This window comes from Juglans microcarpa x Juglans regia, chromosome 5D, assembly GCF_004785595.1.
Source record: "Juglans microcarpa x Juglans regia isolate MS1-56 chromosome 5D, Jm3101_v1.0, whole genome shotgun sequence".
NCBI lineage: Eukaryota > Viridiplantae > Streptophyta > Magnoliopsida > Fagales > Juglandaceae > Juglans > Juglans microcarpa x Juglans regia.
The window spans coordinates 21,902,713-22,037,945 of NC_054602.1; the positions used below are offsets into that span (position 1 = coordinate 21,902,713).

The following is a 135,233-nucleotide window of genomic DNA, read 5'->3' on the forward strand; positions in this document are numbered from 1 at the left end:
CTGCGAAATATGACATCAATAGTAGTGCCGTCTATGGGATCTTATTTCCTATAGTAGTATGTCTTTCGTATGTCGGAAACAACGTGCTCTCAAACCTCGCAACATGAAGAAGAATCAACGAGCAAGCTGCAACAATATAGAAACTCATGGAAGAAATGGTGGCACTTTGCTAGGAAAATATCGCCTTGCGAAGGGCCTACAGAGAACTGGAGGGAGACCAGCAGAGCCATAACTCTGAGACCCATCGTCCCCCCGAGGTAGCAACGGCTGAAGAAGAATGACGCAGAGTGGATCTCGAGTTCTGAAAACTTGAGAACAAGTATGATGAGGTGGTCAAACGCATAGGCCCACCATCCACAGTAGACTAGTTGCTCACTAGCATCAAGCTGTCATATAGTGCTGAAGTTATGGCGGTTCCTCTCCCTCCGAGATTCAAAATTCCACATATAGACGTGTACGATGGGTCGAAGGATCCCTTGGAACATCTGGAAACCTTCAAGGCCTATATGACCCTGCATGGGTTCCCGAGCGAGGTCGCATGTAGGGCATTCCCCCTCACATTGAAGGGGGCGGCGAGAGCATGGCTTGGGTCCTTACTGCCCAGGACCATCATCAGCTTCACTGAGCTGGCCCGTCTCTTCTTGATGCAATTCATGGTGAGCAAGAAAAAGAGGTGACCTACTGCCAACCTCCTAACCGTGAAGCAAAAAGACGATGAAAGCCTGAAGTCATACCTCTCTCGGTTTAACAGAGAGCGCATGAAGACAGATGACCAGGATGAGAAAATCACCCTGGCAGCACTGCTGAGGGGGATCTGGCCTCGCAACCCCTTCATGACGGAGATCGCGCGAAGACCCTGACTTTGTTAAGGGAGTTCCTGGATCGCGCAGACAATTTTATAAATTTCGAAGACACGATTCGAGCACTGACAACTCCCTCGCGAACCAAGTTGGAAAAGGCAGAAAATAAGGCGACTGGCCAAAGTAGCGGGGTGAGCCAGGAAGGCAGTAAGATGAAGGCACACGAAACAAAACGCAAGGAGGAGCAGCCCACATGTGGGAGGGCTGGACCGCACATCCATTCTAACCTAGTAATGGAGACAGAAAAAGATCCAAGCCCATAGGGCGAATGACGGCAGGACTTGGCCCGTCCCATGTACTGCACCTATCACAAAACTAACAGCCATCGAATGGAGGATTGCTTCACTAGGAAGTAGAAGATGGAGGAAATGGAAGCCCTAATAGATCAACAGGGCGATGAGAGGTGCGATCAACGACGCGACGACCGTGCACTGCCATGGAGAAGCAAAAGCCCCACCAGGAGAAGGGTCGGAGAGCACCACAGAACAAGCCCACTCAGTGGATAAAGCCCAATAGGTGAGATACGCACGATAGTTGGAGGAGGAACCACCTCATCAGTAAGGAGGGCCCACACTAGAAGGGCCAGGTATGAGAAAGTATTCATCACTTATAAGGCAGCTCCAGGGGCCAGGAGCCACTCGAGGGAGCATCTCATAACCTTCAGCGAGAAGGATGAGGAAGGCGTTCTGCACCCCCATGATGACGCCTTAGTCGTGACTGTGCAAATTGCTAACTACTTGACAATGATAGTATTGATCAACAACGGCAGCTTTGCTGACATCCTGTTCTGGAGGCATTCATTTAGATGGGGATCATGCCTGATCGACTGCGCCCGGCCCTGACACCCCTCAAAGGCTTCACCGGAGATATGATCTAGGTAATTGGAGCGATCACCTTATCTATCTTAACCGAAACGGACTCTAGAACCGCGGCTACGATGGTGGACTTTCTTGTAGTAAAGGCCTCTCCTCCTACAACATGATTCTAAGACGTCCAACCCTGAACCACCTAAGGGCGGTGACGTCCACCTATCATCTGAAGGTAAAGCTCCTAACTCCCATGGGGGTGGGCGAAATGCGTCGCGAGCAAAAGTTAGAAGAGAGTGCTATGCCCAGGAGATGAAGCCCGAGGCAATCGAAGTCCGAACTCTTGAAGGAGTGCGGGAGGAAGTAAGCTTGCCCTGGCTTCCTCCCTAACAGAGCCGGACAAGGAAGTAAGGGACAAGGAGGCCCTATGGTAGGAAGAGCTCAACAAAACTAAGGAGCTAGTGCCGGTAGATCTAAGAAGACTCAAACTCACTGTCTGGGTAGGAACTGAGATGACCCTCGAGTTGAGTCAATCCATGAAGAAGCTTCTTACTGAGCACCGAGACATGTTCGCTTGGAGTCATGAAGAGATACCCGGGATTGACATGTCTTTCATTGAGCATCGTCTCAGCATGGACCCCAAGGCAAAGAGAATCAAGCAAAAGTGTCGTAACTTCAGTGCAGAGAAGTATGCGGTCATTGTCGAAGAAGTGGACTATCCTGAGTGGGTTCATCAGAGAAGTCCACTATCTCGAGTGGCTCTCCAATGTAGTCTTGGTGAAGAAAGAAAGTGGAAAGTGGAGGATGTGCGTCGACTTCACTGAACTAAACAGGGCATGCCCAAAGGACAGCTTCCCGCTGCCATGGATAGATCTGATAGTAGATTTGATGGTCGGACATCCCCTGTCAGCTTCATGGAGGCATACTCTGGATATAACTAGATCAGGATGAAGCCAGACGATGAAGAGAAGACGGCCTTCATCAATGACTGGGGACTCTACTGCTACAAAGTCATGCCATTAAATCTCAAGAATGTAGGTGCAACATACCAGAGGCTGGTCAACCAAATGTTCAAAGAATAGTTCGGGCGAAATATAAAGGTTTGCATGGATGACCTCTTGGTCAAAACAAGAAGCTGAAACAACACCTTGATGACCTCAAGGAAGCCTTTACAGTGCTCATAAAGTATAAGATGAAGCTCAACCCACTGAAGTGTGCCTTCAGCGTTGAGTCGAGGAAGTTTTTGGGCTTCATGGTCTTAGAGCGTGGAATTGAGGTCAGCCTTGAGAAGGTCAAGGCAATCGTGGATATGCCGCTGCCGCGGACAATCAATGAGGTCCAAAGGTTGGCAGGGAGAGTGGATGCCCTGAGCTGCTTCATTGCGAGGTCGATCGATCGCTGCCTCCCTTTTTTCAAGGTCCTCATAAAGTTATGGGAGTGGGACAATGAGTGCAGTCGGGCCTTTGGTGAATTGAAAGAGTATTTGGCCCACCCACCACTCCTCGGCAAGATTAGCCCGGGAGAAGACTTGATTGTATACCTAGTAGTGACCCCAAATGCCGTGTCCATTGTCCTGATCCAGAGCGAGTAGGGCAGCCAACGACGCATCCATTACATGAGCCGAGCTTTTCAAGAGCCGAGGCTAAGTATCCCTGAACAGAGATGTTAGCATTCACATTGGTCATCGCCGCCAGACGACTAAGGCCATATTTCCAAGCTCACTCGTGAAGGTACTCACAGATGTTCCACTCAGAAAAATAAAATATTGCAGAAGCCCGACATGACTGGCCAGATGACAAATTTGGCGATCGAGTTCGACATCGAGTACCTCCCCCCACACTGCGATTAAAGGGCAAGTTCTGGCAGACTTTGTGGTCGAGTTCTTGGAATTTCCTGAACAGATAACTGTTGCACCCCACGGCAAGCCCTGACAGGTTTACGTCGACTGCTCATCCTGTCGGGCTGGGGGGAGTAGGGGTGCACATAGTCACTGAGTCTGGAGAAGAACTCAACTATGAGATCAAACTCAGCTTCAAGGACACCAACAACGAGGCTGAGTATGAGGCGCTACTGGAAGGATTGACAGTAGCCAGGTCCTTGGGTGCTACCGAGGTCGAGAAAAGGGCCGACTCGCAGGTGGTGGTCAGTCAAGTAACGGGACGATTCGCCACCAAAGGAGAGAAACTGAAGAAGTATCTCCAGCAGGTAGGAAAGGAACGCGATCTCTTCAAATATTTCCACATCCAGCAAATCTCAAGGGGAGGAAACAACAAGGCAGACCATTTGGCAAAGTCAGCCTCAGGCTGGGAAGAAACCCGCCTTTCAAACTATACCATAGTCTGAACGATTGACATGCCGGCTATCGGAATCGGAGGATCCACAATCTAGTCATTGCAGTCCCTAGAGTGGGCCATCGACATCATAAAGTTTCTTAACGATAGCCTGGTCTTGAATGACCAAGAGGAGGCATGGAATATCAGAAATAAAGTGGCACGCTTCACGTTGGTGGAAGGAGTCCTATATAGGAGAGGCTTCACTGAGCCCCTCCTAAGATGCATATCGGGTGCAAACTCGGGTAGGTAATACTCTAGATTTCCACGTACAGATTGCGGGCTCTTTTTCACTTAGTAAACAGCTGAATTAGAAAATTGTTATTTCTGGGACAAATGTAATCCATTGAATTCTCTTTCCAATGCATTTTCAATTGCCTCAATCGAAAATTGGATGTGGAAGATATGACCATAATACTGATGGATACTCAGAGAAGTTGTGGATTCCGAATATTTTTCATTAATTGCTCTTTCCTTCCTTATTTATGACACAAATCTCTTTGACTTTGGACTTAAGAAATTCTCCATTGATTATTCTTTTCTTCCTTATTGGCCAGACTTCAGCTTGATCATTTTTAGATTCATTCCTGCAATAAAATCATTAGACATTGAATCAAAACTTGGGCACTATGAAATTAAAGTTTAAATTGGAAAAGCGTAATCAAAATGCCCAAATAACACATATAATTAGCAATTAAACTCGTAAAAGCAATGTTTAGATTATACTTTTGTGCACTCATCACACCCCTCAACCAGCTTATTGCTTGTCTCTAGTAATTCAAGCGTCATGGCAGCAGAAAGAAAAATATCCCCAACCTGAAATGTAAAACTTCCACATAAAAAAAGGTCATAATATTTAGACATATCAAGCAACATATTCATAAGAGATTTGTAGTGCTACCAAAGCTTGTCTATTGAAACAACTGTTAAAATTCGTGTGTGTGCTAAGGCATAGCCATCTTACCAACAACCCAAACACATATAACTTTGAGCACACCCCAACAAAAGCATTAACTCCACCTGGGAAGTTAAGGACAACAGAATAAGGCTACTCACTCGAGTGTATAGAAGGTATAAGTGTATATAGGCAAAATGACAAATTGACAAACTGACATAGATCTCCACAATTGAAATGTTAATTATTGAGAACTCAACAACTCTTACCACAATTCCACTTAGGATAAAAAAAAAAATGTCAATAATCAAAGGTTGTATGAGGCTAAGGTCAAGTTAAAGAAAATAAGGGAAGATAAAAGAATTTACAAGAGCTTATAAATATATGCCAGAGGTCTTCACACGATAACATTAAGCACAACTCCCTCAACTTATTGTAATTTTTTTTATTTACTCTCTCTTTTGTTTTTTCTTCTTCTTTTTTTTTTTTTTTTTGAATCATGGAATCCATTTTAACGAACCTACCAGCACCAATAAGAAACCACCACAGTACATCCATTTCCTTGGCTTTCTTTTGTTTTCCAAATCAACATTTAACTTCCCTGGCACATACTTTAAAGGTAAAAGATATGAAAGAGATAATAATTTAAGCTCAACTCCAATGTATAGGGGGTGAGAGAAACATGAGGTTATAAAAGAAAGGCTAGTTTTTCGTTTTTATTTGGGCTCAAAAGGCTCAAACATTTATCTTAAATTGACCTTCATCATCTCCTACGTATAATCAACCAACATGCCACAAACCATGTAATGACATTCTCAATAAGTAAACAAGTCAAAAGGGAGAACATGCTATAAGTCAATGAACTTCACTCAAGGAATAGCTCTCATAGTCACTCATGTGGAAGTTGCAACTAATGTTCAAGGATGTCTACTAATTGTACGTGTTTAACATCCATCTTACCACGAAGGCTTCGTTTGTGCTCAAAGAGAATTATGAGAGTATCTCACTAGAGAACTAAGGTAGAAGAATAGACTCAAAAGACATACATAGAAATCTAGTCTAGATGTCAAAGCTTTTGTCATGCGAAAATTATGCACTTAGGTATGTTCCACCCCCAACCAAAAGTTGACATTGTTCTCAATGACAGAAACAGGAAACACAAGGGCATAGAGATGAAGTGAGAAAGGTATCACCTGGGAAGTTAAGGAAAATTTTGAAATAACTCAAGGAGCTTATTACAGCAAAAAAAAAAAAAAAAAAAAAAAAAAAAAAGAAAAAAAAAAGAGAAGCTCACTAACTACAAAGGTGCATGCAATGGTACTAAGTCTCAAAAACAGGGTCTGCAAAAAAAGTGTTCTCCTCTGCAGGATTCAAACGCTCCACAAGTGGCTTCAAACGTTGTCTATTGACCTTAAATACACGCCCATCCTTTGGATTCTTCAACCTCTACAACTCCATTCTCAAAAAAATGTTTCACGATAAAGGGACTGTCTGATACCCCATATTTTAGTGTATTTATTTTTAGTGAAAGATTTTTTTTTATTAACTTAAATATTGGTTCTCTTATTTTAAATTTATTGGATTTTTGTTGGATTTATTTTATAACTCTTAAGTTTTGAAATTTACTCTGATGTGATTTCTTGATATTAATTAGTGTTTACATTTAAATTTGCTCTTTGTTTTAATGAATAATTTTACTGTTGGACTTTAATTATCTTATTTTATTAATTTATAGTTGCAGTGTTTTATTTGGGTCTTATTTATTTATTTATTTTATTTATTGTGCCTTTTTTTTTATTTCTTTTGTTGGACTCTTATATTTTCGGACTGGACCTTTTTGTGTGTTTTATTTTTGCTGTGCCCTGTTTTTGCCATAAAACCCGTAAGCTTCACTCGTATCTTGGTGATTTTGGTGCTTGCCGTGAGTGCATGTTCTGCTACTGCTTGTTGCCTCTCGGTTTCCCTTGAGTAAGTCTTTGCTGTTGCTCATCTCCTGATTTTTTATCTTGTGGTAGTTTCTTAAGAAGGAAATATACATATGTTTGTGAATCTCGGTTACTCAAATAATATTAGTTGTTTTACCAATTTGCCTTCTTTGGAACATATGAGTTAATATTATGCTCATTGAATCTGCAAGCTTGAGTTTTGTTTTACGTGGGTTATAGTCTATTTTGGGCACTGATGTATGGGCTTATAAACTAAGCCAATGTACTCGTGCTTTAAACAAAATATTTATAAGTTGATCATGTTGTAGTTTTTATATGTTAAATTCACTTTGTATGAGTTTTGTTGTAAATACAAATTGAATAAATATTTGAAAGATATTATAAGTATTAATATTTTTAGAAGTACATAGTAGTGCCGGATTTCTATTTTTGAACTCTTTAAAGAAATACTAATTATTCTATTTTTTATTAAATGAAATATTTACCCTCTTACTTTAATCAGTTTTGTTTTAATGAGCTTTTAAACCAGATATGTATTTTATGAGATAATTGTATCTATTACTACTATTATTATGCAATTTTAGAAATAGTTTGAGTTTTATAGTTACGTGGATATTGAAGAATTTAGGAAGTGATAGTATTTTAGAATTAAGAGAAATCTTAAGTTTTTGAGGAATTAAAATAGGTACTTCAAGTGTAATATGAGATTTATCTGTTCATTGGAGATTTATTTAAGTTACATGAATTTTTATAGGTGATGATTGACAATTGTTCAGTACGGTTGTGGAGAATTTCTAAATAAGCTAAGAAGCCCAGGTAAGCGGGGTTCCTATGCTAGGCTTTATACGAATTATTGAGACTGAGGTTGACATTCTTAAAACTTTGCATATTTTGTGATGAAATGAGAACTTGGGAAAAACCAACCTCGGCCGTTTATTTGCATTACTCATGAAATCTGTACGAAAAAAGAAAAATATTTTTTGACATGCATTGTGTAGACATGAGCTAAATTTTGTTACGCTGTCTTTGAAATCTGAAAAAGAACGTTATTGAGGATACGAAAAATTGTGCATTGATTTGGAAAGATGCTCTGACTTTTGTTTTCAGTATGTGAGAATGATCTGAATTTCAATACTCTGTTTTGATATAATGTGGCATATGAAAAACCTTTGGCATGACTTTCTCGATTCTGTTCTAACTCTGACTCTGATTTTGATATGTGATTCTGATTCTGTTTTGCTCTAATATGTGGCCCTGTCATGAGATACAATAGTGACCTCTGGCCCAGTCATGGGATACAATAGTGACCTCTGGCCCAGTCACGGGATAGAACAGTGACCTTTGGCCCTACCACGTGATATAATAGTGACCTCTGGCCCTACCATGGGATATAATAGTGGATTTCTGTTCCGAGTGCAATCGCTTTGATATTCATGGTGATTTATGTTCTGCTTGGCTTTCTGCAGAATGCACAACCCTACCACGGGGGTTAAACATGGCCCTCTATTCTGATATGACGTTCTGATATGGCATGATAAGATGAAAATGTTCAGTCATATTGTGCCAAATGAGTCTTTGAATATGAAAAGTTGGTTTGTGAATATGAAATGTTTGAAATATCGCTCTGATTTTCTGATAATATGTATTTTTGAGATATGCATATTGAAAACTGAAATGTTTTGTTTTTGCATTCTGAACTCTGTGAAAATGCTTATGTGTACATACTAGCACATGTTCTCTGCTTACTGAGTTGTTGATAACTCATCCCTTATCTCTATAACATTTTTCAGATATTTTTATAGTCAAGCTGGAGAACAAGAATATGAAGTATTGGAACAGTCTGATGATCATAGATGAATGAGTGCTTAGGGTACAAGTATTTTGGAGGATCATATTTAGTAGTGTTACCTCTAGCGGTTATTTTTGGTACGTCAAGTTATGATTAATTTGGGTATTTGTGGAGATGTTATTTGTTATATTGAGGTTTTTATTTAGTATTTATGTGGAAGGATACATATTTTTGGATCAAACAAATAAGTTAAGTATTTTGTGGAGGTTTTGTTTATTTATTACTGATTATTGGAGATATTCTTGCGGAATAAGAGTTAACTCTCCGGACCTCCGGAAACGGGGCGTTACAAACCGGCCCATCTAGACCGTAGCTTACCTGGATGGAGATGCAGCCTAGAATCATATAAGTTGACCCTAGTGAGGCTCAAACTGTTTTCTCACAATACAATCTATCATGGAAAACTTTCATCTTCTCCTTATAGATTCTAGAGTTGTCATAGGCATCGTTCCTCAACTCTTCCAACTCTGTCAATTGAAGTTTTCTTTGCTTACTTGCAGCACTTAAATCAAAGTTAAGGGCCTTGATAGCCCAGTAAGTCGTATGTTCTAGTTCTGCAGGTAAATGAAAAGGTTTGCTAAAAACAAGTCGATAAGGAGACTTTCCAAGGGGAGATTTAAAAGCTGTATGGTATGCCTAAAGTGCGTCGGATAGGCGTCAGGACCAATCCTTGTGATCGGGGTTAACTGTTTTCTCCAAAATCTGCTTGATTTCCCTATTTGCAAGCTTTGCTTGTCCATTGGTCTGTGCATGGGATTCTGTAGAAATCTTGTGTACCACACCGTACCTACGCATCAAAGCCTCAAAAGAACTGTTACAAAAGTGGGTGCCTTGATCACTAATGATCACTCGTGGTGTACCAAACCGAGAAAAAATATTTTCTTTCAAAAATTTCACCACAATAGCATGATCATTGCTCTTGCATGGTACAACTTCAACTCACTTAGACACATAGTCAACAGCGAAAAGAATATAAAGGTAGCCAAGAGAAGGAGGGAATGGTCCCATAAAATCTATAACCCAATAATCAAATACTTCAATAGTCAAAATTGGGTTTAGAGACATCATATTACGACGAGACAAGGCACCTAGCTTTTGGCATCTCTCACATGAACGACAAAACTTGTTAGTGTCCCTAAACAAGGTAGGCCAATAAAATCTACATTGCAAAAATTTTGCAGCAGTCTTTTTGATAGAAAAGTGGCCTCCACATGCATGTGAATGACAGAAGTTAAGAACACTTACAATCTCATTGTCAGGAATACAACGTCTCATAATTTGGTCGGGGCAATATTTAAATAAGTAAGGATCATCACAATAAAAATTACGTACCTCAACCAAAAACTTACGTTTGTCTTGTGCACTCCAAATAGAAGGAATCTCCCCTACATCCAAATAGTTCACAATATGGGCAAACCATGATAGGTGAATGATAGCAAATAACTGTTCATCTGGAAAGTCATCCTGAATAGGTGGAGTAGTGCTGGTATCTTCGAACATCAACCTAGAAAGGTGGTTAGCCACCACATTCTCGACATCCTTCTTGTCCTTAATTGTGAGATTGAATTCCTGGAGAGAATGTACTTAAGAGCGGCATGATCTGTAAATATAGTGATAGGTGATCCAATCAAATAAGCATGGAATTTATCTAATGCAAATACTACAACTAGCAACTCTTTCTCAGTGGTAGAGCAATTCATTTGAGCGATGTTCAGAGTTCTACTAGCATAGTAAATAACATAAGGTTTTCCCTACTTCCGCTATCCAAGTATCACTCCCACTGCATAGTCACTTGTGTCACACATGATTTCAAAAGGAAGATGCCAATCAGGTGGTTGCACAACAGGTGTGAATGTTTATCTGTCAATTAACATTTTAAAGGCATCTTGACAAGCATCTGTCCACTCAAATAGGGCATCCCTAACAAGAAGGCTACACAAAGGTCGTGAGATCATAAAATTTTTTTGTATAAACCTTCTATAAACCAGCATGACCAAGGAAGGATCTTACCTTTTTAACAATTTCTGGAGTTGGCAGCATTGAGATTAACTCAATCTTGGATTGGTTAACCTTTATATCCTTAAAAGAAACAACATGACCTAATACAATACCTGAGGATATCATAAAATGACATTTTTCCCAATTGAGCACAAGGTGTTTCTCTTCATAGTTAACAAGGACTTTCTTTAGATTTATCAAACAAGTGTTAAAGGAGTCACCAAAAATAGTTAAATCATCCATAAAAACTTTCATACAATTTTCAACCATGTCACTAAATATACTCATCATGCAGCGTTGAAAAGTAGCATGTGCGTTACACAATCTAAATAGAATTCTACGGAAAGCATACGTGCCAAAAGGGCAAGTGAATGTGGTTTTATCCTGGTTTTCTAATGTAATTTCAATTTGATAGTAACCAGAGTAACAGTCCAAAGACAGTAAAAAGGGTGACCAGCAACTCGCTCAATGATTTAATCAATAAAAAGGAGGGGGAAAATGGTCTTTTTAGGTGGTAGCATTCAATTTTCTATAATCAATACACATTCGCCACCCAATCACAAGCTTTGTAGGTACTAGCTCTCCCATTTCATTCTTCGTCACAGTAACGCCTAACTTCTTGGGGACAACCTGCGTAGGCCTAACCTATTTACTGTCAGCAACAGGATATATAATCCATGCATCTAACAATTTTAACACTTCATTCTTTACCACCTCTTTCATGGTGGGATTAAGTTTGCATTGTGCGTCTCTATGAGAACAGACTAAGGGGCTAACACTTTTGATATCAACAATGCTCCAACCTTAGCTGACTTATGCTAATTTAAAGTGCGAAGCAATTGCTCACCTTGAGAGTCAGACAATTCAAATGAGATAATAACGGAAAAAATATCACTTGGACTAAGGAAAGCGTATTTTAAACCTTTAGGCAAATGTTTCAATTCGACTTTTGGTGCCTCCGAACTTAAAAGAATCTATATTTCATTTTTTTGGGTAACTCCTCAATTTTTTGGTTACCAAGCCTGTGTGCCATGATCCTGAGTTTCATGAAAAATGACACAAACATCAACAACATCAGGTGAATCGCTAATAGTTCTAACTCAGAGTTAATAAGAAAGTATTCAATGGGGTCAGCCTGAGGTTCTTCAAGATTTCATTGCTAGAATTTAAAGTTCGCATACCAGATTTTAAAGTTTGAGAAAATGGTATCTTAATTACCTCAGCTTCCTTGAGCAACTCGACACTATCATTACTTTGTTCCTCTTCAACATCTTCTGGCTTATCAGTTATTGGAATGTGTAAAAACTTACCACTTCGTGCCACAATGGCATTGATCTCCTTCAAATTTTCTTGAGTCATATGTTGACCTTAGGACGTGGGTTGAGCTTGAGAAGGAAACTTCCCACGCTCATTCACACTCAACTGAGTCATCAACTTGGATACATGACTCTTAATCTCCTTATTTTCCTCAACAACCTATGTAATCAAAGATTCAAACTTTGGATTAGTTTTACCTTGTGCTTCAATAAAAGCATGCAAAGTATCTTCTAAGGGGTTCCTAGAAGAGGGAGATGCATGTATGGTGTAGAATAATTCCTTGATAGCTGTGATTGTGCAAGGTTGTGAGTGTCAAACTTCCAAATGAAGTTTGGGTGATTTCTCCAACCAAGATTCTATGGATCTGAGTAGAGTGAAAAAGACTTTTTTTATAGATGCCAAGAGAATTGCAAAGTTCCTCATACACTCATCTCATCTTGTGCAAGATGATCTACTCACTTCAAGTTATCTTCTTCTTTGAGATGATAGATGCCTCCACTATAGTGAGTTTGATTGGAGCGTGCTTGATTGGTACTGTCAAAAGCATTTGGTCCTATCCAAGTGTGAGTTTTTTCTGCAAGTTTATTCAAATACTCTATTGCCTCATTCGGATCATTCTGCAAAAACTCACCATTACACATCATTTCAACAAATTGACACTCTCTAGGAGTAAGACCTTAATAAAAATAGTTAACTAGACGCCAGCTTTCGTAACCATGATGGAGACACAAGCTAAGTAACTCTTTAAAACGTTCTCATGCTTGATACAAAATCTCACTATTCTTTTGTGTAAAAGTTGAGATTTGCCTTTTCAAACCATTAGTCTTGTGATGAGGAAATTATTTATTGAAAAAAACTTGGGTCATCTCAGCCCTTGATCCAATCGACCGTGGTCTCAATGAATACATCCAACTCTTCGCCTTATCCTTTATGAAAAAGGAAAGAACTTAAGTCTAGGGGTGGGCATCGGGGCCCCGCACCCTGCCCCCGCATGGCTGGGTGGCAACCCCGCTCTGCCCATGCCGGGGTGGGGCCCCTCGCTCCGCATCTAGGGCCCCTAAAGGGGGCGAGTGGAGGGGAGGGCCCAACCCTACCCCGCTTCGCCCCTGCTTACATATATATATATATATTTATTATATGTAAACATAAATATATATTTATATATATATAAACATAAATATATATTTATATTTTACAAGTTGTGTATATATAAATATATATTACAATTTGTTAGACTTATTCACAAAATATGCACTGACAAATTTAAAACTTATATAGTTTAAAAACTAATACACTACAATTTACACAAAATATGCACTAGCAAATTTAAAAATTACATAGTTTTTAAATTATAGTCATATTTACAAAATTTAAATTTATAATTTTGGTCTGAAAATGTATTTTTAGTTACTTTTAGACTTAGAAATAATTTATAAACCAAGTAAAATTTAGTGTTTTTTTTAAGTGGACCGAGGCGGGGCGGATTGGAAATTCGCCCTGCATCCTACCCCCGCATCCCGGGGGTAGGGTGTGGCGAAGGGGTGGCCTCGCCCAGTAGGGGGTGGGTAGCACCCCTACTTAAGTCGAACAACATCTACAGTGCCAGGTTGTAACACCCCGCTCCTCAATAAAGACATTTTTAGAATTTTTGGGGAGCCAATGCGCTACTAAACTTGACTAAAAACTTTTCTTTTAATGACGCGCTAGATGCGAAAGATTCCAAAGAAAACAAACTTTTTTAAATACTTAAAATCCAAAAATAGAGTCTGCGGAAGCACTTATTTTTAAAAAAAGATTGAAGTCTCATGTGCTTATGAAAATAATTAATTTAAACTTTAAATCATAAACTGAACATGACATAAACTATCTAGGCCTTTGCCTCGCCTCCCTGGGTCAAGTCCTGTCCTGTAGTCTCATCCTCATAAATTTCATCACCTGGGGTGGTTTAAAAACATAAAAATATACAAAAATGAGTCGAATACTCAATAAACAATACATTATACAGTAAACATAATAAACATAAGTTTTAATTACAAACGTGCATACTCATAAATACATACGTAAATAACATGAACATGAACATAAACATAAACTTTTCACTTATTATAAGCCGATACTCACTGTTGACCCCATGAGTTAAGGTTAGCGAATCTAAGTGGATTGTGATTCCGCTCGTGGCCGCGGATAGTGGAATCCATATATAAGGAAGACATACTTGGTGCACTAGCAGCATGTACGACCTGGCAATACAATATGCCCATAACATAGATACCGTCTTTATATCATAACATAAGCTATTACATATCTTATCATTCATACTTTATTATAATCATACTTGCATACTTTTCATATCATAGATTTCAAAAGAAATCGCATGTTTACTTGTCATATCATATCATAAATTTCAAATGAAATCGCATTTTGTCATAATTTTCATGATACATGTTTCCTCACATAAAATCATGATTTTTCATAAATATTTTAATGCATAAATCTTCACATAAAATCATACATGACTTTTCATAAATTATTTTAATGCATAACTCTCACATAAAATCGTGACTTTTCATAAATCTTTTGATGCATAACTCCTTCCATAAAATCATGAATTTTCATAAATAACTTAATGCATAATTTTTCGCAAAAAGTCATGAATTTTCATAATTTTATCATGTCTTGGGTACGTAAAAAGGGACTTCCAATGGAGGGTATACATGCATAATATTTTTATAAAAGACATGTCATTTACCGTACATACGTGTAAGGGTACGATCATACTACTTATCTCGTAGCGCTAATCTAATATTTTCGAAGCGTGACTGATCTCCTATAAGATAGGCACATAGCTTACGTCAATTTCTACTTAAACACGTACCTCTTAATTAAACTTGAAATTCTAACTTAATCTATATTTCCATAAACGTTGGTCCTTCATAACTCTAAAATCGCATTGACTCCAAAATATTGAAATCAATTCCGTATATCTAGAGTTTATATGTCCCCACTTAAATTTCCCGATGTTTGGTCAATTTTTCTAAAATAGTCTAACCTTTCGTGCGTAACTCTCTTAAATAAGTATATATTACCTATACAGTACACTACGCCTTTTGTAATTACTCCAACCTATAACTTAAAGGCATGAGACATTAACGTTGATCACACAAGGGAGGGGACGTATTGCCTTTATCATGCAAAGAGAGATCACTTACAGGGGAAGATCAGAGCTTGGACATCCATGGCTTACAATTGGTTCTTGGTTTCGTCAATGGCTCAAGACGAGTGAGGTGGGTTGACTAAGGCAGTGCAACCGTGGTGAGAGGCAGAGGAGTACAGCCGAGCAGTGGTGCTAAACGGAACGGTAGGACTGGTTGTAGTTTTCTACAGCCAAGGAAGGAGGTTTGGAAGGTGGTTGTTGGCTCTCCAAGGTGGCAGCGGTTTGCAGTGATTGGTGGTTTTGTAAATGAAAGAGCTTTGGCACAGGAGGAAGCTGCAACTTGCTGTTGTTCCATGTGATAGCGGTGGAGGTGAAGAGGCTTGTTGAATGAGGGTCTCAGTGATGGTGGTTGAAGAAGGTGGCAGCGGCAACAACGTAGTGGGGGGTTTTACATGGAGGACTCGTTCGTGGCTTCATTGCTGTGATTATTACTGGAGGGTCTCAGGGTAGTTTTATAGGCAGGGGGAAGTGAGGTATCGTGGATCATAGGAGGTTGGATAGAGTTTGGAGTTGGGAGTTTGTTTCCAATTGAGAAACTATGCAACTAGGAAACTAAATGGATGACAATAAGGAAACGTAGACCGAGAGGATTGAGGCGTGAAGGTAGAAAGGATCCAATCCCACGAGATTACGAATATTGAAAAGGATAATGGTTTTGATCTAAGAATCTTATTCATGCAAACACTGGAAGAGAAAGGGAAAAAAAAACTAAATCTAAAATTAAAAGAAAGCAAAAGAAATGAACAAGTTTACCGCCTTTGGTGTGTCAAATTCAGCAAACCTATTCTTTGAATGCGCTTCTTGAACCGCTTTCCCAGCAACGATGTCAAAATTTGATTACGCCCAAAGAATAACGCGGCTATCAAAATATAGATTGAGGTGTCAATTCTACAGGGAGATAGTAGAAATACTAAAAGAGACTAAAAATTTAAGAGAACAAAAATCAAAGTAGCAATGTAAGATGAATCCTTTCTGAAAAGAAATAAATTGAAGAGCCAAAACCTAATAATGAAAAGGTTTGACCAAAATTAATAGTAGCGAAGCATCGGGAATGCCTTACTTGAACTTGAAAATTCTATTCATAGTAGATTCATTGGATACTCAATTAGAGATCATAACACCACTCTCTAATCAGAAAATATATCTTTATAACCAATTTGTTCAAATGTAATTCTTGAAAACCACTCTTCTTTTGAAAGCACGGATTGCTATCCTATTAGACTTAAATTCGAAGACAATAATGTACTCAATAGCAATACTGCAACAAAAAATCATACCAATAAGATTGACAACCAAACCTAGAACATAAACACCTTAACAATCCCATAGAGAAAACATGACTGAATCTATGTAAAGTATTGGTTATAAAATTATCCAAATACAAGAAAGACTAATAAGAGATGATAAAAAAGAATTGTACCGGCAAGAAATTTTAATACATGAATCCAATAGAATTAAAATCATCATCATTTAAGCAAGTTCATACCTAGCTTCCCCAAGGAATTAGCTCTCCATTCAAAATAAGGATTCTTTTTCTAGAAGATGAATTTCTCCAAACCCTAGCACACTCTCTACCAAAACAAGAAGGGATTCTTCTTTTCTGCCCCTTGGCTCTCTATTTTTCTCACTTTTTCACGATTCATCCCAATAAGGAAAGAAAATCGTGTGCAAACTAGGGTAGGTAATACTCCAGATTTTCATGTGCAGATTGCGGGCCCTTTTTTGCTTAGTAAATGGCCGAATTAGAAAATTACTACTTCTAGAACAAATGTAACCCATTGAGTTGGCTTTCCAACACATCTTTAATCGCCTCAATCGAAAATCGGATGGGGAAGATATGACTATAATACTGATGGATACTCAGAGAAGCTACAGATTACGAATATTTTTCATTAATTGCTCTTTCCTTCCTTGTTTATGATGCGAATCTCTTTGACTTTGGACTTATGAAATTCTCCATTGATTATTATTTTCTTCCTTATTAGCCAAACTTTAGCTTGATCATTTTTAGATTCATTCATGCAATAAAATCATTAGGCACTGAATCAAAACATGGGCATTATGGAATTAAAGTTTAAATAGGAAAAACATAATCAAAATGCCCAAATAACACATATAATCTAACAATTAAACTCGTAAAAGCAATGTTCAGAGTACACTTTTGTGCACTCATCAAAGCCCAATACGTGATGGCCAAGATACATAAGGGAGTTTGCGGAAACCACTCTGGCAAAACGGGTCACGCGTGCAGGGTACTATTGGCCCAACTCTCTCAGGGACATGGAAGACTTCACAAAGAAACACTCTAAGTGCCAAGAGCATGCGCCAATCCCCCACTATGCACCTAAAGAACTAACCTACATTGTCTCCCCCTAACCCTTGGCACAGTGGGGACTTGACCTTATTGGTCTGTTTCCCGGGAGCAAAGGAGGAGTGAAGTTCATAGTAGTACTAGTTAATTACTCCACAAAATGGGTGGAAGCAAAAGCCCTGACAATGATCACAACCTGAGCCATAACAAGATTCCTCTAGAAGTTCATAGTCTGCCGATTCGGGATCCCTCAAAGCTTCATATCAGATAACAAGAGGTAGTTCGATTGCTCCCATTATCGAGAGTGGTGTTCAGAACTCAGGATCAAAACCAAGTATTCATCTTTGGGACACCCACAAGCAAACGGACAAGTAAAAGCCACCAACAAGATACTACTTAACATTCTGAAGAAGAAGCTGGGAGACCAAAAGGGAAAATGGGCCAAAGAACATCCCAGCGTACTATGGGTGTACCAAAACGTTAGTCAAAATCCCCATGGGAGAAACGCCCTTTGCCCTCATCTATGGGATCGAAGCCATAATCTCGACAAAGGTGGCAATGCCCATGTACCAGATACAACACTTCAGCCCGTACCACAACAACGAAGGGCTAAAAGAAAACCTGGACCTCCTAGAAGAAAGACGGGAAGAAGTGGCAAACCGAACAACCACCAACAAGTGAAAGGTGGAACAATACTTCAATAGACGAGTTCGACCTCGAGCCTTCAAGGTAGGAGACATGATCCTGAAGAAAATAGGCATCACCATCTAGGAAGAAGGAAAGCATGGGCCCCAATGGGAAGGGCCATTCGTGGTGACGGCGAGCGAAAGGCGTGGCTCTTATCGACTCAAAAATCAAGAAGGCTGGGAATTGCCCCACCCATGGAACTCCGAGCACTTGAGAAAATATTTTGTATAAAGGCCGTGCTGCCACCCGATGATGTAGCTAACAACTTATCAATAAAAAGCGCATATGAGCTCACTTCCATTCTTCTATGTCTAAACGCATCAACCAAACAAGCCCAGCCACTTGGTTGGCCACGATGCATTGGTTAAGGGCCAGAGTGATGGGAACCAAGATGGGCCTAGTTTTAAAGATTATTTGCAACTTCCAGATGGGCCAAGAAGACCGAGGAGGCAATGCAATGATTGATGTAATCCACTTGGGACGAGTTTAGCAAGAGCCCAACATTCAAGATGGGCTTGAAGGATGAAGATCTAGTTTTTATTCATTTGATAAGCTATGGAAGAGGGCAATGACAAGACTTAAAGACTTTGGGCTCTTGAAGGATTTCAACTTATTTAATTCATTTAAATGACTTACCTTATTAGTTTAGAATTATTGGGTTTAATTATAAGAAGGACTTAAGAGGGGTCTATTTAAGGGCATGTTGAAAAATTTATTATTTTGTTGAACTAAGGTTTTAAGAAGTACTATAGCGAACTAGGGTTTCAAAAGTACTGTAGCTGAGTTACTGTAGCCGCAATACTATTCACTCAGGGGTATTTTTGGAAGTTGGGGCTTTGTTTTGGCTAGGGTTTTAATTAGGTTTTGGTTTAAATACTCTTTGTTGCCTCATTTTAAGATGTTTATGAAATTTGATGAATTTATTCATTTTGAATTGAGTTTTACTCCTCTTGTTCTTCATTGAACTTTTGAACTTATCAAAGGTAAATCACAACTTTGTGGCGTTCCTCCTTGTAATCTGGGTTCTTGAGACGGGTTCTTTAATGGGTCTAGATTTTAATATAATCTAGGTTCTTGAAACGAGTTCTCATTTGGTCTAGATTTTCCATCCGTTGACTTGATCTTGGCTTTCTTGGAAAGTTTTCAATTTGATTGTGTGTTCAAGGGATTCTATTCCCGCGGGTTCATATCATCTGGTATTTAGAGTAAGGTTTCCAATCAGGTCTGATTCTATCTTTTAATTTCTTACATCCTAAAATTTAATCTAGGGTTACATTGTTCTAGGGTTGCCAAAACAAAAAATTGCAGAAACAAAAAGTAGGTTGTGCCGAAATTCTTAGGGTATCAAAATTCTGGGGTTCTTACATCTCTAATGTTGTCCACTGCTTCGAGTGTCGTTCCATTGATTCTCTTGTATTTCATTGTCAATTCTTGTGTGATTGAATTCAATTGCTTCATTTTTACAATTGAGTATTGTTGTTTGTGATTGAATTCAAGAAAAGTAAAGAAAAAAAAAAGAAAAGAAAAAAAAAAAGAAAAGAAAGGAAAAGAAAAAAAATTCAAAAAAAAAAAGAAGAAGAGAAAATGTAGCATATTCAAAGGTTGCTACATAGTTACAACAAAGAGAAAGAAAAAAGATTTGTTGATTAAGTTTTATCATCAAAGGGGCTGAATACATATTTGTAGTTGGTATCTTGTTTCATAATTACTCTTTCCCTCATATAAATTTCTTGAGTCTCGTGTCATTTTATTCTTTCCTTGTTTCTTGTTTCTTGGATCTATATTACTGGTTGGATAATACAAGGTTGTATTGTCTTGATTTAGTTCAACTAGTTCTTAAAGAACTTGAGCAGGAAAACTATTGAAGTAAAAGGCAAGAGAGTGTGAGTCTATTATCGAGAAAAAACCAATTAAGAGTGAGACACGAGTGAAGTGCCATTATTCAAGTGTAAACACGTAAGGGAGTGTGTGAGGTTTTCCACTAACATTCTTTTATACAGCACTTTATAATGTCTCACCGGAGTGGCTCTTCACCAAAGGGGATGGCAGATAACTCATCTTTTGTGTTGCAATCCATGCAACAACAGTTTGAGCGGTTGAACTTGGTGTTGGGTGAAGCGAGGGATATGATGGATGATCAAGAAGTGGTAATTAGAAATCTACAAGACATGAGAGATAGGAGGAGGAGTGAGCCTTGTATTGAACATAAATGTAAGAATGAAAGTATGGTGAGTCTCTTGTTGCCAGGCATGCTCTCCATACACAAATTAAGATGGATGATACAAAGCAGCAGAGTGAGAACATTTTTCATACTAGATGCCACATCAACGACAAGGTATGTGGTATGATCATTGATTTAAGGAGTTGTATTAATTTGGCTAACACTACTTTGGTTGAGAAATTGAGTTTAGCTACCTTGAAACACCCTAGACCAAACATGTTGCAGTGGTTGAGTGATTGTGGGGAGGTTAGGGTAAATAAGCAAGTGCTAGTTTATTTTTCAATTGGGAAATACCAAGATATGATCCTTTGTGATGTAGTGCCTATGCATGCTGGTCATATTTTGTCGGGAAAACCATGGCAGTTTAATAGGAAGGTGATACATGATGGGTTAAGGAACATGTACAGTTTTGAAAAGGATAGAAAAACAATCAAACTTGCTCATTTAACTCCAACACAGGTCCATGGGGACCAATTGAAACTCAAAAGTGAGGTTTCTCAAAAAAGAAAGAGTAAAAATAAAAGTGATCAAAAAAGAAAAAGTGAGAGTGAGTGATAAAAAAAGAAAAAGTGAAAATGAGATTGATCGAAAAAGAAAGAGTGAAAGTGAGAGTGATCAAAAATGAAAAAGTGAAAAAGAGATTGAGCTAAAAAGCAAGAGTGAAAGTGAGATTGAGCTAAAAAGTAAGAGTGAAGGTGAGATTGAGAAAAAAAGAAATAATGAGGCCGAGAAGGAGAGAGAGAAAAAAATGACTGTGAGATTGAGACCTCAAGAAAAAGAGAGAATGGGTTGGAAAACAATTGTGAGGTCGAGAGTACAAAAAAAGATGAAGAAAAAGAGAATAATAGAAAAAAATAGAGTGAAACAGAAAAAGTGAGTGGAAAGAAAAGAGAGAGTGAAGAATGTGAAAGAAAAACAAAGAAAAAAGTGATTTTTTATTCTAAGGCGAGTCTTAGTACTAACAAAATTCACATATCTTTGCCTAGTATTGTTGTCTCTTTATTGCAGAGATATGAGGTCGTGTTTCCTAACGGTATATTTATTGGATTGCCACCTATTAGGGAGATAGAGCACTACATTGATTTTGTGCCAGGTGCGACAATTCCTAACCGACATTTATTTCAAGAACATGAGTCCTTGACACACATGAAGGGACAAGGTAAGTTGCTGACTAGAATGCATGCTAAGTGGGAGGACTGTATTGATACATTTCCTCATGTACTCAAATACACACAAGATATGAAAAATTTTGTGGTTGATGCTTTGGCAAGAAGGTATGTTCTTGTCTTCATTTTAGTTGTAAAATTGTTGAGACTTGAATATGATAAGAAATTGCATGCTAATGATGATGACTTTGCTAGTGTGTATGGAACATGTGAGAAATCATCGTTTGGTAAGTTCTATAAACTAGATTGGTACTTGTTTAGAGATAATAGATTTTGTATGCCTACTAGTTTTATGCGTAAGTTGCTTGTGTGTGATAGACATGGTGGTTTGTTAGGTAACCTTGGTGTAAGGAAGAGTATTGTTGTGTTGCATGAACGTTTGTGGGAATATCATTTGCCATTCAATGAAGTGTTGCATGAACATTTATGGAAGTTTCATTTGTCATTCATTGATGTTTTGCATGAACGTTTGTGGGAGTATCATTTGCCATTCATTGAAGTGTTGCATGAACATTTGTGGAAGTATCATTTGTCATTGATTAACGTGTTGCATGAACGTTTATGAGAATATTGCTTGCCATTCATTGAGTTTGCATATAAGTGGAGTGGTCATTTTGGTGTAAGGAAAGCTTTAGGTGTGTTTCATGAACGTTTGTATGAGTATCATTTGCCATACATGACTTGTTGCATGAACATTTGCGAGAGTATCATTTGCATTTCATTGAGTTTGCATATAATTGGAGTGGTAATTTTGGTGAGAGAAAAGGTTTAGATATGTTTCATGAACATTTGTGAGAGTATTGTTTGCCATTCATTGAGTTTACATATAATTGGAGTGTTCATGCTACTACTCAATTTTCTCCTTTTGAAATTGTTTATAGACTTAATCTATTTACTCCTTTAGATTTAACACCTTTACCTGTTGATAACAGAGTAGCTTGGATGGACTTTTCCAAATTCTTGAACAAATTAATGAAAATGCATATATCTAATGGATCTTCCAGGTAAGTATCCTGTTTCTGCTATTTTCAATGTTACTAAGCATTTTCCCTTTGATCCAGGTGGAGATTCGAGGTAAAATCCTTTTGAGCAGAAGGGGAATGATGGGAACCAAGATGAGCCTAGTCTTAAAGATTATTTGCAACTTTCAGATGGGCCAAGAAGACCGAGGAGGCAATGCAATGATTGATGTAATCCACTTGGGACGAGTTTAGCAAGAGCCCAACATTCAAGATGGGCTTGAAGGATGAAGATCCAGTTTTTATTCATTTGATAAGCTATGGAAGAGGGCAATGACAAGACTTAAAGACTTTGGGCTCTTGAAGGATTTCAACTTGTTTAATTCATTTAAATGACTTACCTTATTAGTTTAGAATTATTGGGTTTAATTATAAGAAGGACTTAAGAGGGGTCTATTTAAGGGCATGTTGAAAAATTTATTATTTTGTTGAACTAAGGTTTTAAGAAGTACTGTAGCGAACTAGGGTTTCAAAAGTACTGTAGCCGAGTTACTGTAGCGTCGTACTGTAGCCGTGACACTATTCACTTAGGGGTATTTTTGGAAGTTGGGGCTTTATTTTGGCTAGGGTTTTAATTAGGTTTTGGTTTAAATACTCTTTGTTGCCTCATTTTAAGATGTTTATGAAATTTGATGAATTTATTCATTTTGAGTTGAGTTTTACTCCTCTTGTTCTTCATTGAACTTTTGAACTTATCAAAGGTAAATCACAACCTTTGTGGCGTTCCTCCTTGTAATCTGGGTTCTTGAGACGGGTTCTTCAATGGGTCTAGATTTTAATATAATCTAGGTTCTTGAAACGAGTTCTCATTTGGTCTAGATTTTCCATCTGTTGACTTGATTTTGACTTTCTTGAGAAGTTTTCAATTTGATTATGGGTTCAATGGATTTTATTCCTGCGGGTTCATATCACAGAGCCCCCGGGCTTTGCCCAAACAGTAGCCAGTCGAACACAAGTCCCTTGAGTTGTCGACCTTCGTGCCGAAAGCTCAGCTCCTTGGCTGCCCACGATGCATTGGCTAAAGGCTAGAGTTCCTAAGCTGCACCTGAACAACAGCCAGTCGGAACACATGTCTCTCGACTTGCCGACCTTCGCGAGTTACAAGCCCAGTCCCTTGGCTAGCCACGATGATTTGGCAAAGGGCCGGAACCTGTCGAGCACTACACTTCCGGCAGCCTGTAGGAACACGAGTCCCTTGACTTGCCGACCTTCGTGCTACAAGCCTAGCCCTTGGCTGCCCACGATGCATTAGCTAAAAGGCCAGAGTCCTAGAGCTCTGCCCAAACAACAACCAGTCGGAAACAAGTCTGTAGACTTGTTGACCTTTGCGGGGTATAACCCCAGTCCCTTGGATGGCTGTGATGCATTGACTAAGGGTCAGAGCCCCGAGCTCTGTCTAAACAACAGCCAGTCGGGGCACAAGTTTCTTGACTTGCCGACCTTCATGCTATGAGCCCAGCCCCTTGGTTAAAAGGACAAAGTCCCCGAGCTGGCAAAGATAAGCGAAAGAGTAACAAACGCGAAGCATAAGGAAAGAAGGTAACAAAAACGAATGGAGATCGCACCCAAAAACATGGAATGCTCATATATATATATATATGTTGTTCCATTACATCAATAAGCTCGATCGAGCATGAAAGGTACAAAACAAAATAAAGTCAACAAAATCATGGCGAAGGAGGAGCATCCCAGAAAGCTAGCGGCATCTGCTTTCTCCTTAGAGTCTTGACAAACTGGTAAGCTAGGAGATCGGGAGCAAGAGATGAAAGCTAGAGAGTATTGAGATTGGCCGAAGGGTTCTCTATCAGGTAATCTCTGAAGCGCTCAAGGCCTTCCTTGTAACCATAGGCCCAGGCCTCGTCTCGGAGTGCTGGCGCGTGTCGAATTTAGGACTCCAGAGCCACCTTAGCAGCTTGCAGGCTCAAGATAGTGACGTCTCAAGCAGAGACAACATCTAACACTTGAGTCAGATCATCTTCTAAGGAGGGAGCTAATTTGGCTTTGGCGTCGCAGCGTGGCGATCCTTAAGCGGCGGGCGGACCGCGACAGCGAAAAGCAATAAAGGAGAAGCCGAGAGCGTTGCACGGCAACCGAGGCACCCTTCCTCCTGGACCTCCGAAGTCTTCCTCTAACCACAAAATCTCCACTACAGCCCATTGCTTCTATGTTCCTAGGCGTTTGAGCTCCCTCTTAAGCTGCAAGATCTCCTGGTCCTTATCCTTCCTAAGCTCTTTCTTCTCTTTGCGAAGCTCATTGTTTTCCGAGCACAAGAGTAGAACAAGCTTCTCCAATTCTGCTAGCTCTTCGACTAGGCCGTTGCGCTCCAAGTGCAGCTCATCCACCCGCTTGTTTGCCTTGCGAACCTTTATGTGAGCCAGAGTATTCAGGGCTCGAAGTGCCCGGTTTTGCTCTTCGATGGCCTCCCATTCGCCAACGATCATTTCCGCCAACCGGTCGGCAGCCTAGAATGAAACAAATCAAAGGAAAATGACGGAAAGAAAAAAGAAACTAGGCAATGGTTGGAACCTAAGCAAAGCATGGTCTGAGCTTCTGCCTGGGCCCTCTCAAAACCCTGGCTAGTCTCTTAGGCAATCTTGCCGGTAGGATGAGAAGAAGGCCCAGTGCAGTGCGGCAACAAGAGGACGGAGAGCTCCTGGTGGATGAACTCGAGAGAAGCCAAGATCTAGCTCGGTTGGGCCTTGCTACCCAGGGCATACCCCTCAAAGTCTGGAGCTTCACAAGAGGAAGAAGGGTTTCCAAGTGGGGAAGTTGATCTCTAAGGGGAAGTCTCCATCTCAGCAACAGGATATCATCGTCAGGCGACGAGACATCCTCGCTAATGGTGGAAGTCGAGGGAGAAGATAACTCAACCACTATGGGTGCCTCATCTGCTGCAGAAGCTCCCGCATCAATCTGGGGGGATGCTGGTGGGAAAGGAGCACCCACATCAATCTGGGGGGATGCCGGCGGGGGAGGAGCACCCACATCAATCTGGGGGGACGCTGGCTGGGGGAGGAGCACCCACATCAATTTGGGGGACGCCGGCGGGGGGAGGAGCACCCGCATCAACCTGGGGGAACGCCGGCATAGGAGGAGCACTCGCATCAACCTGGGGGGACGTCAGTGTAGGAGGAGCACTCGTATCAACCTGGGGGGACCCCGATGGAGGAGAAGCAGGAGTCAACATTGATCTCAGGGAAGGTTCCGAAGCCCTGTCTTCAGCAACACTTTGCACTTGGGGGGGATCCAGCTTTGGCTCCTTGTGATGAACAGAAGACATAGCTATCTCCCTCATGGGGGCATAACGCCAATAGCCTCCTCTGCGGGGAGAGCAGCCTCGTAGGAAAGCGGAGGCTCAACTGATGGGTTGGCCCTACGGGGAGTAGGGTTGAAGAAAGCAATTTGTCTGCCTCACCCTCACCTACTCCAAAGGTGGCTGCTGGCGGCAGGACTACAGGTAGCAGGGGGAAGCTCTAGTAGTACTAGGGGTCAGGATAGATCGAGAGGAGCTGGGTTGGCCTTGTCGGGAGGACTTCGCAGGAGTTGGATGAGACTCTGAAATTAAATATAAAAATCTGCTTAGGAGTATCTCAAAGGAAATAGAAACTCAATTCAAGAATACACATTAATTCCTATGATTTCTATTCATATTTTAGCATTTTAGTCCAATAATAGGGTATTTAGAGTGCACTTTTGTACACTCATCAGGAGGACTTTGCAGGAGTTGGATGAGAGGTACTGCCAAAGGTACCGCGTATAGGCCCTGATGGAAGTGGGCAAGAACGGCCGCGAGAAGCACCGTGAGGAGGGCTCGAAGGAGCTGGGCGGGAGGCAGCGCCGAACTCGTTGAAAAGAGACCCAGGTAGAGGCTGTCATGATGAGCTTGCAGAGGCCCCACGCGAAGAAGACGATGGAACCTGGTGCGAAGGGCTGGGGTGGGAATGGGGGCCCCGAGACCCTGACCTGGGAATGACGACAACATCGCTTTCCTCAGCCCAATGTTGCTTGCCCCGGTCATCCCTCAGGAGAGGAGAAGCCATGTGCTTCTTGGTAGGAGAAGAGGGGGAACCGCCAAAAATTCCCAACCAAGCACAAAGTATCGATTAGGAAGGAGCAGATGACGCCTAATGTTCGTGTCAGCAATCAACATATCCGTCTCATAGACCTTGGGGTAGGTGACCACCCAGGACAGAACAATAGCCACCCATAATTCTCCCTCTCGGACAGTATAACGCCCATCCTTGTGGTGAGACTTTTTATAAAATGATTTTAGAAAGGACGATGGAAATTACCGTTCATTTTAAAAAAAAAAATTCTTCCATACCCAGAGTGCAAGACTCTACGTTATAAAATAAAAAGTGATTTGAGAATAAAAGAGGTTTACAACAGAAAACATTAATCTTAAGATAAAAATGCCTCTCATACAATTAAAACTCTCATGCCTAGACTTCCGTGCTTTCCCCTTTGAGCCGTGTCCGTCCTGACGTGTACTGCTCATTCAGTTCCTGTGGGGGGAGGGGCATACATAGAAATTAAAATGAGTTGATGACTCGTAAGCATTACTTCATACAGTTAAAATATAATAACATAGGTTTTCATTCATGCATTCATCATTCCATACATACTATACGTATATGCATACATGCGTTCGTTTGAAAACATAACTGGATGGGATTTTTCTTTAAAAATGGGATTTCTTTTCGTGAAACGTGTCTCCTGTCAATGCCTTCATTTTTTAAAGAATGCGATGCATTCATGCATTCATACATTCTTTTTTTATCACTTTCATTGGCCGGTACACACTGTTACGCCCCTTGTGTTAGGGTTAGCAGTCTTCCTTTAGACCTAGACTCTGCCCGTGGCCACGGATTGGGAATACCTTTTCAGTCAGGGGGCAGCACTGGGTGCACTACCAATACTACTTACCCGACATTGCAATCTGCCCATTCATTCGGTACCCTTTTCATTCATTCATGTGGCCGTTACGCATTTTCATACATTAAACATTCAGTCATTTCTTTCAGTTCAATCCTTTCAGTCCTTTCTTTTAATTCATTTTAGCTCTATCTTTCATTTAACAATTCGTTCATGGAAAACCTCATTTAAAAGCATGAGCTTAAACACCATCTTTCATGGCATCATTTAAAGCATCGGTTCATGGCATCCTTAAAATATCAGTTCATAGAGACCTTTTAAAACACTTTCTTCGCTTCAGTCAAAGCTCGAGGCACAAGCCTCAACATTTCTTTTCGTGAAAAATACATACAATAGATATTACGTATAGTCATCCATTCATAGGCATACAATTAATAATTTTGGGTGCATAAAAAGGGGCTGCTAAAGAGGGCCGTACATACGTATACCTTTGAACACTTATACATAGCACGTTTTCGTAAAACATCTTTCGTGTTGTTTAGTAAGGCATCGTAAGGGAAAAGCATTTCATTTTCATTTCTTGTATTTTAGAAAACTCTAGAAGAGTATGAACGTAATACTTACCTGGACTCCATGCTACTTTCATATTATGCAGTCCATTTATGTGCGTGTCAGATGACAACCTACAAGCATATATATAACCTTAATGTCATTCTCTATCTAGTACATAAGCAACTTAAACTAGAAATAGAGCTACACTTCAATTGGAACACTCTCCTTCTATCACGTGCTCTTGCGTGCCCTTTACTATGTTAAAACATTCGGGGTCAACTTACGGTCACTACTTCTTCTAAATTCAAGGTCTTATCTCAAGTGCCCATCCACTAAAATGAATCCATGATTCACCTTAGGATTAAGACACTAGGACCTTCATCTTACTCTTCCTATTGACCACATTTCGACGCATGATTCTGACCGACCGAGTCACGCATCTCAATCCTAGACAATACACCCGTCACTACCTTCATGCATCTGAGCTCACACTAAATCCTCATTTTCATCCATTTACGCCACACGGCTCTAAGCCGACTCTGAGGCTTAAGCACCGTGTACTTGTGCATAGGACAGATTACTCATTACATATGGTGAATCTGTCTGGCACATGTGTCTCATCAGATTACACATGTACCTTACCCTTCATCACCTAAGACCAACATATAACACGTTGATCACATGCTCATAGGGACAAGCGCCATACTCTGATACCAACCTTCTCTTAACTCGGCTAGCATGACTCTTCATGCTACCTGTCCCTTTTGACAGTTCATCCCAACACTTAACACGATAAAACTCCATTCACAACTACGTCTTACGTCACGTCATATAGCTCGAGACTACTCCCAAGCTACACCGTGACCGTGTCACATCATCTGACATCCCGTTACATCATTTCTACGCCAACACCTAACTCATTGTGAGTACGGTCCCTCACGTACTCTTGTCACATTGTGACATCTCGTCATGTTCTTGCTACGCCATTCCTATACTAACTCCTCACCCATCACAAGCACAACTGCCAGTAACCATGTCATTTCGTGACATTCTCCAGTCATGCTTCTGATGCCCACTCTTACACTCGTTCTGCCACTTCACACATACTCCCAGCCATAAGTCAATCAGGGTGACACTTGTCACCTCAGACTACAGGCCACATCACAGCTACTTCGGGACACTGTTCCATAGTTCCCGACACCACTCACCATGCTTTACACCCATCAACCACATAATCATCCTTATCTTTGCGACACGCCACAGGGTGTATTGTTGCGCCTCATGGAGTACGCTCCACGTGTACTCCCTCTAAACCGACTCTGAGGGCTTGGAAAGACCTCGGTGAGGTGATGGTGGCGTTGGGGTGGCGCCACGGTGGCTCTACGGCGGTAGCTCTAAGCCGTGCATGAGGGAGAGTCCATGAGAGAGGGGGGCATGCGTGAGGGGTAGATCGGGACTATGGATGGTTGGGGTAGGCCAATGGTGGCCAGAGGAAGCTTGAGGCGAGGTTGGACGTCGTGGGTGGCGACGTATGATGGTGGACGGGGAGAAACCCATGGGTTTCGTGCACGGCCTAGGGAGGAGCTACGGCGACTGGGTTGAGGGGAGGAGGAAGGGAAAGGTCAGGGAGAGCTCATGGTGGTGCTCTGTGGCCGTGGGTGGCCGCGTATGGCGGCGCATGGGGAGAGAAATGGGTTTTACCCATTTCAGTTGGCTTACCGTGAAAAGAGAGGGAGAGCTGTGAGTGGGGAAGGTCGGTGGTGGCTGGCTTGGTCACCGGTGTGAGGGGAAGCTGCCGGTGGTGGCGGTGAGACTGGGCAACGCACAGCAGCGCCGAGCTGGTCTATGGAAGAATCGGGTGAAAGGGAGGAGGCTTGCAGCGCGCGACGTAAGGGAGAGGGAGGAGAGAGAGAGGGAAGGGAAAAGTGAGAGAGAAAGAGAAATGGCTTAAGTATTTAATGCAGACCCTTCATCTTGGGATCCTCCAAACGATCTAATGGTGGATGATTAAAACATTAATTTGAAAATGCATAAACATTAACTTAATTAAGAGCATTGAGAGGAATTAAGGTAGAATATCATTTAAACTAAACTTTAGTTTATAAAATAATATTCCTTCATCATTAATAAATGATGAAGTCTTATTTAATATCTTTAAACGGATAAAACCATTTAATTAATTAGAATTTTCAACATAACTCAAATCCCATAATATTTTAAATAACTGAAATCATTTTAATAAATGATATTAAAATGATTTCTGAAAATTATAATAATTTTGGATCTCTTCAAAAATATTATAATTGTCTTATTTAAAATCAAGCTTAGTTCAATAACACTGAAAATACCCCATATAAATATTTTCAGTGAATTTAAAACACTTAGCGTACTTTAGAAGTCACATAATATCTTTAGAAACACACCATCAAGGTTTGACATGCATAACGAGGCTCACAATCACTAGAGAGAAGGAGCAGACTGTTACATAATTTCCGTCCTCAAAACTTGCTTACGTCAGAAGGAATGAGCAGGGTGTTACAGACAACTTGATCGAAAGGGACTGGCTCTTCAGCACATTGGCCTAAATGGCCCGAATAGGAAATTCATGATAAATTTCCTCACCCTCAAGATACTCCCATCTCGAACCAGAAGCAAAAAAGAAACACCTTTGCCATTCCTTAATAGAGGAGAAGCGCTTCTCCAATGTGACAAAACGCTTCTCGCTAGATCAAGCTTGGAAACTATAGAAGCTTCTATCGAGTCATAGGATCTGATAGATCGACAAGAATTCCCAAGCAGTCAGATCGGGATAGTCCTCGGAGCTATTGTCCAGCACTTGGCAGAAGACTATGCAACTCGCCACCATGATTCGCCAAGTGTTGGGGTGGAGTTGCATGGGAACCAACTTTAGATAATCGAGGATGTCCTAGATCGGACAATAGAATGGCAATCGTAGCCCGTTGGAAAACATCAACGGTAACAGAGCCACACGTGTGGCCATCCCATTCGCATCCACGGCAGGAATACGACAACTGGGAATTTCCATGACCACCTTCAGGGGGATATTGTAAGACCGCTGCCATGCTCATAGGTCATCACCAGTAATGGACGATTCCAAGTTCCTCCTGATGAAAGACAAGAGTTGACCTTCGTGATCACTAGAAGCAACCATAAGAAGGTTCGCGGAGGAAAGAGGAAGGACAGAGGGTCTCAGAAGCACAAGGAAGGCTTGGAAAAGAAAGAGTGAGAGAATTTTAGGAGTATGGACGCAAAAAGGGGAAGAATAAAGAGGGGAAAAAGGGTTTAAATAGGAGGACAACCTAAGGTTAGTGTTTGGCAAACAGTGAAGCGACAACGGCTCGGAAGACAGAGACGTGACAGTCTTGGGAAAGCAAACAGACTGATAGGATGGCCAGCCGCTAAGTGGACGCATGGAAACTGAGGCATCGTGGGGTCATTCCAAGTATCCCAAAACGTCCCCAGGAAGCTACACCAACCAGTTCAATAATGACGTGAATACATGTCCTCAAAGCCTCGAGCATTTAATTAAGTGGGCTGATAGCCTCGGGGAACCCAAACAATGCAAGGTAATAAATAAATGGGAGTAATGATTAGGAGTGTGACAAGCATTAAATGCTCGGGAAAGAAGAATACGCTTCGGCATCCAACGGTCGGGAAGCTAGGAAGACGACATGACATAAGAATTTACTCGCATTAATGTTGAGGGCGGGATGGATCATTTAAAATTCCTACTACACACATGCGCTAGGAATTCGTGGGATACTGTGAGGGCAATAATTCCCCTGGGCTGGGCTCGGAGGGTAGGCTCGGGCCCAAGGATACAACCCAGCCTAGGAAGCCCAAGAGAAAGAATGATTAGGCAAGGTACACTGACAGAAGGGTAACAGGAGGGACAATCTGACATCCCCCACTAGCTGACAAATAGGGACATCTCCAGACCCTGAACCTCAGCTCCCAAACGTGTCAGAGAAGTGGGGATTTCTGGCTGAGCCCATGACGCATTAATGAGACGAAGAAAGCCATGAAGGGAAGCCACGCAACATTTAATGCGTCTCGGGGCTCGGGGCTCGGGGCTTGATACCCCACAACATGAATCTTGGTGTCAAGAACAGTCCCCATCAAGCCTGAGTGATCTGTGGACCGTCAGGTGAACGGCAAGGACACCCGATCCCATACGAAGCAACACGCCCACTACCATGAAGGTCAGCCAGCCAGGTATAAATAACCTCCTCCCACGACCAGTGAGGGGGTTGACACTGACATATACTCTTATTATCATTCTCCTTAAGATATTCTCTCTTGATATTCTCCCTCACCGAAACTGACGGTGTGGAGTTGCCCAGGCCGCAAAATATGACATCAACACATCTTAACATCCAAACTTATATTAGATGGGCTCCAAAAAATTCATTCTACTATTTCAACTTATTACTATTTATAAATAACTCAACTGATCTCAATTCAATTTAACTAAACATCCAAACATAATTTCAGTCTAATGTTAAAGAATCGGGCCTGTTGTTACCGGAAAATGTTTTAAATCCCCTCGATAGCCCAAATCCGCTTTGAAGGCAATCTCAAAAAATAAAAGAAAAAGAAAAATGAAGTTGGAATCAGAGCACGCACCGCAAAAAATGAAGTAAAGCCCTAACATAATTTATACACGACTGTCTCGTTCTCCAGCAGCTCAATTCTGCGCCTGCAGTAGCGGAGCTCTCACCCACAAGCGGTCGACGAAATCCCCAACCAAACGTGATGGAGTCGAGCATCCTAGAATCAATCGGCGTCGAGATCATCGGTGTCATGTCCCCCGTCTCAATCTGCATGTTCCTGGTGGTCCTCCTCGTCTACTCTCTCTCTCCTTCCAATCCCTTCTCCTCTCCCTCTTCCTCTACTTCCATCCGCACCGCCGCCAACCTCGTCTACCTCGAGAGCCCTTCTGACTCTGCCGGACAGAAGCTGGAAGGCGCTCTCTTAAACGCCTTGGTCTTCGTCATCCTCATCGCCATCGTCACCTTCCTCCTCGTCGTCCTCTACTACTATAACTTTACCAATTTCTTAAAGAACTACATGCGTTTCTCCGCCTTTTTCGTGCTGGCTACCATGGGTGGCTCCATCTTCCTCTCCATAATTCAGCATTTCTCCATACCCGTCGACTCTATCACTTGCTTCTTGCTGCTTTTCAATTTTACGGTCGTGGGTGTACTGTCCGTGTTCTCCGGTGGGGTACCCATATTCTTGAGGCAAGCGTATATGGTCTCGTTGGGAATAATTGTGGCAACATGGTTCACGAAATTGCCCGAATGGACGACTTGGGTTTTGCTGGTGGCTTTGGCTCTATATGATTTGGCGGCTGTCTTGGCCCCTGGAGGGCCGCTGAAACTGCTGGTGGAATTGGCATCGAGTAGGGATGAGGAATTACCGGCTCTGATCTATGAGGCTCGGCCGACCGTATCACGGAATACAGGAAATAGGGGTTCTAGTTTAGGGCTTTTGGTTGGTGGGGTTTCGGATTCTGGGTCGGTTGAGCTACAGGCGGTTGAGCGTGACAACGGAAATATAAATGTGGTTGACAATCGCAGTAATTCTGAGTATACCTCTGTTGAGGTTGGGAGTTTTCCAAATGAGGATGGTGACAGCGGCAGAGATCAAGGGGAGAGTTCCCCGTTGGTAGGTCATTCGCGGGAGAGGCATTCGTCGAGCAGTGGATCTTCAGAGTATTCAACTGTGATTGCTGCTTCTGATCGAGCTCGGGATCCAGAGTCCGAGATTGTTGATGAGGAGATGTCTCCACTGGTTGACATGATGGGGGTGGGGAACAACAGAGAGTGGACTAGGAGGGATAATGCAGAGGTGACGAGTAGAGGTATTAAACTTGGCCTTGGAGACTTTGTTTTCTATAGTGTTCTTGTGGGCAGAGCTGCAATGTATGATCTTATGACAGTATATGCTTGTTACCTTGCAATTATTTCGGGACTTGGCTGCACTCTTATTTTGTTGTCGCTGTGCCATCGTGCTCTTCCTGCCTTGCCAATTTCGATTACATTGGGTGTTGTTTTTTACTTCTTGACTCGGTTATTAATGGAACCTTTTGTGGTTGGGACGGCAACAAATTTGATGATGTTTTGATTCTCCATTTTTGAGAGATCAATTGGATGTTAGAGGAATACTGATGTTTTCATAGGCATGAGATTTGTATACAAGGTGAAAGGTACAACTACCTGAATTTTTTCCCATTTGTGATTAGTAACTTTATCATGATCCAATCTCTGGACTTAATAATGCAGCAACTTTTAAGACCTGATAGTGATGAATTGAAATGTAAATTGACTGGGTTTAAGAGTTGGTCTTCATAAATATTAGAGCAGTTAGTCATACTGTAGTCAATGATAAATATCATTTAGCTTTTATTCCGACTGATAGGTCTGGGAACCTAAGCTATGACAACATATTTATGCATAGAATCGATATGTATACTTGATTTTACCTGAGTCCTTGAATCCTATATTAAATGCATACTTCTTAGAGATTAGCATATAAGGATTGGTAGGTAATGACATGCTACGTTGTTTTAGTATAAAAATATTCACTGACAAGATTAAAGCAAATTTTGACATTTTTGTCTTTTGTTGTTCGTTTATTTTAACTTTGCGGCTGGTTTTTTAATTTTCTATTTTTGTTGATAAGTAAAGTAATGATTTTATTAAGACCAAAAAAGGAACAAGAGTTAGGAGGTCTAGAGAAGTATAATCAGAAAAAGTTTCAGAGTTTTGGGACACTGCCCATTGAAAGAGTGCATTAAGGAAAAATGACTTGAGCCCCACCATCGAATTTTCATGTTCTTCAGCGCTGCACACATTTCCCTCTCTCCAAATTCTCCATAATAAGCAAGAAGGGGTCATCTTCCATGAAATTTTCCACAAAACTCCACAATAGACACGAAATATTTTCTATCTTAATAACAACTTATCAAAAAGGAGTCAAACCCAAGGGCCCATGTACATACTTGGAACACTAACCACCTTCCAAGCTTTTATACTTCTTCGAATGCCCTCCATAGACTCTCTCTCTCTCTCTGGCAAACCACCAAACCCACTTCTTAAAATTACTGAGTAACCCATAGGGGTTGGCTCAAGTGGTAAAGGCCTTGGGCTTGGGGGTATGCTCCCTCCAGGTCCAAGGTTCAAATCTCCTTGGGTGCAAACAATCTCTAGGGGTCACACCCCCTGGTGAAAAGCCAGCGATTTAACCAGTTCCATCTATGGAAACTTCCGAGAGTGCGGTGCATGAGACCGGGGTTTACTCTGTAGAGGTGGGTCCGAAGGGCCCTGCCTTGGAGAGGTTCCCCAACAAAAAAAAAAAAAAAAGTACTGAGTTATTGCATTTTTCCTTAGCAAGTATCCTTTTTGTAGTGATGCAATGAGCAATAATCTCCCAGAAGAGAACATTTAGAAGCCAAAATAATTTGAAATTGACTGTGTTTGATGTGGAGCCTAGTTCTACTTAGTCTTAACCTTTTTAGGGTTAGCCTTTCTTTTCATATTTATTCGTATTAAGATGCCTCACTTTTAATTCAGTTGTTATTAAGATAGGGAAGATTTCATGTCTATTGGAGTCCACGGCTAAAATGCCAGATCATACATTAAACAGCACCGGGTATGTGTCCATAAATTATAAAACCTCACACATAACTGAAATTCATAGTAAGTATAAAATTATGTATAAAAAAACTAAACCAAAATCTTCAGTGAAGTCATGACATCATAAATCAAGGCAGAACACAACGCGTTCAACACTCATTAAAGCTTGGCTAAATTTGGCCTCTTTGATTGGTTTTGGCCTGTGGACTCATCATCATCATTAACTAGAACATTTGAAGATATAAAAACAAAAATGATTCAAATACTCAGTAAGCTGTAACACTTACTCTGATTTTGGTTTAGGGGCCATACAGAAAGTTGCAGCCACTAGGAATCGAAGGATGTTGATGTTGGGCTGTGAAAGAGGTGCATCATAAGGGTAATCTTTGAATGTCTTGAAGAAACGTGTTGAAAAGTCAAGAGTTTTGCTCACCTATGACTATATTAGATCTGGAGGCGGTTGCTCTATTATTTTTGCTTAAATTATGGATGAAAGTCTAAGAGCAAAGTGGCTGAGAGGGACAGCTGGCTTAGAGGAGATTAGGGCTTTGAAATTTGGCTGCAAACTAGTGTTTATAAAAGGGAAACTGCCATGAATGGCAGTCTTAGACTTCTAACAACTTTGGCAGATTTTAATCTTTCCTAGAGCTTCTTATTGCTGCTTTTTAAATAAGGGAAGATCCTAGGCTAAATAGGAAACTGCACAGGCTTGAATGTGGACCATTCCAAATTCTGGCCTAAAATCAGCCAAGTTTAGGCACTTTGTATGGATGAACACGGAAGAAGATTTGAAGGACTATAAGGCTCCCTAAAAGCTACTTTCTTTGCATGTACAGCCTCCTAAGGGAAGATCCTCACAATTGCTTTCTTGGCTTAAAATCCTCAAGAACTTCTAGGTTTGCCCCCTGGGCCAGCAGCCTATAATGAAGATTGGATCAAGGATCAACCCGCATATTGGACTCAAACCAATTGTGCAAGAAGTCAAGGGCCTGTGGGCCTAAAATTAAAAAATTTCATCTCAACCCTAGCTATTTTGGGGCTCAGGTTTTACAAAGCGAAAGAAAAAGATTTAAGGGATGGGAGAAATGTTTTAAGGACCCAGCTCTAATACCATATAGAGTTTAGGGTCCTATAAAAAATTTGAAAATGGTTGGTGGATCAAAAGTGAAATCCTACCCACCTAGTATGTAGTATATATTATACTTTATGTTGCATTTGACAATTATACTCTTGTGGGTTGTACTTCATACAATTATACCCTTTAACAATTCTAAGCACACTGAATTTGCTACAAGGTAGCATATGTATGTAGGGATCCATGAGTTTAGTAATTGTAATTCCTCTTTGTTTTGAATTGAATAAACTAAATAGATCTACAACAGCAAGTACATAACTATCTTCTGATATCATTTTTTTTATAAGTAAAAATATTATATATATATATCAAAAGGAGTAACCAAGTATACTGGTATACAAGAGAACACCTTGCCCATCATAGAAAACCCCTAATAACCCAAAAAGCCCGTGAAAAACAACCCAAGATACACCAAGTCCGACCCCAACCCCTTGTTTCCCGTAGAATTAAAACTCTGCCCAAAAACCCCACCCCAACCCCTTGTTTCCCGTCTTCACAATGCCCTCCCTTTAGACTTTCCTCTGATATTGGTGTTTGGTGGTGTTGTTGGTAGAAGTGTACCAGCCTGACGTCTGTCTTATGCTCTACACTAATCATTGATGCTGATGATTATCTGTTTTCATGACCAACTTCTTAACCCCGACCAGAGGGAAAATATATACTTGATGTAAACCTCTTCCGGGAATTCTGGATGGTTGTGAGGGTCATTACTTGGTGCATGACTTCAATGGCATAACATGTAGGCCGGATTTGTATATTGTGGGCCTGGTATTCAGACAATGCCCAAAAAATGAACGGAAGAAGAGATTACTGCTGGCCGAGTTTCTGGGTGGCCTCTCCCCTGGCTATAATTTGCCTAACAAGAATTTGTGATATATATAGATTGATGGATAGAATTAGTGAGACAGTGAAGTTTTTTTTTTTTAGGGGGAGGGGTCTTTTTGAGTCCTTTTAATTTGTGTTACTTTGGACGGTTGAAATTTTATTTTTTAAAGGATAAGAATTTGATTTTGACTAAGGTTTCTTTTGTATGGAAGTGTACTTGAGGGTGGTAATCAATCTTTTGTCTAGCTTTGATAAATTTTCAAGAAAGGAATTTTTTTTTTTTCCCCTTTTTCTTAGCTGCTTAGCACGGGCCCTTCGGCTAGGGTCTCCTTTGCTGATTAGACAATAAGCTTGTATGTGTGGCTCCATGGATTATGGCGGTGAGATTTGCCAGTTCAGGGTAGTAGTATATACTAGATTATGACAAAAGTGAAGAAAAGTGGAGTTGGGTTGATTGAGGAAAAAAAATGCCAAAAGTGAGACTTAAGTTAGAACCAAAATGGTGTCTAGTATGGACTTGTACTATAATTGTTTAGACATATAAGAGAAATTTGACACAAGATTTAAACGCTACAAGTTGTTTTAGCCTGTCTCTAGTAATCCATCCGAACACATAATGTCCATTCAGACGCTCACAATGGAAAATTAGGCAGTGTCCAAACAAAGCTATGTTTGAAGCTTGTTTGAACGGGCTAACTCAAGAATGAACAAAAACCCTGTTTTGAGAAGAAAAAGACCCATAGATACCTAGAGTAATGTTTAGAGAGACTATTAAAGTTACAAACTTGTAGATATGCTTAATAACTATATATTCATTAATAATTGATGTAGACACACGCTCAGAAAAATAGCTCGAGTGTAAGTGAATGCTTTCACATGTGAATAAACTCCTTGTTATTTCTATGCAATATGTTCATGAATAATTTTATTGAGATGAAAATGTCATCTTGATATCTGTTGAACCTTGCATTATATGAGATAACGAGAATCTTGTGCTTGATGAGTTGTAAGTCATCTAGCTAAGAGGGGATTGTACGCATAGCAACACCCATCCGTCAAATGGGATGAGAATACTTGGCAAAACTCTGCATCTAAGCATGATTGGTATGTTTTGGAGTCTAAAATTCAAGTGTGTTGTTGGTCATATCCTAGGTCTTCATCGAGATTTCATGATTGGTATAATTCAAGGGATGATTATGCTTTCGCGAGATTTCCTTTCTTAGGGTGTAGAATCTTTCCTTTTGAAAGCACCAAAGATCACTCAATATTCTTTACTTTTCGACAAGTTGAGAAAGAGAGAGGTGATATGGAAACGCTAAGGGTCGGTTCTATTTATAGTCCAAGTTTATTCTATGTAAGGATTCATGTTGTGTCAAAACGTGCTTTATGAGTTTAATTATCTGTTAAGTGCTCATAATCACGAGTCTTATGCTTAGTCGCATGTAAATATTGTAAGAGCATTAATCATTATAAGAAATCCATGATCTTCTATTGGGTTTTGCATCTCCTTTAGACATACTAATAGTATGACCATTTTGAGCTGGTGCTGGGATTTAGTAAATGTTACTAAAGAAAATTAGTAATGATCAATTTTTTGGGTGTGGGACATTTGCGTCTCGTTTGTTTTCACAACTTCTATGAATTCATCTCATTTTATCTAATCATTACAATTTTCTTAAATTTTCAAACAAAATAAAATAAACAATTTAATTTTTTTAAATTTCAAAACAAAAATAATATTAAAAAATATATTCTAATAATATTTTATTCAACTTTTAACTTTTTCAATTTATCTTATCTACGAAAACAAACGAGACTTGGTGTTATGGTGAATAGATATGAATCTATGATCTCTTTTGCAACTAATCCAGCTGGTGTGAATTATGGTTAATTTCTATTCGAGTTAGGAATTTATATTTTCCATTAGGTCTCTAACCAAACTTTTTATAACCGGTGGCTGACCATATATGTGTATGTTGATTTTCTCATGGGGAGTGTTGCACAAAAAATTTTGGGTTCGTGGCTACATGCATATTGCTAATAAGAATGTTTGAAATATTCTCAAACGCTGTTGTTCCTCATCTATGCATGATATAAGCAAGTCTTACAAAATCAGAATTGGGCGATTCACAGCGAGTTTAAATTGGGTATTCGATATTGGAAAATGATAAACTTATAATTAGTCTATAGCTAGTTTACTATTCTATTTAAAATGGAAAATGATAAACTTATAATTAGTCTATAGCTAGTTTACTATTCTATTTAAAATGAAGGATAGTTAAGTAAATAGAAATACTTATCATCCTTACATCACACACCAATATGTGATGTTTTATTTTTTTTCATTCTATTTAAATATACATATTTACACATCAATATGTGTGTGGGTAAAAATGATAAATTATATGTTGGTGTGTGGTGTAGGGATGAAAAGTAGGATTTTTCTTAAAATTGAAATTATCTTTTAATGAAGGGTTACAATTACATTGATTGATTTAAAATGAGTTGTACAATAGTTATAGGTGTATCATTAAGAACATATATAAAAGATATACATTAAGCATAAAAAATCATGTACACATTAGTTTAAAATATGAATTCATTGACTATATTAAAAAAATAATATAATATGAATCTAAATAACTTCAATGAAAACACAATTTATGAATCTAATTCCAAATGTCTCGAATGTTTTTTTTTTTTTTTTTGTCGTATTAATTATCTTTGTTTACGAATAAGATAGATGTCCTCAATTATAAAGTCCTGGTCATGATAATATTTTGTACATAGTCACAATTTTAATGCAAAATACTCATTTTGCTCTTCATTTGTTTCTCCTCGATCAGATGAAGTAAAGAACTCCATAACATGAATATATCTCGAAGTCTCTTATTCTTTCATACAAAGAAAGAACAATGAGAAAAAAAAAAAAAAATTCTCGATTTTGAAGCACAAACTAAAGAAGAATCATAGTTTTGAATCAATTGGACTATGCACGAATTAGTCTGAATTGGCAAAATGAAATGGTACTACGGCCGAATAAAAAAATTCACTAAGATGGGTTCAATTTTTAATCGATTCAATCCATCTAGATGGGCGGGCTTTTTTTAGCCCTGTCCGGAACCCAGATAACCATGGTTTCGGCCTGGTACCCGCATAGAACAACTTGGGTACACTCTGTCGAGTACTGGGTTGTAAACCTAGAACCCACCCGGTACGTTTTTTTATTTATTTATTTTTTCCTTCGGTTTACAATTTTCTCACATCCTTCAATTCACTCTCTTTCAATATCGGCCATTTTGAAACATGCACGCCTTTGTAATTTGTCAAGATGCAAAATTAGTTACTCTAGGGAACACCAAGCAGCTTGCTACTGCTTCTCCTACTCCTCCTTCAACTACAACATTTTCCTCCACCCCACTATCATTACAAGTATTTTCAATTGCTTGGGATAACTTATGACTGAGGTTGGCAATAAACTTTTCGTTAAAAAATATTCATAACATGTAAGTTTTGATTTTAAAATTTTTAAAAAAAAAAATCAGGTTCAACTCAGAACCCGGGTTTCGGTTCGATTTTGAAACTCGGATTTCGATCTGGGTAAACCCAAGTTCTTGGGCTGGAACCCGGATGAACAGTCCTACGTATATCGTATGCCAACCATATCGAAGAGAAATTGTCAAAAGATCTCTTGATCAATGTAATACTCCGCTTAATTAACCACTGGATCAACCCTTAAACATTCTATATTAGGCTAATAATTTTGGGTTATTAATTACATTAGAGTTGAGCATAAGGTTAGCCTTAATCTTGACAGTTAGTACAAAATTCACATAAAATTTATAGGATTATCTAAAATAGAAGATTCAGTGATATACGACTTGATTTGTGTGGCTCAGAAGGATTTGGTCGCCAACATATTGATTGTGGAACTCAGATTTGGTGGTCAGTAGCAGATTGATCCCGGTCGGAGGAATTATCCTACTGGGTAGATGTCGTGTACACTGAATATAACTGGCGTGGAGGTCAAAAAGACCACACAACCTTCTCCTCACCTACAGAGTGGAAAGACTCCCTACCGGGATGAAAGATTCATCTCACCTTTTCTAGTTGTTGTCCACGATGTCGTTTAGGTGGACTTTTAAGTTTGTTAGTTAGACTAGTTGCCCAATCTAACCGCCCAGAACCTTGTTGCCAAGTCTTCTCGCCTAGAAGGTAAAATATATTGGTGCCAAGTCTTCGTGCCCTCTGGTCTTTACACACAAGTTTTCGCCCTTTGGTTGCAAATCTCCTCGTCTACCGAGAGGTAAGCCTTCTCACCTTTGGGGGAGAGAAATCTCTTTGCTGCCCACGGGACATGGCTCCTCACCCAAATCTTATCGACTCTCTTTATATCTTGTCATCTCTCATCGGTCTAGATTCATAGTCTCTTCTTTCATACCAAAATGCTCTTCTTTTACACTAAATCTTTTCATTCATTCAAATCCAAGAAAAATAAATAAAAACATATAGAAGTAAAATAAAATCAATAGTATTGAAGGGAAAATAACACTTATCACCCCACGACCTGGCCACCATTATAGGACCATTGTAGCCACAGTAGGGAGTAAATCATGGTGGTTTTAGGCCATTATTCCCCTTGCTCAAAAGGACACAAACTGTAGAAGGCAGTTTGGAAATTTCAGCAGGACACCTCCATCTCATCACCTTGTTTCGGGCTGCACCTTCATGATCACTTGACAACCAACTCTCTACCACTAGAAAAAGTCTTCAAGACATGACCTTGCTCCTGCACAAATCAGCCATGATGATGATTCAAAAGGATAAGTCAAGACAATGAGCAAAACTGTCCAAAGAAACTCACTTTGAACCTGTCAGCCCCATGAATGGTTTTGTTTGATTTTTCTTCCATTTCTTTTGCACCACGACTTGACCAGCCCCCATAGGAGTAATGTAGCAACTATAGAAGTGAAATCATGGTGGTTTAGGGCACTGTTTTGACCCGCACAAGATGACACAAGTGATGGAGTGCAAATTTAGAAAATTCAAATTCATACACCATCTTCCATCAATCCCTTTGACCAAAGCCAGTGCCTCATTCCCTTGGTTGCCTATAAAAGGCCCCATCACCCTCTCATTTTCTCCACACCTCAGCTCCAAGCTTCCTCTTGAGCCTTAAAGAGTACTTCCCCCTATTAGAGATCAAAAGAGTGAAACTGAGTGAGTTCTTGAGTATTCTTGTAAAAGGCTGTCTAGAGTGTTTGGAAGGCCACAAAATTTTTAAATTTTCTTGCTTTTGATCTTAGTTAGCATGTGAAGTTTTGTTTCCATGTGTTGGTACAAAATCTGGGTAAGTTTTGGGAAGGCTTTCATGCTTAAATCAAAACCAAGTCAATTAGGAGATGGTTTGGATAATTAAATATTTTTAAGTGGGAATTTAGCTACGGCATGTCTTAAGCATGATTTGATATGATTCATTATTGTATTAAAATGATTATGGAAAGTTTAAATTGTGGTTAGAAGCATGTCATGGTAGGTTTTGAATCTATCTTGTTTTGATCATCAAGTATGAATTGGTTTGAATGAAGTAAAGATTAGGGATATCTTAGCCATGATTAAGTGCTGGGATGAACTTTATTACCCAAGAATTAGTCTTTAATATGTCATCAAAGATGTTAGTGATCTTGTGATTAAAGAAAATCTCATATGCATGCAACCATAGGGACCAATAGTTGAAAATACACTTAGGCATCAATTAAAGTACATGCCATGGGTTGAGACCATTTGGGAAAGTTCCACTTTTATTTTTGAAAATCCAAGGACATAAAAGGTTTTAGAATGCCAAAAATATGAATTCCATGAATTTTTATTAAATTTGGAGTTCGTTTGCAATTAGTAAAAATTTAGGGGCTTAACGACAATTTTTAAGGGTCTAGGGGTATTTTTGTAAATATCTATTTTTGAAGCATTTGATTTTGGACCTCACCCATAAAAGTATTAATCCTAACTTAGTATGCACTTGATTTACGCAGCTACGACATTATTTTTCAAATTACTCCGGAAGTTTATAAGTTGGCCTTTAAACTTACACCTTGATAAATTATTTATGAATTATTGATAAATGCCTCATTCATATTTCAATTATCACTTTGAGCATAAAATATCATGTTATGTGATACATTGAGTGTTTATTTACATGACAAGTGATATTTCTACCATTTTAGCATAATGTACCTATAAATGTCATTTTTACTTGAAAAACTTGTTATATATGCACACATCATGAAACACATTTTTCAAGCATAATATGAAAATGAATTTTTTTTTATGACCTCAAAGGCTAGGATGAGACATTATCCTAGTGGAACTCCTTTGTCTACTCTGGAGTGAGTAAGAATGAAGTGGTAATCCTTAAATTGACGAAAAATAGTTAACAAGCTTCAAATGAGTTCTTTTTAAAGAACGCTGGAGAGAAGTTATATGTTATGACACCTAATGCTGATGGGTGTATATGTTATGATGTTATGATGATATTATATTATATTACCAATGCATTGAGAACGATGTCTGCAGACAATAACATTAGTGCCAACATGAGTTGTACTACAGTCACTGACAGGTGCATATAGTGCATATGGGAAACGTTACTACCAAACGTATGTTAATGATGGCTTTAATAAACGATGAAATGTTATGATTTTTTAAAGCAATGAAGTATAAAATGTTCTCTTTCGAAACATCATGTTTTTGGAATGAGAAAGTGAAAATGCTCTTTGAAAGCGAAAGTGCATCAAGGTTTTTCTAAAAAAGTTGAGAAATCTGGATGAGAGACACATGCACATTTTTCTGCATTTCATGCAAATTCATATTTATAATTTTTCATGCATAATTTATCTTTGTGCAAGTTGGTTGTTTAATTTATTGAGATTTCGAGTAAATCTCACCCCTTATGGGACGACTATCATTCCCTTTGGGATGATAGAAGTTGTGATAGGACCGGTAGATGATGAACATGATGGATCGCTGGATGCAGATGGTTGAAGAGGAGCCGGACCTTGAACGAAGACTAAAAATAATTTTCATACTCATAAGCATTGATTCTTCATACTTCAGAGCGTATGAAATAGTTGATCTAACCATAGAACTTGGATTAAGTATTTTGTATTAAGGAAATGTTATCCTTAAGTTTGAACTTATAATGGTTATTAATGCTATTGAGATGTTTTTAGTTCATTTTGGCAAGAGTTATAGCTAATCACCCTTATTCCGCTGCGATTATTGTATACTGCTAGTTGCATTTATAGGATGCATTGCATATTAACTGTCATGTACGGTGGTATGTAACCTTGTGTTACATGTCTCGACGCTCTAAGTCTCTGTTCCATTTCAAGTGAAGGTTGGATGCGTCACAATCAACCAAATTAATTTATTTGGTAATTAATTTTGTTTGATTGTAAGATTGAAGCAACCAAAGTAGTTTTTTGTTGCATGTTCATTGAAAACTTGAACATAATAATTGTAATTCTTATCTATATGTACGTAGATTTGTAAAATGTTAAAACTAACATGAGCAAGAGTTTTTTTTTTTTTTTTTGATAAGATGAACAAGAGTATTAAATATAGTGTCACATGATATTTTTTTAAATAGGATACAAGCATAGAGCAAACATACTGTTTATATCTTTTTATGCTTATATATTATGTTAAGCATGCTTAATATGTATTTTCCACGTTACTTATTATCCCCACATCACGCACCAACATGTGATTTATCATTTTTGTCTTTATATTTAAACACACATAATTACACATCACATGTTTGTGTATTTAAATAAAAGGGTAAAAATGATAAATCACATGTTGGTATGTGATGTAGGAGATGATAAATAAAATTTTTCATTTTCCATACAATTATATATGAAAGGATCAACTTGATTCAATGAAGTGATTAATTTAATCAATCTCGCAACTACAACGGGTGAAAATTCCAATTGGAAAATACAAAGAGAAATCTATTCTTAAGGGGATAAATATTAAATTAGACCCTATTGTTTTTCTAAAAGTTAAATCGTTCCCTATGCTTTTTCAATTGAACTTTTTAGTTTCTACTTTTTGTAGTCTCAAATCAATTAGAAAAAAACATAAAAAGTGGGAAAAAATAATAATCTAAAACGTCAAAATAAAGAAAGACACTTAAGATAATACAAAAAAACCTAAAACCTCAAAAATTCAAGATTTTTTTAAAAATTAGAAATTAAAATAAAATATTAAAAAGAATGAGCGGGGGAGGAAGGCCATTCCCCTTCCCATACCGCTAGCCATCTGGCGAGGGCAGAATTTGGTATTTGGTCGTCGTAGACTTGTAAGCCACTAAGTAAAGCCCTATTGCCACACCAAATATCTCTCCAAAATTTGATCCACGAGCCCACACCCAACTGAAGCTTAACATAACGGCTAAACACCCCCCATCATCTTCTTATGTATTTCCACAACCCAACTCCATATGCCCCCCTTACTTCTCTATTACACCAATCCTCCCATAAACCACCATATTTCTTCTCAATTACCAATTTCCATAGATTGTCTGGTTCCCTAGCATAAGTCCACAACCACTTGCCTAATAACGCTCGATTGAATACCTTTAGATTTCTAAACCCCAAACCTCCACCAGAGATAGGGCGACAAACCTGATCCCACTTTACCAAATGAAACTTGAACTCCTTCCCCATACCCCCCACAGGAAATCACATTGGAATTTCTCAATACGGTTCACCACATTAGCTAGTATTGGGAAAAGTGATAAAAAAAATAGGTAGGTAAGTTTGAAAGTGTACTCTTTATCAAGGTAATCCTTCCACCTTTCGACGAGTACATTATCTTCCATCCGGCCAATCTCCGCTCTATTTTCTTGATCGTTGTATCCTAGACTGAAGGTGCCCTCGATGCACTCCCCAATGGAAGTCCTAGGTAAGTCATAGGAAATGAGGTTATCTTGCACCCCAATATTCGAGCCAACTGGCGTATGTTAGAGACTTCCCCCATTGGCACCAATTCTGATTTCTCCTAATTCACCTTCAAACCAAAAACTGCCTCAAAGCACAAGAGTAAGGCCTTCAGAACTTGCATCTAGTTTTGCTTTGTTTCACACATAATAAGTGTGTTATCTGCAAACAATAAATGAGAAATATTAATAGCACCCCCATCCAGGGTTCTGATTGAGACTCCATCTAGAAAGCCATTTGCAACCATAGCCGAGAGCATCCTATTTAGAGCCTCCATAACTATAACAAACAACAAGAGTGACAACGGGTCCCTTTGTCTCAAACCGCGTGAACTATGAAAAAATCCCACTGAACATCCATTTACCAACAAGGAGAACTTTGCCGTAGCTATGCACCAATGGATCCACACCTTCCATCGCTCCCCAAAACCACACCTCCTAAGTAAATGAAGCAGGAAATCCCAGTTGATATGGTCATATGCCTTTTCCATATCGAGTTTGCAAATGATCCTTGTGTTCTTGGCTTTCAAACTATTATAAAGGCATTCATTGACAATTAGCAATGCATCTAGAATCTATCTACCTTTAACAAAGGCGTTTTGAGGTTTTGTAACAATCTTCCCCATCACTTCACTTAGTTTGTTCGCAAGTACTTTAGAGATTATCTTATACATCCCATTCACTAGACTAATAGGCCAAAACTCATTTATCTCCATAGCCCCAACCTTCTTAGGTTTCAATGCAAGGAAGGTGGTGTTAAGACTTTTTTCTAATTTTCTAGCCAAGGAAAACTCCTTAAACACCTTCGTGAGGTCCTCCTTTAGCACTTCCCAACAATTTGGAAGAACCCCATAGAGAATCCATGTCATCCTGGAGCCTTATCCCTGGCCATTTTCCTCACTAATTCATAAACCTCTATCTCCTCAAACTCCCTTTCAAAGTGTGACACATTGCTCGGCCCGATGGTATCAAAGATCATTCCATTCAATGGAGGCTGCCATCCCACTTGCTTCGTTAGTAGGTTCTCGTAGAAGTCAACAACATGATTGTGGATTACCTGCTCATCTCTACACTTCACCTCCATCGCTTTTCAGCATCTCAATGTTATTATTTCTCCTATGCGAGTTTGCAATTATGTGGAAGAAACTTGTGCTTTGGTCTCTTTCCTGTAACCACAGTGCCCTGGATTTTGGCGCCAAGACATCTCTTCTAGTAATATCATCATCTCCACATCTGCAACCAGCTCAGACTTCCGATCTTGTTCCTCCTGGGTAAGTGGTTGAACGTCTTGAAGCCTCTCAATCTCTTGAATTTCCAGCAGCTTTATTTTTTTGTTTTCCCCTACATTACCAAATGACTCCAAGTTCCACAATTTAAGGTCTCTTTTAAGTGCTTTCAATTTACCCGCAAAAATGAAACTGGGAGTACCTTGGGGAAGACCACCATTGTTTGACCCTATCTACAAACCCTTTCGATTTTAATCACATATTTTCGAATTTAAAAAGCCGACGATCATTACAAACTCCTCCACAATCAAGCAAAATAGGCCAATGATCCGATCCAATATGGGGCATACGCTTTTGCCATACATATGGGAAATGGCTTTCCCATTCTGGTGAAATTAAGAACTGATCAAATCGAGACCATGATTGGTTATCAGACCAAGTAGCGGTACCCCCGGCTAGTGGCAAATCTATTAAGTTTAGGTCAAAGATACACTTTGAGACCTCCTCCATAGTTGGCTGTAATCTTCTACTTCCAGAAACTTCGCTTGGGAATCCTACAACATTAAAGTCTTCCCCTATACACCACGAGAGTTCTCGCCAGTTATGGACCCCAGCTAGCTCTTCCCATAGCAATCTTCCATCTATATCTAAGTTAGGACCATAAACACCTGCAAAAGCCCACATAAAGTTATCGAAGACACACTTAAACGAGCAAGCTACCATGTACTGCCCAATAAAATCCTCCACCTTCTCCACTACCCGCCGATCCTACATCACCACAACCCCTCCCGCCGCCCTATTAGAGGCCAAGAACACCCAATCCACATGAATTCCACTCCATAAACTCCATATAATTCTCCTATTAAACATTTTCAATTTCGTCTCTTGCAAGCATACAATATCAGCCCTCCACTCCTGAAGCAAGTTCCTAATTTGTAGACGTTTATTGATCTCATTTAGTCCACCTACATTCCATGACACTATTTTGGGTTTCATTGAGGAAAGGCCAGCCCCTTCCCTTTCCCCCTGCCCCTTCTGGAACTGCCTTCCGTATTTATTGACCAAGTCAATTTTTTTAAGTTTGCTATGCTTCTTCGATTCACTTCTAATTTTTTGTTTATGTCCTGCTTTAATTGCTGTGAACAAAGCCATAAATTGATCCTCATAGAAAGCACACTCAGTCCCTACAAATTTTTGGATTTGAGTAGTTAAGTTTGTGAATAGAAATGAAAGAAAAAAGTAATAAAGAAATAATAAAAGAATATTATTTTAATAGAATAGAAAAATGATAAGGAAATAAATGTAGAATATTTTTTTAAAAAATGACTAAATTTAAGATAAAATTATAGAGTATCAATTTTAATTAAAATTTAGGAAAAAATTTAAAAAAATTTAAGTAACTGGATGTGAATGCTCTAAAGCATTGCTCAAAATAAAAACGTTGTTGACTATAATTTTTCTTAAAAATGTGGTGGCCGACTCGCGGGCACATCTCTCTCTCTCTCTCGTTCGCGTGGTGTTCCAGCGAATGTCAATCTTACCAGACGAGCTGTGGAGGCGAGTACTAGAACTCGGAATCAGAAGCAGATGCTTTACGTACAAGGACCTCTGCTGTATCTCCATCTCGTGTCGACGTCTCCGCAGAATCTCCGACGAAGACTGGCTCTGGTCCCGCTTACTCTTCTTCGATTTCCCGTCGGACAACCGCGATCCTCCATCTTCCTCTTTTCCTTCTTCTTCGTTGAATAGGTCTAAATCCCTTTACAAAAGCAGGTATGAGAGAGACAGAGAGAGGAAGTTTGCGGCTCATAAAAGGGCCGTGCTGAGAAAGGAGAGTCAAATTGCCGAACATTCGAGAAAGCTTCGAGGTCTCGAGACCCGCTTGGCCGAGGAGACCGACAATATGAGGGCTACTATTTCGGAATTATCAAATTTACGAAAGGTCAGGTAATCGTTAGTATTTATTTATTATTCCTTCCTATGCTTGCCTCTTTGATTTTTGGAAAAACTGAGGAATATAGGACAGAAGTATCGAAACCTTTTCTTTCAATTGGTCATTTGTAATTGGGGAACCCATCTTTGTCATCCAATGTCAGTTCTTTTTTACACCTTTTTTTAGATTGGTGAATTCACCCTGAAGGATATCTTTTCTTAGTAAGTCAAGTTATGGGACTGTGTCTGTCATTTTACCTCACTTTCCATAGGAAGTTTGAATACATAATCAAATCAGTTACTAATTATTGCATATGAGCAGCCCCTGTTAGGAGAGGTTTGTATTCGTAACCCATCTCAATTCATCTCATTACTATTCATCAACTTTAACTTACAAATCTCACTACTATTCACAATCCATCTCAACTCATTTTCGAATCCAAACACATCTTAGTGTCGTCAATCATTCTTACATTAGGTAGCTCCCAACCAATTTTCAAAACAAATAGATACGCCTTGTCTTTTTCAGGATTTAAATACCTTAAAGGTGAGTGTTTTAGACACCCAAGTCATTCCTACATTCATTTGTTTCCCCCAGTTTCAACTTTCAACAGGATTCCTAACAATTCGGCCACGGTAGGAGCCCTGGCTAAGATTCCTAACAAGATTCCTACCGTAGGGCAACCTAAGTGAGCATCACCAAAATAAGTGCGAATCAAGATCAAGAACCCTGACCTTGATTCCATATGTAGCTGAAACTAGGGTAGGCAGGCCTTCAAATCTCGTGCTCTTTGCAGCAACTCATACTATGTCTATTACATGCGTAAGTACCATGAAAAGCAGTAGGAAAACCTATCAAATCAGCCAAATAACTACTGGCTCTTACCTTACAACTTATATGACCAAAACCTAGGGAGAAAGCGCTTTAAGTTCTCAAACTTTTTCCTGGAGAGACATGGTTGGTGGTTGAATATGGTGATTTTGTTAGAGCATTTTGCGGCTGTATATGGTGGGAAAAATTCTCTATGGTGATCGAGCAAAGAAGAAGAGGAGAAGATAAAAGTGTGAGGTGAAGTGAGGGGTTTAAGTCAGTTTCATAAAGAAGCATTTGTAGTTGTTTTTCAAGGAGTCCTAGTTCTTTTCAAGAATGAACTAATAGTACCTATAAAAAAAATGTGCCTCATAAAGAACGATTTCCTAGTTCTTTTCTGGAATGAACCTAGTCCATTTCCAAGTGGGAACCCTACTCTTTTTCATGTATGAATCCTAATCCTTTTGTAAGTGGGAACCCTATTCATTTTCAAACTACAAATCCTAGTCCTGTTCCAAATAGACAACTTAATTCGTTTCCTATTTCCTAGCAGCGTTGTCAAACCCCCCTATGGTTCCTTTCCTAGAATCACCAGGAATCTTCTAACGTTCAGACAAGTGTCCTTATCCAGGCCATAATCACTCTTTTGAACCTAAGCAATAAAGTTACAATAAAAGTAATACCTAAGATAATGTATGAGGCCAAAATAATTCAATGCAGAGATAGGTGATTCCAAACTTACTGTGGCCCAAATCATTTTCGGAGCTCAATCTCAAGACCTTCCTTCTAGGCCGAGAGATCAATCTCCCTACTCGAGGATTTTGATTTTTAATAATAATGTTTGGATGAAATAGGAGTTTAATAGGGTTACACAACAATTATCAACCAATTAGCCTTTCCTTTGACTGGTTTTGATGTGGAATATATTAATTTTGAGAAATGCTTGGTCTACACAGAAATCTTACATAGGGAAGTTTACACATTGATATGGTTTAATGTAATAAATCAGATTGCAGAGATCCTTTTATTATGAAGTAGATTTGACGTATTACATTAAGCCATGGCAGTGTGTAAACTTCCTTCTGTAAGATTGGTAGAGGTTTTTTTTAACCCCAAGGGGTTGGCCCCAGTGATGAAGGTGGGGTATCACTTCCTTCAAGTTCCAAGGTTCAACACCTCATAGGTGCAAAGTATCCCTTGGGACCACATCCCCTGGTGAAAAGCCAACGATTTAACCAGTTCTGTGTGGGGAAACTTCCGAGAGTGTGGATTTACCCTTCAATTAGGATTTCAATTTTTTAAAAAGTAAATTAGAATTAGATCTAAAATTCGGGCTTTGAGCCTGTGGGAATTGCTTGAGGTTTATATAATATTGGGTGTTAAGAATTGGAACTTCATATTGTGGAGGGTTAATTTTATGAAGATGTAAAACCAACCCATAGGATAAATTTATGAATAGGATGGCCGAGACTTGGATTGGATACGTTATTGAGCCCACGGGCACATATTTTATAGAAGACCAATTTTGGTTTAATTGGATACTGTTGATATGCCCAAGAATATATTTTAAGCCCATTGAAGTTTATTGGATGATTAAGAAGCAAGTTGGGCTTCTCTTGGATTAGTGGAAGCTGGTCATGACTCTTTGCCTTCTCTCATGACTCTTTGTCTTCCCATTCCCAGCGCTTCTTGCCGGGAATAATCTTTCCAGTTTTTCAGTTTATTCCTCCTTTTCGTCCTTGTTTTTTTCTTTCGGTGATTGGAGCTTTTCTTAGTAAGTTTTGATATGGAACGAAGGCTTTGGGTCGAAGCGAAGCAGTTTGTTTTTCTCAGGAAAGGTGGTAATCTTTTCTGTATTTCTGAGAAAAACAGGAAGTCAGTGAAGTCCCTCTACTAAGGTAGAGGGGTGGTAAACTGGATGGCGATGGTGGTGGAGGATTTTTTGTGATCTACTAGCAATATGGGATTATATCAGACCAAAAGGGAGATGGTAAAAGAGTCTTCTTGGTCCAACGATGTCACAATTCGTTTAGAAGTTTTGTGAAATTGGTTGAGTAGGATGCGATCTGTCCAAAAGAACATTTCCTTCCAAATGCAGCACCTCTATGGCATTAAATCTTCTACGAGAATTAGCCACTAAAAAAATCTGGTACACTTGTCCCCTTCAACCAAAGGGCCCGAGACTTTTGTCACCAAGAAATCTCTTCCATGAGAGAGTTTTTCCAAATCAGCCGCAACAACAATCTTCCTTGCCTTCTCCTCATCTGCAAGAACCCTGGCAGTCTCCTTTTCATCAAGGAAGTGAAATCCCACAAGGCCGAGGGTGCAGCAGTGGTGACTTCAGGCTCAAGGGTGTTGCTGGGTGGCAGTTTTGTACAAGATGAATGAAATGGGCTGCTTTGGCAGCATCAGACTGCAGTAGAGAGGGAGATTACTGTAACAGAGAGTGGTTGGGCTAGTGAGAGAGAAATAGAGGAGAGAGAAAGGAGGGAGGATGCCTCACCTTTGGAAAATTCTATCAATGGAGGAGGGCTGAGTTTCCAGTGCATGGCGTCATAGCACCTGGTTGTGGAAGAGAGGAGAGGAACTGCACTATGTTATCAAGAGAGAGGCTGGGCTTGCGAGGGAGCAGAGGAGAGAAAAGCTTGAGCTACAGTGGAGAGAGCGAGACTGAATGAGAAGATGAGGAAGGAGGAGGCTGTGGGAAGAAGCTTACCTAGTAGTGTTGGATCTGTCGGTGGTGCTGCGTGCCTTGAGTTTGGTTTAATGTCTGGCGTGGTTGACTTGCAGGCTGGGTCTTGGTGTAGGTGGCAGTACCAAAATGGAAGGAAATTGATAGATGAGTAGGAAACAGAGGGGTTCACGTGGTTCTGTTGGTGATCTGGTTTGCCTTTGTGACTGCCAATGTGGTGGCTGAGGGGAACAAGGCTTGCTGGTAGTTGTGATGTTTGGGTTTGAGTCCATGACGCAGGAAACCGAGTGGAGGCAATGGGAGCAGGAAAGGAGAGTGAGAGAACAGAAATAATTAGAGAGGAAGTGAAACTAGTCTGAGGGAGAAGGAAGGAAGGAGCTGGCGTGTGTAATTGTGGGTGGTGACGTGTGAAATTTTGTGAAGAAGGGGTAGAACCGTGTAACCGATACCTATATGGCTGAATCTTTGTGTAACTGATGGAGATTTGTGAAGGAGTAATTTATGGCAGAACAATGGCCGGTTGAATACTGATTCGGATGATTAATGACTTGAATAAATCTTGCAGGAAATCCCTAAAGATTGTGAGATTGCCAGGATCTTGTGGAACGAAGTTTTTGCTCAATTGGGTTTAGCTGCTTGGGTGATGCTGGAAGGGGTATGTGACTTTCTAGCCTCGTGGAGAGGTATTCGGAGCAACTCTCCCATCCATATGGAAAATGATACCTATATGTCTATGGTGGTGCATTTGGAGGGAGAGGAATGCAAGAAGTTTTGAAGATCAAGAGCGATCGATGGAAGAGCTTAGAAATTTGTTTTTCAATACCTTGCTTCATTGGTAGATTGTAATTGATTTCTATGGCATGTCTTTTCATGAATTCCTTGTATCTCTAAACTAGCACGCACAGGCGTTGCTCTTGTATATGTCCCGTATACTTGGGCTTTTTGCCTCCTTTTGATCAATACAATTTTGTTTACCGATAAAAAAAAATAAATTTCAAAATTGAACGTGAAAATTTTAGGAAAGTAAAACATTTTTTTTTAAAAAATATTACTAATTTACTTATAAAAAAAAATTTCTAATTTCATATATTGAAGGCTTCAAAATTCTAGGTTTAAAATAATATAAAATACTGTCCAGTAAAATAAAAATAAAAAATTAATATAAGGTAAGGCCTTAAGCAATTACAGGCCATGAGCCCAAAAATCCAATTCTTAGGCTAAACCCTAATAAATTTAGGGCCCAGGTGTTACACACTATACCGTTTGTAATGTTTTAAGGGAGGCCCAAGTCACATCTGGGTCCATATTTCAAAAAGACTAATCAATGGTACAATTAGAACTCTACTGGAATCATTATAAAGAATATAAACTTCTCCCTCCAAAGTAATGTGGGATTCCATGGGGTATCACATAGCGTGTGCTTGAAGACCGCAGTGGGTTCGAGATTGTGGTGTGCAGGCAGTTGATAGTGGTTTGGGTGGTTGCTGTGGCAGTAATGTTGAGCTTGTGGCCGTTTCGGTATGTTGTCAGCAGGTGTTTTGGTGGATTCTGTGGCGGTACTGTGGAGCTCTTTTTGGAGGTTGTCAGCAGGTGTGTGTTGGGAATTTTCAATCAAGCGTTGTTGGCTATGGTATGAGTGGTTTTTGGCTGAATTTAGGTCTGTTTTCTGTTTTGCGTCTGTTTTAGTGAAGTAGTTAGTGACTGGAGATATTTAGTACAAAGCCAAACATTGAAAATAGTTGCAAGTTTGCAACATATATCTGTAATTATTTCTTGCAAAAATATTGAGATTAGTTTATTTCAAAACAAGCACAATCTTATCAATAGAAGGTTGGCATGTGTTTGATTCTTTGAAATTCTTATGGATAATAGTTTCCTCTTGTGGTGTGAATGCAGAGAAGCTTCAGTGGCTTTGAAAGTATGGCAGCCTGAGGTTATCCGAGGTAGGCAAAAGCAAATAGTTGAGCAATGTGTTGTGCCTGTTGAATCTCGGATCCATGCACTCGAGATGGAACTTAAGCTTTGCAAGCAACAGATTTTGGGATTTGAGAAAGCCCTTGTAAGTTTGCTAATTACTTACTAGGTACTATCATGTTAAATTTATTTTATTTCAGTAAATGAGATGTTTTTGCATGTATGATGGGGCAGAAAGATGAAAAGCAAAGGCTCAACATCGCAAAAGAGGAGTTGTTAGCAGTCAAGTATCACCCTTTACGAGATTATACGTCCTTGAGTGCTGGGGATCATGAAAGTAGCAAGAAGAAAAGAAAACAAAGAACTGAAAAGATCCCATTAGGTCAGGATTCCAGTTCTGGCTCCTTGTTTATTTAATGGTATATTCAGTATCCCGTGTCAGTAAAAAAACAAAAAAAAAATATTACTTGCATGTCATGCGTTCAAGTGTGCCTCTCTTCTAGTTTATTATACACTTTGTTTATAGTTTTAAGCGTGTCGGCTCTTTTTAAGCACTCAGATTTAGTGGAAGTAAGCTGATTTCGCGTTTCTGTGTGATGGCATCTAAACAAATATGTTAGATTCATTTTTTATGCATAATTTTGCTTTTCAATTAATGTTTTGGATATAAGTCTTTTGATTAGGCTCCATGGTATGTTCTCTAGAATTGGCTTTTAAAGACCCGACCATTAATCCAAAAGCTCTAAGACTATTAGATACTAATTTGGTTAAACTTTTAACCTTTAGGATTATAACATTCCACCATGCTTCCAAATCCGATGTCCACGAGGGTCCACTCTATCAACACTGACTTGGTGGTAGTCCTTTCCCTTTTGGCGGCTTTACTCATCTATCAGTATTCAATGACTTAATACCATGTCCATACAAAGTATCAAGACATTTTAATCTAGCCTATAGGTTGCCCCCGTCGTAACTTGAACTCGTGACGTGGTCCTTGCTCTGATATCAATTGTTAAAGACCTAAATCATTGATCCAAAAGCCTTAGAACTGTTGGATACTAATTTGGTTAAACATTTGACGGTTAGGATCATAACATTGACTTTGCATTTGGAACCGTATTATTTTCTTCTCTGTTGTTTGAGAATGTGCGGTGCATTGCTCCACGCTGCAGTCTGCTCAATTTATCACTTGTTGACATTTATAGTACTATCCGGTAACTTCAGTATTATTTTGAGGTGTCTTTCCAAACCTCTTCTATAATTTGATGCTGTTTCCAGAATCGTGAGGGGGTTTTTGTCTCCAGTTTTATTTTCTTTTATCCCTTTGGACTTGATATTGAAGCGACAAAGATCAGCCTGGAATGAAGTGGACTTGATATTCTGCAAAAGATGAAGGCCACCCAAAATTCTAGTAGACTCGAGCAGGATTATAAGAAGTGAATATCTTCAATTACGAAAAGTGAACAGCTAAGCAAGATATTCAACAAGATATTAATTAATGATTAATGGGAGGACGAAGAGTTTAGGCAACAAAAATATGGTTGACTAACAGCTGACCAATTCTTTTCTTTTGGAAATCACAGAGAAATCATTTTGAAATGAGTGCTTGAATTTTGTGAAAGGTAATTGAATTTTGCGCTTTTGTTGTCGCGGAAAATGAAGCGATTAATTACTTTTAAAGGTTAAATGCAAAATCAATCTTTGAGTTTTGAACACGGAATTTGTCTTTTAGATTTTAAAAATTTTGCAGTTAGGTAATTTCGCCCAGCTTCCCTTAAAATCTCTAACGGCATACTTGTCATATCGGGAAAGAGAAGTGCTACAGTAATAAGAGATTTTATATAAAAAAAATTTAAACTGACATAATTTTGTATGAAATGTTAGATAATTTTACGACAAAAATAATTTTACATTCTGATGACTATATCAAATTTAGTTTGTAAAATTATTTTTATGAAATTCCTTCGTAACAAAAACATTTATCAGAAATCTCAACAACATTTGCATTTATGCGATGGGGTGGCCTGCTTGCAGATATAGAGTTTCTAGAGGTTGTGGAGGTGGCTTGAATGAAAGGTTAGGAATGCCTTCACTCTGGCCATGAACCAAAGATGGGTCCCTCTCTCAAATCCTAACAATGGGAGTCCCACTCTAGTATGCCCGCTAGGCTCTAGAGACGCAACTCTCATCTATAGCTAGTGTGGACTGAATCACTATGGACGAGTACTTATTACCTATGTGGCCAGTAGGGCCACTTTGCCAAGGATTGGCCTAGGGCAGCACAAGCTGGGGTTCTTCAAGTGGGGCAACGAATAGGCCAGGAAAGCAACCTCCCACCCAAACTAGAGAGTGCACTAACTCTGGAAAATGTATATGTAAAAAGTCAAGAGGAGGCTGATATCATAACAAGTTTCACTAAATTGTTTAGATGTTCTGCCAATACATTTTGTTTCGGACGCGTCTCAATCATTCATTTTTGCTACCTTTGCTCGGTTATGATGTTTGCAAGGGAACCGTTATCACTGTGAGTTGCAGCCAGTATTCTAGATGAGTTTGGAGAGGTCTTAGAGTTTGGCGGGGAGACGTTGCTGGCAGACCTCATTGTTTCCAAGTTGATTAGATTCAATATCATCTTAGGAATGGATTTGCTCTTCAATCATCATGCTTCCAGGAGCTATAGGAGGTTAGTGGAAATCCAAACTATTAAAAGGAATTACATGTAGACTTTTATTGAAGGAGTGTAAGAAGAACTTCTAGGACCTAAAACAAAGGCTAACTACAACATTGATTTGGCCTACCAAAACCTCGCAAGGAATATGTTGTCTACCCATCTCGTTAGCTGAAGGACCACGAAATGAGTTATGCCGCCCATGATCATGAATTACCAACAACGGTGTTTGTGTTGAACATATAGAGGCACTGCTTTTATGGAGATACGTGCGATATCTATGTCGACTATTGGAGCCCCCAATATCTATTCAACCAAAAGGATCTAAATATGAGACAAAAAATATAGGTAAAGCAGATTGGGGACTACTAGTGTGAAATAGAGTACCATTGTAAAGCATGCTAGAAATTCAATGGTAAAATTTCTATAGGCTTTAAGAACCTCATGAAAACACCATAAATTTTTACGATTCGACCAATCGTGCAGGTTTTAGTCTGTCAACATAGCCAGAGTTATGACTCACTATGGTGCCAGAAGTATGATTTTATTTATTTGATGTAGTTAGAAGTGTCAGATTGAGATATGATCTGCGTCATTAGATTCAGTTAATTACTTAAGATTTTATGGTGCAATAATCTCATTTTCAATTTTTGGACGAAACGCTTATTCGAAAACGCATTTTGCTTATTTCGAGGCACTTGAGGATTCAATTTCAATAAAAGAATTGCATAGTTAGGTTTGTGTGAATATTTAGAATTTTACAGTACAAAGTTTATGTTTCATTTTTTCGGAATGAATAGTAACCCTTATAATAGCATCTAGTGCAGTGTTTTCAAAATCACAGTGTGGAATGTCCAAATTAGGTTAGAGAAGTTTTATTTAGACACTTGGTAAGATCTTAGCCACACTTGGTGAATAATATTGGACACTTGGCACAAAGAGGAACCATGAGCTGAATTATGAAGGAATCAAAGTGTGAGATCATGCCACCTAAGTGAAACTCTATTCTTTTTCATCTGATCAACCATTGTGCCAGATAAAAAAGGGTTTCAACCCTAGTGAAACCCTAAAGGGTTGGAATCCAATCGAAATCCCAAAAGTTTAGTTGAAAACCGAAACTCTAAACGATTTTCCCAAGCCCTAAAGTTGGCCTTCAAACCCTATTTGATCCAATTTCTAGCATTGTGTTTAATCACTTAATTAAATCATTTCCACATGCTATTAATTCCTCAAATTCATGTTATGACATCATTATCCAATCTTTTAAACCATGAAAATTTGATTGAGTCAAGAAAAATTGGATTTGGGCTTCATAGCATCTCAAACCCCAACCAAACTTTTTTTAAACCCCAAATGAAGCCCACTTGTTTAAGGCCCACGAATTTTGACTACCTTGGCAAAAATTCTTGAGGAAGTTTCCACCCACCCATGGCTGACCATCCATTGCTCATGAAACCCCAAAGTATGCATGATGTGAGGGGAGAAAACCACCTCCTCACACCCCTTCTAGAAGGCAACAACAGCAGCCCACTCCTCCACTATTTTTGCCTTTTTGTGACCTAAGCATATCCCTCAAGGGTCATTTAAGCCCATACTTCACCCTCCAGAAGTCTAGAGGCGTGCAAGGCACCATTTCTTTCATTTCATCACTTATCATTCCCGTTATTAGAGTGAAACATTTAGTAGCTCTCTCGGGAAGCTTTTTGAGTCATTTTACGTGGCACTTTTTGACCATTTGTAAGTATTTTGTCGTCATGAATTCTCATTAAAGTTGTTCTTCTTTGAGTCTAGTTTCCGTGGATATATTATTTGTTTCATTTAGTAGTCATTTGGTCGGTTAAAAGTTATTTTAACCATGAAAAGGTCATTCTAGGCGTTAAACTAGAGAGTGTTATATTTTGGAGTTTTTGACCAAGCTAATGGACATATCTTGGTCTGGACATTTTATGGAGTGTTACTAACATGTGTTTATTAATGCTAATTGAGGATTTGTAGCATGACTAAATATTTTAATAAAAGATTTTCTTAGATATAGAAACTTAGAAATTGGAAGTGGAAAAATAGTTTCTGTTTTAAGAAAGTTTGAATACTTCGTGGTTTAATCTTACTCCAATCGCTTTGAAATTTTTATTTGATGATACTAAGCCTCTTATATTCATGTTAGGATGTTTTTTTGAAAATATTTAGTATTAGTTTCAAAGATATAATTTTTCTATACAAGAGGATTTCGGTTAGATCTAAGATTTGATTTTTTTGGGCTAGATCCATGTTTTATTGATTTTTATCCATGTTATTTTAAGTTTGATGGTTAGATCTTCTTTAGGACACATTTTTAAACCATGTGATGTTTTAGTTTGAAGATCTCATCTTTTTAAGCCATGGACCAAGAGATTGATCAAAGATAGTTAATGACAAGTTTATGTTTTTGGATTAAGTGTAGAACCGAAAACTTCAAGAGTTGTTTTGTGATTTTTGGTGACTTTTGTTTGATGATTTAAAGTATGGTTGATTTTAGGATGATGTTATGAATATGTTAGTTGTAAGATTTGAATTTTTTCAAATTCTTTGAGATGTTTTGAATAAGGTCAAAATTTGTGATTCAAGGATTTGTTTTTGGTTAAAAAGTTAGGATCTTTTTACTACAAAGTTTGGTAGTGATGATTAGCATTTATTTTAATGGATGTTTAAGTATGTTTTTAAACTTAGGATAGGAATATCTTTGTCGCAAAATGTTGGTTTGAACATGAGCTTTGAAATTGGGAGAAATTGCAACAAAAATCAAGGGAAAAAGCCTATGCATCTTTCAGCCCCTATAGAGTTTTCATGGTTGTGTTTAGTTTTAAATTTTTCTGATTTGATATTTGAGTTTAGGACAAAATTTACATGAGGTATGTAAAGTTTTTGGTGATTTTTGGAGTTAGGATACAAAATCCTTAAGTTAGGGGTAAAATGGTTATTTTTCCACATGTAGAGGGTAAAATAGTAATTTTACTCTAATATAACATTTTTCCATATTTCTAATTGTTAGTGATTAACTTCTAACTTTTGGAAATCACTAATTTTAGTTCCTTGTGATCGCGTTTAAATTTTTGCTTAGAAATGCGAAGACCTGAGAAAGTTAATTTTTAACTTACTATCAGTTTAATGTGTATGTGTGATAAGTAAATGAACTATAGTGTATGTGTGTATGTTATCGTATGTGCAATGCCAAGTAATTACATATTCATCTGTTACACAGAATTTATTCTGTCATGAATTGTTCATCTGTTATGCAAGTTATTCTGTCACGTATGACTATACATTGCAAGTAAGTCATGTTAAGTATGCCATCTATTATATATATGTCATGTCATATAATATTCACTGTTGCAAGTATGTCATGTTAAGTATGTTGTCTGTTATATGTTATGTCAAGTTATGAAATATTGTCTATTACATGTTATGTCATGTTATGAAATGTTTCTATCTCAAATAAGTAATATCTTTTGAGTTACATTCAAGTCATGTTGTGTTACATTAGGGCTTCTGTCTTTCTGTATTCCAGTCATGTTTCGCCTCGAATACAATTTGTGTATTTTGAAATCAGTCATGTCAAGTTATTCACGTAATTCACGTTCATGTCATGTTTCAAGTCATGTTATGATCAAGTTAAGTTCATGTTATTAGTTAAGTTGTACTATGGTCAAGGATGATACATGCTGCTTGGTATTGCGATCAAGGCTTATGCGCTGTCGAGCACTATGGTAAAGGAGTATAATCTGTCGTACTACTGAAGGGTATATCAGTTAAATTATACTATGGTCAAGGATGATACGCGCTGTCTGGTACTGGGATCAAGGTTATGTGCTACTGAGTATTATAGTGAAGGAGCAAAATCTACCGTACTATAATCAGGATGTTAAGTCAAGTCTCAGATCAAGTTCATGCTGAGTCAAATCTCAGATCAAGCTTATGTTAAGTTAAGTCTCAGATCAAGTTCATGTTAAGTCAAGTCTCAGTTTAAGTCCAGTTCAATTTAAGCAAGTCAAGTTCAGTTCACGCTTCAGTTTAAGTTATGTCAGTTATGTTATGTTGTATGTCAAGTTATGCTATGATTACTTATGACTTTAATTATGCATTCATGTTTTTACTACTATGGATGCATCATTAATCTGTGTTGAGGTTTTCTATTAACTTGCTGAGTTTTGTAATCAAATCTCACTATGGTAGTCTCAACTACCATTCCCCTCTATGATAGATCTTGTTACAGGACTCGAAGGAGAATTGAGATTCGACCAACTGGACACGATTAATTGAGCGACGGTGCGGCGTCAATGTTAATATAGTAGTTAACTTAAATTACTGCATGTACTATGGAGTTGCATCTCCAGTACTCTTCTGATTATAGCCATTTAGGACTAGCGATATGATCTCAGTTGTTTAGTATGTACTTTTGTATGAATTATGTTTTAAGTATTTGAGATATTTTTAGTTTGATACATAGTATTAGTAAAAAAAAAAATTATCCGCTGCGAATATTGTATAATCTAGATGCATGTTAGGAAAATTGCATCTTTAATTGTCATGAACGAGAACAGGTAACCTTGTATTGCATGTCCCGATGTTTCAGATGTCCTTCCAATCCCAAGCGGAATTTGAGGACCTCGCAACCATTTAGGAAAGAGAAATAGTTTAGCCACAAAAGGATTATACAAAAAAATCCCACAAACTGATGTTGCTTGATGTGGTTCTTCAGATTGTACAGTTACTTTTATTATAAAATAGATCTAACATATTAGATGAAATCACGTCAGTTTGTAAGATTATTTTGTGTAATTTCTTTGTAGATGTAGCAGCACTTGGAAAGAAAAACAAATGTAGTGGCTGATGCTCTAAGTTGCAAGTTTGATCGGAGTTGGCAATTGTGCCTCGTCCCATAGCAAATCTAATTGCAGCAATCCAAAACTTGACTCAGGAGGATGATGAACTCAAAGGTGGGGGAAAAGGTGTAGCAAACATTAACTACAACAAAATAAGTCAATTTTAAAATAATCATAGAGCTACGAGGGACCTAACCAAAGGCACTAGAGTTGAAAACAGGTGAAGGTGTAGCAGACAATACCCAAAACAAAATTGGTCAATTTTAAAAAGATCACAGAGCTACAAGAGACTAAACAAAGGCAGTAGAGCTGACAGAATCTAGGACATCTCTAGGTGGCAAGGGATGGAATATTGATGTATGACCATTAAGTGGTAGTGTCGAAAGGTAAAGAAACTATAAGCGACATCTTGTGCAAAGCACATCATGCCCTATGTGATGTACACCTTGGATGCACTAAAATGTATCAAGATCTAAAGGGAAGGTTTTGGTGAGAAGGTTTGAAGCGAGATGTGGTCGATTATGTTAGCAAATGCTCCACTTGTTAGATTGTCAAAGCAAAACATCAACGATTAGAAGACACTTTGTAGGCTTTGCTAATACTCAAGGGGAAATGGGAAAAGGTAATCATGAATTTCATGGCTGGATTGCCTAGATCACCTAGTGATTAGGAGTCAAAGTGAGTAGTTGTAGACTAGTCAAACAAGTCTGCTCATTTTATCTTCTCAAGAACACTGATACCATTGAGAAGTTAGTCTATCTTTGTATTTGAGGCATGGTTAGCCTACATGATGTGTTGAGAGTGATTATATTTGATAGATGCTTGGTTCACATCATGATTTTGGAAGGGCTTGCAATTGGTTGCATGGACCAACTTAAGTTTTAGTAGTGCATACCATCCTGAGACAGATTAGTAGTCGGATCATACCATTTAGGTATTGAATGATATGATTTGAGTGTGTACCTCGAAGGTTAAAAGGGAACTAGGTTAACCACTTACCCTAGTTGAGTTTGCCTACAATAAAAATTATCATAATTTATTAAAAAATACTTAAACCTTGTGTTATTAAAAATCATAGTTTCAAATCTGTGTAATGATCTATGCCTCTGCCTATTCTTCCTGCACAAACTCTATCCTCAGCTTCATCCTTATATGAAGCATTACTTGGGCCAGTCATAGATAAAAAAGAAGAAGAGCCGAATACTTAGTAAAAACAATATCATACTGTAAACATATAAGAACAAATGTTGTCATTCATACAATAATATTCATAGTCACATTTAGTCTCATTAATACATATACAAATTCATTGCCCTTTATTTCTCAAGGTCTCAATCATATATTAACATTTTAGTTTCATTTATGTTTGTAGAGTCTTTGCTCTTTTAACCTCATGACTAGTACGCACAGTTAACCCCATTATGTTAGGGCTAGAGACCCTTGTAGTCTTGGCTCTTCTTGGGAATGTCGAGAAAGAATCCAGTCATCCTCAGGATGGTCATCACTAGCTGTTTCACTAGTGAACCGATCCAACATTTTAATCCCCCCTTAACATCGTGGTACCGTCTTCTCTGTCATGGCTCTTTTTAATCATTTTACCTTTATCAATCAATCATTGACATAAGTCTATTTACTTTCTATTTATTAAGCCTTTCATTTTCTTATCTTTCATTCATTTAATATATAAGAAGTAAAAAACATTCAGTTTATTGTATTTATACTTCACATATGCATGAATCCAAGGTGAAACCGAATATGTACGTGAGTGGTTTGATTGTGGTATGCGTGTAACCCTAATTGTGTAGGTTATTTGATGGTTGTGGAGCGTGGTGGTGTTATGATCATGATCCTTGATGTAGGCTAGTTTAGGTGGAAGTGTTTGAATGGGTGAAAAGGAGATGTTTGGGTTTTAGGTTGTGCAATTTAGGATTTAGTGATTTCATGAGCAAGTGAGGGAAAGAGTTGGATTAGAGGTAGTGGTCTATAATGGAGTCATGTATGAATTTAAAGCGTTTGATGCGAGTTCAATAGAGGTTTTGTAACCAAGGATCTTACACACTTGAAGTTTCAGGTAGTAGGTCTAGAGAGACAAGTTTCTGACAATAGGGTTTCATCATTATATGTGGATGGCTCTAGGTTAAACAAGGTTGATTTGGTTATATTTTGTAGGTCTTATGGTATGATTTCATGAGTCCATAAAAGGAGAGTGCATCTGTAAGGAATTAGGTTTGAGGATTGTGCCCTAACTAGGGTTGACTTGTGAAGGTTTTATATACACGGCTCATCCTTTGGGCCTAGTTGCATGTTGCTTGATGCATATTTCATATTTTATTTAACAAAAAGAGATGCTTATCCAACTATATGAATGTTTATAGATTCTGTTTGATGCTTAGTGACACGTACATTTTGCGATCAATCCGCTCCAAATTCCCCTCAAATTGGCCACGAGCCTCGGCTAAATGTTTTAAATATCAAATAGTTATTTTTAACTACAGTGGATGATTTTAAATTGAGCCAATTATTTTAAAATCTTCAGAGTATTTTTAAATGTCCAAAGTTATTTCAAATGAGGTATTTTTAATTATTATTGAACCAAACCTAATTTTTAAAGTAAGCCTCTTTAGCTTTTGGAAACCCTGCAAATAATAAAGTTTTGTAGATCTATATCATGTAATTGATTTTATTTCCCCTAAATATATTTATTAAAACTCGTCATTTGAAAGTTTGTTTAAAACTTTGTTTATTTAGATGGATTTATTCTCTTAGAAATATTTACTAATAATTTTATTTTATGATGAAAAATATTATTTTGGAATCAAGAAAACAAGTTGTTTAAATGTAGTCTTTACTTTCATTTCTATTATGATTTCCTTACATGCTCCCTTAATTTATTTTATTGTGCTTCATGATTTATTCCTGTGATGCCCCCAAATTCCACTTGGGATTGGGCGGAGACTTTGAAGCGTCGGGACATGCAACACAAGGATGCCCCCGTTCATGACAAATAAAGATGTAATGCACCTAACATGCATTTAGGATTATGCAATATTTGCAGCGGATAATTTTTTTTTTCTTGAGTAATAATATGCACTAGATATAACATATTTTAAATTAATATAAGCATTCCAAAATGTCTGTAACGATATTAGCACTAGAGATAGAGCTCCTCATGTACATAATAAAACTAATGTAGTAACTACTAGACTAGCCTAAGGAGTAGCTCGCATAACTCGGCCAGGATAGCCATAATCTTATCCAAAAATTGGAGCATGGATGTGATGAGCTCCTCGTAGTTGCGTTGTGGTCTAATCGGCCTCGTCCAGATGATCCTCTGCGGGTCCTCCTGATCCTAACACATGGTCTACCATTCGGGAGAAATGGTACTTGGAACTACTAAGTGAGATTTGATTACAAAACTCAGCAAGTTAACAACCAAATTAAACTAACAATTTATAGATGCATGCATGATAGTAAGAAGATATGAATGCTGGCGTGAAAATGAATGAGCGTGACATGACTTGAAAAATAGTATGTGGCTTGTACTCACATAACTTGGAAATTGACATGAACTGAATTGAGATGAACAGTAACTGACTTGAAATTGAACTGAATGTGAAATAAACATGACTTGAACGTGAACTGAACATAAACTTGGAATCTTGTTTCATAAATAATTTGGCTCATTAAACATGACACGTAGATGCTACAGAGGTCCCCTTGAGCCATGTGCCCCTATTGATATCGCATCACATCACAAGTATCTGCACCAATAGTGAGTATGTGTAATATGCATCACACCATAGGTATCTGCACCTGTTGTGAGTATGTAATGTACGTGTCCCATAGCAGGTATCTGCACCTGCTTGAGTACATAAAACATGAACATGAATTGTGGTTGGCACCATTGGCGTTGGTGTCTGACTTTGTTTCGACAACCAGTTACTTAGGGCCTATTCGAAGCTTGTTGATGATACTTTGTCAACTTAGGGAGTTTCACTACAACGTGAACAATGAAGTTTCACTAGAATATTGCCTCATCCTATCACTTGGGGTCATAATAAATATAAAAGACTCAACTGACTTGAAAATACTATTCTTCATGACGAACTCTATACTCGTAACATAACATGTCATGAAATCAAATGACACATGAAATGGCATGACATGACGTGACATATAAGTATGACTAATTAATAAGGTATAACATGGCTTGTAACAGTTAAATATAGCAGGACATGACATATCATGTAATAGATAATTATGTACTTGAAAAGAAAGCATGGCATAACATAACTTAACATGTATGCATAAACATAACATACCTGAATGATGATTTCTTACCACCATACTACACAAGTATTCTGAAAGTAAGTTAGATGCCAACTTAAAATGATTGTAGCATGACTTAAAGTAGTGCAAAATAACGTGAACCGAAATGAGATATTTCTAAGAGTTAGAAACTCCTCGCTAACATATTTAGAAACATAAATTACTGACTTATGACAAAATTTCCATTTTACCCCTTCACTTGTAGAAAAATGACTTATGGCAAAAATTGTATTAAAACACAAGGAACACCGTGAGCCTCAAGTTTAGGTCCTAACTGGACCTAAGCATGGATAAAATTCATTTAATCAAGATCAAGATCAATATTCTCCAAAAACATTTTCCTAACATATAGATCAAAGACCTAAGAACCACATATGTGAATATTAAGACCAGTGGATCATGCTTCCATAAGAAAAGTTCAACACTTAGTAAAAACAGAAACTATTTTTACACCTCCAATTTTTAACTTTTTAAAATATGCAAAACTTTTAGTAAAAACTCTTAACATGTAACAAATCTAGATCTAACTTGCATGTTAACATGTTAGCTCTAAACCCTAAATGATCGGACCAATATTTTGCCAAAAACTTCATCAAATAAATCAAAATTTCACACAACATCCAGACTATTGCCCATTCAGAACTTTCCATGCTTGAACAAACTTTTCACTAATCAAACCTCATGAAAATTCATACAAAATACACCAATGAAAACTAGACTCAAAGGGAAAAAAACTTATATGAAGGTAGTTTCGAGAGAGTCTGCTTAGAAATATTCAAGCGAAAATGGAGATGGGATGTGGGCCTCAAGCCCCTTTTGGTCAAGTGGCCCATCTTAATACTTTTAAATGGGCTGACCTCTACATGTGATTATATAAAAATTCAAAGTGATGATGTTTGTTTTTGGGTTATGATTATCGACTAAATGGAGTCTAGGTTATTTAAGTATTTCGGTTTTTGATTAGAAAGTGCATGCTTAATTAGATAGTTACGTACTATTGAAAATTTATATAAGCTATGTGATTATTTTATAGGTGATGATTGATATCTCTTTGGTACTATTGTAAGTAAATTAAGAGAAATTAAAAGGTCGAGGTAAGCAAAGTTTCTACGCTAGACTTTGCATAAAAGGAATGAACTGAGGTTGATTTTGGAAGAATATACATGTTTTGTTATAAAAAGAAATTCGAAACAACCTCAGTGGTTTTCATTACTCATGAAATCTGTACAAAAGATGAAAGTATTTTTGTCATGATTGGTGTAGACATGAGTAAATTTTTAGCACTGTTTCTAACTATGCAAAAAAAAAAAAAAATGAATATGAAATATGAAAATTTGTACATGTTATATGAAAATACTCTGAATCTGTTTTGAATATGTGAAAATGATATGAAATTGTTCAATACTTTATTTGATATGATGTGGCATCTGAAAAACCTTTGGCATGGCTTTTTGATTCTATATTTGATTTTGTTTCTGGTCATGATTTGATGATTATGATTCTGTTTTGCTCTGATAGGTGGCCCTACCATGGGTGATAATAGTGACTTTTGGCCTTGTCATGGGACACAATAGTGATCTCTGGTCTTGTCACGGGTCAAGCCCTTGGCCTTAGTATAGGATACAATAGTGGTCCCTGGCCTTGCCATGAGATATAATAGTGGTCTCTGTTCTGAGTGTAATCGATTTGGTATTATGGTAATTTATATTTTACTTAGCTTTCCGTATAATGCAATGCCCTACCACAAGAGTTAAACATGGTCTCTATTATGATATTATGCTTTGATATGATATGGTATGATAAGATGTTAATGTTCAATCATGTTATGCAAAGGACCTTTTTGAATATGAACATTTTGAAATGTCGCTCTAATATTTTTGATAACATGCTTTTGGATCTGCATTCTGAAACTAAAATGTTTTATTTTGCATTTTGAACTCTGTGAAAAAGCTCATGTTTACATACTAGTATATATTTTCAATTTACTGAGTTGATGATAACTCACCCCTTATCTCCACAATATTTTTAGATGTTTTGAATGTCTCGACTAAGGATCAAGAATAGAAAGTATGGATAAGACTATGTGAGTATAGTGGATTAAGCACAAAAGGATGTCATGGTTATTGGAGAATTTTATTCAGTAAATTTGTTGTGCTTTGATTATGTGGTATGTTGAGAGTTAGACATTTATATTAAGACTTTGTGGTGTTATTAGTTAATTATTTTGGAATAGTTGGTTTACAAAACATTGAGGTCCATGGGTAATTGAGAGATTAGAGTCTATATATGTACTGTGATATATGATTTTAAGTGAAAGATAGTAACTCTTCAATCCCATCCGAGGCCGGGGTGTTACAGGAGCACTGTATAAGGCATCTTATTGAGTTGGACATGTAGATTGCTACCTACTAGTAGGAGATGGAGAAGTGAGAGCACCACCGAATCCACATGATGGACATCGACAACGACGACAAGGGCTATTGAGGAAGGCCCTACCCCATGAGGAGCAATTTCCACCGTGTTACCCCTCTACTTGGATATCTAGAGATAGTTTCTGTTCGAGGAGGCCACACGATGAACCCTAGTCGAGTTATGCTTGTTGAGAAGTGCACCATTATCCCAACGCCCAAGACATTCGGATCCTCGATGTTGTCTATGCATTGAGGACGTCTTCTCATGCAGGGGCATGTGCCTAACAGCTACTGCATCGACGAGGTTAAGCTGGATGTTGACCCTGCACATTTTGCCAACATGTACTATGATCAAATGAGGATGCACTATATTATCTACCTTAGGATACCACTTTAGTGGATTTCGACGTAACTCCACCCTCATGGCCCAGCAATTCTTCAACCAACAATGGGCAGTAGTGATATGAGTATCTTTTTCTTTTGGTTGTGGTTGCTAATTATTTTGCATGCACACTTAGATTTCAAGCACAAAATCTTCTTTTTAGGAAGGGAGGATGTAACATCCTAAAATATTTTTGATAGACGAATTTCTTTAGACCTTAGAAATATCATGAATTCTTGGAAGGATTTTATAAATCGAGCGATCGATTAGGTTTTAGTCCTTTAGCGTATTCATATTCTGATCTGTTACGAAGATGGAATTAACTTTTCATTTATTTGAGGCAACTAGGAGTATGATTTTACAAAACTAATTGCACCATTAGATTCATATGAATATTTAGGATTTTATTGCAGTAAAAAATTTCAAGCTTTAAGGGTGAATAATAACCCTTCAGAGTTGCCATGTGGCATCTGGTGCAAGTAACCGTCAAATCACTATTTAGGATATCCAAGTCAGCCTAGGATAACTAGAAAACCTTTTTTGATACATGGCACAATCTTAGCCATCCATTTGGAAATGCAATTAACACTTGTCAAGAGAAGTACAAGTGTGTAAGTGATGGAGTGTGAAATAAGCCTTCTCATTATGCCTCTTACACCCATTCACTATTCTATCCAACCAAATACTATTTGGCTAACCAAAAGATGGTAAACCCTAATGAAATCCCAAATCTTTGTAGGAAAACCGAAATCCCAAACCCTTGTGGAAACCAAAACATTAAAATCTCCCTAATCTTAAAATGCACTCGGTTTGTAACTAAGTGTTTTCTACTTGGTTAAGCCACTTCCACAAGCAACCAACCACTCAGGTAGACACTCTTACACCCTCATCCACTCTTTTAAACCTTAGCAATAGCATTTGACCAAGAAAAACTAGATTTGAACCAAACTCTAACCGAAATCCCAAATAGAGTCCATTCGGTTAGCCTTCATTTAGTCCCACCGAAAGTAGCTTCTTTCACCAAGGTTCTTCAACAAACTTCCCACCTCTTAAAAGGCCATAACATGGTTGGCTTGACACCTCATGCCCAGCCCCAAATAGTCCTATTTATGACAAGAACATGAAAATATTAGACCAAGAACACCAAGATTAGGTTTGGTTTGACCTAGTGTTGATATTTTTAAAGTGGTGAGTTTAATTTTTTTAAAAAAATTCATGATTTAGTGTCTTGGCATGATTTTAAAACTAAGAATGTGATTTTGGTGAGGTAGTAATTTTGGTTTAAGCATATTAGTGTGTTAAATGCCCAAGTAGCAACAAAATCATGGATTTTGGCCTTTAAGTAAACTGGACAAGGATATTTTTCATACAAGGGTTAGGTTTTCAAAAATTCTAAGTTCATATTTGGATTTAAGATGAGATTTACATGAGAAATGTAGATTTTTTTAGATTTCGTTTGTAATTCCCTTAAGTTTAGGAACAAATTTGTAATTTTCCAAAGGTTAAGTAGTAACTTTGAAAATTTGGCCCTAAGTTAGTAATTTTTGTATTTATAAGGATTAAGTGAGATATTCTAACCCTAGAACGTCTCTCATTTTAGCTTACATTTATTTTAAAATGACTTGATGACGTTGAGTAGAATGAGAAGGAGCCTCGTTAAGACTAGAGAGATGATTCTCTGATTTTTGGATATCATTTTGGAACTGATAGCAGAGCTACACGAGCAACTTGGCACGTAGTTCAAATTTATATTTATCTATAACTAATGAGTTATGGCTCCAGTATTATGCTTGTTTTGTTATAGATTGATAAGAACCATGATGTGATGTTTGGTTACGTGAATATTTATGAAAATATGTTTATGTTTTGGGATTAACATTCTAGTACATTATGTATTGCTCATAAAAAATTTTCCATTATGTTTATTGCATATTGTTCGATGTATGTTAGATGCATTGCATCCTTAACTATCATGAAGTAGAATATGAAACCTTGTGTTGGATGTCCCGAAGTTTCAAGTTCTATCAAATCCCAAATGGAGCTTGGGGGCATCACATCAATGCTTCCTTGAATGAGGGTCTTCCATATGTCTTTGGGCCATACCTCTGGATTCCAATGATATGACTTGTCGAGATGTAACCCCTTTTAAAAACTCATTTCAGATGTGACCCTTTAGGTAGAGTCTGAGCTTCTGTGTACAACACTACCACTCTTCTGAGCATTTTCAATGTTGTTCTATAAAGCTCTCATTTTCAATGTTGGGTGGCTAACTCTTGCTCTCATAAGAGCAACCAACCTCTTCAGCTCCCCGTTCTCTTCTTTATGGTAGGTGACTTTTCTAGCTCGCTTACCATGAGGAAAGACGCTCATATTCTGCCAAGCCTTGTACAAGGTGCTTAGTCACCCACATGTTGGACTACCTGCACTTTGCAACCCTCGCAACTATTTTCTTCACCAAACTATTGGTGTTTTCCTCATCTTTCTTTCCACTCAACCCCATTTGTTGTCTATCCCCTTGTGCTGATGGGGCCCTCACATAAATTGGATATGTTCCTTACTTAGTGAGCTGAGTATTTCTCTGCCAAGGCCACCACTTCTATTGTGCGATAACATTGCTACTACATACTTAACTGCAAATCCAATTTTTCATGCTAGGACAAAGCATTTCGAGATTGACTTTCACTTTGTACGTGAGCAAGTGCAATCCCACTCTTTTGAGTTCAGGTTCATATCTTAAAAAGACCAATGTGCAGAAGATACATTCACTAAGCCATTACCAACTGCTCGTTTTACTTTGTTAAGGACCAATCTCAATGTCCAAGAACTCCCCTTGAGATTGAGGGGGTGTATTGAACCATGTTCATCAACAACACAAGACAAGAGTCAAACTCCAAGTCTGCGTCCTCAACCTCTTGGTCCTTAAGAAAAGAGTTTAAATCCAAGTCCAAATCTTTCTCCAAAACAAGATAAAAATAAAGATTGCACTGAAGCATTGGCACTAGATAAAATTCTGACAACAATGGAGTCCTAGTCCTACACTAGATAAAGTTCAATAATGATTAGAGTCCTTAATGGTATCTATGTAATAGTTATCATATTATATGTAAATGCTCTATAAATACAACACAAGTAAGCTTGCTTTTGTGCAATGCAATTAACAAAACTGTGGGTACTTTAATAATATATATGCTTCTCTCTCTAGCTGCTGTAAAGAAGCATCACAATATTGTTATACTTAGAAGCATACTCAGCTCTTCTAGATCAGTACATGCCACAAATAAGACTGTAATAGCCTGCCAGAAATTCAGTGGAGGAATTTATTTAGACCTAGGAGCATTGTGAAATTCTAGAAAGATTTCATGAATTGAGCGACCACTTAGGTTTTAGTCTGTCAGCATAGTGATAAAAGTGTCGTTTTATTTATTTGAGGTTCTTAGGAGTATGAGATTGAGAAATAGTTTGCATCATTGGTCTTATATGAATGTTTAGGATTTTACGATACAATGATACGTTTTCCATTTTTCATATGAAAACAAATCAGAAATGCTTATTGATTTATTCAAAGCATATTGGAGTCAGATTTTGAGAAATGAATGGCATCGCTAGACTCATACGATTATTTAAGATTTTATGGTGCAATAATAATTTTTGTAATTTTTTGAGTGAATAGTAACACCCAAGATAGTGCCACATGGCACCCAATTCAAGCGATTGTCAAATTGCTATGTGGAAGGTCTAGATCCACTTAGAATCACTAGGATTGCTTCTTGGATGGACACTTGGCATATTTCTAGCTATTCGTTGGAATAGTGCTAGGACACTTGTCACTAAGTGAGTTGAGTGTGATGAATTGGATGCAAATCAAGTCATGTGATCGTGCCACCTATACAAACACTATTTCGACCACTCGAAACACTTTTTGGCCAACTAAAAGAGGGCTTTAACGTTAATGAAATTCCAAACCATTAAATTTCAATTGAAACCCTAAAACCCTCATGATGGTCGAAACCCTAAACCATAACTTCAACCCTTTCTGGTCTTGTTTTTTATTAATTGTTTAATCACTTGGTTTAATTACTTTAATTCCACATGCTATTATTCACTCAGTTTTATACATGCATCCTTAATGACTCTATTACATCTTGATAATCACATTGATCCAAGAAAATTTAAATTTGTACTTGAACCCAACTGAAACCCAAAGTGAAGCCGATGTAACCCCAAAAGTTCAGCCCATCGGTAAGGCCTATTTTTGCCCACTGAAAGTCACCACCATGGGAGGCTTCTTGAGGAAGATTTTCCCCCTCCCAAGGCCTATACAACGATTGAACCCCCACTGACTTCATCCCCCAATGGTCCTTTGATGGAAGACAAAGGTTACAAGATCACAACCCATCCACTTGGCCTAAACTATTGCAGCAAATAGCGGTTATGCAGAACCTTGTCTCTCTCCCCCCCCCCCCTCCCTGAATTTTTGGCTGCCAACCTCCATCCAAAAGTCATTCCGCCACCCATATCAACCCTTACACCATGTATATCATGCCTCTTACCTTTTACACTTCAGAATTTGCATTAACAATCCATTTTCTAGAGAGAAACCGAGAGAGAGTCTTTAGGCAATTTTCTTGGCTATTCTGACTTATTTTCATGAAGCTATTATACGTCACTTCTCATGAAAATACCTTCATATATCTTTTTCTCTTTAAGTCTAGTTTCCATTGATATATTTTGGATAATTTTTCATGGAGGTTTGGCTAGTGAAAAGTTGGTTGGAACATGAAAAGGGTATACTGGGCGATAATTTGGATGTTTGTGTGAAACTTTGATATTTTGATGAGGTTTTTGGTGAAATCTTGGGTAGCTCTTTCTATGGTGAATACTTAACATGTTAATATGCAATTTAGGTTTGTAATTGTTGCATTTTAATAGTTTTTATAAAGATTTTTTTTTTCATGATTTTGGAAAGATGAAAACATGAAGTGTCAAAATAGTTTATGCTATTCAAAAGGTTTAATCTTTTGTTATATAAACATGATCCAACGGTCTTGAAATTCACATATTTTGTTCTTAAGACTTTTATATATTTGTTAGAAATTTAGTTTTTGAGAATATTGGTTTTGAACTTGATGGAATAATTTTTTATGCATGCAAAGGTTAGGTTAGGACACAAACTTGAGGCTCACGGGTTTGGTTTGTGTTTTAATGAAGTACTTGCCATGTGATCCTAGATTAAATGCTTAGATCACGTTTAGAACTTGAATGTTTGGTATATGGTTTTATTTCTTGAAGGATTATTTGATGAGAAATTCGAATTTAGTGGTTTGATCTAAGTCAAGAACATGTAATACTCAGTTTAGATTTAGTGAGCAAGGCCGATTGGTTTGATGAAGATTTTTTTATTTTTTATTTTGATTGTTTTTTCAAGCATATTATCACTTGATTTTGACTTATAAACATGTTTAAGAGTGTGATTATGGAATTTTGGAGTCTTTGGAGTTGATTTGAAAAGTGTTAGACCAAGAACATCAAAGATTTGTTCTATTTGACCAAAATTTAATGTTTTGGCATGTTTATTGATATAAGGAGTTTATGATTTCTTTTGGAATGTATATTTTGGTGTCTTAGCATAATTTTAAAATATAGGATGTGATTTTTAAGTGTTGCATAAATCGGTTTAAGCATGAAAGTTGAAAGTTGGATGAATTGCAACACAAATAAGAGTTTGGCCTTTTATGTGAATTGGCCTGAGGATAGTTCGTATTGTTGTCATGCATTTTAGATTTTTCTGATTAGATATTTTAGTTTAGGACAAAATTTACATGACGAATCTACATTTTGGTAAGATTGGAGTTGGGATGCAAAATCCTTAATTTAGGATTAAAATAGTTATTTTATATAAGTAGATGGGTAAAATGTCAATTTTTCCATAAGTCAATGAGTTTTACATTTCTAAGTATTTAGTGAGAAGTTTCTAACCCTTCGAAATATCTCATTTTTAGTTCACGTATTTTCACGCTACTTCATATGTCACACTGAACCATTGTAAGTTAGCCTCTAACTTACTCCTAGTATATTTATATGTGTACGATAGTAAGCTTATTATTTCCATATTCTATCACTTATGATTATTATAAATTTTTTAATATGCCATGCCAATTTATTTATTATAAGTACATAATTATCTGCTAAATGCCATGTCACACCATGTTATGCCATGTTGTGTATTGCACGGTCAATTATTACATGTCATGTAATGCCCCGTTCCCCGAGGTCCGGAGAGTTAGCTCCTATTGCTCAAGAACATCTCCAATAATCAATAATAAATAAATAGAAACTCCACAAAACACTTAAATTTTTTGTTCGATCCAAAAATATGTGTCCCTCCACAGAAATACTAAACCAAAACCTCAATAAAATAAAATAACATCTCCACAAAGACTCAAATTATTCACATCTTGACGTACCTAAAACCACTAAAGATAAAACTACTAAATATAATCTTCCAGGAAAAATACTTATACCCTTAGCACTTATTTATTTATGATCATCAAACTTTTCCAAAACTTCTCACTCTTATTTTCCAGTTGAACCATAAAAATATTTGAAAAATGTTATGGAGATAGGGGTGAGTTATCAACAACTCAATAAGCAAAGAACATATACTATTATGTAAACATGAGCATTTTCACCGATTTCAGAATGCATAAACAAAACATTTTTTTTCCAGAATGTAGAGTCAGAACATGATATCAAAAATATCAGAGTGAAAGTTTAAAAATATTCTTATTCAAAGACCCATTTGGCACACAACATGACTGAACATCTTTATCTCATCATATCATATCGGAACATCATATAAAACAGAGACCATGTTTAACCCCCATGGTAGGATTATGTATTCTGCAGAGAGCCAAGCAGAACATAAATCACCTTGTTATCAAAGCGATTGCACTCAGAGCAAAGAAAGTCTAACCCTTCGAAATATCTCATGGTAGGGCCAGATGTCACTATTATATCCCATGATAGGGCTATAGGTCACTATTGTATCCCGTGACATGGCCAGAGGTCACTATTATATCTCGTGACAGGGCCAGAAGTCACTATTATATCCCGTGACAGGGCCACATATCAGAGCAAAACAGAATCATAATCACCATATCAGAATCAGAACCAGAGTTAAAACAAAATCAGAAAGTCATGCCAAAGGTTTTTCAGATGCCACATCATATCAAAATGGAGTACTAAAATTCAGGTTATTTCATATTTTCCAAAACAAATTCAGAACATCTTCACGTCATATGTAAAATTTATCAAATTTTTATATTCGCTCATTTTTTAAAGTAAAAAATAAGCTCATGTCTACACCAGTCATGCCAGAAAAATACCTTATTTTTATATAGAATTTTCATACATATGCAGAACACATATCTGAGATTATTTGCAGATTTCTTTTCAAAGCAAAACATGCGTATTTTCAAAATCAAGCTTGTTTCATTTTCTTTTATGCAAAGTCTAGTATAGAAATCCCGTTTACCTGGACTTCTTAGTTTTTCAGAATTTTCCTCAAATTAGTCGAGTCAACTATAAATTGTCACCTATAAAATAATCACATAACTTCCATAAATTTCCAATCCATTATTTCAATATCTAAATCTGAAATACCTATTTTAATGCCTCAAAACCTAAAATTTTTCTTAACTCCGGCTAAAACATTAAATTCTAACTTATTTACTATTGAAGTTCAACTATACAACATAAAATTGGATAACAAAATTATATCAAAATCTATTCAAGTAGACAAAGCAAAAATGTCTTTTAATTAAAATAGACTTAATTAGTTTTAAAGTATTTAAAAATAACACTAAAATCTTATTATAATACACTACTGAAATTAGTAATAGAATACTTAACAATTTATTTTGAAAAGAAAAGTATTTTCTATAGACTTTCTTCTCACTCAAATAAAGCCATGCAAAACAAGTTTAATATAAAAAAATGCCCCATGAGCTATCCTGGTGACAAGGGCATTTTGGGATTGTAAAATCATAACCATGGGCTGTTTGGGAAAAGCATAGAAGGAAAACTGATGTGAAAAACGAAAACTCCAGATCAAACAATGCAACATAGGCGTCCACACTCACTGAGAGAGTGGAGCCGCGACGTAGCTGGGTGCGGTGGGCAGCGATGATCACGACGGCGGAGTAGTGAGAGAGAGATCTAGAGAGAGAGACCAAAGAATGAGAAAAAAATATGCGAAAGAGCTAAAGTAAGCTAAGAGAGAGTGACACGGAGGTGATGTCGGTGGCTTACCGAGAGGGAAGCGCTAGGCTAGGAGACGCGTGGAGTGACCGTTAGAGTTTTCTGTGCCGGTGGTAACTACGTGGAGGCATTGGCACTGTGTGTGGTGGCTTTGAACGACAATGATATCGGGCTGCGTGTTGCTTTGCTTTCAGGAAGCTAAAATAGAGGACAATGAGGCTGTGTGGGGTACGGTGGTGCAAGGCAATATTGTGGAGGAGCTGTGGTGATGCGCCAAAGCTGAGCAGTGGCTATCACGGTGGTTTTGTTTTAGGCGGTTTGGTTTCATGCGGTGGGGTATGGTTTCACTATAACGTGGTTGGCGGCTTTGTGCATGGAGGCTGAGGGAAAATAGGTTGATGATGGTGACTGTGGTGTACAATGGAGGAGTTGGAGCTCCAGTGATGGTCAAGTGGAGGTGGCGCACGGTGAGGTGGAGCTGCAATCCGTGGAGATGTAGTGCATGCACGGGTTGCGTCAATTCTGTATGGGGAGGCGGCTTGAGTTCTGGATGGTGCAACGGGCTGGAAAACATAAGGGCATGGGGAAGTTTGAAGTATTGGGCATTGTCTTACGGTGGTGCATGGTGGCTAGTGTTTCGTGCAATGGCTGGTGGCAGCAAGAAGCCTTGGGTAGTTTCTCTCTGAAGAAAAATACATGTGCACATATATATATATATATATATATATATATATATATATATAGGTTAGGTGTTTGGAAAACCCTAGAGGAGAAACATGAGCAGTAGAACGTGCATGGCGTGGGTTCCTCACGACTTGGCTTTTTAGGCCCATTTGAAAACAATATTTGGCCCACAACTAGGATATTGCAGAATGTAAATTGGGCCGTTTAAAGCAGTCTAACAAAAATATACTTAGCTTATCTGTTATTTATCTAATGGGTCGAGTATTTTTTATAATTACTATTGGGCCTCGCCTCACATTCCAAACTAGCCTAATTCATTCCATAACTTGGTCGGACTCAATACCAACTAAAATAAAATCCACTTGGTCCATAGGATATTAACTGCATTTAACCCAACTACCAAACTCAAGACAAGTCCATATTCCATCATAATAAACTTTTAAGCCCAAAGCTTAATCCTAAATTCACTTGTTAAAAACCAAGTGGACCTTTCATCCATAAAAAAAAAATTTTGCTCACAACCTTCATACTGGGTTGAGTGTCATGACATATCACATGCATAGTATATGTCACGAAAATTATTTTCAAGTGAGTGGAGTATTTTATTTTTATCATGACCTCAAGTCTTAGGATGAGGTATTATCCTAGTGGAACTCCATTGTTCACGTTGGAGTGTTTAAACTGATATGAAATTTCCTAGATTGACAAGGTAAAGATCAACAGGTTCAAATGTGACCAAAATAACTAGTTTCTGGAACAAAGTCAGGCACAAACGTTGGTGGTGCCAACCATAGTTTCATTTCAATATATTGACGTCCTCATAGGTGGCGCAGATGCTTGTAATGTGATATGGTACATGGCTCAAAGGGACCCGTGTAGCATCCATATTTTATGTTTAAGTAACTAGTTTATTGTTAAATAAGATTCCAAATTCATATTCAGTTCATGTCAGTTTAGTCAATATAAATTTTCAATCCATGTCAATTTTTAAGTTATGTTAGCACATGCCATACTATTTGCCAAGTCATGTCACTCTCATTCATTTTCATGTCAGTATTTATGTCATTTTGCTGTCATGCATGCATCTGTGTACAGTTAGTTAAGTTGGTTGTTAACTTGTTTAGATTTGTAATCAAGTTTCACTTATTAGTCCCAACTATCATTCCCCAATTAATGGTAGACAATGTGTCAGGATCTCGAGAACCAACACCTGGAGGATTGGATGAGGTTGACTAGCCCCTAGAGGAACGACAAATAATTGATAACTATGGTTATCCATTTTCTAGACGCTATTTGGACATTATAGTAGAGCTCAGCTCAGCAATCTAGTTATTAGAATAGTTTTATTTTTAGACTGTAATTATGGAATTTTGTCTCTAGTACTTATGTAATTACAAATCTTTTGGATAAATACGGTAACTTTTGGATATATGTTATCATATGATTATGAAGTACGCTTATATTATTTTGGGATATATTATATTTGGTATATAATATTGCTCAAAGAAAAAAATTATCCGCTGCGAATTTTGCATACTGTTAAATGCATGCTAGATGCACTAGGTCTTTAGCTATTATGAACAAGGGTATGTAACATTGTATTTCATATCTCGATACTTCAAGTTCTGTCAAATCTCAAGCGAAACTCGAGGGTGCAACAAAAATAGTGATTAGAGAAATGGTGAGCAACCGGCACAAGTGGCCGGCGGTTGTGATTCCAAGCTGCATGACTGAACTGTTTTGGAATTGTAAAGGCAACTCGAGAGAACTAGTGGAAGATAGTTTTTCCATTGTTTTTAGGGATTATTTTCTGCTCTTTTGGTTCTATGTAGGTGTAAAGCTACCGTAGTAGAAGAGCATTGGAGGGTACTGTAAAGTCATATTTTTATTTGGAATAGAATTTATTCTCTTCAAAATGATAAGAGAAATATTAAGACCAAGACTACGAAGTTTCCTACCTATGGTGACCAGCCACTTTTAGCACGTGACCCAAACGGAAAAGATAAAAATATTCAACTCCCGGCCTTCTGACTTTAATTAATTTACTGATTGCGAAAAGTTTAATAAAAAGTCCAGATGACTCGGCCGGGTAGATCGATTCAATAGTGTAAAAAAGTGCTTAACTTCTCTCAAGTCACTATATATATCAGCACTCACATGCCCATGAAACTATTTGAACGCTGGATCCATAGAATTCTGAAAGAGTGTCTGTGACTGTGAGGAGAAAGGGGTGAAAGTACGTACGCCATGGGGAGGCCTCCTTGCTGTGATAAAGTGGGAATCAAGAAGGGTCCATGGACCCCTGAGGAGGACATCATCCTAGTCTCTTACATTCAAGAACATGGTCCAGGAAATTGGAGATCAGTGCCTACCAATACTGGTATGTGCAATAACATAGATCAAGATTCTTCATTCTTTTGTATCTTCTGTATTCGAGATGTTCTTAAATCGGTACACTTCCATACGGGGTTCCATGAACTTGAAGGAAATTTGCTTGTTTTTTTTTCAACGTTTTTCTTCTTGAGACTGAATGCACTGATGGATCCATCTCTTTTTGTCCGCAAAAGGGTTACTGAGGTGCAGCAAAAGTTGTAGGCTTAGATGGACTAACTACCTCAGACCTGGAATCAAGAGAGGGAACTTCACTCCCCATGAAGAAGGGATGATAATCCATTTGCAGGCTTTTCTGGGTAACAAGTAATCCTCAAACATTACAATTTTTTTCTAGCAATTTTCTGTGTTCTTTTATTTTCGGGAAAAAAAGAAAAGAGGAAAGAAAAAACTCAACTACACACAAATTCAACTCCCTCATGTCCTTTTTTTTTTTTTTAAATTTTTATTTGGTTTTGAAAATTAAACATTATCTTGTCCTTTCTTTCCTTGTTCTTTTTTCCTCTCAATTACTTGTTTTTCTGGAATTGGTAGTCTGTAAATCTGAGTTTCCAAATTGGGTTGATCAGGTGGGCAGCCATAGCTTCCTACCTCCCACAAAGAACAGATAATGATATAAAAAACTATTGGAACACCCACCTGAAGAAGAAGCTGAAGAAATTTCAATCAGCCATGGACCCCCACATGGCATCAGACTCAACCACCACTGATCATCAGGTTTCAACCAGAAGCTTTAATGAGAGAAGAAGCTTAGACGCCACCAACGACCCTGCCCCATCTCTCATCAGCCTAAACCAGTCCTCTACGTATGCCTCAAGTACGGAGAACATTTCTCGACTCCTAGAGGGTTGGATGAGATCACCAAAGACGAGTACTAACGCTACTAATCTCGGAGATCAGGCTCAAGACAAAATGCTTAAAGAAATGAACAGTGACATTAAGAGCAATGTAATTGGCAACTCAACAATGGTAACGACTAATCTTCAGTGCCACCAAATTATTAGCAAAGCCGGGCGGCAAGAAAGTGGTGGCGATTTGGTCGTCTCTCATGAAGAGTTTGATTCGATCTTATCCATTGAGAACATGAACAATGCTGCATGGGACAAGTCGACCTGCGATTCTACGCCCGACAAAAGTTCTCAAAGTTCTGCATATGATGATCAGAAGGTTAATGTCACGCCGGAGAGGAATAAACCGAGGTTTGAGAACAATCCAGCTCCATTATCTTTTCTTGAGAAGTGGCTCTTGGATGAAAGTAGTGCTGGTCAAGTCGAGGAGATGATGGAATTATCTCCAATGTTCTAACAAGATCATGATTCTAAATTTAGACTACTTGGAGACACCGTTACAAATTTCTATCTTTTCTAGGGTTTTTTGTTATTCTACTTACAAAAAAAAAAAAAAACAGAGAAAGGTTTGTTAAACCTTTGTTGGGGTCTGATCAGAAGTTGGGGATCTCTTTGCAAAATGTATGTAACTTAGAATTTCTAAACGAATAAGCTCAAGTGACAGTACTACAAGCTAGTCTCTTCCACCTTAATTAGTTTGTTTGTTTTAACTTGTAGTTGCGTCTTATTAACCATCAGCTATTTATTTTGTCTTTAATCTATCGTACGTATCCGATTGAACAATAAATATTGCCCAAGATATGGGTCAGATCGTGTCAAGTTATTTTCCTATCTCTTTTCCAATATTATAATAGCTAGGTGACAGAAAGGATATCTACTTACAGGTGAAGACAAAGCTAGAGTTTGGTTTCACCATGCAACTTTAACAACATGAATTGGCAATTTTTACAGATTCGAATACATATAATTCCCAAATGTATATTTTAGTGAGAACATGAGAGGAAAAATAGGTATTTATGACTTTTTTTGCGATGAAAATAGATTCATTTTATTGGAAATAATTGGTCGTAAATAATCAAATTTCTTATAATAAAAGCAGTACTCAAATTCTTTAATTGGTCTGATCTGGACACAAATTTTATGTGATAATTACTTGAAATAAGGATGAGATCAGACGCTTGGTGCTGGAAAAGGGAATAATAGCCATATAAGTGAAAAATAGGATGCTGTCACGAAAGTCTTGCATCCCAATGGGGCAAAATATAATGGTTGCGTCAAAGGTCTTTGTTTTAGAAAAATTACGATCGAGAGGGAAACATGTGACATTCTTCAACTTTCGGTGAGAAGCTGGAAGATTGCTGGTGATCTTTTGGCTACATGCCACGCATATAATTTTCACAGGTCGATGCTAAAAAAAAAAAAAACGGATTTGATTCCTCATGACATCTTCTCTTTCTCTGCTATATGGCCCCTTTACAGATACCCCACCAACCATAACATGCCACGCATGTTGCAGTCCTTTACCCGGACAAAATTAAATGTAATAACAATGATGCTGATCATGATCAGGACGAGATTAAACGATCAAATCTCTGATGTAAAAATGATAAAGAGCTCTTGTCTTTTTTTGTAAAATGAATGGAGTAGGCTCCCCACCATGCATGATGTTACATGCTGTGATTGGTTCTTGAAAAATCAACGACTGTTAACTTCGAATTAGACGAAGAAACTATGAGACAAGTAGTAATCCTCGGTTAATACATGCTATTTCATTTAAAATTTAGGTCCCCATTTCAGTATACTACAACAAATTTTAATTTTAAGGATGAAATTGTTTTGAGATGAACTAAATTTCGTCCTTAAAATAATTATTAGAGACGAAATTTAAATTTCGTTTAAAAATATAGATGACTTTATATGTGTCATTTTACAAACACATAAAGAAGACTGCAAGGATCATGCAAGTTCTGTATCATAGAATATCTTATAAACTGTGTCAGTTTCTCATTGCTTAAAATCGAAGGCAAAAGATTTTCATGTAGATTTTGTATCCAATTCAAGTTAATTTCACTATTCAAAACATTAATAAACCAAATAGGATTTAGGTTTTTTTTTTTTTTTATACATATATTTTCTTAGAATACAACTGTGAAGTGCGTAAATATCACGTAATTGTTTTTAAAAAGTGTGTGATCTATTACTAAAAAATTAATTATTTTTTATGTGAGTCATATATTTTATTTATTTTTTTAAAATAATTATACAATAATTATACAACTCACGATTATAAATATTATTTTTCATTTTGTTTTCTTGTAGGTATTAATAAGGGCATGCATGTGAATTGTGTCAAAAGCGAAAAGAAGGACTACTTGGTTAGCCAGAAATTAAATGAGATCTAAAGCCTATACGTTGGACTCATTTATTTGCGGTGAAGATGAGTTGTATTACTTTTGCCTCTTTTTGGTGGTAAAAGTGTCCCTTCCAATTTGGGGATTATTAGGTAATTCTCGCCTAGCTAGAATAATTATATTTTGGAACTATCTAATAATTTATGATCTATATAATCTATAATTTTAATTTTTAAAGATATATTTTATTATAATTTTATTAAGAGATTTATTTCTCTCACACTCTGCATCTATATTATTTTTATAAGATTTAGGTATATTTTTTATAAGATATATAAATATTTTTTATAAAGTGTAAGGTGATAAATAATAACTGATAAAAAAATTTTTTCTTTTATTAATTGATAATTAGTCTTATAAATAAAGGCAAGCCCATCAATTCCCTTTTGTATTAATGTGAAATGAAACCTAAATAATATAGTCATTAAATAAATAATATTATATCTAACTTTGACTTAAAATTATGTCTTTTAAGTTTCCCATAAATTATCAGTATCCGAAATTCTACTCTTTATCTTTTTACATTGAGAAATGCTTTAGATTTCAAATTCGGGATTCAAATTTGTGATCCAAATAATAATTTTTTTTTTATTTAGTGATTAAAAAATATTTTTTAATGTTGTGAATATTTTATTTTTTAAAAAAATATTTATGATAATTAAAAAAATAAATAAATAAATAAAGTAGCGGAACTTTTTCACGTTTATCCAAAAAATAAAAAAATAAAAAAAAAATCCAACTTTTCAGGGTACCACTCGCTGAATCATGATCATTTTATGGTACGTACAATGCGTCGGTCTGACATAGATCTAAGAGTCTTTGTTCCTTGTTGCAGCACTTGTATGATTGGTGATCAGAAAAACTCTCTTTTTTATCCTTTTAATTTTATATTCTAAACCACAGCCATACAAATATATATAAATATATATATATATATATATATATATATAAGCATATTATAAAGTCCAGATGTTAGTTAGTTTTCTGAATTAAAGATGTGGTCCTTTTACTTTTCGGTGGGGTTGTGAACTTAATTAGGTTTTTTGCTTGGACAGAAGGGGATCATGGTTTTGAAGACTACACAGCTAGCTTCGCTATTTTCATGAATCATAAGATCAATTCGACTCACCTGATTTTTTGCAAAATTGAATGGTATCTTAAATAGTGGTGACGCATGGTGTACTATATATTGCATGTGAGTACCCAATGACATATATTATCTTATAATAAGTTTTGCTGACTCATTAATCGTGTTAGGTCTCTCGCATTCAAATTCACACGCCTATATGTCTCACATGCAATTGGCTTTTCTTTTGTGATCTATCACTGTTTAAACACGGTCTAATCATCCACTTATCATAACTTCGTAGGTATGCCATGTCATCAATTTACAAAACATATTAAATCGCCATGGGGGTATCATTTTCGAAAGAATGCAACGTATTACACTCCTATTTTACTTTCATTTTATTGTGTAAAATATGATGCTTTTATCACTCTTGGATCGTACTTTACTTTTAAAAGAAAAGTTTAGAAGTTATTGACCAATGTTATTTCATCATAATAAAATGAAAGTGTGAGTGAAGTGTGGTATATAAGATTTTTCGTTTATGAAATATCAAAGATAACTTACTGAATCCACCATAGAAAGTATTTTTCAGTTAAAATTCATAGGAGTTTTGAATCATGGCCCCTGTTACTACCATCCACTTGCAGCATTACAAGAAAAGAGACTTTATGAGATTATAAGAAGCCATTGCAAAATGTCATAAAGTTGTCGTAATAAGTATAATAGGGGTGAAAAAAAAGTCGATGAACTGGTGAGCCGAACCGAACCGAACCGGTGGATTCAGTCCAGTTCAAAACCGGTTCAGTTTGATATCGGTTCCATTTTTTCAAAACCGTTTGAAACTAGTATGAGTCTGATTTTCTTTTTTCTAACACTTGACTGAATTGGATCAGACCTATTCATATATATATATATATATTAATTTTTTATATTATATATAATATATAATTATATATAAAATAATTTTATATTATATGCTAACTTGTTAATTAATATAGCATTAAATTTTAAAATCCTATTATTAATGTATAATAATAATTTAATAACATAAAATTAATATAATATTTGATATAACATAAAATTAATCTTATAAATCTTAATATAACATTTGATATAACATTATCATTAAAAATTTTAATTTTATAACATAATATTAATATAACAAAAAAGTTTAATCTTAAACATGAACATTTGATCATATGTTATTAACATAAAATATATATATATATATAAATATATAGAACTGACCCTGCAACTTATTTAGAGTGGGAGAAAAAGATAGAGTTGATCTTTGATTGTCATAATTATTCAGAAGAGAAGAAAGTGAAGTTGGCAGTAATTGAGTTCACTGATTATGCTATTATTTGGTGAGATCAATTAGTAACCAATAGTAGGAGGAATTATGAGAGGCCTATAGAGACATGAGGAGAGTTGAAAGCTCTCATGAAGTGGAGATTTGTACCTATCCATTACTATAGAGACCTTTACCAAAAATTAGAAAATCTTACACGGGAGTCTAGGAGTGTGGAGGATTACCATAAGTAGATGAAGGTGGCTATGATTTGGGCTAATGTAGTAGAGGATCGGGAGGCCACGATGGCTAGATTTTTTAGTGGGTTGAATAGTGAGATAGCCATGTAGTTGAGTTGCAACATTATGTGGAGGTAGAGGACATGGTGCACATGGCTATAAAGGTGGAGAGACAGTTAAAGAGAAATGGTATAGCAAGGTATACCTCGGTTTCCAGCACTCATTGGAAACCAAAGTGGGACAAAAATGATCAAGCTGTAACAAAGGGGAAGACTGAACCACCTAAGGAAAAGATGAGGGAACTAGCAATAAACTCAAGGTAGAATCCCAACCTTCACGAAATAAAGATATTAAATGTTTTAAGTGTTTGAGTTCAGGGCACATCGCATCTCAATGTCCAAATATGCAAGTGATGATTATGCGTGAGAATGGAGAGATGATGACTGAGAGTGAGGGTGATAGTGAGGAGATGCACGGGTTGGATGATACTAGTGATGATGATGGAGTAGAGTACCCCGTGACATGTGAATCTCTTGTTGCCAGACGTGCTCTCAATAAACAAATCAAGGTATATGATACCAAGTAGTAGAGAGAGAACATTTTCCATACTAAATGTCACATCAACAATAAGGTATGTAATATGATCATTGATGGGGGGAGTTGTACTAATGTTGCTAGCACTATTTTAATTGAGAAATTGAATTTACCTACCTTGAAACACAATAGACCATACAAGTTGCAATGGTTGAATGATTGTGGGGAGGTTAGGGTAAATAGGCAAGTGTTTGTTTCTTTTTCAATTGAGAAATACATGGATGAAGTGCTTTGTGATGTAGTGCCTATACATGTTGGCCATATTTTGTTGGGAAGGTCGTGGTAGTATGATAAGAAAGTGATTCATGATTGGTTCAAGAATATGTATACTTTGGTAAAAGACAATAAGACCATTACTCTTGTATCACTAACTCGAAGACAAATGTATGAAGATCAAGTGAAATTGAAAAGAGAGAATGAGTTGAAAAACACTTGGGAGGCAGAGAGTTCAAAAAAGAAAATGAAAAAGTGAGTGAAAGAAAAAAAGAGAGTGAAAAGAAAAAAGAGAGTGAAAGAAAAAAAGATGGTGAAATGAAAAAAGAGAGTGAAAAGAAAATAGAGAGTGAAGAAAATAAGAGAAAAATGAGTTTTTATGCTAAGGCAAATTTTACTACTAACGAACTTAATAATCCATTGCCTAGTGTTGTTGTCTCTTTGTTGCAGAGATATGAGGTCATGATTCCTAGTGGTGTGTTTAGTAGATTGCTACCTATTAGAGAGATAAAGCATTACATTGATTTTGTGTTGGGTGCGACAATTCCTATCCAACCTTTCTTTGACAAATATGAGTCCTTGAAGTACTTGAAAGGACAAGGTAAGTTGAATAGAATTCATGCTAAGTGGGAGGAATTCATTGATACATTTCCTCCTATAATCAAATACACAAAAGGTAAGAAAAATTTTGTGGTTGATGCTTTAGCAAAAAGGTATATCCTTGTCTTCATTTCAAATGCAAAGTTCTTGAGATTTGAATATGATAAGGAATTGCATGCTAATGATGATGACTTTGCTAGTGTGTATAGAGCATGTGAGAAGGCATCGTTTGGTAAATGCTCTAGACTCCTAAATTGGTATTTGTTTAGAGAGAATAACCTTTGTTAGCCTACTAGTCTTATGCGTGAGATGCTAGTGCATGGATAGGGTTTGTTGGGTCATTATGGTGTAAAAAATATTTTGAACGTGTTGAGTGACCATGGGTGGGAATATTGCTTGCCATTCATTCAATTTGCATATAATTAGAGTGATCATTTTGGTGCAATGAAGACTTTAAATTTGTTTCATGAACGTTTGTATGAGTATCATTTGCCATTCATTGACTTATTGTATAAACGTTTGCGGAAGTATCATTTGCCCTTATTAGAGTTTGCATATAATAGAACCATGGATACTACTATTTCTTATTATTCTTTTGAAGTTGTTTATGGTTTTAATCCACTTACTCATTTAGTTTTGATGTTTTTGCTTGTTGATGATAGAAGTAACTTGGATGAAATTTTTCAAATTCTTGAAAAAATTAATTGAAACCATAAAGGTCTTTCCCTCTCCCTACCCCAATAGGATATGTGGATTCTGTATCAGCAAACCATATTTCACAGGGTATTCATTCTTTGTTTTAGCTTTCTAAATCAATCAGATCGGTGCAGGAAAAACTTCTAAATTAGTTAATCCCTAAGTTTCATCGCTACCTAGAGAGCTAACGGCAGCTGTGAAATGGCAAGTGCCAGGCTTCATGGGCCGGCATCGCTTCCGCTGCCTCCAACAGAAAGAGGAAATTTGTCCATGTAAGAGAGAATCCAATCAATTGAGTTGAGAAATATAACAATGAAAGGAGCTACCCAGGTCAAGGCCCTTTTCCTTTTTGTTTGAATCTTCATATAGAAAGTCGGCCTTCCTCATACTCCTCCCTTCATTCATTGAGTTGGTCTATTTTGGAACGAACAACGACCAACTAACACTTTGACTTTACTCGTTCTTTTTTCAAGATCTTTGAGCCTCTTAAGGATGCCCTAGGGATTCTTCTAACAGGTCTGTCCCCACTTCCAATACCTCACCACGCCTATTTCACAGCTCGATTAGAGCAGTTTGACTTTCTTCGCAACTTTTGAGCCCCTTTCTTATTATTAGTAAGATAGGGCACTTGAACGCTCCTGCACAATACAGTTGAAAAGTCTTATCTTGCTTGCTCTTCTTTATAAAGAAATTATGAAAATTCATATCAAGTGGATCTTCTAGGTAAGTATCATATTTCTGCTACTTTCAATGTTTCTGATCTTTTTCCCTTTGATGTAGGTGGAGATTCGAAATCTAATCCTTTTGAGGAGAGAGAGAATGATGGACAGCAAGATGGGCCTAGTCTTAAAGATCCTTTACAAGTTCTAGATGGGCCAATTACAAGGTCAAGAGTCAAGAAGATCAAGGAGGCAATGCAAGGATTGGTGCTATCCACTTGGGATGAAGCTAGCAAGACTCCAACACTCAAGATGGGTTTCAGAGAAGGAGATCCAGTTTTGATCCACTTGATACAAGTTATGGAAGACATGAGCTAAAGTTATTGTTTGGACCTTGTTTAATTTATTAAAATGGCTTATTTTATTAGTTATAGGAATTAGTCTAGAATAATGAGACTTGAGGATGTTTGGCCCATATATGTTTTATGTTTTATGAAATAGGGTTTCAAGAGAAATTTTTAAGGGTAGTTTAGGGATTATTTTAATTTGCAGCTAAGGTTTCTTTTGGGAAGGTCTTGCATTTTGCCCAAGGGTATTTTGGAAAAAGATTTTATGTTAACCTAGGGTTTTTGGAGGATTGAGATATGTAAGTTACTATAGCCGAGTACTCTAGCCGCGATACTATTCAGTCAGGGGTATTTTTGGAAGATGGAGATTTACTTTTGTTAGGGTTTTAATTAGGTTTTTGTTTAAATACTCTTTGTAGCCTCATTTTTATTAATTTCTGAAATTTGATGAATTTTTTCATTATGAGTTGAGTTTACCTCATCTTGTTCTTGAATGAACTTTTGAACTTATCAAAGGCAAATCACAACCTTTGTAGCGTTCTTCCTTATAATTTAGGTTCTTGAGACAAGTTCTTCAACGAGTTTAGATTTTCATATAATCTAGGTTCTTGAAACGAGTTCCTCAATGGGTCTAAATTTTCCATTGGCTTGATTTTGACTTTCTTGGATGAGTTTTCAAATTGATTGTTAGTTCAAGGGATTCTATTCCTACGAGTTCATATCACATCGTGCATTACAAATCATCACCACGGATTGAATAAATACAGAAACTACTCCCGCTTGTCCAGCTCACTTTTCCAAGTGAACTCCTCGTTTCCCACATCTCTCCATTTCACCTTTACCAATGGCATGATTTTAGGTCATAATCTCTACTCCTTCCAATCTATGATTCATACAATAGTTTCCTCATATGTAAGATTTTGTTATAGTGGAACCAGGGTTCAATTACTTAGAGTTGCTGGTTGCTAAAACTTTTTCTTAACGAAGAAACCTGGTAAATGTTGTGAATCCCCTCATATTTTGCGCGTAACACAACTCAGTATGCTACTGGGCCGACCTTTTCAACTATTTGGTACGGTCCAATCCTCTTAACCTTTTTCATAGGTGATACTTTAGGTATACTAGTCACCATCTTCAAAGGTCAACTCTCTTCTCCTATTGTTGGCATTATTCTTTTGTCTACTCTGAGCTGCGACCATCCTTGCACGTTTGAATTTGACTTGCTCAGTCATCTCTTGTATAATTTCTGGCCTAATTACCTTGGCTTCTCCTGCCTCATTCCAATATATCGACGCTCCATAGTTTCTCCCATACAGCACCTCGTGCAGGGCCATTTGGATAGTCGCCTGATAATTGTTGTTGTAAGCAAACTCAAAGAGTGGGATGTTGTGGCGCCCTGTGGTGCTAAAGGTCCTAGGGAGGTTCCGTGGTGCTAAGGGTGCTAGCTAAGTGATCAACACCCAAGACTTTATCAGGTTAAGTGTGACTCATTCATATAAAAGTGCACGTGTGGGATATAGGCATAAGATCGTAGCGGAAAAGATAAAGGTTTAGTTAGTAAAGAGATCTTGTAGTACTAGAGTCTAAAACACATTCTGGAAAATGTTACTACTATTCCCCACAATTATTAATGTAGAGTTACATAAAACCCCAAAATGGAGTATTCATCGTCTAATAGGTGGTAGACTGAATATAGTTGGTCGCCCCTTTCCAAAAGGCTAGTACACTCAAACTAGTGCATGGCACCTATAACAGTGACAAACCTCCGTATTCGGGGTTCGGGCAGGTTCAACTCTTCCTTCTCAAGCATCATTCCTGGTTCTAACTCTACATCAAGGTTTATGGATTTCTAGAGTGAAACCATAGGTGGGTTAGTCAACCGTGACAAAAATAGCTGATGAGAGATAATGCACATGAAGATGTAATGAACAATTCATGTAAATAGTGAAAAGACAAATGTATGTATGCTTTGGTGAGGAATCACCCTCAAGAGCACATGCACATGGGTTTGTAAAACATGGTGAGGAATCACCCTTAAGAGCACATACTCATGGGTTCATAAAACATGGTGAGGAATCACCCTTTGAGTGAAACACACACACACAAAAGCATGGTGAGGAATCACCCTCTAGGCAATTACCCTTTTACACAAACTATCACTCAAAATAATTAATAATATGGTGAGGAATCACCCTTCGCTTCAGTAGTTCAAATCCATATCATCACATTGCTTCTCACAAACACAATCGATATCACATGGATATTCCTCACATTGACATTTGTCAAACAGACATTCGTAACACAGTCATTCGTCAAACAGTCATTGGTCACATAAACATCACATATTATGCTAGGGAAACGTCTACCCGACCAACCAACTCAAGACACCACCATGTGATACACTACGGGATTCTACATCTCGACTATTTGATGTGGCCAAGCACGGTATCGCCCCACCCCAGTCCTCACGAGGAATCCCTTTACCAGTTTAAAGTTCGTGGCATCATCTCAAGAGGAATGGAAATGAGAAACTCTGTCCCGCCCCATGAAGATTGATGCACGATACACATACTCACACTGAAATATAGATAACACACCATGTTCATGATTCAGTGAAAAATAGAAAACACATTCAAAGTCTTAGAAAATAAGGAATGAACATAAGATAAACATAATGATCCAAAATATGTTTATTTATGCTCAGAAAAGGGGAGGTTACAGAAATGCAAGTGCCTCTTATATACAAGATTAACCCCCACATCTCCAATTCCATGTATGCTTGGATAAGAGTTATTTCACCTCAACTGTCACACTGCAGGATGACAAAGACATACGGTCAGGGCATGGTTTGCCAACTCCTCAGATCATCCTAGAATGAGGATCTTCCATGTGGTATAAAGTCATACCTTTGAGTTCAAATGATATGATGCCCAAGTTGTAGTCCCTCGAGCAGACACACTCCGGATGTGACCATTAAGGTAGAGTGTGGGCTTTTGCATACATAGTGCCACTTTTATGAGCATTTTTTGAGTAACTTTTGTTCCATCAGAGCTACTAGCCTCTTAAACTCTTCGTTCACACCTGTGACGCCTCCAGATTTCACTTGGGATCGGACGAACATCTGAAGCGTCGAGACATGTAATACAAGGTTACCTGCTTTCGTTCATAACAATTAAAGATGCAATGCACCTAACATGCATATAGCAATATGCAATATTTGCAACATATAATCTTTTTCTTTGAGTAATACTATGCACCAAACAAAAATATCTCAAGTACTTAAACAAAATCCATTCATATTGGAATACTAAACATCCATGATTACAGTACAAGTCTCAAAAGGACTGTAACCTCAAAAGAGACAGAGATCCATAATTACATCACCAAAACATAATCACTAGGCTAGTTCGTCGAGCAATCCGCGTAACTTGACTAACGATGCCATCATACTATCTATAAATTTAACTATTGAGGCCACAAGCTTTGTATCGCATCGATGTTGCCTAATCAACCTCCTTCAATCGGCCAAGCTCCATTCTCTCTCCTGGTCCTAATACATTTCCTACCATTCAGAGGAAATGGTAGTTGGAACTACCACAATAAGATTTGAGTATAAATCTCAGCAAGTTAGCAGAGAACTTTCACACAAATTAATGATGCATAGATGGCAATAAAGGCATGAATGCATAATTTAGTCATAAGAAGGCATAAGATAACTTGACGTGTAACATGACATAATCTAACATGACTTGAACTTGGAACTAAAACATGGACAGAACGTGAACTTGAAACATGACTGAACGTGAAATACATGGACTTGAACTTGAATAACATGAACGTGAAATACTTGAACTTGAACATAGCATGAACATAAACGTGAAATACTTGAATTTGAACATAGCATGAATATGAATGTGAAGATACATGAACTTGAAATCTTGTTCAATAAGCATGATAAATAAATGTGAACATATGGGTGCGACACGGTTTCCCCTTGATCCATATGTCCCTACCGATTACCGCATCATAACACTAATATCTGAACCAATTGTGAGTGCGTTAACATACATGTCAGTTCAGAGGTATCTGCACCTTTTGTGGACACACATAATGTACTTATCCTGTGTCAGGTATCTGCACCAGCATGAGTACGTATAAAATAAAATTGAAATGTGAGTGGCCCATTGGCGATAGTGTCTGACTTTGCTCTTGAGACTTGTCAAAGCCTGTTGATCTTTACCTTTTCAACCCAGCAAATTTTACACTAGTTCAAACACTCTACTGTGAATAAAAGAGTTCCTCTGGGATATTACACAATCCTAGCACTTAGGGTCATTATAAACGAAAATAGACTCGACTTGACATGAAAGGTTGTTCCCAAGATACACAAATTGTACTCGAGAAAAAACGTGACATGAGACTAAAGGACAGAAGCCCTGACGTAACATGACATAAAGTGAACGTGAGACGAAAGACATGACGTAATATGAGATAGACAACATTTCATGGCATGGCATAACATGTAATAGATAACATTTGTAACATGGCATAACATGTAACATACAATATTTCGTAATATGACAAAACACGTAACAGATAACATTTTGTGATGTGACATACATGTAATAAGTAGCATTTCGTAACATAACATACGTTTAATAGATAGCATTTTGTGATAGAATAATTTATGTAATAGATAAGTATTTCGTGATAAAGTGCAATATGTAACAGACATACATGAGGTGCCATGGCATAATATGGCATATGGGATAACATAAATACATAAATAGTAGCTCCCTTACCCAACATACATGCATAATAATTTGATAATAAGTTAAGAGCTAACTTACAGTGATTGTATCGTTGGAAATTAACACGAAACAAGAGAATATCATTAATAACTTAGTAACATAAAAAGGTCTAACTTAAAGAAAAATTACCAGTTTACCCTCTATATGTGGAAAAATAATCATTTTACCCCTAACTTAAGAATTTCACATTCTATCTCCAAGAATCACCAAAATTCACATTTCTCATGCAAATTTTATCCTAAACTCAAATATCAACTTAGAAAAATTTAAGACAATTCACAACCATAAAAAATTACACCAAGGTCGAAACACCCTTAGGCTCTCTTTAATTTTTGTTGCAATTTGATCCAACTTCAACACTCATAATTAAACCAAAATATTTCAACATAGAACATAACATTCTATACTTAGAGGCATACTTTTAAAAAATAAAATAAAATCCACTCCTCATAAACACAAAACTTTTGAGCAAAAAGATCCAAACTTTTTTTTAACTAAAACACCTTTAAATATCAAGATTTTGACTCTTTTTAAAAATATCTCCAAGGATCCTAAAAATTAAAAACTTCCTTCTAACATGTCTATAACACACTCATAATAATTATCAAGATTTGAATCATAAAAAAAAAAAAATCACCAAAAATACAAAAATCTAATTTGAAGCACTTGGATTCAACACTTCATCAAAACAAAATTTTCACAACTTTGGTTTTGATCAAACCTCTTGATCCAAGACACATCATGATAAAATAACATAAACTAAAAACATCATGCAGTTTACAAATATGTCCTAAAGTAGTTCCCATCATTAAACTTAAAATCACATGGCCAAAATTTAACCAAAACGTGGATATATCCAAAACCCTAATTTTTTTTACTTAACCGAGTATCTTCATGCATAAGAATCATATCTTTACAAATAAACTCCTAAAATCTTCACAGCAACATCCTAACATGTAGATCAAAGGCCTAAAATCATCAAATAAAAATATCAAAATCATTGAAGTAAAATTAAACTACAAAAGATCCAAACTTTCTTACAACAAAAACTGTTTTTCTCCTTCCAGTTTCTAAGTTTATATATCTGAGAAAATCTTTCATCAAAAGCTTTTATAATGAAACGAATACTTAATAAACATTCATATAAATATGTCAGCAATAATCCAAAAAAAAATTGGACTAACACTATCCACTTTATTGCCATTAATGACCTTTCTATAGTTAAAACTACTTTTTACCAAACAAAAGACCTTGAAATCAAACACAAAATGTATCCCAAAAACTAGACTGAAAGAAGAACAACGTTCTTGAATGAATCATTGTGATAAAATACTTAAAAGGGTTTCAAGAATTGCAATCCATATGGCTCAGAAAACTGCCCGAGAAAGCTTTTAAGTTCCTCTCTAAAACGTGTGGGAAAAGAGATGAAATGAGAAAGGGAATGATCTCTACTCTTCTTACACAAATTGAAGGGTGAAGTGAGGTCTTGAGTGACACTTGAGTGATGGAAGTCTTGGCCAAAACAAGGGGCAAACTGCCCATGGTGTGGGTTGCCTTGAGGTTCCGTGTAGGTAGTTGTGGTGAGGTGGCCTTTTCAAATGCTATCAAGCCCAAATCCAGTTTTCCTTGGTCCAATAAAATTTCTAAGATTTAAATAATTGAATGATGATGTCATAACATGAATTTTAGGGATTCATAGCATGTGGAAGTGATTTAATCAAGTGATTAAACACAATACTAAAAATCGGATCCATTAGGGTTTTAAAATCAAGTTTGGGTTTGGGGTACTTTAGTGTTTCGGTTTCCTCCAAGATTTTTAGGATTTCAATTGGATTCTAAATATTTAAGGTTTTACTAGGGTTGAAACCCTATTTGATTTGACACAAAATGGATGATTGGATGGAATAGTATTTTGCTTAGGTGGCATGATCTAACCCTTTGATTTCCTTCACATTTCCATCTGATGCTTCCTCTTGGTGCGAAGTGTCCAATACTACTCACCAAGTGTGGTTACGATCTTGTCAATTGTCCAAATAAAATTCTCTAACCTAATTTGGATATTCCATATTGTGATTTTGAAAACATTACACTTGGTGCTACTGTCGAGGTTACTATTCACTCCATGAAAAGTGAAGATAAACATTTCACTGTATAATCTTAAATATACATGCAAACCTAATAGTGCAAATTGTTTATCAAAATTCAACCCCAAAGTGCCTCGAAATAATTAAAACGTGTTTTCGAATAATAATTTTGTTCGAAAACTAAAAATGAGTTTATTATGCTATAAAATCCTAAATAATCAACTAAGTCCAATGACATAGACCATAACTCATTCTGACAATTTTAACTACCTCAAATGGATAAAATTGCATTTTTGGGCCATAGTGAGTGGCAATACTGACTATGCAAACAGGCCAAAACCTAGGCGATTGGTCGATTGGTAAAAGCTTATAGAGTTTTCATGAGGTTCCTAAAGCGTATAGAAATTCCACCATTGAATTTCTAGCGTGCTGTTACAACGCCTTCATAGTAGGTGGGCTTTCTAGCTTGCACCGAGTTGGACAAGTTGAAGGGATTTCTCCAAGTTTGATGGTAGAACAGCTCATCCCCTGTTTGCCCATTAGGTGACGAATATTTGTGTGACAAATATCTATGTGATAAGTATCTGTGTGATGATGATTGTGCCTCTGGAAATGATATAATGTTTTGGATTGATCTACTGGAGTGAAGGGTGTTTCATTGACATATATTATCAATGCTTTAAATGATACTTTTCATAAGAGGGTAACGACTCAAATGGTGATTCCTTGCCATGCTTATACATATATGTGTTTCACTAAGAGGGTGATTGTAGCACCCGGACCCAAAAGTTGTATGGTTGGACTATGGATTTTTTTATTTATTTGAGCTTGATATTTAGGTTATTTTTATTTTTAATTTTTAGGTTATGGATCTAGTAGTGGCTTTTTATTTTGAGCTTTTGGCCCAACAGTTACGGAACAAGGCCACACCCGCTTGTTTAAACCTTGGAAAACCTATTGGTTTATGAGCAGTTTTCCTCACCCACACGACTCTATTCCCATCTGCATGCACGTCTCTCATGCACATCCCCCGTCCTTTTTGGTTTTCATCTAGGGTTTTTCCAATCAACTCTTTATATACATGTACTTCTCTCCTGAAAAAGAAGTAGCCGCAGCAACCCACGCATAACTCCCTCTCGTACACTGCCTTTACCGGTTCTCGGCTCAGCGCTCATCAACTTTGCACCCATAAACCTCCACCGCAAACCACCAACACTGAAAGATAGCCCACTGCAGAAAACTCCTCCGCCTTGGTCACGTAAACACACCCCAAATCGTGCAGCACCCCCAACCACTGGCCAAGTCGTAACGTAACACGGTTTTATTTTCTGTGACGCCGCTGCCCTGCCACACAAGGTCATAGTCAACAACTCCTCCTTGCAAACAGCGCACCACCCTCTAGGCCGTCCGTCCTCACCACCATGGAAAGCCAACCATTGTTGCCCAGCCATTGAAGGAAGAGCACCCACGGCTTACTCTGTTTTGACCTCCGAAACAGAGGAAGTAGCTTTCCCCATCGTGTGCAACCAACCTTCCACCCTGCGCCGCCAACCTCCTCCTCGACATCGCCGCAACACAAGGAGCTTCGTCGGGCGCTGCACTCTATCCAGGTCCGTCGCTCTCCTCTAGTGTTCTGCCGCCGCCCCCACCACCGTAAACAACCGCCCAGCTTGTCGCCTTCGTGCCCTCCATCGCTCAGTGACAATTGTTAATTGGTTGACATTTTTTAGGAAAATTCTGAAAAGGCTAAGAAGTTCAGGTAAGCAGGGTTCCTATGCTAGACTTTGCATTAAAATAAAATGAGCTGAGATTGATTTTTTTGGAAAATAATCATATTTGGTTATAAAAAGAAATTTGAGCTACCTCACTTATTTGTTCTGCACTACTCATGAGATTTTGTTTAAGAAGAAAGTATTTTCTGTCATGACTGGTGTAGACATGAGCTTATTTTTTATATTCCATTTCTGAACTTTGGAAAAGAGAGCGAATATGAAATTTTGTGCATAAATTATGTTTTTGTGATCTGATTTTGTGCTGTTCTGAAGATTTTCTATACTCTGATATGATATGATGTGATTTCTAAAAACCTCTGGCATAACATTCTATTTCTATTCTGTTCTAACCTTACCACGGGTGTAAAACTATGGCCTATGTTCAGGTTTGGTACCAACTTTTCTGTTTCTGGTGGACCCACATTAGAAACAAAGTGGTTTTCTGTGTGGTTTTTCCTATGTGGACACTTGGGGCTCCGAGAATGAATAAGGAGAAAATTCACATTCTGTTTCTGATTGATTAGCTACCGAGGTTTGCACAACCCTACCACGGGGGTTAAACATGGTATATGTTCTGATATGATAAGATAAGATGTGATGTTTCAGTTTATGCTATGCCAAAGGAATTTTGATTATGAATATTTTTGAACTTTCGCTCTTATATTTTTTATAACATGTTCTGACGCTGCATTTTGAAAACATTATTCTGATTCTGCATTCTGAAAGAAAATATTTTATTCTACATTCTGAACTCTATAAATGCTCATGTTTACACACTAGTATATGTCATCTGTTTACTGAGTTGTTGATAACTCACCCATTATCTCTATATATTTTTCAGATAATTTTGATGGTTCAGCTGGAGAACAAGAGTAAGAAGTTTTAGCAATGTGTGATGATCGTAGTGGAATAAGTCCCTAAGGGTACAAGTGCTTATATGAGAGTCGTAGTTAGTAAACTGATTCATTTTTCGGGTATTTTGATTTGATGAGTTAAGAATATTTTCGAGTTTTTGGACAATTTCTAATTTATGTTATTGAGAATTTCTTTGTTGTCCCCATAGAGGAACTTAGATATTTGGATTGATTAAATGGATTAACATTTTATGGAGTTTTTTGGATTTTATAGTTGTGTTTTGGAAGTTGATATTAGGTATTAAGAGCTAACTCTCCGGACCTTCGGGATCGGGGCATTACAGTGATTCCTCGCCATGTTTATGGAACCATGTATATATGCCAAAGAGGGTGATTCCTCGCCAAACATATGTATGTGTGTCTCCCTTATTTACATGAAACTACTTATTACATCTTCTAGGCATTATCTCTCGCTAGTAGTCTTTGTCATACCTACCTAACCTACCTATGGTTTCATCCTCGGAAGCATAGAATTTGATACAGATTTAGAACCAGGAGTGATGTCCGAGGAAGAGGAGACAAACCAGCCCAAACCTAAAGACGGAGGCTTGTCTCTATCATAGGAGCCATGCATTATTTGGAGTTGTACTTAGCACCTACCTAAGGGCGACCACTGGTATTTGGTTTGTCGCCTATTTGAGTTGTATAAATATTTCTAAGTTAATGATACCAGTGTCATAATCTATTTTTATGGTGTGGTTTAGACTTCTGGTACTACAAGGTCTAACTTACAGACCAAACCCCTATATTTTTTGCTACGATTTTATATCTATATCCAACTCGTGCACTACCATCTGGATGAGGCACACCAACTCCCAACCAAACCTTGGGTGTTGGCTGATTGGCTAGCACCCTTAGCACCACAGAACCTCTCCAAGAACTTTATATGAGGGATGGGGCGCCACACCTTCCTTCCCAGTATGTGTCCTTCACTTCAAGCCTATTGTCAAGGTTGCCAAGCTACGATGCTCACATTCAGCAATATAGCCCACTTCCACTAGCCTCTAGAAGTCTTGTATCTATAGATTGGCCACTTGGGAACGTATCTATGGCTGTAGCTCATCTCTTCGTGCACATCTCTTCAATGGATATGGGATTTGGGCAAACCTTCCCAACTCCATGTGACACGCCTAAACTCCGTTTAGGATTTGATGGAACTTAAAGCGTTAGAGAATGCAACACAAGGTTACCTGCCCCCATTCATGACAGATAAAAATGCAATGCACCTACCATGCAACTAACAATATGTAACATTCGTAACGGATAATTTTTTTCTTTGAGCAATACTATGTACCAAAAGTAATGTATCCCAAAACATAAACATGCTTCATAAAATGCATGTGATAACTGGTATCCAAAAGGTTCAAATAGTTGTCCAACAAGTTTGTAATATAAAAAGTATTGTAGACAGCACTCCATAACTACAGTCTAGAAATAAAAACTATTTTACTAATCCGTTGAGCTATTCACGCAGCTCAACTATGATATCCAAACTGACGTTCATAAAATGGAGGATAGGCTCCATAACCTCTTTGTCTGTGCTCCACATTCTATTCGACCTCATCCAATCTCCCATGCATGGGTTCTCCAAATCTTGACATATCGTCTACCATTCCAGGGGAAAATGGTAGTTCGGACTACCAAGTGAGATTTGATTACAAATCTCAGCAAGTTAACAAATAATTTAAACTGACAGTTTAAAGATACATGCATGACAGTAAAAGCATGAATGCAAAACGTGAGCATGAGTAAGATTGACGTGACATGACAGATAGCATGACATGTGCTAATATGAATTGAATTGAACATGAAATAACACGGACTGAACTGATGTGAACTTGAAATGAAACTAAATATGAACTTGAACTAAACGAGAACTGAAACTGAGCATGAAACTGATACTGAACATGAACTGGAAATGCTAGTTTTTGTAACTGAAATCATTCATTTTGATTAAGAAATGTGAGTACTTATGTAGCTCCTACACCTTCACCATGAGTAGTCTTTTGTATTACAACAGATTCTACTCCTTCATCGTAGTACCAGGTAGCACGTATGCCTTGACCGTAGTACCAGGCAAATCATATATTCTTTGACTATAGTATAAATTAACAAATAACATGAACTTAAATTGAACTTGAAATAACATGGCATGAAACTGAACATAATACTTAAACCTGAAATTGATTTGACTGACGTGGAAATATTATTTTCGAGACACGCTCTATACTCGAGACATGATGTGACATGAAGGACCGACCCTCTTTGGTTTGATACAAAAATGAACTCTGTGTCATGACGCCACTGTCTAGTCAACCACTTCTAGTCGATTGTCTGCCGCATCTCCTGATCTTGGCACATGATCTATCATTCCGGGATACTACCAAGTGAGATTTGATTACAAATCTCAGTATGTTAACAAATAACTTAAACCGACAATTTAAAGATGCATGCATGATAGTAAAAGCATGAATGCAAAACATTAACATGAGTAACTTGACATGACTTGACAAATAGCATGACATGTATTGACATGACTTGAACTAAACTGACGTGAACTAGAAACTAAATGTGAAATAACATGAATTGAATGTGAATTGAACTGAAACTGAACATGAACTTGGAATCTTGCTCAACAATTAAACTAGTTAATTAAAAGTGAAATGCAGATGCTACACAGGTCCACTTGAGCAGTGTGCCCTTGCCAATACTGCATCACATCATAGGTACCTGCACTAGCTTTGAGTGCGTTCACATATGTATCAGTTCATAGGTATCTGCACTTGAAAAATGTAATGTACATATCCCTGACAGATACATGCACCCTCATAAGTACGTATAACATGAAATTGAAATGTAGATGGCATGATCGGCGTTGGTGCCTAACTTCGCTTTGGTGACTAGTTATTTAGACCCTATTCGAAGCCTGTTGATCTTTACCTTACCAACGCAGAGAATTTCACACTAATTTAAACACTCCAACATGAACAAACAAGTTCCACTAAGATATTACCTCATCCTAGCACTTGGTATCGTGACAAATGTAAAAAGACTTGACTAACATGAAAATACTATTTTCAAGACACACTCTATACTTGAGACATGGTATGATGTGAAACTAAAGATAAATGACATGACACAATGTAACGTGACATTTACGTGATATGAATAACATGGCATAACAACAAATAGATAACATTTTGTGATATAGCATAATGTTTAACAGATAAACATTTCGTGACATAGTAGAATGTGTAACAAATAAACATTTTGAGACATAGCATAATTGTGACATGTATAAGATCATAAGAAAATGAATAAATATTCCCTTACCAACACATATACACAATATCCTGACAGTATGTTAAAGGCTAACCTATAGTAAGCGTAGCGTGACGAATATAGTATGTGAATTAATGAGAAATTGTAAGGAGACATTTCTAAACGTTAGAAAGTCCTTATTAACAAACTTAGGAACGTAAAGATACTGACTTAAAGTAAAATGACCATTTTATCCCTAACTCAAGGATTTCACATCCTAATTCCTAAACTCACAAAAATTTATATTCCTTATGTAAATTTTGTCTTAAATCAAAATATCTAATTAAAGAAATTTAAACCATAGCACAACTAGGTGAACCAAGCAAAGGCCGAAACATGACAATGCTAAAACTCTTGATTTTTGTTGCAATTCTTTCAAACCCTATCTTTCGTACAAAAACTAAAATATGCAACATACAAAATCACATCCTATGCTTAAAAAATATGCTATAACAAACACCAAACTCATATCATAAAAATCATAAACTTTCTTCATGCTAAAACTTACAGAATTTGACCTCAAAGAACAACTCTTGATGTTCATGGTCTATCTCCTTTCAAAACAACTCCAAGAACTCGAAAATTTCAATAACATACTCTCAATATGTTCATAAAACATTTTTAAGGACTATCATGATTTGAGTAATTAAACTAAAACTACAAAAAGTCACAAAATCAAACTCAACACAATTGCTTTGTAACTATACTCCAAATCTAAGCACTATGAGATTTGGTTGTGATCAAACCATTAAATCCGAAGCATCCATGAAGTAAATCATCAATAAATCATATGGTTATATCCAAGTTTGAAAACAAATCTAAGCATCTAAGCTAAGATCACATGGTAAAAATTTCATAAAAACATAGATTCATCCATGAACCTCACATACAAGTCCTAACCAGACCTTTGCATGCATACAAATTCATATTTTCAAGATCATGACCATAAATATTCAAAATAACATTGTAACATGTAGATCAAAGTCCTAAGAGCATCATGTGTGGAGATGAAAGTCATTGGTGCATGCTTTCATAACAAAAGACCTAAGCTTTTCCAAAACATAAACTATTTTCCTGCTACTAGTTTCCAACTTTTTAGATCTATGCAAAACTCTTATAAAAAACTTATAACATGCAACAAGTTTTCATCAAACGTGTATATTAGCATGTTAAATATAAACCATAAAAGGATTAGACCAAGAACTTCATCAAAAACATCAAATATCACACAATTGTCTGCACTATTGCCCAAAATGACCTTTCCATGCTTAAAAAAACTTTTCACCCATTAAAATTCATGAAAATTTATACAAGATATACTAACAGAAACTAGACTCAAAGGAGAACAACTTATGTGAAGAGAACTTCATGCGCATCCACTTGAAAAAGCTTCAATAAATTCAAGCAAGATAGGCAAGAAAAACTGTTCGAGGGTTCCTCCAGATTCCTCTCCAAGAAAATGTCTCTAAAAGGAAAAAAGACTAGTGAAATGGCCAAGAATGAGGCTTATACACCAGGAGGGGTTGAGAATAGATGTGGAAGTGACTTTTGAGTGATGTGGTGTCAGAAAAACCAGATGCAAAACCAGGTGCCCTAGCCCATGGTTTGGGCTGCATTGGGCAGGTAAAGGACACTCATGGAAGGGGAAAAATTCCTCCACAAGCCTTCCCTAGGTGGTGTGATTTCGTGAGCCTTAATGGACCTTAACTAGATGGACCATCATTTGGGGTTTCAATGGGGTTTGGTTTTGGGTTTGGATTTCTAGCAAGCTCAAATCTAATTTTTCTTGGACCAACAAAATTACCAAGGTATAAAATAATAAATAAGGATGTAATGTCATAGATTTGAGTGGTTAATGGCATGTGGAAGTGATTTAATCAAGTGATTAAACACTAAGTTACAACCGACCACACTTCGGATTTTCAGGCAAACATTTGGGGTTTGGGGAAACAGTTTAGGATTTCAGTTTTCATCAAAGTTTTGGGGTTTCAATTGGATCTTAAGTATTTGAGGTTTGACTAGAGTTGAAACCCTCTTTGGTTTGACAAAAAAATGAATGATTGGATCCAATAGTGTTTATCTTAGGTGGCATGATCACAAAGCTTGATTTCCTTCACATTTCCATCTTATGGTTCCTCTTAGTGTCAAGTATCCAATACGATTCACTAAGTATGGCTAAGATCTTTCCAAATGTCCAAATAAAATTCCTCTGATCTAATTTGGACATTCAACAATGTGAACTTAAAAATACAGGACTGAGTGATAACTCCGAGGTCACTATTAACTCCGAAAAAGTGAAAAATAAACTTTGCACTGTAAAATCCTAAATAATCAAAGTGCAAACCGTTTATCAAAATTTGACTCCAAAGTGCCTCAAACAAATCAAAACATGATTTCAAACATTTGTTGTTCCGAAAAATCAAAAAACATTTTATTGTGCATAAAATCCAAAATATTTATGTGAGTCTAATGGCGTAGGTTGTTTCCTATTCTCACACTTCTAAGTACCTCAAATAAATAAAATCGTGTTTCTGACATTATAGTGAGTAGTAAGACTGACTATGCTAACAGACTAAAGGACACTCATGGAAGGGGAAAACTTCCTCCACAAGCCTTGCCTTGGTGGTGCAATTTTGTGGGGCCTTAACTAGATGGACCATCATTTGGGATTTTAATGGGGTTTGATTTGGGGTTTGGATTTCTAACAAGTCCAAATCTAATTTTTCTTGGCCCAATAGAATTACCAAGGTATAAAATAATAAATAAGGATGTAATTTCATGGATTTGAGTGGTTAATGGCATGTGGAAGTGATTTAATCAAGTGATTAAACACTAAGCTACAACCGGTCACACTTAGGATTTTCAACAAACATTTGGGGTTTGGGGAAACCATTTTGGGTTTTGGTTTTCACCAAAATTTTGGAGTTTCAATTGGATCTTAAGTATTTGAGGTTTTACTAGAGTCGAAACCCTTTTTGGTTTGACACAAAAATGAATGATTGGATCGAATAGTGTTTGGCTTAGGTGGCATGATCACAAAGTTTGATTTCCTTCACATTTCCATCTTATAGTTCCTCTTGGTGTCAAGTGCCGAATACTATTCACCAAATGTGGCTAAGATCTTTCCAAGTGTCCAAATAAAACTTTTCTAACCTAATTTGGACATTCCACACTGTAATCTTGAAAATACTAGACTGAGTGATAACTCCGAGGTCACTATTAACTCTGAAAAGGTGAAAAATAAACTTTACACTGTAAAATAATCCTAAATAATCAAAGTAAAAATCGTTTATCAAAATTTGACTCCGAAGTGCCTCAAATAAATCAAAACATGATTTCAAACATTTGTTGTTCCAAAAAATCGAAGTCATTTTATTGTGCCATAAAATCCTAAATATTCATGTGAGTCTAATGGCGCAAACTATTTCCTATTCTCACATTTCTAAGTACCTCAAATAAATAAAATCATGTTTCTGGCATTATAGTGAGTAGTAAGACTGACTATGCTGACAGACTAAAACTTACACGATTGATCAATTCGTAAAAAATTTTCAAGATTTTCACAACATTTCTAAAACCTAAAGAAATTTATCCATTAAATTTCTAGCATGCTGTTACATAAGGAATTGTTGAAGCACTAGTACATGGTTGCCAAGTGGCAACATGGAAGGTGGCAAACAGTGGAGGAGGCGTGTCTGCCTTTTGTGTGCCCCTTCCTCTCCCACTCAAACATGCCTCACTTCGTCTAACATTAATATTTGTGTTGACCAAAATGCTAATCCGATTGGCTCCCTAGGTGCATGGGTAGATCAGGCTCATCATTAGTCCAGTGGAAATCTAAGGGATGGCTTAAATGTGTGCCAAGTGGCATTAGCCTTACGCAAACAACCCAAACACGAAGCCCTCTTCATCTTTCTAAAGATTATTTTCTTTGCAAACTTACGAGTATCTTGCATAAGTACCAAGCGGCACTAGCCGAAATCTCTCAAAATCTCCCTCATGATTATTTCCTTTGGGAACTAAAGAGTCTCACATGAGCATGCTTGCCATGTGTCTCGCTCCTCTCTCTTTGCTTGTTGCTCATAATTTTTGGAACCCTAAAGACTCTAGCCTAAAATGCCCTTTCTCTCTTTTCCCTCTTCATTTCTATTTTGAACTCAAAGGACTATGGTATGAATGCCAAGTGGCGAGTTCTTGACCAAACCGAGCATGCAATCCTTGACTCCTAATTATTGCTATCCTTGAAACCCTAAGGAACATCTTGCATGAATGCCAACTGTTCTTTCATGCCAGATGTTCCCCTTATACAAATAGTCAAGAATCAGACCTTAGATGGCTTGGGCAGCTACCTACTCCAAAATTGTAAAGAACATTCTTAAATGGGTTTTCTAATAAGTTTTGAATATATGGGCCCTAGGTCCACTAATTCTATAATTACTCATGCCCACTAGAGACTTAACAAGACCTCCAAGTCCTACCTTCAAATCGGGGTATTACATTCCTCCTTAGACCCTGCTCGCGAACTCTCTTGCCTTATGAGTTTGGTGTGGTCTATTTTGGCCAAGCATATAGTCAATGCTTGGACTTTACATCCTTGGGTCTGGATGTTTAAACTTAATTTATGAGTTACTTTCTATCTTAACTCAAGATTCTTGTAATGTCAAATCTGGAACATATTACTTTCCAAGTAATCTACATACGGATTCCTTCATAAAAAGTCAGGGTACTACATGTTTACATCTATGAACCACAACCAAAATTTTAACTAATTAACATCAAATAATCTCCTTCCAGTCAAATCAAAAACTTAACAAGTAAGAGTCCTTAAATTCAAATTCCTTCACTAAATAGCATGTGGGGAATGGGGGACGGTGGTGCTCAACAGTTTATGGTGTGCATGTTATTTGTTGCCCACCCATGCTCATAGGCACACACTAAAACTTCTTGTCCCGGGGATGCTACTCTACCTGACCATGACCAACTCAAAGATACCAACACGTGATACGCTGTGGGATCCCACATCCCGACTATTAGGTAAGGCCAAGTATGAGATCATTCCACCTCACTCCTCATGAGGCATTCTTCTTCTAATGTGATGTAAATAGTAACGCTTTGCAGAATGGTCCCAGGGAATTCTTCGTCTCGTACCATTATGATAGACTCTCACTAACTCCACAGATGCACATACACACAGTGGCATCCAGGGCTCCTAAACAAGATATCATCATCAGTAGAAAAAAACAATTAAAAGCTGTGATGACCCGAGCTTGCCTAAGCATGGCCCATAGATTTTATTCTTAGTTGCCATGGCATTTTGGGAGCTCTAGTTATTTTCGAAAGTCTTAGAGTCTTTGATTTAGCAACTTGAGCCCAAGAGGAGAGTAACTCTAGAATGCCTTGTGAATTTTGGCCCTATTTAGAAACCCAAGCCCAATGGCTTTAGGTCCATGACCCAAATCTTAGTCACTAGTAACATGTGTCATGCATTTGTTGTATTATGAATCTAGACTTCATAGTGGGAAAAAGGGGAGAGAGAAGTGTAGGGAAGCACCAAGAGCTGGCTTGCATGCCTACCCTAGAAAAATTGCCACTTGTCAGCATGCTAGAAACCTTCTAGAAGAATCAAGGGACAAAAGGAACGTAGGAAGACTAAGAGATTTTCAGCTAGACCACTTTCCCACATGCCTAGACTCTTTGTCTTGCCCAATTTCGAATTCCAAGGTAGATATCTTGGGATGGGAAGCCTAGGAAAGTGAAATGGAGCTTTTCTAGGAGATTTGCATGGGAAACCAAAGGGAGACATATAGGATTTCGAATTTTAGTTAGACTTTGCCAGTGTCAAGCATGCATTAACCTTCTAGAAGATTAGATGAAGAGACTCTTATATCAAAGGACAAATATGTCCTTAGGGTTTCGGCTAACAATCTCCCAAGCACCTCCACCACACGCCACTTGTTCTTAGTGAAGAGTTCCAAAAAGATTTTGCATAGGGAAGACAAATGTGAGATTTTCTAAAGAATTTACATTAGAACACCAAGAGAATTTTGAATTCCTAAGCCACATGCCCACTCAAGGTTAATTTCTGATAATTTTCCATTTGTGATTCATGCAAAAGTAGAGGGAAAGGTTCTAGAAGGGGGTGGAAGAGACAATGCACAAAAATTACCCTTGTACCCCTAGGATTTCGGCCGCCACATTGCCACATGTAATGTTTTGAGTTCTTGAGAAGCATAAGGAAATTGGAAAGTCACTTAGGGAACATGCATAGGAAGAAAAAGGTTCTTGCTTAGGGAAGAGTAAGAGACATGCATGGGAAAAGGAAGAGACACATAGGAAAAGGAAGAGGCGCATGATGAAAGGGAAAGAAGCATGGGGAACATGCTCTCACATCCTACATGCCTTTTGCCACTAGGAAAGCATGCACAAGTCAACAATGTTCAAGCCTAGGGTTAGGATTTATCAAATGTCAATTTTGCCCTAGAGATTCATTGAATCTAGACCATATGGGGGAGCATACCCATGGAGCCTCTTAGGATTTCGAATTTTGATAAGATGCCATGCCAAGGAGAGACAAATGAGGGGCTTTGACACATGGCGTCCATGCAAGGATATTTTTACATTTCCTATGAAAAGCAAGGATGAGGGATATTTCGAATTTCCAAGGAGCTATGCCACTTGGCAAGATTATTCTTTTCAAGATTACTATTGAAAAGTTTTCTATATAAGGAGAGAAAGACCTCACGCCCAAGGGCTTTTTCTTTTTGCCCAATTCGGATTCTTCATGCTCTCACTCTCTCCATACAACTCTCTATTATTCTCATGAAGATTCCCTCACTTTCTTGTATTTTCTTTCCAACCAAACAAGAGGACTTCTTGTTCAAACAGAGTTTTCGGCACCACTAAGTATAGACAAGGTAAGAATCAGTTTTCTCTTAGGTTTTGCGCACACATGTCACTTTCTCAACCCGAAAATGAGATTCAAATCTCATTGGACTTTGAGAATGATAGAACACCCACACTTCCTTGTGTTTTCTTGGAAACGACTTAGGGTTCTTAAGAAACCCTTGAAGCCGAGTAGAGAGAAGAGTTCATCCTCTATGTTTTTCGGCCACTACATGTATCTTTGCTTACCTTAGGGTTTTGTTTTACTTTAAGAGTGTAATGAATGAGTTTTTACCCAAAAAACCCTAGAAGCCGAATGGAATATGGACAAGTGTTGCCCTAGAAATCCACACACACACTCAAAAACATAAGATAAGGTTTTTAGTTACTTTTTCTAATATAGAATGTTCGGATTTACAGCTTGCTAGTATTTCCTTACGCTAATTTTTGTAAGTATACACTCAACCTACTCTTGGTTAATACTTGTATATGATTGTGTAAATATTTTTATTACCGTGTTTGTTTTGGTTGCTATTTCTTAATTGCTTGTTTGATTATGTTAATATGATCTTATATCAATCTATGGAATGAATTATATGCTTTGAAATTGTGATGCTTATGCCATGAAATACTTGTATATGTTTCGGTTTTCACATGTTTAAGAATGATGGAATATGTATCATGATATTTCGGCCATACCATATCTTGAATGTTTCAGACCTTAGCCAAATGTTATGATTTCATGCATTATTTTACTATGCTTTGATCCCTATGTTATTTGCTTGAAGATTGGAACATGTTAAGTGATGAATTTCATGATTTTTACCCCTATGTATTTCGGCCTAAGCATGTTCCTATGGTTTCATGAATGTGTTTGGAAGTTTCATGTATTCCATCTAATCATGCTATGAATTGAACATGTTATGCTTGGTTATTTCATGCATGTCATTCCATATGTCACATGTCAAGTATATGTACGTTCGTCTTATGTTCCATGTCTCATGCATTTGGGAAATATGTTTTCAAAGAAATGTGGTTCTTTTTAAAGAAAAAAGTCTAAATGTTTTATCACGACCCCAAGTACTAGGACAAGGGATTGTCCCAGTAGAATTCTTCTGTCCACTCTGGAGGGCTTAAGAATGGAGTGGTAACCCCTAGGTCGACGAAGAATAGTCGACGAGCCTCAAATGGATTCTTTTTAAAGAATGCCAGAGAGATGAAGCATCTAACGCTAGTGGGTGCATAAGACATGTAATTCGATGAAGTAAGATCGAGTTAAAATGATTCTCTATTTAACTCGAGTTGTAGGGATGGTGGTAGAGTCTCACCTGTGATTCCCACCTACAGATCGTTGATGGTAGGGATGGTGGTAGAGTCCCCACCTGTGATTCTGGCCTACCAATCATTGATGGTGTGGTAACTAGCAGGAACACACGGTGCGAGGAGGGGAGCCGTCCACCCTATGAACAAGAATAAAAGCTCATAATATAAGGATCACTTGATGAAAATCTCGTGATATGATAAGGATCACTCAATGCAAATCTTGTGATACATTCTGATAAGGCAAGTTTCGATTAAGATCAACATGAAAAAGAAAGTCAAGGAAGTTTTCTGAAAATGTTAAAGTCTCTGTTACAAGTCTTTTGAAAATGGTCAAGTGCATCATAAGTCAAGTTCTGGTCATGTCATATGTCAAGTACATGTCCATGCACGCATTCATGATATACCTCTTGTATGCTTGTGTTAACTATTGTATATTGCGTGTTTACTTGCTGAGATTTCTCGAAATCTCATTGTGGTAGTTTTCACTATCATTCCCTACCTGGAATGGTAAAAGTTGTGACAGGACCAAGAGTAGCGAGTCATGATGATGATCAAGGCTAAGGATATGCTCAACTTGAAGAAAGAATGGATTTAGTCGTGACTTACTTAGAGATAGCTGGGAATATAATGATGCTTTAATGATTTCTTTGTTAAGGTCTTTTTAGACAATACTTGTTGTGTTAAAGTGTAAACAAGGAGCTTGATACTCCATTGTCAAGAAGTGTGATTTAAAGCTATGAATGAGGAAGTTGAGATATTAGTTTATTCTGGTACAACTTTTAAATGACTTATTCCGTTGCGATTTATTGCATAGTGCTAGTATACATAGGTGCATTGCATCTTATTTGTCAAATACGAGAGGTATGTAGCCTTGTGTTGCATATCCCAGTGTTTCAGTCATCGTCCAATCCCAAGTGGGAGTTGGGGGCACCACAAAAGCATCAAAAATATTGCAAGCATCATAAATCAACAAGTAAATATAGCTAGAAATGTAGTGTTGAAAATATTTATTTATGCTTGAAGAAAAAGGGACAGAAGGTTACAGAAATCATGTAATGTCTCTCACACACAACATTCACCCAACATTACCTAGCACTATTTTAGAAGCTAACCTACCCTTCTATGACGGAAGTCCTCTAGTTGCCTTCCTGCTCCTTGCATTCCACAACAGTCACCTTTTGAATAAGGTCTCAAAAGCGAGATCTTGTCCCACGTCTAGGTCCTTTAAATAGAGTGAGAATGTCATATGTCTTTTCTGACATATCACTGACTCCAAATATGCTTAGATAGGATTCTTTCATCCTTGTCATGTCATAGGATGACAGAGACAGGTGACTAGGGCATGGTTCGCACACCCTACAGTCTGCCACCTCCTCAGTTCTCCTTTGAACTAGGGTTCTCCACGTAGTGTCGGGCCATACTTCTGGGTCCTGACGACAAGACTTGTTGAGACTTCACCTTTGATTGCAGAGACACTCTAAATGTGACCTTTCAAATGGAGTATGGGCTTCTGCGCTTGTTGTTGACACTTCTCAGAACTCTTCCATATTATCCCAGAAAGTTCTAATGACTAGTTGTGTAAGTAGTTGTCTATAGTTCCTCTTTGATGAGTAATCCTTTCAAGCCTTGAGCAGTTAGTGCATAACTCGCCCGAGCTGATCTATCCCTCTAGCTCCTAGTTCTTATCCTCACAGGAGACGACTTTTCCAACTCATCTGGCGTGGTTGAGTTCCTCATCACTACCTTGCTCTAAGACATGTCAGTCAGATTCTCACATGGTGCCTACTCGCCAGATCTTGGACTAGCTGCACTCGATGTCTTCTACTGCTAGTTCCTAAGACCATAAATTAATCGTAGTTGAAAAAGGGTAAGAAGCAGGTCCTAACTAGAAATATGAGTTACCAGAGAATTATAATTAACATCTCAAACAATAATATTATCCATAAGTCACATGCACACCTTTGTTAGAAATATTATAGACTAGAACTTGTTCATCGCCCAAATCAAATAATAACAAATATTATAAAATCTCAATATATTAACAGGGATCATCCCCCAAAGTACTCTTCAGGTTGCACTAGCTCATTCTCCTCATATCCCTTCACATTTCCTACATCTACATCAAAGCCTATGGTTTCGAAGAGGAAATCTCAATAAGTTAAAACCCAAGACAACAACTATAAATGAAAGGCATGGCGATGTATATGAGATGATGAAACTTCAACTAGATAAAAGAATGAGTCATACATACCGTGGCACCAGCCTCCAAGCATATTAAAATAAACATTATTCACTATAACAATTATTACCGAGCACCCAGTGCCCAAAGCATCATAAAACATACATTTCCCAGACTACAGGTCCAAACCTCAACTTGAAAACCATCTTACCAACCATTTCCACTTACTAAAGTGAGCGCTAGGGCCTTTCTCATGGACCTATGCATTACCTGGCTCCGTTCTTCACACTCCGAATAACGACCTGCAAGTACAACTCCGTAACAAGCGACATCAAGCTTTGTGCTCTGTACTTGACCATGCTACTCTCCAACCTCAGACAGCTGAAAGGCCATGACTTCAACATGAGAGCATTACCATCTCGCCCAAGCCCATTGTCTCCTGATGAAAACCCAGGGGATGTCACTCAATTCTTATACGCGCCCAAGTAACTAGAGAAGCTCTATTGAGAAATTTCCCCATCTCGACTTTGGGTTGTGATCCATTCACACACCTATAAACTCTTCTTAAAACAGGAAAGCAAGAACCATTTTATCAAATAATATCAATGCCAACCATTAAACCAAAGTAGAGTATTATGCGTGCGGAAAATATTGAAGTATGGGGACAGGATGTAGTAGATTGTAACCTAGCATACTCATAGTCATTATTTGACATTTCTAGCATTGTCATAGGAAAGAACCTACCTCTATAGTGGGCTTTTACCAAATGGTTGTTGATGATCATGCCTCCCTTGGTTTGATGAGGACTCTAGTGCCTGAAAGCATGAAAGCTCGAGCATTTCATTCAGAGTTAAAGCTTATGCCTTCACTTGAAGTTTAGAGGAGATGACAGAGGGAGAAAGAGTGATAAAGTGTGAGGATTGCACCGAAGAAAGAGAAGAGATACCCTCCCGTGAGCAAAGGGTTGGCGAAGAAGAGGCAACTGGAGGTGAACAACGTGTGATCAAACCTAGAGTAAGGCAAGCAACATGTTATAGAAAACCTAGATGATACGATCTGGCACTGAGTGATAAAGGACTTTTCACCCTATACCAGGTGGGCAAACACTGTGCCAACCATACAAGGGAGATAGCGAGGAGCTGAAGAAGATGGTAGTTCTAGAAAAGGATGGCTCATAGAATAAGGTCGAGCAACGGAGAAGGACAAGATCGCTACGAAAGTGAGAACTCTCCAAGATAACTTGGAGGTGCTCATAGGTGGCAGGTGTCGTACACAGAGGCTCATACTTCATAAAAGATGTTACATCTAGAGTGAGTGTGTGAAAAAAAGATTACCAACCTGAAGGCCATATCGTCTTATCTAGAGGTATGGTCTAGTGTTGTGTGCAAGACCCTCATTAGGGGACAGATTGCAGAATTTGATCAAAGGAAAACTATAGTAGACATGTACACCTTGTTCCAATTAGTATTTGTCATCCCGCAAGGCCAAAGGAAAAATAGATGCATGAGATCAAAGATCTCCTATTCAAGCATATTTGAAGTCAGACGGATGTCAAAAATAGGGGTGGGCAGCAGGGTTACACCCCCGTCCGCCCCACTCCCGCATGAGTGGGGTGGGCCTCTGTTCCCAAATGCGAGGGTTGCTACCTCCAGCAGAGGCGAGGCCGGAGGAGGGCCATCCCCACTTCGGGTTTCCCCCGCCCCGCTTATATATTATATATAATATATAAATAAATATACATATGTATTTATATTTATAAAAATAAAATAAATAAATAAAAACCGCTCAAGCATGAAACGACATCATTTTTTCTATGACAAAAATGACGTCGTTTCATACCTAGGAGTTTTTTTTAACTTAATAACATATGACCAAACAACATGTTGTTTGGTCATATGTTTAAGAAACCCCCACTCCCATGCGACTCTCCCCTGCGACTCCCCCCTTCTCCTATGTCTCTCTATCTCTCTCTCTCACTCTCTCTGTCTCTGAGTCTCTCTCACTTTCTCATCTTTGTCGCCGTCCAACGTTGTTGTCGTCGTCGCCATCACCGTTCATATGCATCTCTGTTGCCGAAGGTAAGAATGTGTATTTAATTTTTTGCTGAGTTATGGAATGGAGATTGAAGGAAGGATGAAATTTAATCAGAGATGGAGGATGGGATTGTGTTTGTGAATTGTGTGCTGTGGAGACTTATTGTATGTGAATGATTGAAATTTGAATCTGTGATAGTGGTTTTCATTTTTGTGGGTTTCAAAATTTGGATTGGAACTCTAAATTAATTTAGGGTTTCAAAATTTGGATTAGGGTTTCAAAGATTGGAACCCTAAATTAGTTTAGGGGTTTCAAAGGTTCCAATCTTTGAAAAATCTGTTTCGAAATTCTGATTTTTCAAGGGTTGGAACCCTAGATTTATGGTCTTGTAATGTAGATATACTAATGTTTTTAAATGATGCTCTTTTAACAACCCTTCTCAAACATCAATTGTTGAAAAAAGTCGCCTTCCAGGCATCCTGCTTTCATATTCCAGTAGTATGCATGTAACGCTTCCTACAAAGTTATCTTCCAAACAAAATCATACTTATCAAAAAAAAAGTTTTGAAATGATGAAATATTATGACAAAGAGGTTGTTTTAAAAAGAAAATGTGTGTCAATGTCATGAAACATCCTATTTTTCCTTGTTCTTTTTTGTAATAAGTCCAGAAAGCATGATTCTTTCATATTCTACAACCTGCATCCACTATGCTAGAGGTCTTCACTCTTCAGAAATACTGCATCCACTAATCACTATGCTAGAGGTCTAGGTCTGCCTTGTCGTGTGCTTTAGAATTCGATCACTTCTATTTGTTTGAATTTTGATGTTTGCTTGCGTAAACAATTATGCACCCATTCGATAGAAAACATAAGTTTTAACATCGAAATAATTGCTCTTTGATAATTTTCTTGACATGATGCCATATTATTTATTCAAAGATATAAAAAGAACACACACACAAATTGTTGCTAGGGTTTTAGTCATTTGAACAATCCTATTTTAAAATGAAAGTGTTTATATAAACTTATGTTATTTTCATTAGTTATTTTATAAAAAAATTATTACAATTGTAAAAAATAACAGATGTAAAAAATATTAAAATAACAGCACATTCTTTTACAAATAGCATAGTCTTGATTCTTTTTCAGATTTAATACTCAGATGTTAAAAGTTAATACTTCAATGTTAATTGTTTGAATGTTAATGTTTGGATATTAATACTTGGATGTTAATTGTTTGGCATGTTGTCATGTTTGCTATAATTTCAAATTTATTGTTTGCTTGAGTTCATAAAAAATCTGGCAAATTCTAGTGCAAGCTCTCCTACCTAGGGTATCCCTACCCGTACCCCTACTCCTACTCATACTCTTGGCCCAACACCTACCCCTATGCCTATGGAACCTTGCCCCGCCCCTAAGCCCAACAAGAAACCTGCTTCCATAGTTTGGTCTCATTTTACCAAATTAGAAGATGGTGACCCCAATAACTCTCAAGCCAAATATAACCACTGTGGTAAAATTTATGGATGTCACTGTAGGAAATATGGTACCTCACAATTAAAGGTGCACTAAGAAGAGCAATGTAAAAAATGGAAAATATTAATATCATTGCAAGAATCATGCTAATGAGAGTAGTGGAGGTGCAACGTTGAGGGGGTATACTAAGTATGATCCTAATGAATGTAGGAGATACCTAACTCGTATGGTCATCATGGGCGAGCTACATTTTCAAGTTGTTGATGAGAAAGGGTTCCAAGTGTATTCTCACTACTTGGAACCAAGGTTTAATCTTCATTAACGCCACACGGTGGCAAGAGATGTAAAAAAAATTATCGGACTGAAAAAGAGAAGTTGAAGGGTCAATTGGCAGGTAATTTATTTGCCTCACCACTGATACTTGGATATTGGTCTAAAATTTTAATTATATGACTTTGACTGTGCATTTTGTTGATTGTGATTGGATATTACACAAAAAAATTATAAAATTTTGTCAAATCACCGATCGCAAGGGTGAGATGATTGGGAGGGCCTTAGAGTCCACAATAAAGGAGTGGGGGTTGATACGAATTGTTACAATCACAGTTGATAATGTCTCATCTAACAATGTCATATTGAGATATCTTAAGACCTGTATTAGAGAGGCAAATAAGACAATCATGGGTGGTGAGTGTTTGCATGTGAGATATGTAGCACATATTCTGAATCTTATTGTCATCAATAGTTTGAGGGATTTTCATGACTCGATTGCTCGGGTTAGGACAACTATGAGATGGGTGAGATCTTCTCTTTCGAGATTAGAGAAATTCAAGATTGCTGCGAGATCTGCGGGTCTAACATCTAAGAAGGGTCTTTGTACTGATATGTCTACATGATGGAACTCAACATTTTTTACGTTAGAGGTGGTCCAAGAATATAAGTTGGCATTTGCATTATTGGGTGATGAAAACATCCAATATGTAAAATATTTTGATGATCACGGGAGATTGTGGAAGCCTATGGATGATGATTGGAAAGTTGTATATATTTTCATAGATTTTTTTGGGTTTTTCTACGAGGTCACCACAACTCTATCTGGAACTTTCTATGAGTACATCCCATTTGCCATGGTTTGCACAATTTGCCCCTTAATTGTTTTTTGCATTTATAATTTTATATAATATTTTAGTATCTAATTATTTTTCTTGTATATTTTTTAGCTTTTATATTCTCAATATACATATGCTGAATCCTAATCCTAAGGGCCCAATGATCTATGCTCATCTTCATCCCAATGACCCAATCTCATCTTGGTAAGTACTTTCAATATTTTGTATTTTAAATTTTTGTTTCATGTTTATAACTTTATAATTCTATTTTTTTTAACTTATTAATATTGTAGGTTTTATGATCTCGATTCTCAAGGTCTCACAGCAGTCGACACAACTCAGTGAACTCACCACAACCCTAAATTGATCAAATTTAAAATGTTATGATTTCGTTAATTTACAATTAATTGTAATGTTGCTACAATAGTTAATAGTATAATTGTAATATTTACTATTTTTAGATGAGTTTGTAATATTGTAATAGTTTATTAGTTCTCTTAATTTGTATAATTGTAATAACTTAGTGTCTTAGTGATGATTATTAATTAATACTTAATAGTATTAGTTGAAACTTAGTAAATAGTTAATAGTTTTTATCCATATAATTTATTTTTTGTTTTCAGCTTTTAAATATATTTATTTTTGTAGTTAAATTATGAGTCCAAAATAACCCAAAAATAGGTTTGAATGTGTTTCTAGGCCAAAGGCCCAGTAGAGGGGAGGGGCAGGGGCAGACAGATGGAGGTCCACCCCCACACCCCATGCAGTAAACAGGGTACCCAATCCCCGCATAGATGGGGGTTGATTGTGGGGAGAAAATCCCCACCCCTCCCATGTTGGGGCGAGGAAGGGGTGGCCCTGGGTATCACCCCTAGTCAGAAATATGACTGACAATCCCACAGTTTAAAAGGCATTGGAAAAAATCCAAAATCTCACTTTTGGGATTGTTAAATGTTCACCCTTGCGTCCAGCTGGAGTCTTCAAAAAAGTAAGTGACTTCAAAAGATGTGACGGAAGGAGTAACACCAACGCTACCATAGTAATAGAAATCTTGTTCTGTTAGGTTAGCTCCTACGACAATATTGAGAATGCAGGATAAATGTTTAAGCATATTATAAAATTAGGTTTTGCATATTATGTAACTCACATCTTTCTACATGAAGAAAATATATCTTCTTCATAATGCTTACCGTTTACCTTTACACTATGAATTTGAGATGATGAGTTTGAATGACATGGATTGATGATGTTGTTTTCGAGTGTTAAGTCTAATCGTGTAATGATCCTCATGGACGAGTTGAGGAGTCTCCTCTCCATTCTTACGACACGTTGCCACGAGTTTTATGGGGGTAGACTAATTCCTCATGATGATCGAGGCGGAACGTCTTTGTATTGGCCTCACTTAATAACATGGGTAGAGAGATCCCCTAGGTTGATCATGCATGGTGTCTTTGAGTCGACTGATTAGGCAGAGATTCCCCAAGGTGATCGGGTGTGTTGTCCTTGGGTGTGTGGATCGGTTGAGTGATTCTCCGAGTTGGTTTCTTTGGATTTAGTGAATAAGCTCACGCGTTGGTTGAGTAGAATGAGTGCTTGCATCAAACGGGTGGAGGAACTTCCCACTGAGATTCATATGATGAGATATTGTGGACTTTATGAGATTTAATAAGAGAGTGATTTCTGACCATAACCTATGATAACCTGTGTTTATTCTTGTAGGTTGATTCCTCACCATGCATAAATCTGTGTTCACTGATTTACTTATATGAAATTATGCATACAGATTCATTGCCATTGTCTCTGATTAACAGTATTATCATGGGTTTTAACCTATTGGAGTTTCTTAGAAGTTTCACTGTGGTGGTCCTACCTACGGTTTCATTTACCAAAGTCATAGATCTTGATACAGCTATAACCCAAGAAAAGTTTCATGAGGAAGAATGACCGACCCCACCTGATTGTAGATACAAAGCCTGTCTCCTATAAAAGTTACTTGTATTTGTTAAGATGTATATTTTGGCTAGGTGATGAACCATATTCGATTTGTTATATTTTGATATAAGTGATGAATCGATGACAATGTATAACATTATTTGGGAGAAGTGACATGACATATAGATATTGTTAGTATCAATGGATGAATTTTCCCTTATTCAACTTCAAATTATTTCTCTTACCGCTCAATCCATGTTTACACACCTAGACTCGACAAAACATTGAGGGTGTTGCCGACCGGTTGGCATCCCTAACACCACGAATCCTTGCTAGGCTCTTTATCGAGGAACGGGGCGCCACATAGAGTGTGTGTGTGTGTGTGTATGTGTGTGTGTGTGTGTGTGTGTGTGTGTGTGTGTGTGTGTTTCTTCTCTAAACTCTACGAAAATCCCAAAGAATGGATAAAGAGCTCAATGAGGCAACGCTTTTATAAAAAGCGTTCAGCCTATCGCGAGTTTCACAATTCTTAATGTAGGTTGGTAAATTGGCGAGTTCTCCACTGTCCAGGTGTACGTCGAATGGAAGGGTGATAGGGATGGATAGGACATGCTCTGTGCATCTTTGAATTTTGGCCAAAGAAAAGGGGTGCTAAGTCAGTCACTTGTGAACATAGCCCACATGGTCAAAAGCTTCTTTGCATGGTCGGGCATATTCGACACCGTGATCCTCCTTTCCCATGTGTGCTCTTATAGAAACGTCTTCTCTGAGCATAAGCTTTTACAAGGTTACTTGCTATTCTATGAGCACTCCTATCTTGTTTTCTAGGCACTTCAGTTTTTGTATTGCATTTTTTGTTGCTTGCCCTTGTCGTTACTCAACTTTTGCTCACCTTTATCACTTGTCCATCTTTTACTCGCTCGATATAGATCTCGGATCTCCTTGGTAGCCTTGCCTTTGCCCGCCCCAAATGTCGCTTACTCCATTTGTTAGTTACTCTTTCTCGATCCTTTGGCCGATAGGACTGCGCTTGTCTAAGTATTGCCCTCTTGAGGCTGTTGCTAGCCTTTGTCCATTTGACGGGACTTTTCCTTGTGCTCAAGATGATGAATCTCTTAGCCTCATATGCGGGATGTTCCTACCTTCTAAAGGCACAGTTCTCACAAGTTAGGCCAATAAGTTCTCTAATTAGGGGTTACAATATCACTTTAGAAGGGTTGGTAATTTGCTCGCAATTAAATTCTGAATTTAGAATTTCCTAGCAATCACAATGTATTGCTATGGGATCACATACTCGAGACTTGCATATTGATTTATTCAAATGAATAACGTTATTTTTTAACCTAGATTTTACCATACTAAAATATATCACATTAGTCGGTGTGCCTAGTAATTATAAAATTCAAGATTAAAAAAAAAAACATTTCTATTATGAAATGCTTAAACCTTAAATTTGAAACTGACAGTTAACATTCAAAGAGTTTTACAACATAAAATATATTAAAATTTTTAGGTGATTCTAATTCTCAAGTTTTAGGGCTGATAATGATAAGCACAAGTGTATGTTTAAGGACAGGTTTGGGAGTGGGATGAGAATTTTATGTTTTGTTTGAAAGTTTAAAATATTATGTTTTAATATTATTATTGTTTTGGAATTTGAAAAAATTGAATTGGGATTTGAAAAAATTGAATTATTTATTATATTTTGTATAAAAATTTTAAAAAAAATATAATAATGAGATGAAATAAGATGAAAATTTTATATTTTGTCTCACCCCAAAACATATGTACTAGCATCACGGTTGATCAATTTAGAACATTATAAGTTCCGGATAAAACACGTACATCACATGATCCGCACAAGCCATCACATCGATTTGCCACGTTATTTTCACCCCTACCAAACATTGCATGGCTGAGGATATGTGAAATAAGAAACACCCCATATGGTTATGATCTTCATCAATGTTTGTCTTCTGCAATCTGGGAGACTCTGAGAGCTGGGACCACGAAATTCAATCATAGAAAGAACCATGCATGCAAACCATAGATATATGAGAAATATTTTTAGCCTATAAAAATAAACTTATAAATTAATGTAGTTTAATATAGTGCGTCAGATTGTAAAATTATTTTTATTATAAAATAGATTTAACGAATGTCATAAAATTACATCAATTTATAGATTTTTTTTTATATAATTTTTTTATATATGTAATAGTTATCATACTAACATAGAGGTCAAGATTGGGGAAGACAGGAAACAAGTCAAACTTGTAAGGAATCTGTAGCCCAATACATAGCCTGCAGAAGCCAAAGCAGAGTCTACATGAGCAATCCTACGGAACTACTTATTTCCAATTCACTTTTCCCACCGACTTCAATGGAATTTAAACACTACGTACCCTAGCCTCTAATAGATAACACATTCATAATCCTCTCTCTCTCTCCCTCTCTCAGTCAACATCTATGCTGTTCACTACGAGGCCGGCCAGTACTGCATTTAAGTGACCTTCTTTAAGGCCAGCAAATTAGGCCAAGATGTATTATATGGTCCAGAGATGAAAGAAAAATCAAACCTATTCGATTCCCATAGCCATTGGATATAATGAGGGGTGTCGACCAAAATTGAATTCTAATCAATGCAAATCAAACCCCCGGCTTACTAAGGGGCAGCTAATTTCTTAACAAATTTAAAAAAATAAAAAAAATGTAATTGTTTCCAATATCAGCAAATTAAACAACTTAAAATAAACAAAAATAAATAAAACTCAATGGGACAAACTCCAATATGCATCCGTATGTATATCCAATATGCACTCTAAAATCTAAAACTATCAATTGGTTTATATCTAGTAATGAGATTATGTTATATAACCTATTTTTCTTTCATTTAATCAGTAAGTTTTATTCAAAAATGCACGTTAGAATATATTGACGCAGTTTAGCCTGTATATAATTTTAGCCTTTCGTGATTGAGCAGTAGCACGAGTCCCGTCCCGATAAGAATAAAAAAAGATCTTTTGCCAATGGTAATAAGTTTTCTTTCAACAAAAAGTAAATACATTTTTCTTCCAACTTTCATAACTTCATCCCATGTTTCTTTCCATTAAATCTCAAATTTTATTTTTATGGCTCGTCACTTTTAAAGCGCATTCTTTTCTTTCCATGGCACAATACTTCTTAAGCTAATGATGATTTAGATATAATATGCCATGGAAAATGTGATGGCCTAGGGAGCCCATTCCATATTTGGGCCTTTACTCCAAAAATATTAATCATCATTTTAATTATGCCCAAACTAATACACGATATTATAGTATAATTCAGGGTGTCGATCCACAGAGAGTCGTAAAATGATGCCCAAACTAATACACGATATTATAGTATAATTCAGGGTGTCGATCCACAGAGAGTCGGAAGAAACACAACAAGATGCATGCTTAAAATGAAATATCAAATTACAATATGACAAGAATCTGAAATTTCTATTTAAAGCACGTAATTAAAATGAGATTAGGGTATGGATAAGTTTTGGGCTTCCATCAGCTGGATCTAATACTTGACTTTTTCAATCCAAACTATATAGACAATTAAGAATTATAGCACCAAATTCCTAATTAGAAGATTTGATATTATATTCATTTACTTTCTCAAATTTAATTCTAGAATCTACCATAGTTTTCATATATAAAAATAAATATCAAATCTAAAGACGACACTATGTTCTCAAACAATAATGCAGCAAAAGATCACATCAATGGCATGAAAAGTCTATTTCAGTCACAATCATATATTCATAATCCTATAGCTTAACAAAATCAAACCATAGCAAGATTTAATATAATTATCTCAAACTTATAATATCCAAAACAAATAGAGAATTGAATCCTAGAATAAAGCTTAATCTATGAGTTGAAATAAAGTTAAAGTATTTTCACCGATCAATTTTCGACCTAGGCTTTACTCAAGATTTAGTTCTCCATGGAAGTACTAAAAATAAATAAAAATCGTATTTTTCTCCTCTCTTCAGAACAAAACTGTCTCCCTCTTTAAAACTCTCAATTTCGTGATAATGATATGCTTATATAGGGTAGGAAAGAAACCCTAATGTCTTCATATTCCCGCATAAAAACTCGCCTAAATTTTAGGACTCATCTTAAAAGCCACGTACACACTTGAAGAGTTCGAGTTTAGACATCCTTATTAGAGACAAATTTGTAGCCCTTTAAGATAGCTTTCCAACTCATCAAGAATCACATCAGTTGAATGTGTGAGTGGAAGGTTATGATTAAAACACTAAGGTATGTCCAAGCTCTCTCCTAGTGTGTTTTGGACTCTGATTCGAATTACTCTCTAACCCCATCATTATCCTTATTTGAAGAGTCATACACTTTTTGAAAGTTCTTAGGTTGTTCCAATGTCTTGCCCACTTGAAAGACTTCCTTTGAATTTGACTGGGCTTTGATTGCACTTTTATAAACCCTAAAATTAAACATAAAAATTTGTTTAGAAGTATCCCAAAGTAAATAAAAATTCAATTCAAGAATACACATTAATAATTAATTCTTATGATTTCTATTCATATTTTAGCATTTTAGTCCAATAATAGAGTATTTAGAGTGCACTTTCGTACACTTATCAATCATATAGTTGGATTTCCATTGAAACCATTATAAATACAAGAACTTTTCCTTCTCAAGTAATTCAGGATCTCATACACCACCTACCCTTATTAATTAGAATTGAGTATCATAATCTTCACTCTTAAATTCCCGACGTTCTAGTCGGGCTAGTCCATTGTGAGTGGCACAGCTTATGCCCCACATTTTTTATTGGATAGCTCTGATACTATTTATAATGGCCCAAGCCACATCTGAGCATATATTTCAAAACGACTAGTCAATGATGTAATTGGAATCCTATTGGAACCACTATAAAGAGTAGAACTTCTCATTCCCAACTAATGTGGGACCAATGATACAATTGAAGTTCATTGGAAACATTAGAATGAGCAAGAACTTCTTCTTCTCAAACAATGTGAGAACTCATACACGACTTACCCTTATCAATCAGAATGAGGTATCACAATCTTCCCTCCTTCAATCTCAATGTCATCATCGAGCCAGCCCATCATAAGTAGCAGGGCTCAAGCCTCACATTTCTAGTTGGGATAGGTTCTAATACCATTTGTAACAATGAAAGGGAGGCTTAAGCCACATCTGAGCCTATATTCCAAAATGGCTAGTTAATGAAACAATCAAAGCCACATCAAAACCATTATAAAGTAAGAACTTCATATTCCTAAGCAATTTAGATCCCATGCACCACTAACCTTAATCAGTCATAATGGGGTATAACAATCTCCCCCTTAAATCCCGACATCCTCGTCAAGCTAGTCCATCGCAAGGAAGTTCTACAATATCTCAACGGAGACATATCCACTCAACCTACTATGCCACATAAGGAAAGGCTTACAGCACGTGAATGAGAGCTTATAGACAAGAGCATAATGAACTAGGTGCGGCAAGCCAAGAGAGTGGTAGAATTCAGTCGAGCAACAAAGGCTCGGGGAAGACGCGGGAGAAGGAGCCTTGAATCGTTGGAATCATCATCTACCTCAGCATAATGGGATAGAATTTTAGAGGAGGGACCCCCAAACCCACCAAAAGAGACAGAACTAGACCCAGATGAGTTCGTGAATGTCTACCATGATTCCAATGATGAGCAGTTTTACTATTACCTCATACACTACCTACCCTTATCACTCAATATGGGTATCACAATCTCCCTCCCCACTAAATTTCCATCTAGTTTAAGCATTATCTGTACTAGGTATATTTTTACTCTACCCATTAAATCCCTCTTAGCTTATAGAGCAGAGATCACTCTAGGCATTGTCTTCAATCTGCCCCTGTGTACACCACACCTTCTTCATGAGCAACAGAAAATCAATAGCTCGACTTCTACAATTGATGCTTGCATAATGCTTGAATATTCAGTCCATTCTCAATATAATGTCAAACCCTAAGAGGTTGACCACTATAAGGTTCGCCTCCAACACTTTCCCTTTTAATTATGAGGGAAAGTTTGATACTACTCACATGCATACTTCTACCTCCCCAGTTGGCATGGCCACTAGCCACTGCCACTTTCTATTCCATTGATTTTATTTATAAACTACACATCCAGACAAATGTGACAGATACAAATGATTGGGACACTCTCTAGTTGAACAACAAGCACGTGTAGTACCTATACAATTTGACTCTCCCTGAGAAAGTCAAATGCTCCTAGTTTTATTGATCATGCTTACTAGTTATTGTGCAAAACTCTTGTTGAAAGAACCAATACCTATGATGACTGACTCCAAACTCTTGAGTTTCTAGGGCCTCTTCGTCCACTTCTCTAGGTGTTAGTGCATGCAATCTTGCTTGCACAAACGATTTCTAGCCCGATCTTCCTCCAACGGCACCAAGTCCACTCACTTGGGTTGCTTTAGGGTATTCTCTGGCAAAATCCGTAGATTGCCCACATCTGAAGCACGAAGTCGCACCCATTCTACATTCCCTTTATTGGGCTTGTTACACTGATTACACACGGGTGCTCTGCTGGCTGGGCGATTCCCTGAGGGTTATAGTTGGACGTACACTGGGCCTTGCCATGAACTTCTAAGGTAATCTAGAGCTACTTCCTTCCCTAGTGGAAACCATCCGCTTCTATCCCTTGGCCATCCTTAGAGCACGCTAAGAGGAAATGACAAGCATCCACCTTCTTAGGTATCTATAACGTGTCACCCAAATACTTGACATGTGGCACCCACTTGGACTGTGAGTGCCCCGCTAGCGCAAGGGGATAGACCACCAATTTGAGTTGAAAGAAAGATGAGGGACAATTTATTGGTTTGGTGAAGAAAATAGTTGCAGGTGCTGCAGAATGTAGCTAGTCCAACAAGTGGGCAAGCAAGCACCTTGCGAGAAGGCCTAGCAAATACATCCTAGTGCAAGGTGGAGATGAGCATCTCACTATATGGTAGGCAAGCTGGAAACTTCGCCCACCATGAAGGCGAGAATGAGGGGCTAAAAAGGCTAGTAGCTCTAATGAGACAAGAGCTACCTGCCCGAGACGAGCAATGGTCTGGGACAGACTAGAGTGGATATGGGAGTTTTCTAGAACCACATGGAAAATACTCAGAAGAGTGGTGGTGTCATATGTAGAAATCCCACACTCCACCTGAAGGGGTTACGACCCAAAAAGTCATATCATCTTAACCCAGAGGTATGGCTCGACGCAACGTTGAAAATCCTCATTCAAGGAAGGCTAAGGAGTTGGCAGGTTGTAAGGAAGTGTGAACCATGTCTTGGCTATCTGTCTCTGTCATCTTGCAGTACAACAAGCAAAGCTAAAGGACTCTGATGCAAGCATACCTGGAGTCAGAAGGACGTCTACGATCCAACCCTATAAAAAAGGATTTGGACATGAGACAAAATCCCACTTTTGAAATCTTAGGCACCTGAGAACTTATGGATCCAAATTCTTCAGAAGAGCAAGGGAGGAGCTGTGTAGCACAATAACGAAACCGACGTTGTGAGGTAGATTAGCTTCTAAGACAGGACTAGGGAATGTAGGGTGAATGTTGTATGTAAGAGGAATTTACAAATTCCTTCCCATTTTTGAACATGAATAAATCTATTCTTAGATCGTTATGTTTATCTTGTTTTAATTTCCTCTGTGTGAGTAACTATACCGTACGTCAATAATCATGGGACAGGACGGAGTCTCCCGAACCATTCCTATGAGACGTCACCAGGAGCTTTAAACGGGTAGAGGGATTCCCCGTGAATGATTGGGTTGGGGCAGTATCATGTTGGCCTCACTTGATAGTTAGGATGTAGAATATATCGGCGTATCACGCATTGGTGTCTTCAAGTTGGTTGGCTAGGTAGACGTTCTCCAGTGCAACATATTATCTTTGTATGGGAGTCGACCTTTGTTGGGGTACAAGCGAGCTAGCTTGCTCCATGTCAAGTGGGTAGAAGGGATTTCCCCAATGTTGAACAGTGAAGCAGCTCATCTCCTATTTGCCCATCATGCGATGTATGTCTGTCTAACAAATATCTATGTGATGAGTCTCAATGTGATGGCAATTGTGCTTCTGAAACCAATATAATTTTATGGATTTGACCTACTGGAGCAAAATGTGATTTTTTGCCCAGATAATACTTGTGCTTGAAAATATGTTGAGAAAGAGAGTAATCCCTTGGAAGGTGATTCATCGCCATACTTATATACATATATGCCTTTCACTAAGAGTGTGATTCCTCACCATGTTTTATGGATCCATGTGTATAGCCTAAGAGGGTGATTCATCGCCAAAGCATACATATATGTGATGCACGCAGACTCCACTTGGAATTGGACAGAGCTTGAAGCGTCGGGATATGCAACACAAGGTCACATAGCCCCGTTCATGAAAATTAAAAATTTAATACACCTATCATGCATCTAACAATAAGCACTATTTGCAGTGGATAATTATTTTTTAGTTAATACACAAGCACCAGAACCCTATATCCAAAACATAATTATGATGTCATAAACATTCACATATCCAAAGTTATATAATAAGACTAAATCAAAATATGTATTGGAGATTGCACTCCAAGTATAGGCATGAACTAGACTACTAAGCTAAATCATTAAGCTGCTCATGCAGCTCGGCTATGATCTACAAAATACAGTTTAGAAAATGGCGAACCAACTCCATCAGCTCCTCGTGCGTCCTCCATAGTCTGTTTGACCTCGTTCAACTGTCAAATGCTGATCCTCAATCTCCTGACTCATCACCTAACCATTCCGAGGGGAATGGTAGTTGGGACTTTGATTACACCCAAACTAGTACGCAGTGTTATAAAATCTCAGCAAGTAAGGTTCCTAAGCTACTAAGAGTATGAATAGGCATGCATGATAGTAAATGACCTATATGCTTCATGACTTGGACTTGTACATGCATGACATGACCTGACTTGGAAATAACGTGACTTGACTTGAACATGGCATGACTTAACATGAACATGGCATAACTGCATGAACACGAGACCTTGTTAACATATACATGTATGATTAAAAAGTGAATTGTGGATGCTCCACGACTCCCCAAGGGTCGTGCGCTCCTGCCGGTACCAAATCACATCACAGGCATCTACGTCAGTTGTGAGTACATCTTGAAAGTTTTATATAAACACTCAAGCCACACGAACAAACCTTAGCAAGAGTATTTAGTGTGAGATACTTAGGTAGTACGAATTAACTATTACAAGAGTATTTAGTGTGGGACACTCAGGTAGTATGAATTAACCATTACGAGAGTATTTAGTGGGGATACTCAAGTAGTATAAATTAACTATTACAAGAGTATTTAGTGTGGGATACTCAAGTAGTACCAATTAACAATTACGAGAGTATCCCTCATGGTAGTTCAAAATAACCATTACCATGGGTTAAGTACTTGTAAAAAGTTCGGCACCACCGATATTCGGTGCCTTGACTTTGCTCCGAAAATCAATTATTTAGGTCTCATTCGAAATCTGTTGACTATACTTTGTCAACCGAGGAGATTCCACATCCAATTTAAATACTCTAGTGTGGACAATGGAGTTCCACTATAATAATCCTCATTCTAGCATTGGAGTCGTGATATAATAACTCGGGCATGACTTAGAAATATTTTTGTGACTTGCTTGTATGCTTATGACGTGGCATTCATGGCATGTAATAGATAATCATGTAACAGATGACATATAAGTAAATAAGGTGACATGGCATTCATGGCATATAACAAATAAACATGTAACGGATGGAATGGCAGTTGTGTAACATATAAACATATAACAGATTACATGGCATTTGTGTTGCAGATAAATGTGTAAAAGATGATATGGCATTTGTGTAACAAATAAATGTATAACAGATGAAATGGCATTCGTGTAGCAGATGAATGTGTAACAAATGACATGGCATTCATGGAACAGGTAAACATATAATGAATAACATAGCATTCGTGTAACAGATCAATATATAACATATGACATGGCATTCGTGTAATAGATAAACGTGCAACAAGTTATTAATGACGTGGCATGGTATATGATAACAGTTACAATAAGCATAAGTGACATGAATATAAACCATAGTAGCCTTACCACTATACATACGTAAAAATACTGAGAAGCTAACTTACTCATAAACACATGCTTCATGACATGATGATCGTGACATGTGATAGATATTCATACTTGATATACATAACAATATGGCATGGCATACATAATTCAATTTAATAAACTTAAAGGAAACATGGACATAACTTGCATAGATCTTACCACCAAACATACATAAGCATACTATAGATACGTTAAAGGCTAACTGACAGATATATAGTGTATGTATAGCGAGGTGTAAAAAGTTGTGAACTCAAATGAGATATTTCTAATGTTAGAATATCTCACTAAATACACATAAAACTAAAGCTTTATGGCTAAAATTGCAAAGCTATCTCTCTACTTGTGAGAAATTACAATTTTGCCCCTAAAATAAAGATTTTGCATATGAACTCTAAAACTTACCAAAATTTACATTCCTTGTGTAAACTTTGTTCTAAATCCAATTATCAACTCAGAAAAATTTAAAACAAATCATAACCATGAGACACATGCTTAGACCGAAACATTCCAAGGCCTAAAATAAATGCACAAACTGATTTTGCCAACTCTCGAAAATCACATCTTTAGTTCTAAAATCATGCTAAAACATCAAAAACACATTTAATAAATAGTTAAACTCATCATAAGAAGGAAAATACCAAAATATGAAGACTAGCTCAAAATGAACCAACTTTTGATGTTCTTGGTCTAACACTTTCAAATCAACTCCAAGGATTCCAAAACTCCATAAGCACTCTCCTAAATTGTACATCATCCAAACCAAAGTGATAGCCCGCTTAATTAAACAACCAAAATCACAAAAATACAATGTACACAATTTGTTGGTATGAATATTTCAAAACTGTGTATAGCATATTTTGGACTTGAAACAAAGTCACTAGATCCTTTGATTTTTATGCAACACATCTCCAAATAACAAAATCATATACCTCACATTCAAGTTCTAACTTGATCTAAGCATAAAATCTTGTTTCATTAAGCCTTAAGCCTCTTGTGTCAACACTAGTGGATTACGTACTACCTCCTTAAGCCTTAAAAAAGTTGTCTCTGCTGTCGCATTCCATTTAAAACGACACACTTCAGTAGTGTAGTGAGAAGAGAAGCCATAACTTCATAATCTTTTATAAATCTCTTATAGTAGCTTGTTAGGCCAAGAAAACCCCTCAAGGATTTTTTGGTTTTAGATTGGGGCCACTCAACCATAGCCTTCAGTTTTTCATGGTCAGTTCTCACCCCCGGCTAGAAATTAAATGGCCCAAGTAACCCACCTCCAAACACTTGAAACTGCATTCTGACCCTTTTGCAAAAACTGATTCCTTCTCAAGGTTTCTAAGGTGAGCTACAGGTGTTGTAAATGCTGCTCTTCATTATCTACTAGGTTATCATCAAAAAATACCAACACAAACTTCCTTAGGAATTGCCTGAAAACTTCATTCACCAGTTGTTGGAATGTAGATGGGGCATTCGTCAACCCAAAGGGCATGACTAGAAACTCGACCTTCGTGAGTCCTGAAGGTCGTCTTGTGCACATCCTTTGGTTTCACCCTAATTTGGTGATACCCCGGATCTTAGATCCGGTTTTGAGAATAGCCTAGATCCACTCAACTCATCCAACAGTTTCTCCACCACTATAATGGGAAACTTATCATTTACAGTTACTTGGTTCAAGGCCCTGTAGTCCACGCACATCCTCCATGTGCCATCGGCCTTTCTCACCAATAAAATGGGAGAGGAGTAAGGACTTTGAATTAGTCAGATCACCCCAAAACTTAGTAGTTCCTTAATGATCCTTTCAATCTCATCCTTCTGGAAAAAATGGTACCTATAGGGTCTCGCAGACGCAAGCTTTGTTCCTAGCAACAAGTTGATGGAGTGATCTTGAGCCCTAAATGGAGGTAACCCCTTGGGCTTTTGGAAAACATCTTCATACTGGTCCAGTATCTTCTATATAGGCTCAAGACAGGATTGCACACTGGTAAAACTTCTTGTTCATTTATCAGCTGCAAGATTACACCCTTCCTCTCTAACTTGCTGATTTTGCTGCAGAGGCTTTCCTTCAACAGCTGGGTGGAGACCATTCCCTATAACACAATATTCTATTCCTAAAGGGTAAATTGCATAGTAAGTTTTCTAAAGTTCTATGAAACAATGCCTAGGGTTTGTAGCCATTGAACAGCCAATACCATGTCACACCCCACCAATTCCAATAGAAAGAAATCCAAAGTGACAAAATGTCACTGGATGTTCACCTTGATTCCCTTGCCTTTACCCTCACTTACCAACTACACACCATTAGCCACCCTTACCTTCACCACATCTTCCTCAAAAATAATAATTTTAGATTTCTTAATTATTGTAGTGTCAATAAAATTATGAGTGCTGCCTAACTCGATTAATATCACTACCCACTAGCCAGCCACCTTCCCTTTCACCCTCATAGTTCTAGGGCTAGTTGACCCAATTAAGGCATGGAGGGATATTTCAGGTTTTGAGCCCACCTCAGCAAACTTCAACAACGCTTTCCCTTCTTTAGCTTGGGGTACTAAATCCACTTCTTCGACAATATTAAATTCCCCATCATCCACTTCTTCTATGAGGAACAACTTACGGTTCTTGTACTTGTGTCCCAGATTTCACTTGGAATCACAATAGTAACATAGTCATCTATCTCTCATTTCCTTCATCTGATTGGAGGGCCTAGGTCTACCTTATATTAGTATTTTTTACTAATTAATAGCCACACCATAAATGTAGAAAATAGGGCCACTTCTGGCTAGTATGAAAGTGATTGCATAGTAGTCATTTGATGGTCCTACACCTATTCATCATCTTATTAGGGACCTTTCTTGATTGATTCATCCGCCCTAATTTAGTTTAAAAATTATCCTGTTCAAGTATTTCATTATTTCATTTACTAGAGCTCTAGTGTAAGACTCAGCCCACTGTCAAGCCCAGACCCGTGGAAGCATCTCCAGAATTAATGTCACACGGTTTCATGTCCACCTTCCATTTTCATGCATGCCCGTTCATCCTTTTTCCTCTAGGTTTTATCCATTTACTTTGTATAGCTTATATATATGTATTCAGCATCCTTGACCTAGTTTCAGTGCCGCTACTCTCTCTTCACTCTCTCAGCCATTCAAACTTTTCTGAGTCTCCACCTCTCACTGTGAACCTCAGTCCAGGCTGCATCACCATGCACCAGCCATTATTTCCTCCGTAAAACACCAAACCATAGGACTTGGTTAGCAACCAGTGAACTGCCACCACCAAGCCGATCCACGTGCCGCAACTCCACCAACCACAACCCACGCTGGTACCTCAGTCACTCTGAGTTCACCACCCCAGCCGTGCGCCACCGCCCCTCTGAGTTTCTCGTCCGGTTTTCAGCTGTCGGTAAAGACCACCACCCCTATTTTTACACCAAGAAACAGAGGAGTTTCCTCCACCATGTGCCATCAACCTGCCAACCCATGCCGCCAGTCATCGTTCCACCACCCTTTATCCGCTGCACACCACCTCAATCTCTCGGTAAGCCACCAACGTCCCTCGCCGTATCTCCCTCCTACGGCTTACTCTCCCTCCATCTCTTCTCTCACATTTGCTCCCTCTCTCTCGGTTTCAGCTCTCTCTCTTTCTCTCTCCCCATGCGACGCCGTAGAAGACGTCACCACCACCTCAGCCCAATATCCGCCGTGCTCCCGCGGTGCCATTGCCTCAGTTTTTCCGTGGGTAGGTCCTTGCCGTCGCTCACGTTTCTTTTTTTCCCTACTAGATTTCATTTTGTGTTGTTGTTAATAACTACTTAAAAAGGAAACTGGGTGTGTCTCAGGTGACTTGTAGATGAATGGTGTTATTACCCTTTTGCCCTTTTTGTTTAGAACATCAACTGATTTTATATTCTTGCAATTTAAAACGTGGGCTACATGTGATTGTCATATTTTTAGACTTAGGCACATGTGGGTTTATTTTGTTAAGTTTGTGTTTTTAAGAGACTAATATTTTTATTGGAATGGTTATTAAGTAGATACTGATAAATTTCTAGAATGATCAGTAAGTACAAAATATTATTTTGAATCCTTTTAAAAGAATATTTTTTTTTATTATTTAAACAAAAGTATGAGTTTCTACTTATAATGATTTCAATATAGTTATGTAGTTAGTATTATAAATTATAGTAAGATCTCAATCGTAAATAGGTTAGAATTTAATATTTTAGTTGGAGTTACTAAGTTGGATATTGATGAGTTTAGATAGTGATGTTGGTATTTTAAGAATAATGAAAATTTTGGGTTTTGAGGAATTTAAAATAGATTATTTTAGAAGTTTAGGCTTGAATATCGAAATACGAGATTGATTGGAAATTTATAGAAATTTATGTGATTATCTTATAGATGACGACTAATTTCGTTTGGCATTATTGAGGAAATTTTCGAAAAGTTAAGAAGTCCAGGTAAGCGAGATTCCTATGCTAGATTTGCATAAAAAGAAATTAACTGCGGTTGATTTGTAAAATTATGCATGTTATTTTAAAAAGAAAAGGTGAAAAACAACCTCAGTATGTGTTTTGCATTCACTCATCAAATATGTATGAAAGATTAAAAAATGTTTTTGACGTGAAAAGTGTAGACGTGAGCAATATTTGGCATGTTTTTGAAATGTACAAAAGAGCGAATATGAAAATTGAGATTTTTATACGTGTGATATGAAATATTTTGGATCTGTTATTGATCATCTGAAAATGATATAAATGTGTTCAACACGTGATTTGATATGATATGGATATGAAAACCTTTGGCATACTTATCTGTTTTTATTCTGATTCTGAATATGGTTCTGATATGATGATATTGGTTCACATGATATGGTTGGTACCAACATGATATGATACGATATGAGTGCACCCACTTTGGAAACAAAGTGGTATTTTATGTGTTCTTTCCTGTGTGCACATTCGGGGCTCCGAGATTTAAAAAGGG

The 135,233-nt window shown here is 37.5% G+C and overlaps 4 protein-coding genes, 2 long non-coding RNA genes, 1 other non-coding gene and 1 pseudogene across 7 annotated transcripts; 6 read left to right on the forward strand and 2 right to left on the reverse strand.

The window, feature by feature from the left end:
* Positions 1 to 3,446: 3,446 nt before the first annotated feature.
* LOC121265819 (14.7 kDa ribonuclease H-like protein) lies at positions 3,447 to 4,009 on the forward strand. The gene is made up of 2 exons (XM_041169481.1): positions 3,447 to 3,490; positions 3,601 to 4,009. Exons 1-2 carry the CDS (start codon positions 3,447 to 3,449, stop codon positions 4,007 to 4,009), a joined length of 453 nt encoding a protein of 150 aa, XP_041025415.1.
* Positions 4,010 to 6,733: 2,724 nt separating this feature from the next.
* On the forward strand, positions 6,734 to 8,891 carry LOC121266489. The gene is made up of 2 exons (XR_005940812.1): positions 6,734 to 6,872; positions 8,628 to 8,891. It is a non-coding gene; the product is annotated as an uncharacterized LOC121266489 (long non-coding RNA).
* A 452-nt stretch (positions 8,892 to 9,343) lies between these two features.
* Positions 9,344 to 12,043, reverse strand: LOC121265820 (annotated as a pseudogene).
* Positions 12,044 to 12,712: 669 nt separating this feature from the next.
* LOC121266646 lies at positions 12,713 to 12,819 on the forward strand. The gene has a single exon (XR_005940867.1). It is a non-coding gene; the product is annotated as a small nucleolar RNA R71 (small nucleolar RNA).
* Positions 12,820 to 32,673: 19,854 nt separating this feature from the next.
* On the forward strand, positions 32,674 to 34,407 carry LOC121264584 (presenilin-like protein At1g08700). Its single transcript, XM_041167847.1, has one exon. It carries the CDS (start codon positions 32,823 to 32,825, stop codon positions 34,194 to 34,196), a length of 1,374 nt encoding a protein of 457 aa, XP_041023781.1. The 5' UTR covers positions 32,674 to 32,822; the 3' UTR covers positions 34,197 to 34,407.
* Positions 34,408 to 49,353: 14,946 nt separating this feature from the next.
* Positions 49,354 to 55,899, forward strand: LOC121264585 (F-box protein SKIP24). The gene is made up of 3 exons (XM_041167848.1): positions 49,354 to 49,841; positions 55,226 to 55,388; positions 55,478 to 55,899. The coding sequence occupies exons 1-3, from the start codon at positions 49,423 to 49,425 to the stop codon at positions 55,658 to 55,660; spliced, it is 765 nt and encodes a 254-aa protein (XP_041023782.1). The 5' UTR covers positions 49,354 to 49,422; the 3' UTR covers positions 55,661 to 55,899.
* LOC121264586 lies at positions 50,002 to 50,415 on the reverse strand. The gene is made up of 2 exons (XR_005940531.1): positions 50,274 to 50,415; positions 50,002 to 50,151 (listed from the first exon to the last, which is right to left on the reverse strand). It is a non-coding gene; the product is annotated as an uncharacterized LOC121264586 (long non-coding RNA).
* Positions 55,900 to 81,001: 25,102 nt separating the features above from the next.
* On the forward strand, positions 81,002 to 82,615 carry LOC121266522 (transcription factor MYB60). The gene is made up of 3 exons (XM_041170373.1): positions 81,002 to 81,215; positions 81,403 to 81,532; positions 81,796 to 82,615. The coding sequence occupies exons 1-3, from the start codon at positions 81,083 to 81,085 to the stop codon at positions 82,529 to 82,531; spliced, it is 999 nt and encodes a 332-aa protein (XP_041026307.1). The 5' UTR covers positions 81,002 to 81,082; the 3' UTR covers positions 82,532 to 82,615.
* The last annotated feature ends 52,618 nt before the right edge of the window (positions 82,616 to 135,233 follow it).

Coding starts and splice junctions, on each gene's coding strand:
- LOC121264585 (XM_041167848.1), top strand. CDS start 49,423: ATGTCAATCTTACCAGACGAGCTGTGGAGGCGAGTACTAGAACTCGGA. Junction 49,842..55,225: donor TCAAATTTACGAAAGGTCAG/GTAATCGTTAGT, acceptor GTGTGAATGCAG/AGAAGCTTCAGTGGCTTTGA. Junction 55,389..55,477: donor TGGGATTTGAGAAAGCCCTT/GTAAGTTTGCTA, acceptor ATGATGGGGCAG/AAAGATGAAAAGCAAAGGCT.
- LOC121265819 (XM_041169481.1), top strand. CDS start 3,447: ATGACTGGCCAGATGACAAATTTGGCGATCGAGTTCGACATCGA. Junction 3,491..3,600: donor GCGATCGAGTTCGACATCGA/GTACCTCCCCCC, acceptor AAGCCCTGACAG/GTTTACGTCGACTGCTCATC.
- LOC121266522 (XM_041170373.1), top strand. CDS start 81,083: ATGGGGAGGCCTCCTTGCTGTGATAAAGTGGGAATCAAGAAGGGTCCA. Junction 81,216..81,402: donor ATCAGTGCCTACCAATACTG/GTATGTGCAATA, acceptor TGTCCGCAAAAG/GGTTACTGAGGTGCAGCAAA. Junction 81,533..81,795: donor CAGGCTTTTCTGGGTAACAA/GTAATCCTCAAA, acceptor TGGGTTGATCAG/GTGGGCAGCCATAGCTTCCT.
- LOC121264584 (XM_041167847.1), top strand. CDS start 32,823: ATGGAGTCGAGCATCCTAGAATCAATCGGCGTCGAGATCATCGGTGTC.